The sequence below is a fragment of the Phyllobates terribilis genome, unplaced genomic scaffold (assembly GCF_046119375.1).
Source record: "Phyllobates terribilis strain yellow unplaced genomic scaffold, ASM4611937v1 Scaffold_2__4_contigs__length_985480577, whole genome shotgun sequence".
Lineage (NCBI taxonomy): Eukaryota > Metazoa > Chordata > Amphibia > Anura > Dendrobatidae > Phyllobates > Phyllobates terribilis.
The window spans coordinates 195,628,547-195,772,725 of record NW_027362762.1 but is presented as its reverse complement, the minus strand read 5'-3'; the positions used below and the strand labels follow the sequence as shown (position 1 = coordinate 195,772,725).

Below are 144,179 nucleotides of genomic sequence, written 5' to 3'. Positions count from 1 at the left end.
CGGAGAGTGAAGCAGCCATAGCTCCGCCCTCACAGGATGTCCTGCTGCGGTCACCACATGCCGGAGAAGAGGTAGACACTGTGCTGACTGAAGGAGCTGTCAGGGACTGAATAGGTCTCTCTCTTGGTCTCTCAGCAGGGGCCCACTGGGGATTTCACTGGTACCCCGCCAGGCCAGTCCGACCATGTGTGTGAGTGACATACCAATCTACGACTTCCATCAGCATATGGGTCAATCCTTTGAAGCCCTTGCTACCAGTTTGGCTTCCTAAATATGCTGTGAGACTGGATCTTGCTGTAGCGATCAGATGCTACATGAACATGAATTATATTTGTATAAAATAAAATGTGGTCGTTGCACATATATAATCATTACATTTCTGCCACAATTTTTCTCCATTAGCTTCTTAATAGGAGGCAGCCTTTTTTTTTCACACCCAGGTATCAGAAAATGCTTCTGCTATTACCCATTGCACAGGAGATGGCAACTTAATGCATTCACAATCCGTACAGTGAGCAATTTCTGGACAAATTAGATTCTTCAGTTTCCACAGCGGCTGCAACCTAAGAGCTAATACACTTGTGAATGAACCTTTGATGTTCTTTTTCAAGGGAACACTTGTCACATTACAGCAATCAATTCAGGCGTCAATGTCTTAATGCAGTTGTGGATATCTCATCTCTTTCAGAGCGCCTACACATCAGCAGTGCAACAGATAAAAAGAGCAGGATGTTATCTACAGTTTCTCAAGAAGTCATCCTCTGTAGAAACAAACCTCTCCTTTCATTCAGCCTTACATGGTCCCCTGAGAGTTCACGCTACAGACTGGAGAGATTCAGTACCATTCTTCGCATTGATTGTATTTTTATGGATTAAAATCAAGAATATACAACTCACTACAGATCCTGTTTATTCAGCAGAGGTGACCGTCATATACCTTCCCTTGAAGACAACAATTGTAGTGTGAATATTGACTTGGGTTTTAGTGTGTTTTATTGTATGATATGAAATATGTAAAATGTAATGTAAAATGCATAGAGTGTTATAAGTACTGATGCTGCTGCTAAAGAAAATGGTTTAGTGCTTAGTAAGTGATAGATAGCAACATTAGGATAGATAAGGCAATAGGAATAGTATATGATATAGTTTAGAGTTTAGGACAAAGAGCATATTAGACAGTGATAGGCAGTGTAATTTGCCTAGTACATCCTGTTAGAAGATAGTGACTGTATGACTGTAGATAAGTAGGTGAAAGGTTAAGGTTATCCAGCAACAGACTGATGGGACAGACAAGAGTAAAGATACAGTTAAATGTTTGGGAGCAGCTCAGCATGGGATGGGATAAAGGGTCAAGCAAAAAATGGAAGCATTTCATGGTTTAGTCAGACAGTGTTAGTGTGTGAGGTTCGTGTCAAGTTTGAGTTCAGGAGGCAGTGGGCTGGAGGCACGTGGAGCACATAACGTTCTGACAGCATGAGGTTGTACTGAATTTACTGCAGACCATCCTGTATCGTACAGGGCCTATGGCCCGAACTAGGCACTGGGAAGTGTGACTTATTCCCTTCCATACAGAGTATGCCGGAAGGGGAAATACGTGGAAAATGTAGTGGATCTCGGGAGTGCTGTGGTGCCGCACAGGAAATCCCTGGACCTGACAGGAGGATCAAGCGTAAGGATTGTCTGAGCTGAACGTGAACAGAGGCTTGAAATGTGCTGTATTGATGAAACTGGAACTGGAGAGTGCTGTGTCCGAAACTGCCTGATAAAGACTGTTGTATCTGAACTGTCCAGTAAAGTTGAATTTGTTATAACGAACCGGGTGTCCCTTGATGTGTGTGCGGCTGATCCTGGAACCAAGGACATGGATGCAGCGGAGGCCTCTGGCCTGAAAGTGAGTACACTGCATAGTACACAGCAGAACATTGATGGACTGGGACACTGTTTGTGGAGTGCCAGGGTGTGGAGAAGCAGCGCCTCGTCCATAACTACCACCCTGGGCACTTACACATGGAGAAATACAGTCATTTTTAATTATTTTGTGGATTTCTTTACTTTCCTAGATGACTAGTGTTCATTCATTTTTTTCTGGTATGATTGTCTTAAAAGGGAATCATTCAGCACATCCCCCTAGCACACAACTTTTATATGAGCATGTTCTTTTCTGAAAGAAAAGAACTTTATTTATGTAATCCATTCATTCCTGTCTGAAAAACCACAGTTTTAATTCATATGCAATATTTATATGCTAAAGTTCTTTGGGCAGGGTTGGAACACTTCCTGTACCTCAGATTCCCTGGCCTTATGTAGTTAAGCCAATAAGCTGTCAGTAACGCAGAAGTTTTGGGTGTGAGCATTGTCAGGGGCTAGATTTTCAGATCTTCATTCAGATGTAGAGTAACAAAGGGTATGACTGTTTTCTCAGCAAGAATGGCATCCTGTTCAAAGTCCTCAGTGTGAGACAGATACAAACTTCGGGCTTTTACGTTTTTAGCACCAGGTTTGAAAAGACTTTTCCTGTCTCAATTATAACTTGATTCTGAGGCTATGTGCGCACATTCAAGATTTGAAGCAGAAATTTCCTGAGCGTTTCTGCATCTCTTTGGCAGGAAAAACACTGCAGAAAAAAGGCGCGGTTTTGCCATGTTTTTGATGCGGTTTTTGAAGCGTTTTTTGAAGCATTTTTGTACATCAATGCTTTTTGGAGCTAAATAAAGTTATTTGGTGGGACATTGCTTAAACCCTAGAATTACTGTCAGAACTGAGGTGATTATATTGGTTAATTTAAATGATTAAAGAATGTGTCTGTTGTATTTCAAATAAAGTGTTTACTCTGTGTCTGTGTGTTTATTTAACTATGTACTTTACTTTAATTAGGTTTGGTGATGAAAGGGACTCATTGACACCTTGTCATCACCAAACAAAAAAGAGCTAGGTGTCAGCTAATTTCATTCACCCAATCTCATTAGCATTTCCATTCATGTAATTTCTGGGGTAGCCCTGAGCTGCTATTTTTAGCGTAGGAAGGTGCCATTAGGCAATCATGGTCCCTGGCCATTATTAACAGCTCACAGTTGTTCCGTTACCCACTAAGTCCCCCCAATCAGCACTCAGCAGCATATTTTTGCTGCGTCCAAAACACGGTGTTCTAGTGACGCACTTTTGTTATCGGTACATGTGAAAACACCGTATATAATGCAATATGGAGCAAAAATGATTTTTACTGCACTCCTGGCTGATCATGTGGAAAAGACACATCAAATCCAAAGGAATTCCAATAAAGGATTTTTTACTTTTATTTCTTGTCTGTTAAAGCTTAAAATCAACGCGTTTCAAAGTTTTATCTAACTTCTTCATCAGGATAGGATAAGACAAATCTAGATGACAATTGAACATCTTAATTTTTATATACATAAGGTACAAGTGGAAAGAAAAAAAAAAGGGGGGGGGGGGACAAGTTCAGGGGAAACACATGGTAGGGCAAATGTCAAGGTTCACCCTTCACATTATGAATCTCACAGATTTATAATATTTTCAAACACAAACAGCATAGCCAGAACAATAAACAGAATTTTTTAAAAAAATTCCAAAGTCAAATTAGAAAACAGCAAAATGGTTTTTAAGGCAATGGTACTCACCAGCCAAGATGTCAAGAAAAATGCACACCAGGAAGCAGCTGGCCCCCTTTTGTTAGAAGGAGGTAACACAGGTGCAGAATGCTAATGAACAATCACTCTCATCCACTATCACTGGAGGAGCGACTGCCTAGCACTGAAACTGCACACAGATGAAACTTGCAATAGGGTGCAATTCACACACACGCGGCACCGTGCTTAGTCAGCATCCTATTACACGCCCCTACTATGCAGAGGTGCAAAGCCCCTAATTCACAAGGTCACCATTACTGAGCCGGGCTGCGCCCTGACAGATAAAAAAAGTGCAAAAATATCATATGAGGTATTAGTTAATATTTTGACCAAAATACATTAGCTCGCAACCCAAACGTCAAGGGTCCTCACGATTTTGCGAGTCCCTACTCTATTATTAAAAACAAACAGCATAGCCAGAACAATAAACAGAATTTTTTTAAAAAACTCCAAAGTCAAATTATAAAACAGCAAAAAGGCAATGGTACTCACCAGCCAAGATGTCAAGAAAAATGCACACCAGGACGCAGCCGGCCCCCTTTTGTTAGAAGGAGGTAACACAGGTGCAGAATGCTAATGAACAATCACTCTCATATAATATTTTCAACCCGATATCATTGGCGATCCGTGTCACTTCTACAGCAGTGACATCAGCAATCACTGATATCACTTATGTAGAAGATAGCAATGTATACTGACAGGAGTGTAAAACCACTCCTGTCAGTATACGCTGCTGCTGGAGTGAGGTCACTGGGGTTCATCAGCTGAAGATCAGCTGATCAGCCCCGGTGAGCTTACCACCAGTACAGGTGGAAATATTCTTCAGAATGTTCCCATGGTGAGGTCACGTGAGCGCAGGTCCTGGCTGCGCAGTACACTGCTGGGAGCGAGCGAGCTCCCTGCAGTGTACCACTGGCCGCTGGGAGGAGAGCATCGCTGGGGACTGAGGACCAGGAGGACACCAGGGGGCACCAGACAGGTGAGTATAGTGTTTTGTTCTTTTCTTGATCGCAGACACGCCGGCTCGGCTGAGGAGACTACTTCTCCCCCCAGCCGCGCTGCTCTCGCTGTTATCAGCAGGAGCGGCAGTTGGATGAGACGAGTAGTAGTCCTCCTCTGCCAACCTGGGTACCACCTGCAGTGCGTTTCCGCTGCGAATTTGCACCCATTGGCTTTAATTGAAACGCAGCAAATCCATAGATATAGATATTATACCTGCGGATTTGTCGAGGTTGAATTCAAGTCAATGGGTATGAATTTGCGGCGGAAACGCGCAATGAATGGACATGCTGCGTTTTTTTTCCGCAATGGTAATCCTGAATGGAAATTTCCGCATCATCTGCACAGCACATTAGGATTACCATTGAAATAGCCGGCAGACCGATTGGCAAGCATTTTCGCAGCGTTTCCGCGGTGGAAAAACCACCGTGGAAACGCAGCAAAAACGCTTCATGTGCACATAGCCTGAATCTCTTTGTCTATCAGAGCCGAAGAGGGAATGAACTGAAAAGAAGCCAGATGGTATATAAAAAATGTGACAAACTTTATTAGATCAAGATAAAATACAATGTAGTGTACATCAAGGGGGATGTGGAAAAACAACCAGAAGGAGGCGCTAATCAAACATGTGTACCCCAGACATAAGAATATAGCATATACGTATATACAAACTTTGTGATAGATAAATCAGTCAGAACTAGATATCACAGGTTATGCTTTACAAAGTCCCCTAAAGCATGACAGGGAACGTGCTTAGTGCAATAATACCTCCAAATAACAGAAAGTGCTTATAGTAAAGGAAAACTCCTGGCCTGTGTGCTAAGGTTTGAGTAAACTCAATAATGGTAGTGATCTACAGTTGAAACCAGAAGTTTACATACACTATATAAAAAGACAGCTATGCATGTTTTTTCTCAATATCGACATGAAATCAGAATAATAGGTCAATTAGGATTACCATAATGTTTAATATTTGCCAAATGCCAGTTTTAAGATATTTTTATTACTTACTGCAAAGTCAAACGTTTACATACATTTCATTAGTATTTGGTACCATTGCCCTTAAACTGAATGACTTGGGTCAGACATTTAGGATATCCTTCCACAAGCGTCTCACAATAGTTGGTCGGAATTTGAGCCCATTCCTCCTGACAAAACTGGTGTAACTGATCCAGGTTTATAGGTCACCTTGCTCACACCTGCTTTTTCAGCTTTGCCCATAAATTTTCAATACAATTGAGATCAGGGGTTTATGATGGCCTCTCCAAAATATTGACAATTTAAAACTATATCTTAAGGTTTTTTGTGTTATAATTTTAGTTTTACAGAATCCATGGATATATCCATGATAAGGGAGCATATTCGCATCTGTTGGTAAAATTGCAAAAGGTTTGGTAGTTGACAACCCATAGGATTGCAATATCTCCCTGAATTATGGATATGTCATATTCAAGTGTTGTATGTATAGAATACTGGAAGTATGTTGAGTAAGATGACGGCCATATTGTTTCTCTAGGAGGGCTGTGGAGCCGGAGTCGGTGTCCATTTTGGTGGAGTGGGTATAAAATGGACCAACTGACTCCTAAAATATATAATAAATTGGGTACAGTAGTACAATGCAGGTTGTGCTGTAAATGTTTTCATAAGAATTTGGGAAAGTTATGAAATGTCCTATAAATGTCTGTTCTGTTCCTGATCTAAGGATCTCTGCTTTCAGCTGAGATGAATCTGTGCTGCACTTTATGTACATGCTCAGTAGTGAGCAGTGCTGTGGAGTCGGCGTTGTGGAGTGGGAGTTGGGGTCAAAAGTCAGGGAAATTGAGTTTCGGAGCAGAACCATCTATAGCAGAGGGCTAAAACTGGGTAAAAATTAAATCTAATCAGCCGTCCCCTTTTTACCTCAGCGCAGGGAGGAGTCTGGTTGTTACGGGTCAAGATGGTGGAACCACTGTGCTGTGGTACAAGGAGGGACCAGAGGGGCTTAACTAAGTGCCAACCCGGACTGAACCTGGCTACACGGCATCTTAGTAAACTCCATGAACCAAGGAGGGACCGGGAAGGTGAACCAGGTGCCACTCTGGGACCGACCTCGTGCGAGAGCAGGCGACTCTCACGGAACTGACAGCCGTAGCTGACAGGCACGGCGGGTGGACTGGCAGTGCAGGAAGACAGAAAGGTGGTAACGGCTGGTAGTAAGGCAGATGGGCATGGCTGGTAGTCAGGCAGGCGGGCACGGCTGGTGGTCAGGCTGGCGGTCACTGCTGATAGAGAGGCTGGCGGACATAGCAGATAGACAGGCTGGCGGGTACGGCTGATGGACAGGCAGCACGAGGACCTGAGGACTGGAGAGGCAGTTTAATACAAACAAAGCATAATATTGCACAGACACCTCCATTTAGGAGGAGGTGCCTTAAATAGAAGATGTCCTCCGGCCATTGGTGGCCGGGGACATTTTAGGACGCCGCGCATGACCCCTTTAAGAAGCAGGGAGCACGCGCGCGCCCTAATCACAGTGCCCAGGGATCTGCGTGTGGCGCACGCACCCTGGGCAAGCAGGGAAGGAGAGCCAGGAGGAGGAGCGGAGAATGGCGGAACGGGGCCGCGGCGGTAAGAGGTTCAGTGTCTCTGCCGGGCAGGAGGCAGAGACGCCGGCGCTACAGTACCTCCCTTTTACGCCCCCTCTTCTTCAAGTCCGCAAGAAATTTTTCCAGAGGAAGAGGAGCATTAATGTTCTCCCTGGGCTCCCATGACCTCTCCTCAGGACCAAACCCCTTCCAATCCACAAGAAAAAAAGTTTTTCCTCTTGCCCTCTTGGCAGCCAAAATGTTCTCTACCTCAAAAACGTCCTCAGCGCTGACTGCAGCTGGAGCGGTACCCGGATCGTCAGAGAAAGGATTGAGGACAAAGCTTGTTTCAAGGATACAAAGGTGTTTTCCGCCTCGGGAGTCCATTTCTTTGGGTTAACCCCTTTGCGGGTCAGAGCAGAGATGGGAGCTGTCCGGGCGGAAAAATGAGGAATGAACATGCGGTAATAATTAGCAAACCCCAGAAACCGTTGAATAGCCTTCAACCCCTCAGGTCGGGGCCACTTTAGAACGGCAGACACCTTTTTGGGATCCATCTTAAGCCCGGTTTCCGAGATTATGTTTCCCAGGAAGGTAAGAGATGTCTGTTCTCGAATTTGGCATGCAGACGATTCTTCCTGAGCCTCTTCAATACCTGTCGAACGTCTCTTTGATGCGAGGGTAGATCAGAAGAGAACACCAGGATGTTGTCCAGATACACTACCACACATGAGTACAGAAGATCTTGGAAGATATCATTCACCAATTCTTGGAAGACTGCTGGTGCATTTCAGAGTCCGAAGGGCATCACGCGGTACTCGTAGTGGCCATCCCGGGTGTTGAATGCCGTCTTCTACTCGTCACCCTGGCGAATCCGGATCAGATTGTATGCGCCACGGAGATCGAGCTTAGTAAAGACCTTAGCGCCCTTGAGGCGGTCAAACAACTCGAGAGGCAGAGGATACTTGTTTTTGATTTAGATCCAAATAGTCGATAAATGGGCGAAGAGAGCCATCCTTTTTCTTGACGAAGAAGAAGCAGGCTGTTACGGATCCGGGTGGTGGAACCTCTGTGCTGTGATACAAGGAGGGAACAGAGGGGCGTAACTAAGTGCCTACCCTGACCGACCCTGGCCACACGGCGGCTTAGTCAACTCCGTGAACCAAGGAGGGACCGGGAAGGTGAACCAGGTGCCACTATGGGACCGACCTTGTGTGAGAGTAGGCGACTCCCACCGGTCTGATGGCTGAAGCTGACAGGCACAGCAGATGAGCACGGCTGGTAGACGGACAGGTGATGCGGGTAGGCAAGCAGGCGGGCACGGCAGGTAAACAGGCAGGTGGGCACGGCTGATAGACAGGCAGGCCGGCACTGCTGATAGACAGGAAGGCAGGCTCGGCTGATAGACAGGCAGGCGGGCACGGCAGATAGACAGGCAGTCGGGCACGGGTGATAGACAGGCTGGCGGGCACGGGTGATAGACAGGCTGGCGGGCACGGCTAATAGACAGGCTGGCGGGCACTGGAACCTGAAGGCTGAGGAGAGTGTTAGCACACAAACAACAACCTTGCACAGGCACCTCCATTTTGGAGGAGGTGCTTTATATAGGAGCAGTCCTCCGGCCATTGGCCGGGGACTCTTTAGGACAATGCACGTGGCCCCTTTAAGAGGGAGGGAGCGCACGCACCCTAAGAACAGTGCCCGGGGAACTGCTCGTGGTGTGCGCACCCTGGGCAGAAGCAATAGGGGAGCTGGAGGAAACCGGACCGGGACCGCGGCAGTGAGGGGATCTGCGTCTCTTCCCGGCAGGAGGCAGAGATGCCGACGCTACATTCCCTCCCCCTTTACGCCCCCTCTTCTTTAGGCCCGCAAGAAATTTTTCTAGAAGACGAGGAGCATGAATGTTCTCCCTGACCTCTCCTCAGGACCAAACCCCTTCCAATCCACAAGAAAGAAAGTCTTTCCTCTTACCCTCTTGATGGCCAAAATGTTCTCTACCTCAAAGACGTCCTCAACGGAGACTGGAGCTGGAGTGGTACCTGGATCATCAGAGAAGGGGTTAAGGACAACAGGCTTGAGGAGAGACACGTGAAAGGAATTGGGAATCGGTAAGGAGGCAGGGAGTTTTAGCTTGTAGACCACTGGATTTATTTGGTTCAGAATCTCGAAAGGACCGATGAACCGCGGGCCCAACTTGTGTGATGGTATATTGAGAAGGACATATTTGGAGGAAAGCCAGACCTTGTCTCCCGGACGAAATAGAGGCGAATCCAGAGGTCTCTTATTAACATGCTTCTTCATCCACTGGGAGGACTGAAGAAGAGCAGATCTAGTGTCTTCCCAAATCACCGAAAATTCACTGACGAGAGACTCCGCGGCAGGTTTGTCCACTGAAGAGGAGACGGGAAACGGAATTCGGGGGTGTCGACCGTAAACCACAAAAAATGGAGACTTAGCAGAGGACTCACTCACATGGTTGTTATAAGAAAACTCGGCCCAAGGCAGGAGTTCTACCCAATCGCTATGGTGAGCATTGACAACGTGCCGAAGAAAACTGGTAAGGATCTGATTGATACGTTCCACTTGACCATTGGACTGAGGATGATAGGCCGAAGAAAAGTCCAAAGAGACATCCAGCAGCTTGCACTTGGCTCTCCAGAAGCGAGAAGTGAACTGAACTCCTCAGTCCGAGACAATGTGGAGGGGTAAGCCATGGAGACGAAATATGTGACGGATAAAGTCCTTAGCCAGCACAGGTGCGGACGGAAGACCAGGCAGAGGGATGAAGTGAGCCATCTTGCAGAAGCGGTCAGCGACCACCCAAATGACGGTAGAACCGGAAGATACCGGAAGATCAGTGATGAAGTCCATAGCAATGTGTTGCCAAGGAGCAGAAAGCATGGGAAGAGGAAGAAGACGACCAGCTGGAAGGTGCCTAGGTATCTTGTTACGAGAACAAGAGGAACAAGCGAAGACAAAATAAGCAACATCCTTGCGCAGGGTGGGCCACCAATAATGTCGGGCAATGAGCAGAAGCGTCTTCCTCTGGCCGGCATGCCCAGCCAGTTTGGACGAATGACCCCAGAGTAAGACCCTCTTCCGATCCTGAGCCGATACAAAGCTCTTACCAGGAGGTAGATGAGACAGGTCAAATGGAGCAACAGTCATTATTCTGGATGAGTCAATGATGGCTCTTGGTTGGTAGACAGAAAAGAGCTGGATAGAGCGTCAGCTTTAATATTCTTGTCAGCCGGTCGGTAATGGAGAGAGAAGCAGAAACGAGCAAAGAACAAAGCCCATCTGGCCTGATGCGTGTTTAGTCTTTAGGTGGTCTGCAAGTAAGCAAGGTTTTTATGGTCAGTGTAGATGACCACCGAGTGCAGAGTCCCCTCAAGCAAGTAGCGCCACTCCTCCAGCGCTAATTTGATGGCCAGCAGTTCTCGATCTCCTATGGAGTAATTGCGCTCGGACGAAGAAAAGAGTTTGGAGAAGAAGCCGCAGGTCACCATTCGCCCGAACGAGGATTTCTGGGTGAGCACTGCTCCGGCCCCGGATGAAGAGGCATCAACCTCCAGGAAGAACTATTTATTGCAATCAGGACGATGTAGCACTGGAGCAGAGGAGAAGGCTTGCTTAAGAGAGACAAAGGCATTCTCCGCCTCAGAAGTCCATTTCCTGGGATTTGCTCCTTTACGGGTGAGAGCAGAGATGGGAGCAGTCCGGGAGGAGAAATGAGGAATGAAGAGGTGGTAATAGTTAGCAAATCCCAGAAACCGCTGAATAGCCTTGAACCCCTCAGGTCAGGGCCACTTTAAAACGGCAGACACCTTCTCGGCATCCATCCGCAGTCCGGTCTCAGAGATGATGTACCCCAAAAATGGCAGGGAGGTCTGCTCAAAGAGGCATTTCTTTTACTTAGCATAAAGGCGATTCTTCCGGAGCCGCAGTAGTACCTGATGAACATCCCTCCAGTGAGAGGGCAGATCAGGGGAGAACACCAAGATATCGTCCAGGTACACCACCACGCAGGAATACAGGAGATCTCGGAAGATGTTGTTTACTAACTCCTGGAAGTTGGCTGGAGCATTATAGAGACTGAAGGGCATCAAGCGGTACTCGTAGTGACCATCCCGAGTGTTGAATGCCATCTTCCACTTGTCTCCCTGGCGAATCCGGACTAGATTGTATGCCCCACGAAAATCAAGCTTAGTGAAGATCTTCGCGCCTTTTAGGCGGTCAAACAGCTCCGAGATGAGAGGCAGGGGGTACTTATTTTTTATGGTAATCTGGTTTAGACCCCTATAGTCGATACAAGGACGAAGTGAGCCGTCTTTCTTTTTGACAAAGAAGAATCCCGCTCCAGCCGAAGAGGTGGATTTCTGGATAAATCCCCTAGCAAGATTCTCTTTTATGTATTCAGACATAGCACAGGTCTCGGCCAGCGACAAGGGGTAGATTCGCCCGTGAGGAGGTGAAGCACCAGGTATTAGGTCGATGGGGCAATCATACGGCCTATGAGGTGGTAGTGTCTCTGACTCTTTTTTATCAAAGACTTCGGCATATGACCAGTAGGGTGTCGGCAGGCCAGGTAGGTTAGCTGGAGTAGACGGAGGTCGAGCAGGACGAACTGGAACCAGACAGGACTTATGGCATTCCTGACCCCAACGGAGCACGTCACCTGAGCTCCAATTCAGGACGGGCTCATGTCTCTGTAACCAAGGCAGGCCAAGCAAGAGGGGATGAGAGAGACCGGACAGCACGTAGAAGGAGATCTTCTCCGAATGTAGCATTCCCACCTGAAGAGTTACAGGCTCAGTCACAAACAAGATGGTCTCAGAGAGAAGCTTTCCATCCACAGAGGAAACCGCTAAAGGATCAGCCAGATGTATGGTAGGAATCTGAAAACGCTCCACAACGCCCTGTTGAATGAGATTCCCAGCGGCTCCGGAATCCAGGTAGGCAGTCTTGAAGAAGCGGGTCTCATCACTGGTAACTGAAACGGACAGATTCAAGGGCAGAGAGGAAGAACTTTTGCCTAGGACGACCTCTCCGAACGGTCCTAGACACTGGAGTTTCCCGGTCTCACCGGACAGGAGCGGATCTGATGTTCTATACTGCCACAGTAAAAGCAACTCCCCTCGGCGTGGCGGATCTCCTGGCGAGACTTGACCATCTTAACTTGGTCAATTTGCATAGACTCTGGAGAAGACACCGGGGGGAATGCTGGTTGCGGGACTGGACTTTGGAAGGTTGGAGCGAGGCGAAGGGGTCTTCTCTCACCGGTCGTCTCCTTAGAACGCTCCTGAAAACAGATGTCAATAAGGGTAGCTAATGACACCAGGTCGTCCAGAGAGGGAGTTTTGTCACGACCGGCTAGCTCATCCTTGATCCGTCCGGAAAGGCCCTCCCAAAAGGTGGACACCAGAGCCTCATTGTTCCAGGCAAGTTCAGATGCAAGGGTTCGGAAACGCACGGCATACTGTCCCACAGAGAGACTCCCTTGGCGGAGTTGGAGAAGAGAGGAGGCAGTAGAATATTTTCGTCCAGGCTCATCGAACACCTCCTGGAAAGCCGCAAGGAAGGCCTGGAGATCGGACACCAGAGGATCCCCTCTCTCCCACAGCGGGTTAAGCCACGCCAACGCCTCTCTGGTGAGGTGAGACATGATGAATGCCACCTTGGCCCGGTCGGAGGTGAACTGGTGTGCCAGGAGCTCAAAGTGCAGCGTGCACTGATTTATGAAGCCCCAACATAGGGCAGGGTCACCACCAAAATGTGGAGGCGCAGAAAGCCGAGGTCCAAAGCCGGGTGCCACAGCGCCACTGTGTTGAGGTGCCGCCGGAGCGGGTGCCGCTCGGTGAGAGGCGGACAGTCGGGATGGACAGCGCATCCAGGCGGGAGTTGACTGTCCGCAGATAGGACAGGATAGTATCCTGTTGGGATCTCTGGCGAGAGTCCTCTTGGTACAGGTCTGATAGCAAAGGAGCCTGGGAGCCACCGGATTCCATGGCCTGTGCAAACTGTTACGGGTCCGGGTGGTTGAACCTCTGTGCTGTGATACAAGGAGGGACCAGAGGGGCATAACTAAGTGCCTACCCGGACCGACCCTGGCCACACGGCGGCTTAGTCGACTCCGTGAACCAAGGAGGGACCGGGAAGGTGAACCAGGTGCCACTCTGGGACTGACCTTGTGTGAGAGCAAGCGACTCCCACGGTTCTGATGGCTGAAGCTGACAGGCACAGCAGATGAGCACGGCTGGTAGACAGACAGGTGATGCGGGTTGGCAAGCAGGCGGGCACGGCAGTTAGACAGGCTGGCGGGCACGGATGATAGACAGGCAGGCCGGCACGGGTGATAGGCAGGCTGGTGGGCACTGGAACCTGAGGGCTGAGGAGAGTGTTAGCACACAAACAACAACCTTGCACAGGCACCTCCATTTTTGGAGGAGGTGCTTTATATAGGAGCAGGGGACTCTTTAGGACGACGCGCGCGGAACCTTTAAGAGGGAGGGAGCGCACACGCGCGCGCACCCCGGGCAGAAGCAGCAGGGGAGCTGGAGGACTCCAGACCGGGACCGCGGCGGTGAGGGGATCGGCGTCTTTGCCCGGCAGGAGGTAGAGATGCCGACACTACACCAGCTCCAGCCGGAGAGGTGGATTTCTGGATGAATCCCCTAGCAAGATTCTCTTCGATGTATTCGGACATCTCAGTAGTATCTCAGCCTCCTTCTTGTCAAAGACGTCAGCATAAGACCAGTAGGGTGCCGGTAAGCCGGGCAAATTAGCTGGAGTGGACGGAGGTCGAGCAGGACGGACAGGAAACAAGCAGGTCTTGTGACACTCCTGACCCCAACGGAGCACCTCTCCCAAACTCCACTTCAAGCAGTAAAGATTGTGAGAGGCCGGACAGCATGTAGAAGGCAATTTTCTCCGAGTGTAGCATTCCTACCTGAAGAACTACAGGCTCGGTGACGTACAAGATGGACTCTGAAAGAAGCCTCCCATCCACGGAGGAGACCTCTAACGGATCCGCAAGACGTTGAATTGGGATCTGATACTGTTCCACAATGGCCTGTTAGATGAGATTCCCAGCGGCACCGAAATCCAGATAGGCAGTCTCGAAGAAGTGTATCTTGCCGCAGGTTATCGATACAGACAGAGACAGGGATGGAGAGGAAGAATTTTTACCCAGGAAGACCTCTCCAAGCGATCCTAGGCACTGGAGTTTCCCGGTCTCTCTGGACAAGAGTGGATTAGATGTTCCAAGCTGCCACAATAAAAACATCTTCCCTCAGCGCAGCCCATCTTAACCTGGTCTACCTGCACAGCTTCAGGGGTGGAAGCCGAGGTAGAGGCCTGTAGAGAGACTGGCCTTTGGAAGGTTGGTGCAAGGCACAGAGATATTCTCTCACGGATCACCTCCTTCTAACGCTCCCGGAGCCGGACGTCGATCCGAGTGGCAAAGACACCAGGTCATCCAAAGAGGTGGGTATGTCACAACCGGCTAGTTCATCCTTGATCTGTCCAGAAAGGCCCTCCCAAAAGGTAGACACAAGGGCCTCGTTGTTCCAGGCTAGTTCAGATGCGAGGGTATGTAAACGCACAGCATACTGGCCTACTGTGAGGCTCCCTGGCATAGACGAAAAAGAGAGGAGGCAGTCGAGGATGTGCGGCTGGGTTCATCGAAAACCCTCCGGAAGGCCGTGAGAAAAGCCTGGAGATTAGACACTAGAGGATCCCCTCTATCCCAGAGGGGGTTGAGCCACACCAATACCTCTCCGGTGAGATGCGACATGATAAACGCCACTTTAGCCCGGTCTGAAGTGAACTGAAGCTCAAAGTGCACTGTGCACTGGTTGATGAAGCCCCGACATAGAGCGGGTTCTCTGCCAAAGCATGGTGGAACAGATAGTCGGGGTCCTAAGCTGGGTGCCACAGCGCCACTGGGTTGAAGTGCCGCTGAAGTGGATGCCGCTTGGTTAGAGGCGGACACAGGCAGAGTGGACAGCGCGTCAAAGCGGGAGTTAACAGTCCGCAGATAGGACAGGATCGTATTCAGTTGAGATCTCTGGCGGGAGACCTCTTGGTACAGGTCAGAGAACGAGGGAGCCTGAGAGCCACCAGATTCCATGGCTTGTGCAAACTGTTACGGGTCCGGATGGTGGAACCACTGTGCCGTGGTACAAGGAGGGCCCAGAGGCGCGTAACTAAGTGCCAACCCAGACCGACTGAGGCTACACGGCGGCTTAGTCGACTCCATGAACCAAGGAGGGATTGGGAAGGTGGACCAGGTGCCACTCTGGGACCGAACTCGTGCGAGAGCAGGCGACTCCCACGAAACTGACAGCCAAAGCTGACAGGCATGGTGGGTGGACTGGCAGCACTGGAAGACAGACAGGTGATAACGGCTGGTAGTCAGGCAGGCTGGCACTGCTGGTAGTCAGGCAGGCGGGCACGGCTGGTAGTCAGCCTGGCGAGCACGGCTGATAGACAGGCTGGCGGGCACGGCTGATGGACAGGCTGGCGGGCAGCACGGGGACCTGAGGACTGGAGAGGCAGTTTAATGCAAATCACAACATTGCACAGGCACCTCCATTTTGGAGGAGGTGCCTTAAATAGCAGATCTCCTGCGGCAATTGGCTGGGGACATTTTAAGATGGCACGCGTGACCCCTTTAAGAAGCAGAGAGCATGTGCGCGCCCTAGTCACAGTGCCCGGGGATCTGTGCGCGGCACGCGCACCTCGGGCAAACAAGGAGGGAGAGCCAGGAGGAGGAGCAGAGGACGGCGGGCCGGGGCAGCGGTGGTAAGGGGCTTGGCATCTCTGCCGGTGCTACACTGTTGAGACCCTTTATAACATTAAATCAAACATCAGAATGCAAGTAGAAAACCAGTCAGGATCTTGGGAAAGTGTTGTGCATGGGTACTAGTGTGTTGCCCAGCGCAGGTGTCTCGCTAACCTGATAAAACAGCGAGTGGTGGCAGCGTAAAGTGTGGGGACCGTCTGTGGGGTGCGCTTAGCTCATTGTTGGTTTGTAAGGTGCGCAGGGCCGTAGTCATGGGCGAGGGGCTGCTGTGTTCCCACACCCTGGCACCCTACAAATAAACGGTGTCAAAGCTCCCATGTGCTGTGTGTGTACTGCATAACACTCCCGTTTCGGCCAGAGGCCTCTGCTTTCTCCACAATGAACTTTACTTTGCAGTCCATTTTCAATTGATGTTACAGCACAGTACGTTTCCATATTCTCTGTTCGTTTGGCCTGAGCTATCCCTTCGCTTGATGGCTCCCGTGGCCCCTGTGATACTCTATCCAGCACCACAGTGCCCATGAGTCCCATCCTGTTTCCTTCACACGTCTCCCTATAATAATAGAATACACTTCCCTGTATCTAGTTCTGGCCGTAGGCCCCAAACATTGCAGGGATGTCTGCAGAAAACAGTAGCCAATGTTATCTTGCTGTCCAAACAGTCCATACTTTCCGTGCCCTCCAGCCCTCTGGCTTTGAAGGCTGCTAGCACTTTCTCACTTACAATCTAATCTTCAACCATCTCTATCTCACACTGCACTAACCAGGAAGTGCTCCCCTTCTTAACTGCCCCTGCCCCCCCCATGTTGGGGGTGTTCCTGAACAATTAACTGTGTCCTATCCTATGCAATTTACTTCCTGTATCTAGTGTACACACAACTGCACCTTTCCTATTACTAACCTAAACTAAGAGCCCTATGCTATACCTATGTCCTACACGTAACCCTAGTCTTTCCCTATATCTTATACATAAAGAACACTATACATTTACTACATTACAGTACATTAACTGTGCACATTAGTGCTCTTAGAACTCTATGCAGTTCCGCATATTATAACAGTCACAAATCAGAACACATTTTGTACAAACACTGTTTAGAGAGGGCGAGGCCTATGACAGCCCCGATCACACCCTCACAGGCCTATTGCAATAGGCGAGTGCATGGGAAGCGGAGCCCCCTTTATGGTCGCATTCGAGGCTTGTGTGTTGTGAGCAAGTGGTGTTCATGTCACGGGTGTGTCAGGTGTGACAGACAGTCTTTCTGGATCCAGCTGTAAAAGGTCATTGCAATTGACTCTGCAGGCACCTTCTTGATCCGCAAGAAAAAAGGCATGTGTTTTTTTGTGGGAAGAAGGGACATTTTATTGGAGCCTGTCCCTCAATTCCTAAGCAAAAAAAGACTTGATTGACACTTGGGAATTTGGAGTTGAATAATCAAAGGGTATGTTTGTCTTTAACCTGCAGTTCTCAGTTTGTCTTGACGGCAGAGGTGGTGCTAGAGAGCAGGACTGAGAAAATTTCTTTGTTTGTAGACAGTGGCGCTGGAGTCAGCATGGTTGACGCTGAGTTTGCAAGAACTCATGGGCTTTCTTGCTGTACTTTAGCTAAGCCCATTCCTATTTATGCCATTGACTCAGCAACACTTGCGCAGAAAGCTTTGACTCAGATTGTACACAATATAAGACTTAGGGTGGGATCTTTTCATTATGAGGTAATTCCTTGTTATGTCCTGGAGGGCCTTCCCACTCCAATTGTACTGGGTTTACCCTGGTTGGTTAAACATAATCCGATAGTGGATTGGCAATCCAGAGAGATTGTGGAATGGGGAGATTACAGCCATGAGAACTGCTTAAACATTTCCCTTTATGCTGTCTCTATGGAGACCTTACCTGTGTTTTTGTCTGGTTTTGAGGACGTATTTACTGAGAAGGGGTGTCAGGATTTGCCTCCTGATCGTGCATATGACTGTCCTATTAACTTGACGCCAGGAACTAAACTACCAAAGTCCAGACTGTACAATCTTTCTGGCCCTGACAGACAAGCCATGAATGAGTTTATTGCTGAGAGTCTGGAGAAGGGACATATCAGACCCTCATCTTCGCCCGTGGTGGCAGGGTTCTTCTTCGTGAAGAAAAAAGATGGCAGTCTCCGTGTTTAGATTTCCGGGAATTGAACCAAATTACCATCCGATATCCATACCCTCTTCCTCTGATTCCAGATTTGTTCAGCCAGGTTGTGGGAGCTAAAGTGTTCTCCAAGTTGGATTTAAGGGGAGCCTACAACCTGGTTAGTATCAGAGAAGGGCATGAATGGAAAATGGCGTTCAATAACAGTGAGGGACATTTCGAGAGTTCGGTTATGCCTTTCGGTCTGACCAATGCAAATGCGGTGTTCCAGCATTTCATAAATTATATTTTTCATCATTTGGTGGGCAGGTTTGTGGTGGTCTATCTGGATGATATTTTGGTTTATCCACCGGATTTTGAGACACATCAGGGGCATGTTAAACAGGTGCTTCAGATATTAAGGGATAACAAACTATATGCCAAACTAGAGAAATGTGTTTTCGCCATTCAGGAGGTGCAGTTTTTTGGGTACCTGTCATCTTTGGGTTTTCGGATGGATCTGGAGAAGGTCCTTGCTGTACTTGATTGGGACCGTTCCGAGAATCTGAAGGCATTACAGCGCTTTCTGGGCTTTACTAATTTTTACCGGAAATGTATTCAAAATTATTCGATAATTGTGAAACCCCTTACTCACATGACAAGGAAGGGGTCTGATTTTTCTAAATGGTTGCATGCTGTCCAGCAGGCTTTTTTCTCCCTAAAGAGTTGTTTTGCCACAGCACCTATACTCAGTCAACCCGATGTTTCTCAATTTTTTATCGTTGAAGTTGATGCGTCGGAGGTGGGAGTTGGGGCTGTGTTGTCTCAGAGTCCGTCCCCTGGTAAATGGCGTCCATGCGCTTTCTTTTCCAAGAAATTATCTTTGGCTGAGAGAAATTAAGATGTGGGTAATAGGGAACTTTTGGCGATTAAACTGGCCTTCGAAGAATGGCGACATTGGTTGGAGGGGGCAATCCATCCTATTTAGGTTATCATGGACTATAAGAACCTGTCAAATCTTCAGTCTGCTAAACGTCTCAACCCTAGGCAAGCGAGGTGGTCCCTGTATTTTAATAGATTCAATTTTGTTGTCACTTTCCGTCCAGGGGTTAAAAACATCAAGGCTGATGCTTTGTCCCATAGCTTCCCTGCTGGTAATGACCATGAGAACCCTGCCCGAATTTTGCAGAAAGGGGTAGTCATCTTGACAATGTACCCTGACCTGGAGGGTGAGGTGTTGGAGGCACCAGTCTCCTGCCCTTCAGGGAGGTTATTTGTACGATCTAATTTGTGCCGTAAAGAAATTAGAGAACATCATCCAGGTGGTAAGGCAACCGTGGGCCTCCTTTCTCGTCGTTTTTGGTGGCCGGGGTTGCATCAGCATGTGATCGAACAGGTATCTGCTTGCAGTATTTGTACACATTCTAAAGTATTGCATACCCGTCCTTCTGGTCCTCTTCTTCCACTGCCTATTCCTAGCAGGCCATGGACACATTTGTCCATGGATTTTATTACTGTTCTACCAGTATCTCACAGCAAGACTGTGGTTCTGGTGGTTGTAGATAGGTTCAGTAAAATGGCTCATTTCATCGCATTACTGGCACTTCCGAATGCCAAGGCTCTTGCTCAGGTTTTTATTAATGAGATTGTGAAGCTTCACGAGGTTCCCTCCTATGCGGTGTCAGATCGGGGGACCCAGTTTGTTTCTAAGTTCTGGAAAGCTTTCTGTTCTCGAGTGGGGGTTCCATCCTCAGTCGAATGGACAGACCGAGAGCATTAATCAGAATTTAGAGACTTACCTCGGGTGTTTTGTCTCCGAGAACCAGGAGGATTGGGCATCTTACTTACCGTTGGCTGAGTTTGCTATTAATAATCATTGCCAAGAATCTACCGGTGATGACCGTTCTTTGGTGCATACGGTTTCCATCCACATTTTGGTACTTTTAGTGGGGGAGGGGCTTTTGGAGTTCCTGAGGAGAAACTGTTAGAACCTTGCTCTTAGGTTTTTCTTCCTTTGCTGGTCACATGACCTTGTTGGCCTATTTAATCCTGCTCCGCCCTTCTGGCTTTGCTGGACTTCATTGTATATCTACTTTCTAGCTAGCCTGTGCTCTGTGTCTTGCTCTGTTAGTTTGCTTGGTCTACTGACCTCTATGTTCTATATATTTTGTTTGTTCGTCTGTCTGCTACTATTTCTGTTAGGAGGTGTCCCATATTCCTCCCAGTCCTTAGTACTTGTAGTGATTCCTTCCCCACATCTATAGGTCTCCGTACAGACTAGCTTAGGACTTTAGCAGGTCTGATCGCAAGATCAGGTTCCCTGTTACATCGTAGGGATTAAGCTGAGTTCTATCGTAGGGACAGATCTCCTCTCTTTCCTTAGCTCTGGTAGCAGAACATAACAGTAAGTCCAGCCAGCAAATTCTCTAAGGAAAGATTTTTCTGTTCCATCATGGTGTCGGTTCAGGATTTGGTTCATCGCCTGCAGGGACTCTCTCTGGAGGTGGCCGAGCTCCGTCAGCACGTGAGTAACTGTCCTGGAGCACATTTCTTGGAGCCTAAGGTATGTTTGCCGGATTTATTTTTTGGTGAACACCGAGAATTTTTTTCATTCAAAAATGCTTGCTTATTGTATTTTCGTTTGAGACCTAAATCCTCTGGGGATGAATCCCAGCGCGTAGGGTTCATAATGTCACTTTTGCGCAAAGAGCCTCAGGAGTGGGCCTTTTCTTTGCAACCTAGTGATACATGCTTCAGATCAGTGGATAGTTTTTTTTCTGCTTTGGGACTATTATATGATGATCCTGACCGTGTTGCATCAGCTGAGACTGAGTTGAGACGTTTAAAACAAGGATCAGGTAATGTGGAAAAATATTGTACTCATTTCCGTCGTTGGTCTACTCAAACAGGGTGGAACGATTCTGCTCTGAAAAGTCTATTTCTTGCTGGGCTCAGTGAAAGGGTTAAAGACCTGCTAATTGCTTATCCTACACCTGAAGATTTGCAACAGGCTATGCAATTAGCTATACGGGTGGATAGAAGACTGCGTGCAAGGGTTAATGAGAGCAAATCCTCTGCTATGTCAGTTTCTGGTTATGAGAATGTGTGTACTAACAGTGGTGAACCGATGGAGATTGGATCGGTGGCACCTCGCTCTCAAGAAAAAGACCGTCGATTTTTTGAAGGCTTGTGTTTCTATTGCGGAAAATCTGGTCATTTGATTAAAGGCTGTGAGCTTCGTATGAAGAAAGAAAAAAAAAGGTCAATCATGCCCGTATTGCCTGTTTAAATTCCAAGGGGGTATTTTTAGCTGCTTCCACGATTGCTCAGGAAAAATTAATGGAATTTCGGGTGTTTGTCGATTGTGGGTCTACTCTGAATGTTATTGATGGGGGATTCGTGGAAAGACTCAATTTAAAACCTGAACCTTTATCATCCCCCATTGCTGTGGTTTCTGTGGATGGTTCCCCTTTGAAGAATATTACTCTCAAGGTCTGTGAATTTCCTCTCACTATTAATGGTGTTCACCATGAGAAATTGGATTTGGTAGTGTTGAATAACTTGCCTTCTCCAGTAATATTGGGATTGCCCTGGTTAAAATTTCACAATCCTGTACTGGATTGGTCTACCAGTGAAATTAAATCCTGGAGCCATAAATGTTATGACAAGTGTTGTAATGGGCGTATTGCAGCTTTGGATAGGGGAGAATTGCCTGTTCCTATTCAGGATTTTTGGAGAGTTTTTTCTGAGAAGGAATCGCAGGTTTTGCCTCCCCATAGAGACTATGATTGTTCTATTGAATTTGTCCCTGGAGCGACTCTTCCTAAAAGTCGTTTATTTAACCTTACTATTCCTGAGAGGAAGGCTTTGGATGAATACATACAGACAAGTTTGGCCACCGGTCACATTAGGCCCTCTAAGTCTCCTGTGGCGGTTGGATTTTTTTTTGTAAAAAAAAAGGACGGCGGTTTACGTCCTTGTCTGGATTTTCGTGAGATTAACAAAATTACTGTACGCAATCCTTACCCACTGCCATTGATTCCTGATCTGTTTAACCAGTTAATGGGGGCCAAGTGGTTCTCTAAAATTGACCTTAAGGGGGCATACAATCTGTTGCGCATGAAGGAGGGTGACGAATGGAAGACTGCTTTTAACACTCCTGTGGGTCATTTTGAGAATCTGGTTATGCCTTTTGGTCTTACTAATGCTCCTGCATTTTTTCAGAATCTGATTAATGACATCCTTAGACCTTTGATCGGTAAAAATGTGGTTGTGTATTTGGATGACATTTTGATTTATTCGCCGGATCTGGAGTCTCATTGGCGGAGCGTGCGTGAGGTATTACAGTTATTAATGGACAATTCGCTTTTTGCTAAGCTGGAGAAATGTGAGTTCGCTGTACAGAGAATTAGTTTTTTGGGCTACATTATCTCCAGCAAAGGTTTTGAGATGGATCCGGTTAAGGTTCAGGCTGTGCAGGAATGGCCTAGGCCTATTGGTTTGAAATCGATACAGAGGTTTTTGGGTTTCGCCAATTACTATAGAAAATTCATAAAAAATTTTTCTAGTATTGTCAAACCTCTGACTGATCTCACCAGGAAAGGTGCTGATGCGGTTCAGTGGTCTTCTGAGGCCATTGAAGCTTTTGTGTATCTCAAGGAGAGGTTCACCTCTGCTCCCATCCTTATGCAGCCTGATGTTACTAGGCCGTTTTTGGTTGAGGTTGATGCTTCCTCTGTGGGGGTTGGCGCAGTATTGTCTCAGGATAACGGGGATGGATTACATCCCTGTGCCTTTTTTTCAAAAAAATTTTCGGAGACTGAACTGAATTACGATATTGGTAATCGGGAATTATTGGCTATTAAACTCGCATTTGAACACTGGCGCCACTTCATGGAAGGTGCGGAGTTTCCCGTTCAGGTTCTTACGGATCATAAAAATCTGATATATCTTGATGCTGCCAAGCGCCTGAATGCCCGTCAGGCTAGGTGGGCACTGTTTTTCTCGCGGTTTAATTTCTCCGTTACTTACATCCCTGGTACTAAGAATGTTAAGGCGGATGCCTTGTCTCGCAGTTTTTCTCCCATAGTCGGTGCTGAGAAAGAGGAGAACATTTTACAAGAAGGTGTTGTGATAGCTGCTTTGGACTCCGTTTTGGAAAATGAGATTCTTAAAGCACAGGAGAATGCCCCTTCTAACACTCCTCATGGGAGGTTGTTTGTGCCTGGGACCTTTAGGAGAGATTTGTTTGTTGAGTGTCACGAATCTCGGTTGGCAGGTCATCCCGGAATCTCTGAGACCAAGAGACTGGTGGGTCGCAGTTTTTGGTGGCCTGGATGGCAGAAGGAAGTCATTAAGTGGGTGCGTCAATGTACTATATGTGCTAGATCTAAGTCCTCACATACTCCTGCTGCGGGGTTGCTTTGTCCTTTGGAGGTTCCCAGTGCTCCTTGGACACATTTGGCTATGGACTTTATAACTGACCTTCCCCCCTCTGAGGGTTTTACTGTCATCTGGGTGGTCGTGGACCGTTTTAGCAAGATGTGTCACTTGGTTCCTTTCGTCAAACTGCCCTGCGCTAAAACTCTCGCTAAGGCCTTTGTCAAGGAAATTGTCAGACTTCATGGCGTTCCTACTGACATTGTTTCTGATAGGGGTCCTCAGTTCGTGGCTCGTTTTTGGCGTGCCTTTTGTGATAGGTTGGGAGTTCATTTGTCGTTCTCGTCCGGATATCATCCTGAATCTAATGGCCAGACAGAAAGGAAAAACCAGGATGTTGAGCAGTTCTTGCGTTGTTTTGTGGCAGACAATCAAGAGGGGTGGTCTGAGTTTCTGCCACTTGCTGAATTTGCTCTGAACAATCATACATCTTCTTCTGCTGGTTGTTCGCCTTTTTTTTGTTGTTCTGGGAGACATCCGTCGTTTGGGTCGTTCTCCAAGTTGGGATCTGCCGTGCCTGAGGAGGAGAATTTTTCCGGTGATTTGGAGAGAGTTTGGACGGATGTGCGTGGTAATCTTCAGGAGGCCAACAGAAAATCTAAAGACTACTTTGATAGGAAACGACAGGAGGTTTTGTTCGCTGTTGGTGACATGGTTTGGTTGTCCTCTAGGAATCTGCGGTTGAGGATTCCTTCAAAGAAATTGGGTCCCAAGTTTGTAGGGCCCTTTAAGGTGCTTCAGGTTGTCAACCAATCTGCTGTTAGGTTGGAGGTTCCTACCTCCTGGAGAATTAATCCGGTATTTCATGTCTCTCTGTTGAAAAAAGCTGTTGTATCGGATTGTGACGCCTCTGCCTCTGTTCCTCCGGTGGTGGAGGACGGGGAATATGAAATTTCTCGCATCCTTAACTCTAGACGGTATAGAGGTAGTTTGCAGTATCTTGTGGCCTGGAAAGGTTTCGGTCCCGAGGATAACTCTTGGGTGAGGTCGGATGATGTTTCCGCGTCCAGACTTATCAGAGCGTTTCACAGGAGATTTCCTGATAAGCCTGGTCCTAGGGGATCCGGAGGATCCTCTTAGAAGGGGGGGTACTGTTAGAACCTTGCTCTTAGGTTTTTCTTCCTTTGCTGGTCACATGACCTTGTTGGCCTATTTAATCCTGCTCCGCCCTTCTGGCTTTGCTGGACTTCATTGTATATCTACTTTCTAGCTAGCCTGTGCTCTGTGTCTTGCTCTGTTAGTTTGCTTGGTCTACTGACCTCTATGTTCTATATATTTTGTTTGTTCGTCTGTCTGCTACTATTTCTGTTAGGAGGTGTCCCATATTCCTCCCAGTCCTTAGTACTTGTAGTGATTCCTTCCCCACATCTATAGGTCTCCGTACAGACTAGCTTAGGACTTTAGCAGGTCTGATCGCAGGATCAGGTTCCCTGTTACATCGTAGGGATTAAGCTGAGTTCTATCGTAGGGACAGATCTCCTCTCTTTCCTTAGCTCTGGTAGCAGAACATAACAGAAACGTTTTGCTTCATCGCTCTTCTCTGTATGGCGGGGGATTCAGAGTAATTTGAAGATCATGGGAGACAGGTACAAACATATGGCTGACAGGAGACACTCGCCAGGTCCGGACCTATGTGTGAATGACTTTGTGTGGTTGTCTACCAGGAATATCAAGTTGAAGGTTCCTTCCTGGAAGCTGGGACCTAGGTTTATTGGCCCCTATAAATAAACACCATCATTAACCCTGCAGCGTTTCATCTTGAGTTACCTCAAGCTCTTAAAATCCACAATGTGCTCCACAGGTCTCTGCTCAAGAAATATGGAGAACCTCTTGAGTCCTCTCCCATGCCGCTGCCCCCAATCATGGTTGATGGTAATTTGGAATTCCAAATTTCGAGGATTGTTGATTCCCGTCTCCAGCGTCATTCCCTACAGTACTTGGTGCACTGAAAGGGTTATGGTCCAAAGGAAAGGATGTGGGTTTCAGCATCGGAGGTGAATGTCCCTAGGCTGGTTCATTCGTTCCATGTCTCTCATCCTGAGAAACCTGGTCCTGAGTGTCCGGAGGCCACTCGTAGAACGGGGGTGTACTGTCACGGGTGTGTCAGGTGTGACAGACAGTCTTTCTGAATCCAGCTGTAGAAGGTCATTGCGCTTGGCTCTGCAGGCACCTTCTTGATCTTTTCATCTCTGTAGTGGAGTGATATCCTTCTCCCTCTATGACCTAGCAGTGACCTCCACCTTATGCTGCTAATTGACACACCCTTGCTGGATGTTTAAATACCTTCAGTCTCTCCAGAGTGTCGCTGGTGATAGCTCTATTTTCCTCTGTCCAGGCTTGAAGCACTAGTAGTTGGCTAGTGTCTTATTGGAGTTCCCTTGGAGAATAGTTGGCTTGATCTCTCTGGTGTCTTCTCAAGCTAAGTGTATTCCCTTGTCTGTTTACCTGTTTGTCTTTAGTTGCAGTGGGGGCTGACTAGTGCTCACCCCGTCCTCTCCCTATTCAGGGCCTATCGCTAGGGCCAGTCAGGGATTAGGTTTCCTGCTCGGCGATAGGTGTGGAACCTATTTAGGGACGTTAGGGGAATCAGGGTGTTGTCAGATCTGCCTAGGGGTCTCCACTCCCCCTTTCCCTAGTGTTTGGGCTTCCTCCCCCTCTTCCCGTTGTGCACATAGTCCTTCCCTCACCTTGCGTGACACCATATAAATGAGAAATGAGTAGTTCTGACAAAAGTCAAATTTGCAGAATCGCGAGAATTTTCCTGGGAAATTCGATTCACAGTGAAGTTATACTATACTAGCCGCCATTTTGCTGAGTCTGCAAAAAGTGAATGTACAAAAATCCGTATTCTTTAAAATACGGATTTTTGGATATTCAAGTAGAATTAATTTTCACTCATAAAATTTGCTCATCTCTGCAGATGAGAGGATCAGGCAAAATTCAAATTTCCCTGTTCGCACATTTTATCCCGGGAAATTCTGTTACCGAGGTTTTACTCAGTGAATTTAATGTCCCTTATTATGCTCTAGTGCAAAGATTTCAAACTCAAACACACAGAGGGCCAAAATGAAAAAAATTAAAAACTTGTACAAAGTCGCGGGCCAACCATACAGTATAATGGGCCTGAAATAGTCCTCCATACAGAATAATGGGCCCCACATAGTCATCCATACAGAATAATGAGCCCCACATATTGCTCCATACAGTATAATGGTCCTTTCACAGGTGTGTCAGAGGTGACATACAGTCGCCCTGCAATTGGTTGCAGGAGATCTCTACGTTTGGCATTACAGACATCTTCTTAAAGGCTGGCAGTCTCTAGGACCCAGCGGCTACCGTCCTCTGGCTAAATTAGCTCCCTGGCATGGGTGTATAAATATCTGATGTGTCTGAGAGTGAGGTGCTGCCGATATTCATTACTACTTGTCAAGCTTTAGCAAGAGCAGTACTTCGTCCTCTCTGGAGCTTGAGGCCGTGTGCGCAATTGTCTGGAGTTGTCTAAAGCTAAGCAATCCCCGGTTTGTCTACCCTTGCTGTCTATAGAGTTTACTGGAGATAGACTAGTGCTCATCTCCTCCCTTACCTAGCCTTAGCCATACGCCAGGGAAAGTCAGAGTGAGGCACGCGTGTGGCAATTGGTGAAGAGCCAATATAGGGACGGTAGTTGAGACAGGGTGACACTAGACCAGACTAGGAGGTCTCCACTCCCCCCTTTCCCTAGTGTCTCGGCTCCCTTTCCCTCTGTGTTGCACTAAGTCTTTCCCACAACCTCCGTGACATCCACCCTCAGTCGAATGGACAGAACGAGCGTCTCAATGAGAATTTGGAGACCTACCTCTGGTGTTTCATTTCCGAAAATCAGTAGGATTGGGCATCCTACCTGCCGCTGACAGGATTTGCCATTAATAATCATCGTCAAGAATTCACTGGCAGGTCACCGTTCTTCAGTGCATATGGTTATCACCCACAGTTTGGTACCTTTAGTGGGGGAGGAGCTTCAGGAGTTCCTGAGGAGGAAAGGTTTGCTTCGCCGCTCTCCTCAGTATGGCAGGGTGTTCTGAGTAATTTAAAGATCATGGGAGACGGGTATAAACGTATGGCTGACAGAAAACGCTTGACAGGCCCGGACCTGAATGTGAATAACTTTGTGTGGTTGTCTACCAGGAATATAAGATTGAAAGTTCCTTCTTGGAAGCTGGGACCTAGGTTTATTGGTCGCTATAAAATAACCGCCGTCATTAACCCAGCAGTGTTTCGTCTTGAACTTCCTCAGGCCCTTAAAGTACACAACGTGTTCCATAGGTCCTTGCTTAAAAAATATGTGGAACCTCTTGAGCCCTCGCCTCTACCACGGCCACCAATAATGTTTGATGGTAATCTAAAGTTCCAGATTTGAGAGGATTGTAGATTCTTGTCTCCAATGTCGTTCTCTACAATACTTGGTGCTCTGGAAAGGCTATGGTCCAGTGGAGAGGATGTGGGTTTCAGTTTCAGAGGTGAACGCTCCCAGATTGGTTCGCTCATTTCACACCCTTTTTCCTGAGAAAGCCGGTCCTGAGTGTCCGGAGGCCACTCGTAGAGGGGGGGTGGTACTGTCACGGGTGTGTCAGAGGTGACAGACAGTCGCCCTGCAGTTGGTTGCAGGAGATCTCTATGTTTGGCATTACAGACATCTTCTTAGAGGCTGGCTATTTCTAGGACCCAGCGGCTACCTCCCTCTGGCTAAATTAGCTCCTTGGCCTGGGTGTATAAATACCTGGTGTGTCTGAGAGGGAGGTGCCGGCAATATTCATTACTACTTGTGAGGCTTTAGCAAAAGCAGTACTTCGTCCTCTCTAGAGCTTAAGGCAGTGTGCGCATTTGTCTGGAGTCGTCTAAAGCTAAGCAATCCCCCCCCTGTTTGTCTACCCTTGTTGTCTGTAGAGTTTAGTGGAGATCGACTAGTGCTCATCTCCTTCATTCCCTAGCCTCAGCCATACGCCAGGGAAAGTCAGGGCAAGGCACGCGTGCGGCGATTGGTGAAGAGCCAATACAGGGACGGTAGTTGAGATAGGGTGACACTAGACCAGACTAGGAGGTCTCCACTCCCCCCTTTCCCTAGTGTCTTGGCTCCCTTTCCCTCTGTGTTGCACTAAGTCTTTCACATCCTGCGTGGCATGTCCTCACATAGTCCTCCATACAGAATAATGGCCCCTCATAGTCTTCCATACAGAATGATGGGCCCCACATATTGCTCCATACAGAATAATGGCCCCATATAGTCCACCCCATATAGGGGTGTCGGTTCTGGTGTCGCGGGCCAAATATAATCACCCTGCGGGCCAGATCTGGCCCACGGGCCAGAGTTTGACATGTGTGCTCTAGGGTCTCTCCAGTGAAATGCAACTCATAAAAAATCCTAATGCTCACCTCATTGATCACCTTTCCGGCCCCTCAACTCCTCACCATCACCCGTCTGGTCTTTGCAGCATCTTTAGATCGCTGCCATTCTCTATGAAATCTGAGGGTTTCTCCGGCTAGGCCAGGGATACCGGTTTTTATTGGACCCAGGAGGGTTCTGTGCATGTGTACAGAAGGTCATACTGCACTCTATGTTTTCATGACCCCGTGACTGCATGCTTGCGCCGAACCCTCCAGGACCCCCATCAAAGCTGGAAGTCCAGGCACAAAGTGAGAGACCTGGGGAATTCAGCATGAGAGGCAGCAAGGACTAGAAGGATGACTTGGAGGAGCTGGAGAGGTGAACTGTTAAGAGGAGTATAAGGATTTTTGATGGCCTTTTACAGTTTAGAAAAATGGCAGCCAGCAGCTACCATTTGGCTGAATTAAAGGGGTTGTCCAGTTTTAAGTTACAAGTCTGCAGTCGTTCTATGTGACTTCAGACTTCTGAATCCTCACATCGCTCGCACTGTGAGCTGTAAGGATTCTCCTGTGCTGGGAGTGGAAAATTTGAGTAGAATTCAATTCCTCTCAAATGTATTGGCTCATGTCTACTCAGCTCTAATATACATCCATATATCGTGAGCTCCTCCTAGTGGCAGATACAGTCAGCTACAAAATTAGGATTTTATCACATTCAGGCCACGTTCACATGTTCAGTATTTGGTCAGTTTTTTACCTCAGTATTTGTAAAGCCAAAACCAGGAGTGGGACAATCAGAGGAAAAGTATAATAGAAACACCTCACCACTTCTGTACTTTTCACCCACTAATGTAAAATACTGAAACTGTGAGCATGGCCTCATCTACTATATAATCGGCTTATCCCGTCTGTCTGTCCGTCTGTCCAGGAAATCCCGCGTCGCTGATTGGTCCGGCCGTGGCCAATCAGCGACGTGGGATTTCAGAACAAGATGGCGGCTGTTAGCGGCTCATCTGCCGCACGGAGGTCAACGGCGATGCAGCCGGGAGATGACCTGCTCGCAGCATAAGTACCCCGACCGGCGGCGCTGCTGACCTCCATGCGGGTACTGTCGGGAGATCAGCGGCTAGGGCCACTGATCTCCCAATGGGAAGTGTGAAAGGGGGAGCGGCGCCGTCGGTCGGGATACTTCTGCAGCCGCCGGCCGCGACCAATCAGCGATATTGGCGCCAAATTTAAACACCGCTCTGCACGGAGGTCAGCGGCGATGCAGCCGGGAGATAGTTACATAGTTACATAGTTTATAAGGCCGAAAAAAGACAAGCGTCCATCCAGTTCAGCCTATTTCTTGTGCACTGCAGCTATTCCGCAGCGTTGATCCAGGGGAAGGCAAAAAAAAACAAACCTGCGGTATAGGCCAATTTACATCATTGAGGAAAAATTCACTTCCCGACACCAATCTGGCAGTCAGATTAAATCCCTGGATTAATTAACTATCACTAAGCATAAGATGTAATTTTATTGTTCTCAAGAAAGGCGTCCAGGCCTCTCTTGAACTCATTAAGTGAGTTGGACATCACCACTTCCTCTCCCAGAGAGTTCCAGAGTCTCACGGCTCTGACAGTAAAGAATCCCCTTCTATGCTGGTGCAGGAACCTCCTTTCCTCCAGACGCATAGTGTGCCCCCTCGTCTTTGTCACCATCCTTGGTATAAACAGGTCATGGGAGAGATCTCTGTACTGCCCCCTGATGTATTTATACATGTTTATGAGGTCTCCCCTAAGCCTTCTCTTTTCCAACGTAAATAGGCCTAATTTTGACAACCTCTCTGGGTATTCTAGTCCCTCCATTCCCTTTATTACCTTAGTCGCCCTCCTTTGTACCCTCTCTAGCTCCAATATGTCTTTCCTGAGCACCGGAGCCCAGAACTGTGCACAATATTCTAAGTGCGGCCTTACCAGCGCTTTATACAGAGGAAGAACAATGTTCTCATCATATGCCCCTATTCCTCTTCTGATGCATGCCATGACTCTATTTGCCTTCGCAGCTGCTGCCTGACACTGGGCACTCCAATTTAATTTGCTATTAACCAAGATGCCCAGGTCCTTCTCCATGTCAGATTTCCCCAACGGTTTCCCATTTAATATGTATGGGTGACTGCTGTTTTTCTTTCCCATGTGCATGACCTTACATTTATCGGCATTGAACCCCATTTGCCATTTTTTGGCCCAACTCCCCAATTTATCTAAATCCTCCTGTAGCTGTGCCCTATCCTCATCTGTATTAACTACTTTACAAAGTTTAGTATCATCTGCAAATATTGCTATTTTACTATGCAATCCTTCCACTAGATCATTAATAAATATATTAAATAATATAGGGCCCAAGACAGACCCATGAGGCACCCCGCTAGTAACGCTGGCACACCCTGAGCTTACTCCATTGATAACCACCCTCTGCTTTCTATCACTCAGCCAGCTATTTACCCACTTGCACACATTATCCCCCAGGCCAAGCATTCTCATTTTATATACCAACCTTTTTTGTGGCACGGTATCAAACGCTTTGGAGAAGTCAAGGTATACAACATCCACTTACTCTCCCCGGTCCAGCTGTGAGCTCACCTTCTCGTAGAAGGCGATCAGGTTTGTTTGGCAGGAGCGATCCCTCATGAATCCATGTTGATATGGAGTTAGACAGTTATTATCATTAAGATATTCTACAATAGCATCTCTAAGAAATCCTTCAAACAATTTACCCACAACAGACGTTAAGCTGACTGGTCTAGAGTTCCCAGGGTCACTTTTAGACCCCTTTTTGAATATTGGTACCACATTTGCTTGGCGCCAGTCTAGTGGGAGAGTCCCTGTCCATAAAGAGTGCTTGAATATAAGATACAGCGGTCTGTCTATCACATTACTTAATTCTTTTAGTACCCGGGGATGTATGCCATCTGGGCCTGGTGACTTGTCTATTTTGATATTATTTAGGCGTTTCTGAACTTCCTCCTGGGTTAGGTGGGTGATATTTAGTGGAGGGTTTATTTTATCACTCTGCATTTCCTCCGATAAATTGTTTTCTTTTGTGAAAACAGTGGAGAAGAAGCTATTGAGTAGGTTTGCTTTACCCTCATCGCCCTCTATGATTTTACCCAGGTTATTTTTCAATGGGCCAACTCCATCAGTTTTAATCCTTTTACTGTTTATATAGTTAAAGAACAGTTTGGGATTCGTTTTACTTTCCTTGCAAATTAGTCTCTCTGTCTCCTCTTTTGCTATTCTTATTTGTTTCTTACAGATTTTGTTTTTTTCCCTATAAGATATTAGCGCTTCCTCGCTGCCTTCTTGTTTAAGTTTACCGAAAGCCCTTTTTTTGTTTTTCATTGCCCTCTTGACTTCCTTATTTAGCCACATTGGCTTCCTCCTATTCCTAGCCCTTTTATTCCCATAAGGTATGTACCTTCTACAGTGACTATGTAGGACTGTTTTGAAAATTTCCCATTTTCTATCCGTGCTCCTATTACTAAAGATACTATCCCAGTCTATAAGGTGAAGAGCATCTCTTAGCTGATCAAACTTTGCCCTCCTGAAGTTCAGTGTTTTTGTGACTCCCTTGCTGGGCACCCTACTGAAGCACATGTGGAATTGTATAATGTTGTGGTCACTATTTCCCAGGTGCCCCCCGACCTGCACCTCAGTTATTCTGTCTGGCCTGTTAGTTAATATTAAGTCTAAAAGGGCCGTCCCTCTAGTTGGATCCTACACAAGTTGTGACAAATAATTGTCTTTGATAATTGACAGAAACCTGTTTCCTTTCTGAGATCTACAGCTTTCGGTTTCCCAGTCTATATCGGGGTAGTTGAAGTCCCCCATAATAATCACCTTGTTATTTTTTGCTACTTCGTCTATTTGTCTCATTAATAGACTTTCCGTGGCTTCTGCTATATTTGGTGGTTTATAACAGACTCCTATGATAATTTTATTATTGTTTTTTACCCCATGTATCTCCACCCATAAGGACTCGACCTCCTCATTTCCCTCCCATACATCCTCCCGTATTGTAGGCTTTAGACACGTCTTTACATATAGACAGACTCCACCCCCTTTCCGACTTCTTCGATCCCTTCTAAACAGACTGTAACCCTGTAAGTTAACTGCCCAGTCATAGCTTTCATCTAACCATGTCTCGGTTATTCCCACTATGTCATAGTTACCTGTAGATATTTCTGCTTCCAGTTCATCCATCTTGTTTGTCAGGCTTCTGGCATTTGCTAGCACGCAGTTTACACAATTTTATTTTGTTCCAATCTTCTCCCTGTGGATTGTATTAGAAATTTTCTTACCTCCTTTCCAAGTATCTTGTCTTGGAACTTCTTTGTCGCACTTCATATCTTTCATTAGTATGTTCTCTGGTTGCATGTTCGTGTCCGGCGTTTTTCTTCCCATCCCCTCTTCTTCTAGTTTAACGCCCTCCTGATGAGTGTTGCGAGTCTCCTGGCGAATGTGTGTTTCCCGGGTTTGTTGAGGTGTAGTCCGTCTCTGGCAAGGAGTCCGTCATAGAGGTAATTCACACCGTGGTCCAGGAATCCAAATCCTTGTTGTCTGCACCATCGTCTCAGCCAGTTGTTCACATCAAGGATCCTGTTCCATCTCCTGACGCCATGCCCGTCTACTGGAAGGATAGAAGAAAAAACTACCTGCGCATCCAATTCTTTTACTTTCTTCCCCAATGCTTCAAAGTCCTTGCAGATTGTCGGTAGGTCCTTCTTTGCCGTGTCATTGGTGCCAACATGTATCAGAAGAAATGGGTGGACATCCTTGGAACTGATGAGCTTCGGTATCCTATCGGTAACATCCTTGATCTTCGCACCTGGGAGGCAGCATACTTCTCTTGCGGTTATGTCCGGTCTGCAGATAGCTGCTTCTGTTCCTCTCAGTAGTGAGTCTCCCACCACCACCACTCTTCTTCCCTTCTTGGCTGTCCTTTTTCTTGTCGCTTCTGGGTGTTTCTGGGTGCTCTTTTCTTTCTTGCTTGCTGGTAGCTCCTCATCCTTAGGTGTGCCATCTTCGTCCTCCACAAGTCCTTGGAATCTGTTTCTCAGTTGTGTGGTTGGTGGTGTCTCCATGGTCTTCTTGCTTCTTTTGGTCACTTGCCTCCACTTGTTTGCCTCTGGAGGTTCTCTGACGCTTCCTTCACTTTCCGTGACCAGTAGTGACGCTTCTGTTCTGTCCAGGAAGTCTTCATTTTCCGTGATGAGTTTTAATGTCGCAATTCTTTCTTCCAGTCCCCGCACCTTTTCTTCTAAAACAGCCAGGAGTCTACACTTCTGGCAGGTGAAGTTGGTTTCAGCTTCTGGTCGATCTGTGAACATGTAGCACATGTTGCAGCTCACCATGTAGGTTGTCACATCTGCCATGCTGCTCCTTGTCCCTGCTGACTTGATGTCTGTCTTCTTTCTTGTGATACCCTAGGATAAACAAATTAAACAAATTCGATGCTTTCCAAGCAGCTGGTCCCGGCTGTACCCAACGATCTTCTAGCTGAAGGAGACTCTTCGCTTTTCCCAGAAGGCACCTGGAATATGCAAATTGTCCTCTTCAAGCTTCAATCCCTGGTTTGGCGGTGCTTTCCAAGCAGCTGGTCCCGGCTGTACCCAACGATCTTCTAGCTGAAGGAGACTCTTCGCTTTTCCCAGAAGGCACCTGGAATATGCAAATTGTCCTCTTCAAGCTTCAATCCCTGGTTTGGCGGTGCTTTCCAAGCAGCGGGTCCCAGCTGTACCCAACGATCTTCTAGCTGAAGGAGACTCTTCACTTTTCCCAGAAGGCACCTGGAATATGCAAATTGTCCTCTTTAAGCTTCAATCCCTGGTTTGGCGGTGCTTTTCAAGCAGCTGGTCCCGGCTGTACCCAACGATCTTCTAGCTGAAGGAGACTCTTCGCTTTTCCCAGAAGGCACCTGGAATATGCAAATTGTCCTCTTCAAGCTTCAATCCCGGTCATCTCCTGGCTGCTCGCAGCAGAAGTACCCCGACCGGCTAGGGCCGCTGATCTCCCGACGGCAAGTGTGAAGTGAAGACCGGGGAGCGGCGCCGCCGGTCGGGGTACTTCTGCTGCTAGCCGGTCATCTCCCGGCTGCTCGCAGCAGAAGTACCCGCACAGGCAGCGCCGCTCCCCGGTCCTCACAAACACGATATTGGCGCCAAATTTAAACACCGCTCTGCTGATTGGTCGCGGCCGCCGTTCGCGACCAATAAGCGATTTTGGCGCCAAATTTAAACCCGCTCTCCAGTCCTCACTAACACGGTTCGCTGATTGGTCGCGGCCGCCACCCACGACCAATCAGCGATATTGGCGCCAAATTTAAACACCGCTCTGCTGATTGCGCCCGGTCGGCCGCATACATATTCTAGAATAGCCGATGCATTAGAATCGGGCCACCATCTAGACTAATATAATTTCTTATCATGCTGCTGTTCGTTTGGTGCTTTTCCAACTTTCTCAGCAATGGCTCCTGCTCAGCAACAATTCGACATAGAGCAGTCACTTTCTAGAACAAGCCAGAAGCTATTACCACTGGCAGCAAAGGTCCCAATTACTGTCCATGGTAAACCCACTATCTATACACAAATGCAGATCATAGAGGTGCAACCAGCATCTGCCCAATATTTATGGCATATGTTGTGGGTATTGAATAAATATTCAAGGCAGGAACACCTCTTTAAGTAATTTTTGTTTTAGGTTATGATGTATAGAATCTTCCATTATTACATAGTCTCATCTTGTTTTGTATAGTGCCGTCCCTTATTACAGAATGTCCTCGCCTATAAAAAGTGCTGTCCCTTATTATACATATTCTCTTATTATTTATAACACGGTCCCTTATTACATAATGTTCTCTTTTGCTATATATAGTGCCATCCCTTATTACAGTGTCTTCTCATTAAGTATGATGCTATCTTTTATTAAATTGCACTGTATATAATATGAGTTTCACTTTTTTTATTGAAGAGCTGAAATAAATTTAATTTTTGATGATATTCTAATTTAGTGAGATGCACCTGTATGTATTTGTGGCACCCTGCTACAACAGGTACCACAGGACCCAAAAGGGTGCATGGACGAACTTCTCCACAAGAAGCCCTCATTACATACAAACACCTCCACCCTTCCACCTGATACCACCAGAGGGAGCCCTGTTAGGGATATATATATGGAGGGAGAAGCCAGGCAAGTCAGTCTCAGTCAGAAGTTAGTCTGGGAGAGAGCGTGCTGACGCTGAGAGCAGCAAAGACGCAGCACGTCTGCTGCAGTATTGAGAGCCCCGAGTGTGGCCGGAGGCAAAGAGGAGAGGAGAGAGGAGTTGAGGGGGCAGAGGAGCATCATAGGCTCACTCCAAGACACAAACCGGACACTGGGTCCGCACCTAAAGGGTTCTCTATACCCAGTACGGACTACCGGCATACCAGGAGGACTACAAGTCCCTTGTCGACCTGAAGCTAAACCCTTGACAGGACTAGGAACCACGAAGGCCCCGGCGTCCAGGGATAGTGGTTGCCAGAGAAAGGTCCTACTACCAAGCGACAGGTGAAGGAACAGCACGACACAGAAGCTAGGCACAGTTGCAGGCTGGCCAAGAGCTTAGAGAGAGGGAGACACAGACCAGGAGGCCTTATACCCGCTCACTGGGGAGAAGTCCTGAAGTGCACCCTTCCTACTGTGCACCCTGGACCGTACCTGACATCTGCACCAGTAAAGGTACTGAAGTGAATCCCCTGTCTCTGTCAGTTACTCCTGCTGCGCCATCTCTCCTGCACTACAAGCCCCAGCATCACCACCCACCATCAAACTCTACACTGCCCTGAGGCCCGCTCCACCTGTGGGGAGCTGTTCCATCCTAGCTGCCCTATCAACTGCCATAGAGGTCTGCAGCAGCGCTGGTACAAATTACCAGAAACCATAGGTGGCGTCAAGATCAAACTACAAATCCCATATAAACTATCCCTTTTTTGTTGACCGCCCTGGGCCACGGACTGGGCCAGCCACTGTGACATATCCCCCCCCAGCATCCATAGGCCCGGACACCGAGTACCCCACTGCCCTGGGGGCGCGTCATCTCTGGCATCACGAACAGGATTTCGTGCCCATTGCCACCGGGTACTGTGTGCCGTATTGAACTGTGTTTTAACTGTGGTGAACATCGCCGCCATTACCGCGTCGCCGCGCGGGAAGAAGAGGGGCATAACCGCGGCAATCGGAGAGGCGTGACTGCTAGAAGCACGCGAAACTCAAGCCCCGCCTCGTGCTCTGACGCAGGACTTGGAAGCGTCAGGTCCTGGAAGGAGTCCGTCGTCTGCGGAGCTGCGGCCTACCCGATTAAAGAAATAAGAGGTAGGCTACGGTTCACTAGAAGGGGGCGTAACCATGGCCGATGACCAGCAAGACGCCGGAGCACCGGATAACGTTCTCGATGCTCAACTTGCGCCCGGCGCTGCACAGGCCGGAGCAGCCGCCCCACCAGCAGGGGTCGTGACTCCGTTGATACCCATGGCCCTGCCGTATATCCCTGGAGCAAAATGGCTTCCCCAGTATGATGGCAAACTAGACACGCAGTTTGGATTCAAAAGGAAAATATGCGGTGTACTGGATATGTACTCAATGACTGGTAAACAGAGAGCCGCTGTTGTGCTGGGACAATTGACTGGTGCCGCAGAGCGGGAAGTTGAAACCTGGCCAGCCGCAGACCAGGAATCAGTATCCATTATCTTTAAGAGACTGCAAACTGTCTTTGAAAACTGCACTGAGACAGATCTCCGTATGAGGTTCTACCACTGTACCCAGAAACCTGAGGACAATATCTGGGACTATGCCTGGCGCTTACAGGAAGCCCTGCAGGCCCTGAAACAGGTTAATCCAGCCAGCATACAAGATGAGAATAAAATGCTGACAGAACAATTCATCCGGGGGTTGTGTTCCCAGGAGGAGAGCAGAACCGTACGGTGGTGGGCCTTAGATCATCCAAATGCCACCTTTGACACCCTGAAGGACATGGCTATTAAGGGCCTTCAGCCCCTGGAAACATCAGGGACTGCTATCCAGCGTTACCAGGGTGGGGCCACCCCAGTGCAGCACCCACTGCTCCTTGATTAACGGTTGAAACAAAGATGCAAACAGTGCCCCCTAGCAAGCTGTACAGCCTGCGCTCTGAAGTGCGTCAGCTAAGTAAAACCGTGGCCACTGTCCTGAGCACCATGCAGCTACAGACGGAGCATGAGCCGGAAGGAAGGATCCTACTCGCCGACAGTCCTGAGGATGTCCCCTGGATGAGGAGAAGAAGGAGGACAACGCCACCCCGTGGGAGGGCCAATGACCAACGTCGCCCTCCAGGAGACGTCATCTGCTACCATTGCCACAAGGCAGGCCACACCGCGCGGAACTGTCCTTTAAACGGGTAAACCCTGGGGCCAAGGGCCGACACCCAGGAGTAACTCAACCAGGCCCAACAAGCTGGTACGACCGGTTCGTAGGAGGAAGGCCTTTCCTGTCCATCGTGTTGGACGGCATAGCAACACCTGCGTTACTGGACACCGGCTCACAGGTAACCATCATACCTGATGCCCTCTACAAAAGGTACTGGTCCATAGATGAACTCCACCCGCCAGCCCCGAACCTCTCTGTGTATGCCTCTAACGGCCTTCCTCTTAACCTAGTAGGGGTTAAGGACGTGACAGTGAAGGTGGGGAGAGTGGAACTAAAGGACCAAGGACTAATTGTCATAGAATCTAACCCTGGTGATACCAATCCGTATATGATACTTGGTACAAATATTGTTGGTAACTGTTTGGGAGAAGTGTTGTTTTTACTCCAACAGATTTCTGACACTGCCAAACCAGGGCAGAGGAAGGTGCTCCAGAGAGAGATTCAAGCCCTCCTGTACCAGCAACAGGTAAAGCTAACAGGTGGTGAGATTGGTAATGTACGGGTGACAGACCCAATACCCATTGTGATTCCCCCAATGAGTGAGATGCTGATTTGGTGTAGGGCAGCAATAGGTCTCAAGGGACAGAACTACCAGGCGGTAGTGGAGCCAATTAACTCAGAGCACAGACCTACACTCTTAACTGCTAGAGGGGTAGTTGATGTACGCAATGGGAGGGTACCCATACGGCTCCTAAATTGTGGGGAGGAGGAAGTTAAATTGCCAAGATACGCCACTGTTGTCAGATTGTATACTGTGGATAATCATGCCATACACACAGTGGAATCCTTGACCCCACAAGATACAGTGGAGGACAATGACTCCGAAGCTCAGCTGGAGGATTGGTGTCAACAGCTCCATATTGGAACTGATGCCACTACTGTCCATCAAAAACACGGTGTTTACAGAGTGATTCAGGAATATGAACAGGTGTTTAGTAAGCACCCACTTGATTTTGGAAGGGTTAAAGGGGTACAACATCACATACCCACCGGTAACCATCCACCCATTAAGGAGCGTTACAGACCCGTACCACCAGCACATTACCAAAAAGCCAAGGAAATGTTGCATGACATGAAAAGGGCAGGGGTAGTAAGGGATAGCTGTAGCCCCTGGGCAGCTCCCCTGGTCCTGGTCAGAAAGAAGGATGGTAGTATGAGGATGTGTGTAGATTATAGACAAGTTAATCAAATAACACATAAGGATGCATACCCTTTGCGCCGTATAGAGGAATCCCTGGCTGCACTAAAATCTGCCAATTACTTCTCTACATTTGATCTCACTAGCGGGTACTGGCAAGTCTCTGTTGCTGAGGAAGACTGGGAGAAGACAGCCTTCACCACCCCGATGGGACTGTGCGAATTCAACAGTATGCCGTTTGGGCTCTTTAACGCCCCCGGAACGTTCCAGAGGCTGATGGAGTGTTGCTTAGGACACCGGAACTTCAAGACAGTGCTGCTGTACCTGGATGACGTTATCGTGTACTCGAGGACGTATGACCATCTGAAACACCTGGCGGAGGTATTTGAAGCATTGTCCCGGTATGGGATGAAACTAAAACCTTCTAAATGCCACTTGCTTAAGCAGAAGGTTCAGTACCTGGGACATGTAGTCAGCTCAGAGGGAGTAGCACCAGACCCGGAGAAGGTCACTGCCATCCAGAAGTGGCCTGAACCGAGAAGCATCAAAGAGGTACGGCAATTCCTGGGACTGGTCGGGTACTACAGGAGGTTCATAAAGGACTATACCAAAAAGGTAGCACCTCTACAAGACCTCCTGGTAGGACAGTCCAAAAGAGGAAAGAGTCCCCCATTCCAGTGGGGCAAAGAGCAGACTGAGTCCTTTGCATCAATGAAGGAAGTCCTAACCGATGAAGAAATCCTGGCTTACCCTGACTACAGCCAGTCTTTCCTGCTGTACACCGATGCCAGCAACGAGGCACTGGGAGCTGTGTTGTCCATGAAGCAAAATGGCAGAGAAAAGGTAATTGCGTATGCCAGTAGGAAGCTTCGCCCTACTGAGAGGAACCCGGAGAATTACAGTTCCTTCAAGCTGGAGTTCCTGGCCTTGGTCTGGGCTATCACTGAAAGGTTCAAGCATTACCTAGCCTCAACGAAATTCACAGCCTTTACTAACAATAATTCCTTGACACACCTGGAGACAGCCAGGTTGGGAGCCATGGAACAGCTTTGGGTGGCCAGACTGTCGAATTATCAGTTCACCATCAAGTATCGGGCAGGTCACAAGAACACCAATGCTGATGCCCTGTCAAGGATGCCTTACCAGTCAGACACCGAGGATGAAGTGGATGATTTAGAGGAAGTTGAATTACCTGCTTTCCACGAGTGGTCCACGAGCAACACGCCACCAGAAGACGTCATGGAAGGACGCTGAATCCTCTACCCCACCACAGTTGGAAGGAGACTCAAGACAGTGACCCGGTTGTCAGCCTCATCAAAAGACTGATCACCCAGGAAGGTTCTCACCTGGAGAAGGATGCTCCCCCACAAGCCAAACACCTGTGGAATGAAAGAAGCCGGCTGTTCATCTACAGAGAGAAGCTGTGCAGAAGATATGTCAACTCCAAGAGCGATGAAATGGTGTGGCAGATTGTTGTACCCAGGACAGATATCCAGATGGTGTTAGAGGCCTACCACGATCAAGCAGGTCACTTTGGCTGGAAGAAGCTGGAAACCCTGCTGAAGGACCGGTTCTATTGGGTGGGAATGCGGAGTTCCATAGAGAGGTGGTGCCGGAATTGTGGGCCCTGTAGCCTCAGAAGGAAAGACTATGGCAGCCAAAAAGCACCCTTGCAGTCCATCAAAACAACCCAGCCCCTGGAGATTGTCGCTCTGGATCCAGGGATAGTGGTTGCCAGAGAAAGGTCCTACTACCAAGCGACAGGTGAAGGAACAGCACGACACAGAAGCTAGGCCCAGTTGCAGGCTGGCCAGGAGCTTAGAGAGAGGGAGACACGGACCAGGAGGCCTTATGCCCGCTCACTGGGGAGAAGTCCTGAAGTGCACCCTTCCTACCGAGTACCCTGGACCTGTACCTGACATCCGCACCAGTAAAGGTACTGAAGTGAATCCCCTGTCTCAGTCAGTTACTCCTGCTGCGCCATCTCTCCTGCACTACAAGCCCCAGCATCACCACCCACCATCAAACTCTACACTGCCCTGAGGCCCGCTCCACCTGTGGGGAGCTGTTCCATCCTAGCTGCCCTATCAACTGCCTCAGAGGTCTGCAGCAGCGCTGGTACAAATTACCAGAAACCACAGGTGGAATCACGATCAAACTACAAATCCCATATAAACTATCCCCTTTTTGTTGACCGCCCTGGGCCACGGACTGGGCCAGCCACTGTGGCATATCCCCCCCAGCATCCATAGGCCCGGACACGGAGTACCCCACTGCCCTGGGGGCACGTCATCTCCTTTTGTTATGTATAGTGCTGTCTCGAATTAAGTATAGCACTGTTATTAGTGTCCTGTCTTTTGTGTAGCACCATCCCTTAATACATACTGTCCTCTCCTATTATGAAAAGACCAGTCCCTAATTACAGTATATATACTCTTTTATTATGTATAGCACCATCCCCTATTATATAATATCCTCTTTTGTTAGGTGTGCTGCAGTCCCTTATTAAATTGTGTCCTCTCTTACTATGTACACACATGGTCAAAATTGTTGGTACCCCTCGTTTAATGAAAGAAAAACCCACAATGGTCACAGAAATAACTTGAATCTGACAAAAGTAATAATAAATTAAAAATCTATGAAAATGAAAGTCAGACATTGCTTTTCAACCTTGCTTCCACAGAATTTAAAAAAAAATTAAACTCATGAAATAGGCCTGGACAGAAATGATGGTACCCCTGAAAATAATGTGACAAAAGAGACATGTTAAATCAAGTTGTGTCCACTAATTAGCATCACAGGTGTCTACAATCTTGTAATCAGTCAGTGGGCCTGTATATAGGGCTATAGATACTCACTGTGCTGTTTGGTGACATAGTGTGTACCACACTCAACATGGACCAGAGGAAGCAAAGGAAAGAGTTGTCTCAGAAGATTAGAAAGAAAATTATAGACAAGCATGTTAAAGGTAAAGGTTATAAGACCATCTCCAAGAAGCTTGATGTTCCTGTGGCTACAGTTGCACATTATATTCAGAAATTTAAGATCCATGGGACTTTAGCCAACCTCCCTGGACGTGGCAACAGAAGGAAAATTGATGACAAATCAAAGAGACTGATAATACGGATGGTAACAAAAGAGCCCAGGATAACTTCTAAAGAGATTAAAGGTGAACTTCAAGCATCATTGTTTGATCCAAAGTGGACTTCATGGGAGACGACCAAGGAGAACACCATTGTTGAAAAAAAATCATAAAAAAAACAGACTGGAATTTGCCAAACTATATGTTGACAAGCCACAAAGCTTCTGGGAGAATGTCCTATGGACGGATGAGACAAAAATGGAAGTTTTTGGCAAGGCACATCAGCTCTATGTTCACAGATGGAAAAATGAAGCATATCAAGAAAAGAACACTGTCCCTACTGTGAAACATGGAGGAGGCTCTGTTATGTTCTGCGGCTGCTTTGCTGCATCTGGCACAGGGTGTCTTGAATCTGTGCAGGGTACAATGAAATCTCAAGACTATCAAGGGATTCTTGAGAGAAATGTGCTGCCCAGTGTTAGAAAACTTGGTCTCAGTCGCAGGTCATGGGTCCTGCAACAGGATAATGACCCAAAACACACAGCTAAAAACACCCAAGAATGGCTAAGAGGAAAACATTGGACTATTCTGAAGTGGCCTTCTATGAGCTCTGACCTAAATCCTATTGAGCATCTTTGGAAAGTGCTGAAACATGCCGTCTGGAAAAGGCAACCTTCTAACACGAGACAACTTGAGCAGTTTGCTCATGAGGAGGGGGCCAAAATACCTGTCGAGAGGTGCAGAAGTCTCATTGACAGTTACAGGAATCATTTGATTGCAGTGATTGCCTCAAAAGGTTGTTCAACAAAATATTTAGTTAAGAGTACCATCATTTCTGTCCAGGCATATTTCATGAGTTCAATTTTTTTTAAATTCTGTGGAAGCAGGGTTGAAAAGCAATTATTGACTTTCATTTGTTCATTTTCATAGATTTTTTATGTATTATTACTTTTGTCAGATTCAAGTTATTTCTGTGACCATTGTGGGTTTTTCTTTCATTAAACTAGGGGTACCAACAATTTTGACCACGTGTGCATATTGCCATCCCTTATTACACAATTTTCTCTCTTATTATGTATAGCGTCACCCCATATTTACAGTGTACAATCTTGTTATATACAATTCCATCCATTATTACAGTGTCCTCTCATTTTGTTTAGTGTAGTCTGTTATTACAGTGTCCTCTCCTATTATGTATAACATCACCCTTTATTACAGTGTCCTCTCTTATTATATATAGTGAAGTCCGTTATTACAGTGTCCTCTCTTATTATGTATAGTGCAGTCCGTTATTACACAGTGTCCTCTCTTATGTATAGTGCAGTCCGTTATTACAGTGTCCTCTCTTATTATGTATAGTGCAGTCCATTATTACAGTGTCCTCTCTTATGTATAGTGCAGTCCGTTATTACAGTGTCCTCTTATAATATATAGTGCAGTCCATTATTACAGTGTCCTCTCTTATTATGTATAGTGCAGTCTGTTATTACACAGTGTCCTCTCTTATTGTGTATAGCGTCACCCTTTATTAGTGTCCTCTCATTATGTATAACGTCACCCTTTATTACACAGTGTCCTCTCTTATTATGTATAACGTCACCCTTTATTACACAGTGTTACACGCACGCAGCTAGGTTCAGATACGGGGGCGAGACAGGTTACATGAATTCTTTGGAATCCTGGGGGAACTGTTGCTCAGGGCGACCATAGACCACGTGCTGCAGCTTCTCTCAGGCACACAGGGGTATTGACCCTCAGGCACAGACACATAGGTTGTTTCACTTGCTGACCAGACACACTTGACAAGATTCCTCATAAACGGTAGAACAGTAGCATTGAATAAGAAGCCGCACAGCCAGTGCAAGTTAAGTCTTATGAGCAACAGGCTCCAGTGACAAACAGCACAGCTTCCCTAGCAGCACAGCAGTTCACAGTCTTCCCAGTGGTACAAGACAGCACAGTTCTAATGCAAAGGCACATTAATGAACACAGCATTCTTTACAGCACAGTGAGATGGAGGACGGGTGGAGGGTTTGCTGAGGGAGATGATCCCTGTGACACAATTTCTTCCAGTACTTATCTTTCTGCCTGACAATACTCTGCACTGCTAGTTTACGAACTCTACCTGACCTGTGCTTAGCTTCACTCCTGACTTGAATCCTTTTCACTTGCAGGGGCACTTCTGTGAGATACAGAACACACACACCACCTTTCCCTTCGGCTTCAGCCAGACAGTAAACAACTTCCTCACAATACCCCTGGGGCTCTGCTAAAACACTCCCCTTCTCAAGTGACTTTATTAACCCCTCTAGTTGCTGGATGCTTCTGGAGCACAATTCTTCCTGTTTCCTGTGCTTGTGTTACTTCTAAGAGTTGCTGAATGCTTTTAAAGCAACAGCACTACTTCTGCATGTCACACTCTGCAACAGCACTACTTCTGCATGTCACAACAGTGTCCTCTCAAATAATGTGCAGTGCAGTCCGTTATTACACAGTGTCCTCTCTTGTTATGTATAGCACTGTCTAAAATGGACAAAAATATGGGGCTCCATTCTTTCAGTCTCGTCACCTACAAAATGTGCACCAGAACACTTGTGTGTGTATATTGTGACCCATTACATGGCCTCCCCCATTGTCAGGCAGGGCCGTCATCAGGGCATTACTGCCCTTACTGGCGTATGGGATCCGGTGAGCAGAGGGGCCCAAACCGGGCCCCCCTTCGCTCTGCTTCTGCTCACTGGGCCCTAGCAAACTGAAGTTGCGTTTTTTTTTTAAGTCGGCGTCTGTGCTGTGCGTTGTCTCTCAGGGGGCAGCACAATCCTCCTGCAGCAGGAGCACTGTGCTGCCCCCTGATAGATAGCACTCAATCCTGCAGTGCAGGCTGCTCAGGAGCAATCCTGACATAGGGTATGACCACTCACCACAGCCTGCAGTCACCAGCGGAGCCAGGAGCCGATCCCTCCCCTCCAGCAGTGTAACAGCTATCAGCTCTTGCCTGGCTGCAGTATATTGGCAATGCATGCCAGTATTGTTTGTCATTTATGATAAGCTGAATGTATTATTGTGTGTCCTTTTCTATTGTCTGCAGCCTATGATGTTATAGGCTGTCAGAAAAGGATGTAATCAGGGGTGGGATTCAGCCGGGTCTGTCCGGTTCGGGGGACCCTGTATGGCTGCTATTCACACACAGGAGCCCAATCCCTCCTGTAATGCACTCAGCAGTCGGGATGGAGGAGGTGTGCAGGGCTGACAGGAGGGCTCCCTCCGCTGGTGACATCACTGAGAAGAGGAGTGGAACGGTGCTGGATATTAGAGAAGATGGCAGAAGGTGTTTATTAATACAGTGTCAGTACACTACATGCACATACACACAGGTTTAAGGGAAAAAAGTTCTTGGGAGGCTTTTTTAGAGAGGTAGTCTGAAGGCAAAGTCATTATCTTCCTAAGGCCAAAGTCACATCAGCGTATAGTATCCGATGCGAGAGCATACGGATTGCATATGCATGTCATATGGATGATAGGTGAGAAAAAAAAAATCGCACTCTCGCATAATAATTTTTCTTTCTATAGCGCCAACATATTCTGCAGCACTTTACATTTTAGAGGGGAATTGTACAGACAATAAAAGACATTACAGAATGACAATAATCACATAAATCAACAGATACCAGGAGGAGAGAGGGCCCTGCTCATAAGCTTACAATCTATGAGGAAATGGGGGAGACACGAAAGGTGGATGGTAACAATTGCTTGTAATTGTATGGTGAGGCATCAATGTAATAAATAGGGTAATCACCTAATGCTAAATGAACCAGTCACCAACCAGTATGTGAACAAGTACAGACACAAAAGTCTATTAAGTACATGGGGGGGTGTGTGAACAGATGATACGAGGGTCCTGATTTGGAAGGAAATTTTGTATGGGAAAAAAAGGGATAGCTAGATAAGTGAGGCGATAGGCCAGTCTAAAGAAATGCGTTTTTAGGGCACACTTAAAACTGTGGGTATTGGGGATTAATCGGAGTCCTGGGGAGTGCGTTCCAAAGAATTGGCGCAGCACGTGAGAAGTTTTGGATATGGGAGTGGGAGGTTCAGATTACTGAGGATGTTAATCTTAGGTCATTAGCAGAACGGAGGGCACGGGTAGGGTGGTAGACTGAGATGAGGGAGGAGATGTAGGGTGGTGCTGAAGCATGGAGCGCTTTGTGGGTGAGGGTGATGAGTTTATATTGAACTCTATAGCAGATGGTTAACCAGTGCAATGACTGGCACAGGGAAGAGGCATCGGTGTAGCGGTTGGAGAGGAATATGATCCTGGCTGCTGCATTTAGGACAGATTGGGGAGGAGAGGGTTTAGTAAGATGGAGACCGATTAGTAGAGAGTTGCAGTAGTCCAGACTAGAATGAATAAGAGCAACAGTAAGAGTTTTTGCAGAGTCAAAGGTATGAAAAGGTCGAATTCTAGAAATGTTTTTGAGGTGTAGGTGACATGAGCGGGCGAGTGATTGGATGTGGGGAGAGAAGGAAAGATCTGAATCAAGTATGACCCCAAGACAGCGGGCTTGTTGCTAGGGAGTAATGGTGGAGCCACGCACATGGAGATGGCAATATTGGGCATAGGTAGATTAATGGAGGGAGGAAACACAAGGTGTTCAGTTTTTGATGGGTTCAGTTTCAGAGAGAGGGAGGACATAATGTTAGAGATGGAGGAAAGACAATCACTGGTATTTTGTAATAATTCAGGGGTGAGGTCAGGAGACGATGTATATAATTGGGTGTCATCAGCATAGAGATGGTATTGAAAGCTGAATCTACTGATTGTTTGTCCAATAGGGGTGGTGTATAAGGAGTAGAGGAGGGGGCCTAGGACTGATCATTGAGGAACCCCGACAGTAAAAGGGGAGGAAGAGGAGCCAGGAAACTATACAGTGAAAGAGCGGTCAGAGAGGTAGGAGGAGAACAAGGATAGAACAGTGTCCTTGAGGCCTATAGAGTGGAGCATAATGAGGAGGAGCTGGTGATCTACAGTGTTGAATGCAGCAGAGAGATCCAGGAGAATCAGCAGGGAGCAATGACCTTTGGATTTAGCTGTTAGTAGATCATTAGAGACTTTAGTGAGGGCAGTTTCAGTAGAGTGTAAAGAGCGGAGAGATAGACAGGAATGGACCAGGCGTTCCAGGAGTTTAGAGATGAAGGGAAGATTAGAGACCGGTTTGTAGTTAGCAGCGCAGTTTTGGTCGCATGACATAAGTTGAAACATATGGATTCCACTCGTTCAACTTTACAGGAGCAACATCGGAGCTATTTTTGATTCGCTAAAGTGAGTGAGCCCTTAAAGTGTGATTGGTGAGGACGTGGTGCAGGAGTTTTTCTAAGAGTGGGCAGTGGGACTGTGGAAGTTTGAGGGGTGGAGGCGGAGCTGGGATGAAGTCTAAATGGGGCCTTGAAATTCCTGGTGGCAGCCCTGTTGTCAGGTGACAGGGGCACCACATGGACTAGACCGCCCAGGCTCTGCCCCCGGGGGTCATCTCCCACGAGCACCCTGTGAACTCTGTAGCCATCCCATAAGCACAGCGCTGGGACTGACAGGGATGGCAGGAAACATAAGGGCACATGGCCTATAGAGGCTGATGTGGGTACAGGAAAAATGTTGTGAGCACCAGAGAAGCCTCACAGACAAGCATCACTAACGGTGGGCAAGGGTGATGTACACCTCCATATATACAAATAAGGACCTAATGGGAAAATGACTCCCCAGGTGTTTGTGCCTGACAGGATGGCAGTGACTGGCTGCTGACGACATAACAAGCTCCTGCTCCTTTCTTTAGCTGACAAGCCTTCCAGTTCCTGCAGCTAGCAACCCTGGAAATGACCCCTCTTCCTCGGTAATTTTCGTCACCCTCCGACTCCACTCGGAGATCTCCGTACATTTCCGGACACACGGTCCAATCCCATCTTTTCTTTCAAATTTGCCCGTGGGACTACGATTATTTTTTTTGTTCGCCTGCTGACCACGCCTCCCTTGCGCGTATCGGAATGCGGCCCTCTCATTGGCTGCTTCTCTACTCCCCATCCGCTCAGTGCTCGAGCCCCGCCCACGGCTCCCTCTAGTTAGAGAATCCTCCAGCTCGGCCGCTCTATAGGACCCGGCACCGGAGTCTCGGTTTGTGCAGGAGAGTCCGGCAGGCGGAAAACGGTACGTGTGCACAGAACGGACGGTGTGGACTTGCGGCTTGTTCAGCCCGTTCTGGCTGCTCTACTGGTAATCACGGGGTTTCAGTTGTGTGCTGAGCTGTGGCCTGAGCCTGCTCGGAGCAGGGCCGCATACCGCTGTGTGACCGGGGGACACACCGTGCACCGGGCCGACGTGTCAGGATGCTGGCGGGGGCCGGGCGGGCAGGGGATGCTGCGGGGCAGGAGGGGCGCACGCTACTCTGGGTGGCAGTGTTGTCATAGGAGCAGCCCTGGCCACATTACCGGCAGCTGATCACTGCGCTGTGTGCCCTGTGTGTGCATACCCGGCATGTGGGCACGTACCCCCCGCTGTGTGCATACCCGGCATGTGGGCACGTACCCCCCGCTGTGTGCATAACCGGCATGTGGGCACATACCCCCCGCTGTGTGCATAACCGGCATGTGGGCACGTACCCCCCGCTGTGTGCATAACCGGCATGTGGGCACGTACCCCCCGCTGTGTGCATAACCGGCATGTGGGCACGTACCCCCCGCTGTGTGCATAACCGGCATGTGGGCACGTACCCCCCGCTGTGTGCATACCCGGCATGTGGGCACGTACCCCCCGCTGTGTGCATACCCGGCATGTGGGCACGTACCCCCCGCTGTGTGCATACCCGGCATGTGGGCACGTACCCCCCGCTGTGTGCATACCCGGCATGTGGGCACGTACCCCCCGCTGTGTGCATACCCGGCACGTGGGCACGTACCCCCCGCTGTGTGCATACCCGGCACGTGGGCACGTACCCCCCGCTGTGTGCATACCCGGCACGTGGGCACGTACCCCCCGCTGTGTGCATACCCGGCACGTGGGCACGTACCCCCCGCTGTGTGCATACCCGGCATGTGGGCACGTACCCCCCGCTGTGTGCATACCCGGCATGTGGGCACGTACCCCCCGCTGTGTGCATACCCGGCATGTGGGCACGTACCCCCCGCTGTGTGCATACCCGGCATGTGGGCACGTACCCCCCGCTGTGTGCATACCCGGCATGTGGGCACGTACCCCCCGCTGTGTGCATACCCGGCATGTGGGCACGTACCCCCCGCTGTGTGCATACCCGGCATGTGGGCACGTACCCCCCGCTGTGTGCATACCCGGCATGTGGGCACGTACCCCCCGCTGTGTGCATACCCGGCATGTGGGCACGTACCCCCCGCTGTGTGCATACCCGGCATGTGGGCACGTACCCCCCGCTGTGTGCATACCCGGCATGTGGGCACGTACCCCCCGCTGTGTGCATACCCGGCATGTGGGCACGTACCCCCCGCTGTGTGCATACCCGGCATGTGGGCACGTACCCCCCGCTGTGTGCATACCCGGCATGTGGGCACGTACCCCCCGCTGTGTGCATACCCGGCATGTGGGCACGTACCCCCCGCTGTGTGCATACCCGGCATGTGGGCACGTACCCCCCGCTGTGTGCATACCCGGCATGTGGGCACGTACCCCCCGCTGTGTGCATACCCGGCATGTGGGCACGTACCCCCCGCTGTGTGCATACCCGGCATGTGGGCACGTACCCCCCGCTGTGTGCATACCCGGCATGTGGGCACGTACCCCCCGCTGTGTGCATACCCGGCATGTGGGCACGTACCCCCCGCTGTGTGCATACCCGGCATGTGGGCACGTACCCCCCGCTGTGTGCATACCCGGCATGTGGGCACGTACCCCCCGCTGTGTGCATACCCGGCATGTGGGCACGTACCCCCCGCTGTGTGCATACCCGGCATGTGGGCACGTACCCCCCGCTGTGTGCATACCCGGCATGTGGGCACGTACCCCCCGCTGTGTGCATACCCGGCATGTGGGCACGTACCCCCCGCTGTGTGCATACCCGGCATGTGGGCACGTACCCCCCGCTGTGTGCATACCCGGCATGTGGGCACGTACCCCCCGCTGTGTGCATACCCGGCATGTGGGCACGTACCCCCCGCTGTGTGCATACCCGGCATGTGGGCACGTACCCCCCGCTGTGTGCATACCCGGCATGTGGGCACGTACCCCCCGCTGTGTGCATACCCGGCATGTGGGCACGTACCCCCCGCTGTGTGCATCCCCGGCATGTGGGCACGTACCCCCCGCTGTGTGCATCCCCGGCATGTGGGCACGTACCCCCCGCTGTGTGCATCACCGGCATGTGGGCACGTACCCCCCGCTGTGTGCATCACCGGCATGTGGGCACGTACCCCCCGCTGTGTGCATCACCGGCATGTGGGCACGTACCCCCCGCTGTGTGCATCACCGGCATGTGGGCACGTACCCCCCGCTGTGTGCATCACCGGCATGTGGGCACGTACCCCCCGCTGTGTGCATCACCGGCATGTGGGCACGTACCCCCCGCTGTGTGCATCACCGGCATGTGGGCACGTACCCCCCGCTGTGTGCATACCCGGCATGTGGGCACGTACCCCCCGCTGTGTGCATACCCGGCATGTGGGCACGTACCCCCCGCTGTGTGCATACCCGGCATGTGGGCACGTACCCCCCGCTGTGTGCATACCCGGCATGTGGGCACGTACCCCCCGCTGTGTGCATACCCGGCATGTGGGCACGTACCCCCCGCTGTGTGCATACCCGGCATGTGGGCACGTACCCCCCGCTGTGTGCATACCCGGCATGTGGGCACGTACCCCCCGCTGTGTGCATACCCGGCATGTGGGCACGTACCCCCCGCTGTGTGCATACCCGGCACGTGGGCACGTACCCCCCGCTGTGTGCATACCCGGCACGTGGGCACGTACCCCCCGCTGTGTGCATACCCGGCACGTGGGCACGTACCCCCCGCTGTGTGCATACCCGGCACGTGGGCACGTACCCCCCGCTGTGGGCACACCTGGCATGTACCCCTGCTATGTGCCCTGTATGTGCATACCCGGCATGTGGGCACGTACCCCCCGCTGTGTGCATACCCGGCACGTGGGCACGTACCCCCCCGCTGTGTGCATACCCGGCACGTGGGCACGTACCCCCCCGCTGTGTGCATACCCGGCATGTGGGCACGTACCCCCCCCGCTGTGTGCATACCCGGCATGTGGGCACGTACCCCCCCGCTGTGTGCATACCCGGCATGTGGGCACGTACCCCCCCGCTGTGTGCACACCTGGCATGTACCCCTGCTATGTGCCCTGTGTGTGCATACCTGGCATGTGGGCATGTACCCCTGCTGTGTGCTCTGTGCACCCTGCTCTGTGTGCATACCTGGCATGTGGGCATGTACCCCCTGCTGGTGTGGCCTGTGTTTTCAGTGATTAGAAAAACGCTGAAAGAAGTGACATGTCACTTCTTTCAGCGTTTTTTAAGCGTTTTTTCACCCATAGAAAGTAATAGGGGGATGAAAAACGCTATAAATACGCAGCAAAAACGCACCTGCGCATTTTGCATTGTTTTTGGGCCAGAAATGACAGACAGCATTTTTTTACCTGTAGTCACTAAACTTTATTAGCATGAACATGAGAAGGAATTCCAACAAAAAAAACGCAGCTAAACCTGCGTTTTTGACGCAGCTAATCTCCTGCCAGAGAAAAGTTATCAGCAGATTTTGGTGCAGAAAAAGTGTGTGTGCACTTACCCTTAGGCTGTGTGCCCACGATGCGTTTTTCAAGCGTTTATGCTGCGGAATTTCCGCAGCATAAACACTTCAAAAACGCATGGTAATCCGCCCCCCATGGTCCCCAATGACAAGCCGCACTGTCAATGCCCATGCTGCTTATTTTTCCGCAGCGTTTATGCTGCGCTCAAAAATCCGCAGCATGTCCATTAATTTTGCGGAAGCGCGGCGTAATCGCCGCCATTGACTTGCATTGAGACACACATAATCCGTGTCAGTACATTTGTACTCACGGATTATATGCGTTTCAATGTGCGGATGGTACCCAAGTCTGGAGGAGAGGAGACTCTCATCCAGACCTGGGTACCATTGTACCTGTAAAAAAAAAAGAATAAAATAAAAAAAAAAGATTATATTCACCTTCCGACGGCCCCCAGTCTCCTTCCCTGTCCTTGCGGGCAGGACTGAAGGACCTGCGGTGACGTCACAGTCATGTGACCGCAGGCCCTTCAGTGCAGAGTCCCGCGATCAGCTGGCGGCCAGGAAGGAGCGCAGCAACACACGCCGGGCCATCAGAGGGTAAGTATAGGTTTATTTTTTTATTTTTAAACATTCTTTCAGTCACACTATATAAATCCATGCTGTTTGCATGGATTTATATAGTGTGACCTAGTTGTCAAGCACTTTCCAAGTGATGCTAAAATCGCCTGGAAAGCGCTTGTCAATCCGCATGCAGAAACACATGTGAATAAGCTTCAAATCTGCATGTATTTGGCAGGAAAAACGCATGCACAATCTGCATGCGTTTTTTCTGCCAGGGAGATGCAGAAATGCTGCAGAAATTTTCTGCTTCATTTCTGCATCGTGGGCACATAGTCTTAGAGGTCATTTGAGTGCTCTTCAAGCAATTAAAGGGGCCAAAATAATATTTTAAGAAAAGGAAGGGGTTTTACACTACTTGGACATCCCCTTTTCAATTGCTATATTCCCCCTCATAAAATAACAGCCACTTATTCACCCCCGGCGTCTGCGCTGTTTCAGTTAGGTAGGAGCCTAGTCTCCTGGGCTTGTGTGACATTATGTCACGCGAGTCCTGCAGCCATTCAGCGGCCGCTTGACTCTCACTTCTTTCTTATGTAATTGACATTCGGAGAAAGTCGGAGTACAGCAGCAGCTCTCACTTCTTCCGGGTGTCCGCTTCATCCAAGACAAGTGAGTGACATGGCCTCGAATTGGTTGCAGGGCTCATGTGGTATAACAATGTCACGTGCAAGCCAGTGCCATCACTGCTGGAATGGAGTGGGCGGTGGGGGTGAATATGGGCTGTTGTTTTAGAAGGGGGAAATGTAGCAATTGAGAAGGGGTTGTCTGGGTAGTGGACAACCCCTTTAAGGGCTGCTAAAGACTTAACTATATGTAACAGAATGTATGTGATATGTGAAAACTCCAGTGTGGTTCACCAAGTTATAATTCTTCTGTGCCTCCTGCTTCACGGATAACTAAGCTGCGGTGCCATTACATAGTAATACCTGGACTGAGTGTAACACAATCCTGTCTATAGATGAGACATCAATTCACTTTTCCTTTCTTGTAGAAATGGCTCCGCTGGATACAGTTTAGTTCTGCTTACTGTCCTCCTCTATGCGGAGTATTTGGTTGTTTCCCAATACATTTCCAAACCTGGATATTAAAAATATTATTTAAGTCAATATTTTCCTTCATAGGGAAAACCCATTAGTCGTGTACACACAGTCTATTTAAGGAAACAAATGCAAATACAAATTTGGTTTCAGAGGTTTTAGAAAAGCAGCTGAATAGAGCGAAAACCCTATAGACACTATATAGACTTTCAAGGCTTGTGAAAGCCAGCTGGCTGAGACCGCCACGTGGCGTTATACGGTACGGTCTTTCTGGGATCTTTTTAACTGTTATGTGCAATTTGTTCCTTGGGAAATTACAAATATTCACTTGGCTCCAAAAGTTGTAAAATCTGTTCTGTCAGCTGCACCGCCCAACCATCTAATGTACATGGCTGACAGTACACCGACAAGGGATGTCTAGGGGAGAAGGATCTGCCATGTTGACTTTCAACCAGGGCTGTGGAGTCGGTAAGCCAAACTTCCGACTCCTCAATTTCCATGACTCCGACTCCCTCATACATGGCTGATGTTTACGTGATGAAGCACAGATTCATCTCAGCTAAAAGTCTAGACCCTTAGATCAGGAATAGGACAGACAATTATAGGACATTTAACTTTCCCAAATTCTAATGAAAAAATATTCCCCACAAACTGCATTAAACTACTGTATCTAGTTTATTATATATTTTAGGAGTCAGCGTCAGTCCATTTTATACAGACTCCGACTCCACAGCCCTGCTTTCAATACCTGATCCTTTTGTCTGGCAGAGGTGACTTATTAAAAATGAGTGAGCCCTTGACCACGCTAAGCATATTTATGTATGAGGTATAGAAAGAAGGCAATTGGCCAAACCCGGTTTGTCGGCATCTTAGGGCTTTAGGGCCTTATCTTGAGTTTGGCGTGATGTTAGCTGTACATCTTTTGACTCTCGGTAATATTGAGAAGTCTACACTATTGACATGAATATCCTTCATGATTTAGTAAGGCCTGATCACACTGCTTTTATGCAGTGAGTGTAGATCTTTCTGGGGTTGTCTAAATCCCTGACAAATGTGATTCAGATGGGACCACCAACTGAACGATAGACTCCAATCACAGAATTCATATGCACTTGGTTTGTGCTTTTTTTTCCCGGCAGTGTCTATTTTTTTAATAGCCACACCAAAATGTCTGTCCCACATACCTTGTTTGGACCTCAGATGCATTATACTGGAGCGGGGGACCGGACAGTGGCCTGCATTGTTGCCATCTTAGTTCTCCTAATAGACAGAGGCTGGGTCTAATTAAATGTTAGATTTATGCTGAGCGACATGCACTGCAATACAAAAGTATTACAGTGTATTATATGGACCTTCAAGATCACTTAAAGGGGTTGTCTCATCTTTATTGTGTAAAGTTGTAAATGCTTGTAAAAACAAACATATTTGTAATTTGCTTATTAAAAATCCTCTGTGTTCTAAAAATGGAGGGATTTTTAGTTTTAATGGTTTACTTTTGGTTGCTTACGTTACTGGCCATTGCTATTATATCAGAGTTGGCCAGTCTCATTGCCAAGGGGTACAGCACTTGCAAGCTCAGCTCTGATGTTGGCCAGATCGCTGGATCCGATCAGCTTCTCTGCCCCTACACTCTGCGTCACTCCAGCGGCAAAGCTGCTTCCGCTCTCCAATGCTGCAGGCACAAGCGTGAAGATGGGAGGCTGGGGACTGCTGCGCTTCTGAAGAATAAAAGATAGTCCCAGAGAACCCATTTAAAAGGCTTCTCCTATCTTGTCAGTTAGTAGGACACAAAATGTAAAAAAAAAAAAAAAAAAAAAAAAAAAGTTTGACACATGTTACATTATATCTTTATTAAGATATTCACCGTCTTTATATTTGTGTCCTCAAAGCCAAAAATGACTGCACAGTTATGGGTTAATTCTATAACATTGAGAAGTCTACCCTATTAATTTTAGGAACCAGTGTTGAAAGTGGGTACCTCAATTTGTGTAATCTGAGTTCACACCAGAGATTATATTGAGAGCCTTATCTGTTTAGTAGGGGTGCCCTTGTCTCTTTGCCTATAACATCAAGCCCAGCTGATGTTCACATCTGAAGCCCCCATCACAGAATTTGTGATATTTGACTAAGAGAATAGCGTGACAGATAGCGCTGTTCCCTCGGTCAATATGACAGGCAACAGAACGCAGTTGACTTCATTCTGATAAAATGACAGCTCCTGTGTTCACCTGAGCGATCATCTAAACCCAATTCTGAACAAATCTAAGTTGATTGCCTTTGATTTGGCCAGAATTGAGGTTACTTGGTTGCTCCAGAGAACACAGAAGCTGCAGTAAGCCAAACCATCAGACGCGCTCTCTGCCGGGTCCGACAGTAACTAAAAACTGCTGACGGTGAACCGTTACTAAATTGATGATAAAAATGTACAGAATAAATGCTTTAGTAACATTACATCATTTCATTTAATTCCTTGTACTCCCCAGTGTTGTACATGGCCTATAACATTTAGGGGATTCCTGCTGATTATTTTGAAGATCCTTTCTTGACTGCTGAGAGGATTATATCTGACTTTTTAGAAGGGATGGTGAGCGTGACTGATCTCCTATGGTACCTCGGATGCTAGAGTAGACCTTGTTTTCAGAGATGATGTGTCACCATTTCCCCACTTGTATATTTATTTTATTTGCTTACATAGTGACATTAATTTCCGCAGCGCTTTACAGACCTCTTAACTGTCCCCATTGGGGCTCACAATCTACAATCCCTATCAGTATGCCTTTGGAGTGTGGGAGGAAACCAGAGACCCGGAGGATACTCGCATAAACACGGGGGGGAATTTGAACCCAGGACACCAGCGCTGCAAAGCAACAGTGCTAACGACTGAGCCACCGTGCTGCTCTTACCACTTATGGTCTAAACTTACGCCAGTCGGCAGAGCATAAAAAGCAGGTTATCCTGTTCTTATTTCCTAAAGAGAATCACACACCACTTTTTACCACTTAATTGAAGTGCAGCATAATGAATGTAGAGAGAGACCCTGATCCCAGCGATGTGTCACTTATTGGACTGCTTATCATAGTTGAGATAAAATCACAATTTTATCGGGTCATTATCACTAGAGGACTAGTACACCTGCTGCCATGTAGTCTTCCATGTCCATGAGATCTGTAAAAACTGCTTATGCACAGTGTACACAGAAAGCTGCCAATCAGTGGTGTGGGTGGGGTTATACCGAGCTCAGCATTCAGAGAACTGCTAGATCTGTGGCTGAGAAAGCAGTGATTGTATCAAAACTTTAATATAACTGCAGCAAGCAGCCCAGTAAGTGATACATCGCTGGAATCAGTCTCTATCTCTACATTCACTATGTTGCATTCCAATTAGGTGGCAAAAACATGCTGCCTGATACTTTTTAAGAAATAAGAACTGGATAATCTGCTTTTTATGCCTTGTCCACTGCTGTAAGTTTATACCATAAGTGGTAAGAGCAGTAAGGGGGCTTAAAACGGTTGACAAATGCAAACCACTAACTATGTAACTAAGTGATACATCACTGCTGCACTCAGGATACCAAAAATATGGAGGCAGATTCACTTTAGTTTCTAGGGAAGTTGAAGTCCTCTGGATATGAGTTTGGTTGTTGGGGTTCGCCCAGATGTGCAGCACAATGAGCAGGACTAGGATTCCTTTGCTTCTCGGGCTGCTGACCTCCATTGTGTGAGGAGATCATCAACTTTAATTTCAGCTGTAGCAAGAGCTGATTTACAACCATACAGAAGGTTAAAATAAATGGCATGTACCATCGGAAGACTAGCTAGGTCCATCAAGCATATTTTTGTGTGTGTTCATGCGTGTAATATACAGGGTGGTCCAAAAGTAGGTGGCCAGAAAATAATAACATTTATTTTGATTTATATATAAAATTATATTTACTAACACAAGCATAACATTGACAATTAAATTTTATTCTGAACAATAATACAAAAGCCCTTAAATTTTATCAACGCAGGTGCTCAAACTGTTTTCCATTACAATTTGCACAGCTTTGAAGTCTGCCTCTTACACCTCGATAAACTTTTTTGCACAAGTCTCTTTGGGTATTAATTTCTTGAAATGCATCTCTTATGTAATTTTTCAAATCACTGACACTTTTTGGTTTTTGACTATAAACTTTGTCCTTGAGTACTCCCCAAAAGAAAAAATCCATTGGGGTCAAGTCTGGTGAACGTGCCGGCCAATCAAGTGGGCCTCTTCGGCCAATCCATTTATTAGGAAATGTTTCATCAGGATACTCGCGGACTACTCTTGAATAGTGTGGAGGGGCCCCATCTTGTTGGAAATAAAGGTCATTTCAATTGGGCTGTTGCTGTAACTGGGGAACAACTTGATTCATTAGAATTTCCAGATACTTATCTCCTGTGACTGTTCCATCAAAAAATATTGGTCCTAAAACACCAAAACTTGAAATACCACCCCAAACATTGACACCAGGCTCATTTAGTTGTTGCTCTAATGTTAAATGCATGTTCTCATTATACCAGTAAATACAATTATGTCTGTTAATATGGCCGGATAATTTGAAAGAAGCTTCATCACTCCACATAATGTAATCTAAAATTACTGGATTTTCTTCATTTTCGTTAAGCATAATCTCACTAAATTGCAGCCGCCTGTCTGGATCATCCTCCAATAAACCATGAATTAGATGTGGACGATAAGCTTTCCACCCAATAGATTTCAGGATTCGCATGATAGAAGCTCGTGAAATTCCCAATTCCAAAGAGGCTCTTCTGGTGACTTTTTTTGGACTCTGAACAAATGTTTCAGCGACAAGTTGTTTATTATCTTCTATACAGACTGTTTTGGGTCGACCAGTTTTTGGAGCATTAAGGATTGAGCCAGTGGCATTGAATTTGTCACGAATGCGGTAAATGGTTTGTCTCTTTGGGGCTTGAGTACCAAATGTTTCAACCCAATTTGCTCTAATGGTTTCAGCATTTTGAGATTTCCAATACTCTGTTAAAATCCATTTTCTTTGATCTGTATTTAAATTATTTGCCATTATGTGTTATCTGAATTATCTGAAAAGAAAACAGATTTGGGGGAGATCTATCTGTGAAAACTAGATCTGTGAAACTGGCTCAGTTGCCCTTAGCAACCAATAAGATTCCACCTTTCATTTTCCAAAGAGTATGTGAGGAATGAAAAGTGGAATCTGATTGGTTGCTAAGGGCAACTCAGCCAGTTTCACTTTACACCATGTTTGATAAATCTCCCCCTTCATAACCTTATTACACTTTCTGTCCACCTACTTTTGGACCACCCTGTATATAATATCTTCAGTTTTCACTCTGGCCGCTGAATCTGACTTCCGACTGACTCTTCTTATTATGCAGAGATGACTTTTCTGTAGTCGGCTTTCATCACAGGCAGGATTACAATAAAAAGTATCTATGTATGGATAGCGCAGAATCCACCATTCGCAGTAGGTGATATTCCCCTCTCTGCACAGATCAGCTCCAGTCTTTTGTTCATTTGGGGAAGCTCGAGCAAGTCCCCATAATGTACAGAAAATCTGCCATTAGAAAATAAACACTTTTTCTAATTCGTTTTTATGTATCAGGTTGGTTTTTTTTAGGTTACTCTGGCTAGTGACTAGCTGGTGGGACCCCATTACTGTCTTCTGATTTGCCCCTCTTCATTTAGAGAAGTCTGGTGTTTTTGGAGACAGCTGGATTTCACGGTAATAATTCCATTTCTCGGTCTCCTGCTCATTACTTGGATCCTTCACAAAGCCTTCCAAGTCTCTTCCATTACGACACAGAACATGGAAAAGACTGCCCCTGCGTCAGCCTCATCCTTTGTGTGACCTTAGGTAACGCTGTTCATTTTGCAGTGTTTGTCTACCTATTATGTACTGCAATCACTGCTGCTTCCCTACTATCCTGTATATTGCCACGCAGACAAGAACCGCAGGCTGCCAAAATCCTCAAGTGTAAACTCCACTGGAAAAGATTTCTGCCATTTAACACTATATATTTTTATACTAAGTGCTGTCATCGTTTGCTAATCCTTCCCAGCAGTAGCGCCCCTCCGAGCTGCCATTGGCAAATATTGTGTAGTTTGGTTCTAAAACGCGCTGGGCATTCCAGCAGATAGCAGGCTGGGGAAAGTTGCTTTCCTTTTGAACTTGTCTTAGCCCTTGTGACACAGCTGGGATTATTTTCAGGTAGACTGGCTAGTGGTAGACAAGCCTCCTTTGTGCAGCTGGGCAGTCTGTGCCTCCGGTTTCAGCTTTCCTGCTCGGTCAGACAGGAGCGATGTGTTCCCAGTCATGCTTATTGAATGGGAGTTTAGGGGTGGAGGGAGCACAAGGTTGAAGAACTTCACTCTCCCCTGTTAGCTGCTTTAAGGAAAGCTGAAAAAAGACAAGTGTTTGCCATTTATATTTCATATACATTTATTGCAAATCTGTATAATCTGCTGATCTAACACGGGCGGGTTTAGTACGGCAGTCTAACATGGCTGGATTATGGATCCAGTTCCTTAATTATGGTGACTTCATCTAACATTAAGGTTTACTTTTTCAATTCCTTAGTTGCTTATTAGGAAATTTTTATAACGAAATATCCAAACATGTGTGAGCGTTCAGAGGAAGTATCAAATTAAAATTCTCCAAGGTCTCCTTGTCATCCCATCAGGGCACTGGCTGTTTCATACCTGCTGGTGGATTTGGGGCAGGGATGTGGGTAATTCGAGTACCACGACCCTGTGAGTTTATTATTGGATTGTTACAGCTGCTAAAGAAAGTTATTCTGATAAGTGGATATTGGCCAAAAAAAACTATATAATATATGTACGGTTACATTTTGTAGCTTTAAAAAGATTGTCCCACAAACAAAGTACATTTAAATCAATAGATCTGAGAATAATAATAATAAATTCCACAATCTGACCCAGCTGCTCCCTCCTCCCCTCCCCCGGCCAGGGACTTTTGCAGTGACTTGTGACTCATGCAGGGAAAATTGATCTCCTGTTTCTACATAGAGCTTAGAAGGATTCAGCTGGTCAGTTTTTAATCATGTGATGTCATAGACCTAATGTAAAAGAGAAGAATTAGCTGGTAGAAGGGCAAAATGAGCAATTGTAAGTACACAGTGCTTTATAATATGATGATTGCATTATATTAAGAGGATAATAACTTTGAATTGAGTGGTTCTTAAAGGTTTCTGGAACAAGAACATAGAAAAAATGAAGGGAAAAAAAAAAGGTCAAGCATAAAGGTCAATACTGAGTGTAATGCCAAAGGGTAAAAATAAAGTAGTCATGTAATTAAACAAAATTGTTATCGCATCCACAAAATTTCAGACTCATAATATAAAATAATTTAAAACATTGAATGCTGAAAAGAAAAAAAAAAAGTCATAACGCCAGATTTGATTTGTGGTTTTTCAGTCACTTTGCTCCTCAAAAAAATTAAAATGTATCCCAAAATGTTGTTGATAAAAATGTTTTTCAGAATTTTTTTATGTAAATATGTATGGTATCGCTATAATCCGACTGACTTGTAGAGTCCTATTGCCAGGCCACTTTTATTACACAATGAATACCATAAAAACAAAACCTGAAAAACAATGGTGAAATTGCAGAATATCATTCAAGGTAAAATGAATAGTTTCATTCAAAACTACAATTCCTCCCCCACAAACAGGTATTCATACAGCTACACTGAACAAAAGTACAAACGCAACACTTTTTGCTCCCATTTTTCATGAGCCGAACTCAAAGATGTAAGACTTTTTTCCTATGTACACAAAAGGCCCTTTTCTCTCAAATATTGTTCACAAATTTGTCTAAATCTGTGTTGGTGAGCACTTCTCCTCCTTCACATAGAGTTGATCAGGTTGTTGAGTCCTGTGGAATGTTGGTCCGCTGCTCTTCAATGGCTGCAAAGTTACAGGATTCTGGCAGGAACTTGATCGTGCTGTCTTATACATCCATCCAGAGCATCCCAAACATGCTCAATGGGTGACATGTATGGCAGCATACTCACCGGACAAGAACTTCACAGCCATTGAAGAGGAGTGGACTAATATTCCACAAGCCACAATCTACAACCTGATCAACTCTATGCAAAGGAGATGTGTTGCACTGCGAGAGGCAAATGGTGGTCACACCAGATACTGGCTGATAAACAACGGGTTACTAGGGGCGCGTGTGCCCCTAGTAACCCGATGTTTATCATGGTTACCAGCCTGCTCCTGCTTCAGCAGGCTGGTAACCAGGAGCAGGACATCGTGAAAAGATTCTTTCCACGATGTCGCTGCTCCCCTGATCGTTGGTGAGCCTGCCTGTTTGACAGCTCACCAGCAACCACATAGCGACGCAGCAACGATCCCTGACAGGTCGTATCGTTGTCGGGATCGTTGCAGCGTCGCTAAGTGTGACGGGACCTTAAGGCTTACCTGTGCAGTAATCAAGTGTCTAATCAGCATCTTGATATGCCACACCTGTGCGGTGGGTGGATTACCTCTGCAAAGGAGAAGTGCTCACTAACTGATTTAGACAAATTTGTGAACAATATATGAGCAAAAAAGGTGTTTTGTGTTCATAGAAAAAGTCTTTAGATCTTTCAGTTAAGCTCATGAAAAATGGGAGAAAAAAACCAAAGTGTTTGCATTTATATTTTTAAGTACTGACTGAAAAATGTTATAGCTCTTTAAAGAAGGGGAGAAATGGAAAAAAAAAAAAAAAACTCTCAAAAGAAAAATCATGGTATATGCTACATATAGTAGGGCTGAAGCACTGCTATGTGTTGAACTGGCGATCGGACAATCACAGCTTCAGGGCTCCTAAGTGGACCATTAAATAAATTTTTATATATATATATATATATATATATATATATATATATATATCACTGCTCAACGCCTGGGCATGCTCCTGATGAGGTTGCGGATGGTCTCCTGTGGGATCTCCTCCCAGACCTGGACTAAAGCTTCCGCCAACTCCTGGACAGTCTGTGGTGCAACGGGACGTCGGTGGATGGAGCGAGACATGATGGCGGGCCAGTCCATAGCTTCAATTCCTTCATCTTGCTGGAACTGCTGACACACTCCAGACACATGAGGTCTGGCATTGTCCTGCATTAGGAGGAACCCAGGGCCAACCGCACCTGCATATGGTCTCACAAGGGGTCTGAGGATCTCATCTCAGTACCTAATGGCAGTCAGGCTACCTCTGGCGAGCACATGGAGGTCTGTGCAGCCCTCCAAAGAAATGCCACCCCAAACCATTACTGACCCACTGCCAAACTGGTCATGCTGAAGGATGTTGCAGGCAGCAGATCGCTCTCCACGGCGTCTCCAGACTCTGTCACGTCTGTCACATGTGCTCAGTGTGAACCTGCTTTCATCTGTTAAGAGCACAGAGCGCCAGTGTCGACTTTGCCAATCCTGGTGTTCTGTGGCAAATGCCAAGCGTCCTGCATGGTGTTGGGCTGTGAGCACAACCCCCATCTGTGGAAGTTGGGCCCTCATACCACCCTCATGGAGTCAGTTTCTGACGGTTTGTGCAGACACATGCACATTTGTGGCCTGCTGGAGGTCATTTTGCAGGGCTCTGGCAGTGCTGCTCCTGTTCCTCCTTGCACAAAGGCAGAAGTAGCGATCCTGCTGCTGGGTTGTTGCCCGCCTACGGCCCCCTCCACATCTCCTGGTGTACTGGCCTGTCTCCTGGTAGCGCCTCCAGCCTTTGGACATTACGCTGACAGACACAGCAAACCTTCTTGCCACAGCTTGCATTGATGTGCCATCCTGGATGAGCTGCACTACCTGAGCAATTTCTGTGGGTTGTAGAGTCCGTCTCATGCTACCACGAGTGTGAAAGCACAACCAACATTCAAAAGTGACCAAAACATCAGCCAGAAAGCATTGGTACTGAGATGTGGTCTGTGGTCCCCACCTGCTGAACCACTCCTTTATTGTGGGTGTCTTGATAATTGCCAATAATTTCCATCTATTGTCTATTCCATTTGCACAACAGCATGTGAAATTGATTGTCAATCAGTGTTGCTTCCTATGTGGACAGTTTGATTTCACAGAAGTTTGATTTACTTGGAGTTATATTCTGTTTAAGTGTTCCCTCTATTTTTTTTGAGCAGTGTGTGTGTGTATATATATATATATATATATATATATATATATATATATATATATATATATATATATATATATATATATATATATATATATATATATATATATATATATATATATATATATATATATATATATATATATATATATATAATATAAAATTACACTAGATGGTGGCCTGATTCTAACGCATCGGGTATTCTAGAATATGTATGCGGCTAGAGAGGGTGGAGAGCAGTGAATATTCCGGCAGCTGACTTCAATGTGTGAGGACGCATGGCAGTGACGTCATGCTCTGCTTACACGGTGCGATCAGCTGCTGGAGGGGGAGTAGAATCATTTATTTTTTTTATTTGTGCAGTGTGTTGGGGGCCATGCATGCCTGGACTGGGGGCCATGTATATAACAGTATGGTGGACATTACCCCTATAACATAGCAGCAGACCCCATCCCCATAACAGTGCGTCATGACCACATTTTTTTGCTTCAATTTTTTTTCTATTTTCATCCTCTAAAACCTAGGTGCGTCTTATAATCCGAAAAATATGGTACATGTTTGGTATCTGTTTTCTAGTACTGACCTGGAGAATCATATTACCAGGTCAGTTTTACCATATAGTAAACATGGTAAATAAAAAAAACTCAAACAATTGTGGGATTGCGCTTTTTTTTTTTTTTTTTTTTACAATTTCGCCGCACCGTTTTCCAGTACACTATATGGTAAAATCAATTGTCATTCAAAAGTACAACTCGTCCTGCAAAAAAACAAGCCCTCATATGGCTATATTCATTTAAAAATACAAAAGTTATGGCTCAGGGAAGAAGGGGAGCAAAAAAACGAAAACGGAAAATTGCAAGGTAGTAAAGGGGTTAAATGCCGCTGCCTATCTCTGATAGCGACATTAAAATGGAACTCGCACCTGCTCCCATCAGCCTCCGGTGACACAGTACCAGGGGACTGATGGGTTATTATGACACCCGGGGGTGTGCTGAAGACCTCCCGTGTTGCTGTATATATAGTACAAGTGATTGCAGGTTCGAGTCCCTTTTAAAGAGAACCTGTCAGCAGGATTTAGCTCTATAAACTAATGGCATGGCCATAATGGTGCTGTGATGCTGCTTCCTCTGATACCTGATGTGAACGGATCCGCTCTGAATGAAGTCAAAATCTTAATCTGCTCATGCGCCTCCTCCGGCGCCATTTTATTGAAGTCCTGCACACAGGACGCCCATTCACACTGTGCAGAATTTTAAAAAGGAGGCTGGTCACTGAATAATCCGTGAGCAGTACAAGAAGCCAAGGAGGCTGGTGGGGGGGGCGGAGAACCAGAACAAGACCCTGCCCCCACATCCCACCCCCAAGCACACAAGAAGTCATTTTGTGAAAACGTCATAAGGTGAGTATTCAGCAGCCACTGAGCGGATCCCTTCACATCAGGCATCATATAAATCAGCGCCATTATAGCCATGCCTTTAATTTATAGGGCTAAATCCTGCTGACAGGTTCTCTTTAAGGGAACTAAAAAAATAAGGTAAAAAATAAAGAAATGTTTTAAAAAAAAATGTAAATGGTGAAATCGCTGCCCTTCCAGGTGTATTAGTGTATCAAGTGGCATCAGAAGAACGGAGACAGTGAGGAGAACGTGTGCGGCCACACACACGCCGGCAGCATTCAGACAATGCTCGTTCTGGTGGGGGAAGGGCCCCAATATGCAAATGAGGAGGCGTAACATTGCACCAAACTCTTGGTCCCAACAAGAGTGCACTGAAGCCTTATTTGCATATGAATTAAGTTATTTTCTCAGGCACAGTACCAGTATCGGGTACAGTGCTAGTATGGTTGTTATAGGAGCCAAGTCCCCTATAGCACTGTATTGCCCATTTAACATGCATTTTGGGGTGATAGACTCCCTTTAAATAGAGTTTAATACGTGTTAGCCATATACTTCCTATGCAACTTATGTAAAGTTTTCCCTGTTCCCAAAAGCAGAAAGACTTATAATTTTATAGTTTACTGCTCGTTGTCTGGGATACCAGCCACCTCTGCAGTGCCCTAGGCAAGGAGTGCAGCGCTTGCAAGCATTTTGCTATAGAGCTTGTATCGCTGGTTCCGGCCAGCTTGAGGGCCCCTGTGTTCATGCCGCTAAGGTAAAGCTGCTGCTGCTTAGAGCATTGGGGCGTGCACAGTTTGGGCCGGCAGAGTTCGGATAACTCTGGTCCAAACCGGTAATCATCAGGGGTGATCCATCCCTGAAAAGCAGGGGTTGTGGGGGTGCATTCCTGAAAACTGAATGTGAGACAGCCTCTGTAAAGGGGACCTATTAACAGGATAAGGATATTTATACATCTTTAGCTCCCACAAAAAAAAAATTCTCTATGTAAAATATAGCCGAAGTGCTTTAGGCAGGTGAGAAAAATGCTGCACGGAGTTTTAAAAAATAAGAGTTTTAATAGTTTTATATCAACGTGAGTGAACAAAGGAGGAATCTAAATGAAATCAAAATTGCTCACAATTTTTGAAGGGATTCGGCAGGGAGGTTATTCCATACAGCGTCTTACTTTTGACAAGATGTGGTCAGAAAATGACCCTTCACTTAACCCCTTCCTGACACAGCCAAATTTTTTTTCTTTTTCTATTTTCCACCCCTTCTACCGAATTTACAGTATTAAATTTCTTTGTCCATAGACCTATGAGGTCTTGTTTTTTTGAGTGACAAGTTGTACTTTTGAATGACACCATTCATTTTACCACGTAATGTACTGGAAACCAGAAAAAAATTCCAAGTGCAGTGAAACTATGAAACACTCCCCCACCTCCCACCTCAATTCTGACATTGTTTGTTTGGAGGGGAATTGTTTTTCTGGAGTACATTCTGTGGTCAAAATGACTGTTTCTGCTGATCAGTAAGATTATGGCGATACCAAACAGTCTTTTTATTATTTTAATGGAGAAAAACAAACGGCTTTGAAAAAACAAAAAAAATTGGGGGGTTGTCTCCATTTTCCGAGATCCATAACGTTTTCAGGTTCCGGTCTGAGAGCTTATTTTTTGCAGGCGAGACAAAGTTTCATTGATACCATTTTTGGATATGACATTTTGATCGCTCTTTACAACATTTTCTTTGTGATATTTCTTTGTGATTTTGGCGTTCTTGAATTTTTTTTCTGTTTGCCAATTAGGTTAATTATTTTTAGATTTTGATCGGACTTATCTGGACGCGGCCATACCACATTTGTAGATTTTTTTTTTTCTTACACTTACTATCCCTATGTTTAATGGGAGAAATGTGGGTGATTTTAAACTTTTTGTTTGGTTTTAAAAAAAAAAATAAATAATTAACTTTCACTGTATTTATTGGTCCTCTTAGAGGACTTGAACCTGTGATCGTCTGATCGCTTGCACTTTATACAGCTATACCGCTGTAGCATTCCCATATACAGCTATACCGCTGTAGCATTCCCATATACAGCTATACCGCGGTAGCATTCCCATATGCAGCTATACCGCGGTAGCATTCCCATATGCAGCTATACTGCGGTAGCATTCCCATATGCAGCTATACCGCTGTAGCATTCCCATATGCAGCTGTACCGCTGTAGCATTCCCATATACAGCTATACCGCTGTAGCATTCCCATATACAGCTATACCGCTGTAGCATTCCCATATACAGCTATACCGCGGTAGCATTCCTATATGCAGCTATACCGCGGTAGCATTCCCATATGCAGCTATACCGCGGTAGCATTCCCATATGCAGCTATACCGCGGTAGCATTCCCATATGCAGCTATACCGCGGTAGCATTCCCATATGCAGCTATACCGCTGTAGCATTCCCATATGCAGCTGTACCGCTGTAGCATTCCCATATGCAGCTGTACCGCTGTAGCATTCCCATATGCAGCTGTACCGCTGTAGCATTCCCATACGCAGCTATACCGCTGTAGCATTCCCATACGCAGCTATACCGCTGTAGCATTCCCATACGCAGCTGTACCGCTGTAGCATTCCCATACGCAGCTATACCGCTGTAGCATTCCCATACGCAGCTATACCGCTGTAGCATTCCCATACGCAGCTATACCGCTGTAGCATTCCCATACGCAGCTATACCGCTGTAGCATTCCCATACGCAGCTATACCGCTGTAGCATTCCCATACGCAGCTATACCGCTGTAGCATTCCCATACGCAGCTGTACCGCTGTAGCATTCCCATATGCAGCTGTACCGCTGTAGCATTCCCATATGCAGCTGTACCGCTGTAGCATTCCCATATGCAGCTGTACCGCTGTAGCATTCCCATATGCAGCTGTACCGCTGTAGCATTCCCATATGCAGCTGTACCGCTGTAGCATTCCCATATGCAGCTGTACCGCTGTAGCATTCCCATATGCAGCTGTACCGCTGTAGCATTCCCATATGCAGCTATACCGCTGTAGCATTCCCATAGGCTCCCCACGATCACGTCACGGGCGCTCCGATGGGTGCACAGAATGACGGGCCCTCATGCTGTTTTGTTGATAATGCCTGAGATCAAAAGCGGCATTTAACGGGTTAACGATCTCTGACAGCGCTCCATGCCCCCGCAGCTATTGGAGGAAGGTCCTGGCTGTAACACATAGCCATTACCTGCATGGTATGGCTCGCACTCATCCCGTGAGCATGCTCCATACATGTAATTGATTGGGTGCTAGGAGGCAGCGGGCGCTTCTGGGTCTTAACAGGTCTAGATTATTGGGAAAGTAGACAGTATTAAAATATATTTAAAGGGAACCTGTCATGTGATAAAAAATGCCATTACGTGAAGTCACTGGTCCATGCAGGGTATAGTGACACCGCTCTGCTGCTGGCTTATTACTATTCATTTATACAGACAACAGACCGGATGTTGCGCTCCTTGCACTGGGGGAGGCCCTGCACAAGGGAGACACAGCAGGCACAGCACCGCCCCTGAAATGAGTGTCACTGTTGACCCTTCATTTCATTGAGGGGGCAGAGGCTGCGACAATGACCCCAGACTCTGCCACCTGATGCTTCATTTGAGTATCCCAGCATGCACTGGTAATACTCAAACGAATCGTCATCAGACAGGAAATGGCAAAATAAAAATACTAAAACAGACAGTGTAGTTAGGGAAAGGTAGGACATTTTTAAACCAAGTATATTAGAAAATAGCTTAGATTATGGGACTAAATACGGAGTTGGGAGAAAAATGCTGCTTTGCCTTCAGACCATCCCTTTCAATTTTATAAAAACAAAACAATTTGCTACTTTCTTACGATGCATTCCCTTTAAATTGTATAAGTTCTGTATAAATATAATACAATGTAAATGCTAAATGCAGTACTACTTAGTCAGATATAAGATCGTGTGACTCTACAATGTATGGGTTATGGCAGCACTGCTGGGCATTGCAGGAGCTGCTGTAAAGCTCTATGTGCACACGATCCGGACAGGCAGCACTTTGGAAGCAGTGTACTTTATGCTGCGTGTAAAGCGTGCGTTATATGAACGCAGGTGAATCCGCATGTGTTCATTGAACCATGCAGATGCACCGCCTTCAATACATTGCAGTGATGTAATTGCTCTTGCTTAGACTAGCGACTCGGCAAGAAAAGTTGGCATGCTGCGGTCTGGAAAGAGGCACCACCTGTCCGTGTCCGCGGGTGACCCGCAGGGGCACGGCGACGCATAGTGGACATGGGATTTCTACAAATCCACCCGCTATGCTGTAACATCTGGCCGCTGCGGCTCCTGATTGTGGGCACATACTCTAAAGAAATTTCAGACGTCTTGGTGGAGTCAGGATATTTGCAGAATGCTTGTACCCTTAGCTGCACTTTTTATGTTTTTCTTCTTCCAGGCATCTAATTTGTGCAGCTTCTGATGCATTTTGGCCTACTAGACACTCATGTTCTTGTCTAACTTTCTGTACGTGGAGAAATAACTGTATGTGTCTGAGATTGTGTTTCTGCGTTCATCTCTGCTTGTGCAGTCGGGAATATGACAAAAATCAGAGATGTAGCACACAGAATAACCTGTTTCCAATGACTAACCTACTATACAACATTGCAAAGTGATCTCATTACTAATGTACCTTTTTATCGCCACTATACCCCGTTGCATGTCTGATGGGCTACCATGCATGTGGCCATTGATAATTGAAGCCCAGGGCACCAGTAATGCTTTAGACGTGATGTAACTCGTATGCGGGGCACCTCTGGGGAGCTAGATGTATCTGTATGCCGCTGCTTCTTACAGAAGCAGATACAACATTCCAAACAATAGAATTTTGCTCAAGGCATAAAGAGCCAAAACACACTTGGTCTTGAAAGGGTTAAATTGTTTTACACCCTCTACTAATGCACAGTTCACATTAACTGAGCATGTGAAGTCATACCTTTTTTATGAATATTTTTCTTTTATTGAAAAAAAAAAAAACCCAAAAAAACAGTAACTATACAGCTCATGCACCAAGCCACAAACAACAGTATGCCAATAGCGGAGTAAGGAATATAATGCCACCATAGCAGATAACACAGATTCTAATGATCCAGTATGAAACACCCCATATTACGTCAATGCATTTTTTCCCTCTAGTGTTTGTGAAGAGCCCCTACGGGACCAATTACACTTATTAAATCTCAATTTGTTCAAGTTAATCCAAATGAAATGCGACGTGGGAGTAATGTACCCAAAGAAAGGGACTCAAGTTCAGTTTGTTGTATGAAGTCTAGGTAAGCGCACAGAGGAATAGTTATTATTAGATGTAATGGAGCAAAGGGTACGTAGCTTTAAAGGGGTTATCCAGGACTTTTATTTTTTTTTTTATGTATGGGACTGATAACTAATAGGCAGCTTGTCCCTGTGCAGTTGGTAACTATCTCCTTCCAATTCTACACCCGGATAATCTCAGCCGGCGATTCCTGTGCTTCATGTCACCCACAGAGCAGCGCCTTCTCTTCCACTCTGCTTTGTCGACAGGGTGTCACAGCGGATGTGATGCTGATTGACAGCCTGCTCCCCGCAGTTAGGTAGCTCACACTCTGCTGTCAATCAGAATGACATCGGCTGTGATACCCCTTTGACAGAGTAGAGCAGAAGAGAAGACACTGCTCTGACGACATGATGTCAACGGAAGCCATGAAATCGCCTGCAGGAGCAGTCTGTGACTACTCTCAGCCGGCAGTAATTGCCCCCGTGCAGAACAGGCAGGAAGTTAGCAACTACTTTCCTGTTAGTTCTTAGCCCCATACACAAAAATAACCCTAAGTCCCGGATAACCCCTTTAAAATGGATTTGTTCCAGATTTTACAAATCAAACTACATCATTATCTTCTGCCTGATGAGGCTGGTGCACTTATTTTGAAAATCCATGTCATAATCCTTTATGGGGTGTAGGAAAGCCAGGTAGGCTAGGGTTAGATCCCAGCACTACAGGTTCTGATTAGGTACACCTGAATAGCTATGACTGGAACTAGGCTGTGTGTTCACTGGAGGCAGTCAGGTGGGGGAAGCTGAGCAGAATGGGTTGTATTGGAGCAGGAGAGACAAGCCAGAATCCCTCTGAGAAGAGACTGCACAGGTGGTGTGCATCGAACTACAAGTATCACTGGATGTTATGGACAATAGCTGTTTTGTTTGACCGAACTGAGACTAGCTCAGCCGTGGATGATGGTGAACAGACACTGGGGATAAGCGTTGCCTGTACTGCTCTGGGGGTGAGACCTGGCCACTTTATTGTGCCTACCCTGAAAAAGGACTGTTTTTTTTGTTACTGAATGTTTTGGCTGAAGAAAAGCTGTTTACATTATGTTGAAAGTTTATGCAAGAAAACTAAACTTTAACCTGACACAGAAACTCTTATTTATGTGGACCTTAGCGGCTATTAATCAGCTTGAACCCCCCCCCCCCCACAGGGGGCTTTCCTGTCTTATGAAAATGTTCAATTTAATATTGGTATTTATAATGAATATTAGGCCTCATTCACACACACATTTAAACACATACGTGAAAAAATGGTACCGGTGTCATCAGTGTTTTGGATCCATGTACGGGATGTGTGTCCGTATTTACCATCAGTGTGTCATTAGTGTTTTTCACGGATGGATAAATAAATTACAAAGCTTCTCCTATACTTTGCATTGTTATGTATGCACAGTGGTTAGCACTGCAGCTTTGCAGCGCTGGGGTCCTGGGTTCAAATCCCACCAAGGACAACATCTGCAAGGAGTTTGTATGTTCTCCCCGTGTTTGTGTGGGTTTCCTCTTGTAAAGCGCTGCGGAATATATTGGCGCTATATAAATAAAAAGATTATTGTGGACAGCACATGGACATGCTTTTCACAGACCCATAGATTTGTATTGGCTCTCTTCATCCTTGATACTGGAATAAATGCACATGTGAATAACACTATAGATTATAATGAGTAAGTGTTCTATCTGTGAAAAAAAACCGAACACGGATGTGTGAATGAGGCCTAATTCTGATGTGGAATTTCAAGTAGGTACACCAGCCTCATCAGGTCTAAGATGTGTTAAATTATACTGTTTGTATGAAATCTTGTGACAACTCTGCTTTAAAAGGAGTCAGCATAAAATGACAGTATAAACTTAGCACAACACCCTGTAGGGAACGCAGGTACCTTTAGGCTCTGTTCCCATAAGTATTTGAGTTTTTGATGATGTAGATTTGCTGCAGCATTTCTGCATCGATTAGGTTACTTGCGTTTTTTTGTGTTTTTTGACTGTCTGCTTTTTGTCTTTTTCGTACATCATGTTTTTGATAGTTCCTGGTATTTGGCTTTGACAAACTTTATTGATGGAGTCGAGTGCAGATTACATGTGTTTTTAAGTGCATTTCCACAGTGGAAGTGCACGATCAACGCATACGCTTTTTTTTTTTTCTTGCAGATTTTCTGCATCTAATGAAGCTTTAGGGTATCTGCAAGAGAAGCTGACATATTGCAGATTTCAGCACAGTGGCCATGAGATTTCTATGAATTAATTCCACTTTCCTGGAACTGTAAGACGCTGCTTTTTTTTTGTGTAGTATAACTGAACAGCGTCAAAAACGCACCAAAATCTAATCATGTGAACTTAACTTTATTATCCAAATCCATTGATTAATTTGCCACATATCGTTCTTTATTCAAAGAAGCAAATGAGATGGTCGGTGCACCCTTGGTGTGGCCGAGCTGTTTCCTTCAACAGTAGTGGCCTCCGCTGGGTACTACACATTCGCTTTCTATTGATTTGAATAGTAGGCGGATGTCCAGTACCAAGCCCTGGCCACTACAAGGAGATGGAGCAGCTCCACAAGTGAGCACTTCCAGCTGGCGGCCCCCACCACTGATAACATCTGATTGGCGGGGGTGTCGGATGTTTGGAAGAGGGCTTACAGGGGAACAAGTGGTCTGAGGGCTGCAATAAGGGACTTGATAGGTGCTGAAGACATCTTGTGAGTCACAGGAAGTCTTTCACAAAGGAGAGACAATATTTGTCCAACAGCTTAATTGACAGTCCTCAATTGACCAGAGAAAGTGCTGTCTAAATTTAAAAAGACATTCTCAAGTTGTCTCTTGAGCAGCTCATAGCTCTGCAGGTATTCATTTAATAGGGGCCAAGTCCTGTATATAACTTTTTTAGTAGTTTAAATCTTGTTTTGGAGGTGAGAGACTCCCTATTAAGTCTTAGGGTTTTTTTTTTTCACTTTTCTGACCAACACCCTCATTCCTTCAAAACCTCCCTACGCCACCAAATCTTAGTCAGGACTGGGCATGTCCACGCATTTGGCCTTTTCATTCGTAGTTGCATCAGTGCCACATATTAAAGTCCTGGCTCTTAGTGCACGGCCACCAGCTCAGCAGCCTGTCATGTACGGTGCCAAGAAGAAGGCTATTTCTCGGGTGCCATGTACTTATGTTGCAGATCAATGCTTACAATGGCATTACAGTGAGGTTGATATTTATGCCAAGCTTCTTTTCCAGCACTCGATCAACAAGCTGAAAATAGCTTGTTTAGGGACAGCTTTACTCAAAAGCCAATTAGCCAGATGTTACCACAAGACATTGACTTTGTTGTTTTAAGCCTACGAGCAAAATACATCTCTGATAAATCTCCAGTGGCGTTTTTTGAAATCCTTTAAGTAGCAGATTTCTGCTGAGTTTTAGTAGCATTTTTGTGAAATCTGCTATTCTTTCGTCTGGTGACTGGTAAACCGTGCTGTGATTAGTTGGGATACTACAATCCTTCACCAACCCTGTCGAGGCTCCTGGGGCTTTCCCACTCTATGTCTGACTTTAGCTTAGCAGTCTCGGAAACAATCACCAATTTTCTCATAAACGTTAAGAGCTTTCTCTTTTCACTATAAAACAAATATAATATATATATTATGTAGCTTAAAAAAAAGCAACACCTCCTGAGAAACTTATTACAAGATAGTGAGTGATCAGTTGTGTTACATCCAAATCCCTGACGCCTGCAACCTGCTGTGTACATATGACGCGCCCCCTGGGCCTGTGCTGCTGCTGTGCAGGGGGAATACCCGGAACCGGATCGCTGAGATGCTGGGGGTTGTAGTCTCCGTGTGGCGGTGACCCGGTCCGTGCCCAGGGTGGTCAAACCAGTGGCAGTCTATTTGTATTGTAATAAGTGTCCGACTACGCCACCCGTGGATTGCGGTCAGTGGGGACCGCCGCTGCGCTGCCGACCGCTGAGGCTGATGTTGGTTGCGCAGCTGAGTATGGGATAACTCCCCACGGGAGGAGTATTGCCTCAGGGCAGCTAATGTGGATGATGGTGGTAGTGATGGTGTGAGTGTCCCAGTACTGATGGCGCTGGTGCGGCGATGAAACACAGAGACTTGTCATTGCAGTTTCCAAAGCTTTACTCACGGTTGTTATTCAGGTCAATGCTGCAGGCGATGACTGCCCAAGCCGTGCTGCGTCCACCAGGTGAGGGACTCGGTCAACTCCCAGGCAATTCCAGAGCGTGGTTCAGAGCTCCCCTCTCTTCCTTTCTACTGGCCGTCCCCACCAGTGACCCACCTTTGTCCAGCTTCCTCGGGCCTTCTGTTGGCGAAACCTCTCCCGGTTTCCCTGACCCTATGCGGTATGCCTTTCTGGTGGATGTAGTGAGGGGTCGCACCAAGATGTGGTCACAACCTCCGGTTTTGGCTGAGGATTAGTCGCCTCCACCAATTTGGGTTCCGGTACCCTATTCTGCCAACCCTTCACCCAGTATCTCCTCTGGGCATATGGGGTTCCTTCTGCCTTCGTGTCTCTGGGCCTTTCTCTGTGTTCCTTGCTTCCTTTCTCCTCTGTTCCAGTTCCTTTCTTACTTTCCTTTCTGTTCCTCCTCCTCTCTCTTTCTGCTGTTTCTGGCCTCCACTCCAGGCCTGCCTCTGGAGCTGGGCCCAGACTGAGCCACAGCTCCCTGTCAGCCCTCTGGCTGAGCTCCTCTCCTTTTCTCCTCCTGACTGAACTGGCTGAACTCGACCCTGTTCTAAGATGGTGCCCACCTTATATACCTCCTTCTGACACCCGAGCCCAGGTGACTAGCAACCAATGGGCTCCTACCTATGCCTAGAAACCCACCCCTATCTGCTCCTACACCACTGGGTTTTCCACCCCCCTCCCCACTCCAGCCAGGAACAGAAGCTGTCGTGCCTGCACTCTGTCTAGTGGGAGCACCGTTGGTCTGTTCCTCGGAAATGGGGTGTGTGTGGTGCATGCAGCTTACTGAGTCCTGGTCCACACTCCATCCTTACCCGGGAGTGGAATACCACACCTCTGGTTCGAGGTGCAATACCCCTGTAGCAGCCGAGCCCTCGGGGTGCTACACATACACATGTCATTACCTACTATAGTGCTGCTACATGGCGGCACCATCAGGTACAGTGTTGCTTGGAAACTGTCCTTCTTGTAATGTAGATTACATTTATAATAACGCATGCCAAACTTATAATGTCCATATTGATTCAACATGGAAATAGATCCATCAGAAGTATTGTGTGGGCCTATGTACCTCTGAGTACTGAATAACAAATCCATAATTTGGCCATTTGCATGACCCCAGAAACTCTCTCTTCTCTTTACTGACCATACATGTTGCAGTGCCAGGAACAGCTGGAGTCTCCTGGGCCTTTTGTATACTACAACCTGATGACTGAAAGCGAGTGACTGCAGGGAGAATACAACTTTATTTTCTCCCTGTAGCCTCTGCTCCAGTCACCAGACATGATTTAAATGCTATTTACCTGCAGATTACCACTACCTTTTTTTTTTTTTTTTTTTTTTTTAAAGAGGTGACTGGTTCCCTTTATAGGGGTGTAAGCAGTCTTAACATTTCTGGTATAACTTAAGGACTTGATATAAATGCTCACTAAGTGAGAGTCCTATGACCTCCAACCAACTATTCTCGACAGCTGCAGCTCACAGCCGAGCTAGCACTGTGGGGTTACAAAAATAACTCCTTACCATTTATTGTGAGCTGGGGGCTGAATAAAACATGCCCTCTATTACAAGTTCTAGTGTTTTTGTTTTTTTATAAGGAATCTGTCACTGGGTTTTTGCTGCCCCATCTGAGCGCAGCATAAAGTAGAGGCTTCTTTCTATAGTTTTCATAAACCTTTTTATGTGCTGCAGCTCTGCTAGTCATCTCCATTATGAGCTCTGGCTATCCTTACCCTCCACCATTCATTGGCGGCTTTCTGCCTGTGCACAGTGTATGCAGAAAACGATCAAGCAATTGTGCAGTTTGGTTATACGGAAATCATCATTGAGAGGATAAGTGTTTTATCAAGCTAATAAGAAACCCACTGAGTGACACAGCTCTGTAATTGGGGTATCAGCACTTATTTTATGCTGCCTTCAAATTTGGAAGTATAACCTGGAGACGGATTCCCTTGATCAGTCCTGGAAAGAATCCTATGGAAAAATGCATGAAGAAAGTCACATCCGGAGCATGCTGTTAAAAAATAAATTCTAGTGGCCTAAGACACACAAAGTAGTATGTACTATGTTCTATATATTTCCCTATTGACGTACAGCATACATTTGTCCACAGCATTTTTTGAAAGGGCAATAAAGCCTCTTAATATAGTTGTTCTTTAGAATTTTTCATCATTCTCTCCGCTGGGTCCCTTGATGCGCCTGTTTACGCTCTTGGGTGCTTCGGTGACTTGTCAGCCCTGTGGACCGCATGTTGTCATGCGAGAGTGTAAGGAGAGATGCAGCGGCTGATCAGTGAAGAACTGTGCAGGCAAGTACATGGAGTACATGGATTGTATTTTAACATGATCGGCACAGATTTTTGTGAAACTTAATGTAGTGCAGAGCTGATATAACACTGGTAATTGCATAGTGTGAAATGCTCCAATATGTCTGAAGACAATGTAGCCGCTACAGCCTTTTGTTACAAGAGGTGAAAAACTTCATGAAACTGTGACCTGCCATTTCTTTTCAAAAGAAACCAAATATGTCTCCAAATTTTTCAAGGTTCTTTCAGACTTCTGTTTGCAATGGACACCTTGACAATGTGCGGATCCGTCCTAGCACTGATTAAAGTGGTGAAAGTCTAAATCCACTGTCTCCTAGAGCGGTCGTTTGGTAAGAAGTATGGTAGTATTACTATTTACAATAGCAGGTTGGGTTGTAGCCATGTGTTCCGGTATGGCGGTGAAGTCCTAGTTTGATGATGGCACATTGATGGGTGGTTGTGTTCTGTTTTAGACTCTGGTTTCTTTGCAGTTTTTTGTTACTTTTGGCATTTCTGGTTGAAGTCAAAATAGCCATCTTATCTAGGAAGTTAGACTGATTTTTTTTTTTTTTTTTCAGTGTCCAGCAAGAAGTGGGAGGAAGACCCTGGCCTGACTTGTGTAAAGCAACATTTATGCACCTTTTTGGCAGCTGGCCCAGATTTCCCACCAGTTTTGACATCTCTTCGTTGCGAAGTGTGTGAACAAGGATACTTCTTTGTGCTTTTAATTTCTTCACTAGTGCAAACGAAAATGTCTCGGAAGCACAGTAATAAGGGTGAGTTATAAAAGTATTCTACATTTCATTCTGTCGTGTATTGTTTGTTTTTCCCCGCAAGTAGACTGGAAGTGCAATTCTACTGGAATTATTAGATGTGATCACTTGAGTAAAGTAATATATTTGTAGCCACACAAAACCCCAACAAGTATCCCATCTGTGCTGTTGCGGTCTAACATGGATTTCCTATTCCAAGAAGCACCAAGGTTCCAGAGAATGCGATGTGAGTAACGCTGATTTAATAATGTGGCGTAATAAGCCGAAAATGATAGGCACAATCTCCGAAGTTGGCACACACTCGTACACTTAACATTAGGATTTCTTACATTCAGTGACCTCACAGAAGGCTTACATTGTTACAGAACTTGGCTGGGCTATTTATCCAGGCGGATATGGAAGAATCTGGATGAATGGCATTTATTCTGTTATTACTGATTATAGTCATTATTGTTCTTAACCATGTTATAAAATCTTTAAATGGTTGCTGTCTCCAATAATACCTGTAATAGGTACTCAGAGAAGGACCAAATTACCAGCATTGCAAAGAAAAAAACCTGATAGTCTGACAAAGTCTATATTAATATATATACACTGCTCAAAAAAATAAAGGGGACACTTAAATAACACATCCTAGATCTGAATGAATGAAATATTCTCATTGAATACTTTGTTCTGTACAAAGTTGAATGTGCTGACAACAAAATCACACAAAAATCATCAATGGAAATCAAATTTATTAACCAATGGAGGCCTGAATTTGGAGTCACCCCCAAAATTCAAGTGGAAAAACACACTACAGGCTGATCCAACTTTGATGTACTGTCCTTAAAACAAGTCAAAATGAGGCTCAGTATTGTGTGTGGCCTCCACGTGCCTGTATGACCTCCCTACAATGCCTGGGCATGCTCCTGATGAGGTTGCAGATGGTCTCCTGTGGGATCTCCTCCCAGACCTGGACTAAAGCATCCACCAACTCCTGAACAGTCTGTGGTGCAACGTGACATTGGTGGATGGAGGATGGAGCTAGACATGATGTTCCAGATGTGCTCAATCGGATTCAGGTCTGGGGAACAGGCGGGCCAGTCCATAGCTTCAATGCCTTCATCTTGCAGGAACTGCTGACACACTCCAGCCCCATGAGGTCTGGCATTGTCCTGCATTAGAAGGAACCCAGGGCCAACCTCTCCAGCATATGATCTCACAAGGGGTCTGAGGATCTCACCTCGGTACCTAATGGCAGTCAGGCTACCTCTGACGAGCATATGGAGGGCTGTGCGGCCCTCCAAAGAAATGACACCCCACACCATTACTGACCCACTGCCACACCGGTCATGCTGAAGGATGTTGCAGGCAGCAGATCGCTCTCCACGGCGTCTCCAGACTCTGTCACATGTGCTCAGTGTGAACCTGCTTTCATCTGTGAAGAACACAGGGCGCCAGTGGCGACTTTTGCCAATCTTGGTGTTCTGTGGCAAATGCCAAGCATCCAGCACGGTGTTGGGCTGTGAGCACAACCCCCATCTGTGGACGTCGGGCCCTCATACCATCCTCATGGAGTAGGTTTCTAACCGTTTGTGCAGACACATGCACATTTGTGGCCTGCTGGAGGTCATTTTGCAGGGCTCTGGCAGTGCTCCTCCTGTTCCTCCTTGCACAAAGGCGGAGGTAGCGGTTCTGCTGCTGGGTTGTTGCCCTCCTACGGCCCCTTCCACGTCTCCTGGTGTACTGGCCTGTCTCCTGGTAGCGCCTCTGGACACTACGCTGACAGACACAGCAAACCTTCTTGCCACAGCTTGCATTGATGTGCCATCCTGGACTACCTGAGCAACTTCTGTGGGTTGTAGAGTCCGTCTCATGCTACCACGAGTGTGAAAGCACAACCAACATTCAAAAGTGACCAAAACATCAGCCAGAAAGCATTGGTACTGAGATGTGGTCTGTGGTCCCCACCTGCTGAACCACTCCTTTATTGAGGGTGTCTTGATAATTGCCAATAATTTCCATCTATTGTCTATTCCATTTGCACAACAGCATGTGAAATTGATTGTCAATCCGTGTTGCTTCCTAAGTGGATAGTTTGATTTCACAGAAGTTTGATTTACTTGGAGTTATATTCTGTTTAAGTGTTCCATTCTATTTTTTTGAGCAGTGTATATATTTTTTTTACTAAAATTGTGTGAAGGTGTCAATGAATATAATGTGCTAGGAATCTGTCAGTGTGTGTTTGGGGGGTGTATTATGATTCTGAAAATTGTCTTATAGGCCTACTGGGAAAATATATGTCTTTGTACCGTGTTAGCCAGTGGATAGAAAAATATATTTAGATTTGAGTCCTCAGTGGTTGATACCTTTTAATGGCTAACTGAAAAGATGGTAACAAATTGCAAGCTTTCGAGATTACTCGAGTTTCTTCATCGGGCATAGTATAACATAAAATCTGAAGAGTCACATATTTATACACAATAGGACACATAAATAATGCAATAGTTGAGACAAGTGACGTGAAGCAGAACTTTGAAAATAGGAGAGGAATCAACCAGATTTATGTCATTCTACATCAGCTAAGGAATGTGTACTTCAGACCACCTGTTGTCACAAAACTCGACCAGACTTCAATCACAGAACAATATAACTTTCACACTCCTTATCTATGAACTGCTCCAATATTTACGGCCATAACTGTTTATCCCTCTCCTATTTTCAAAGTTCTGCTTAACATCACTTGTCTCATCTATTGCATTATTTCAATTTGTTACCATCTTTTCAGTTAGCCGTTAAAAGGTATCAACCACTTGATACCAGTAAATAATCTCGAGGAAAAACACCGCCGGCATTTTCTTGAAGTGTTTTCTGCTAGTAAAACTCAACAGGAACGCAGGCGTCTAAGTGGTTAAATGTGCAAACGGTCAGTTATTCGGAAGCAGAATATCAGGTCATACAATATTAGCAATAATGACCATAAACACACTTTACCAATTGCAGGATTGTATTCTCTATTCTATCTATCTTCAGTAAGGACAGCACTCTGATGTCCCTTGTGTGATAACCCCCACGGGTGGCACTCACAAGATGAGACCGTCCCTAGAATACTTCAGAGCGTTTTCCAACTAAAGTATCGTGGTTCACCGGTATTTCTTGCTAGGCCGCAAGTCCTCAGCACAAAGTCATGTAATGTTCTATGGGCCCTTCTCACACTGGCTGGTCCCTGTCCCTTCTGCTGCACAGCCTTGGCCCGAACTCTGTCGGCGTTGGAAGTACTGGCCCGGTTCACTCGCTCCTCCCTGTCACCACAGCGAATGTCCACTCCTGGAGAGCGATCCACATTCGGCGCTTGACCTGCGACGTCCGGCTATCAAGTCTCGACTGATGAAGGCTGGGCTTTGGGTGTTGACCAGCGTAGTCTGGACCTCGATGTTTGTCTCAGTCTCCAAGCACCCCGGTAACTCTGCATCTGTGTCCCTCCACCCACACGACCCGCTTGTTTCGCTGATTGGCGCCAACTGCTTTCCCGCCTTGTCACTCCGGCCTTTTATATTGGATAACTGCACCACATCTACCACCTGACCCGGTGTTCTCTTCACATCCAGCCAGAAACACTTCTTCCATCTTTTGGTTCTGCCTTTTGGACAGTAGATGGCGACATTTGGTTACAAGTGCTACACTACTTTCTGTCAGCAGGTTTTTGCAATGTAATCTGAGAGCAGCATGATGTAGGGACAGAGACCCTGATTCCATTGATGTCACTTACTAGGCTGTGTGTTTCAACAAAATCATTGTTTTATTAGTAGGACATTATCACTACAGGACTAGGTGCCTTGTGCACTTTTTTATATAAATTGTACACAGAAAGCTGTCAATCAGTGGTGTGGGCGAGGTTGTACAGCTAGATTTGCAGCAGAGAAAACAGTGATTTCTATAACATCTGCTTCATCCAGTAAACTAAAGGTCCTTTTTCATGGACCGACCAGTGGCACAATATGATTGGTAACATTTTACTGATTAGCAGTCGGTGGTACTTTGAATACCTGTTTACACAGTCAGACCAAGGCAAACTATGTGCACTGGGCGATCTACACTAGGTCGCTCAGTGCACATAGGCGGCCATAGTTCTCAGAAGTGGAATTCCTGTTTATACAGGCAATGTGCCGCCGAGAATGATGATTGTTTTTTTTTTAACTGCACAAGATATCATTTCACCTGATGAACGAGCCTTTTGTTTGTTTTATTGGGTGATCAGCAGCCTTTTTACATGCCAAGCCTAATCTTGAAACTAGTGTTTTTAACAACATTTGTTCACGATTATTTTGCAGTTTCAAAACCCCTTAAGTGATACATCTATGGAATCGGGGTCTCTGCCCCTACATCTTGCTGCTGTCAGATTACATGGCAAAAACCTGCAACAGATTCCCTTTGATGCTGGTCAAAGACCTTTCGTTATGCTTCCGTGGTTATGTAATATGTGATGACTGTAGAAAAAAGACATGGACCGCACAACCAACAATCACACCCTGATGTTATGCCGCGAGGCAAAAAAATATAAGATTAAAAATGAACATGAGGTTCTTCATTTAACGTTCTGATGAGACTGTATGAAGCCCACTGCCACATCACGGTTATGCAATATACCTGTTCGTATTCAATTTTGGGTTCCTAATTCCCCTGTGTTTGAAGTGAGTAGTTTCTCCCATCTGAATGTGGCTAAACTGAAGAAGTGGAATATTCGAGCTCAGCCCATTTTCACATCATTTATTTATTTTTTTTTTCTTAACGAAGTATGGAACGTGTGAATCACTGGTGAGCTTCATCAACCAAGAAAATCTAAAGTAAGAAAGCAAAAGTACCAATGCTGTAAGAAGCTCAAGGAAAATCCTGCCCTAATCACTTGTGAATAGTTACTTAGACCTGTGTGTGACTAGCTGTGGGAAGCACAGCATTGATCCCTGCAGACCTTCCATGTCTTAGGCCTTTTTATTTGCAAAGCTGGAAATTTGTTCTTTAAAAAATCACAGTCCGTGTTCTAGAATGTGCATTTTGTGCTCTCTAAAATAGCAGAGGCTTATGTAACAGCAGGGGACTAAATGGCTATACCGCTTAAAGGCAAACGCCACCTTTTATAAATACTTTAAAGAGGACTTATCACTTACCCTGGCATGTCTTTTTAGTATGTAATTATCTTATTACTCTTCCTCAGGATTAACTTGACAGCTGGGTTTTGTCAGTTGGGGGCGTGTCCCCACTCAGTCCTGCCTGTGTTAGAATGTAGGAACACACCCCTTTTGAAAGATGTAATGGTAACACCCAGTTGTCAATTTGTGTGTGTGTGTATATATATATATATATATATAATCAGAATCTGCACAATATAAAGTTCTAAGACATACAGGGTGATTTCTATTTGGTCTACGACACCAGAACCACCACCCATATGTGAGGCCCATTATTCTGTATGGAGGACTGTGTGGCGCCCATTATACTCTATACTGGTTGGCCCTCGACTTTGTCCAAGTTTTTCATTTTGGCCCTCTGTGTTTTGAGCTCGACATCCCTGTTCTAAGAGAAGATAATGGTCTGTTAGTTAAAGGGAATGAGCAGCGCTGTGCCTCAGTGATTAGCATTGTTGCTTTGCAGCGCTGGGGTCCTGGGTTCAAATCCCACCAAGGACAACATCTGCAAGGAGTTTATATGTTCTCCCTGTGTTTGCGTGGGTTCCTCAGAGTTCCCCGGTTTCCTCCCACACTCCAAAGACATACTGATGGGGAATTTAGATTGTGAGTCACAATGGGGACAGTGCCCATAATGTCTGTAAAGCGCTGTGGAATTAATGGTGTTATAAAAGTGAGTACAATTAAATAAATACAGTGATATCTTGGTCGCTTCATTGGGGGACACAGTAACCATCGGTTAAAATGCTGCCACCTGGAGGCTGACTCTAAGAATACAATTTTGAAAAAATAAACTGACTCCTCCCCATCAGACCAAATGTGGCCAGCAGACGCCCAGTTATTGAGTTAGAGGTTTTGCCACAAACAAAAGTTGATTTTAATCAATAGATACTGGAATAATAATAATTTCCACAATTATATGTGTTTAAATAAAATGTCCCTGTGCTGAGATAATCTTATACATGTGCCCCTCCTGTGTACTGTGTAATGGCTGTGTCTGACCGTACAGAACATGGTCTGATCACACCACATCTCCTGGGCAGGGGAGGACGCAAAAGACTATACAGACAGAACAGTGTGGGATCACAGATAATTGTTTCTTTGAGGTAAAACCTTTTTTAAAAATAAGCAGGGAAATGTTTTACCTCACAAAAAGAATGAGCTGTGATCCCCTGCTGTAATGTCTGTATACTCTTTTGCTTCCTCCCCTGCCCAGGAGCTGTGGTATGATCAGACCGTGTTCCTGCACAGTCAGACACAGCCATTACACAGTGCACAGCAGGGGCACATTTATAAGATTATCTCAGCACAGGAACATTATTTTTAATCCCATCCAATTGTGGAAAATATTATTCCTAGATCTATTGATTAAAATCAACTTGAAAATTAACTTTGTTCATGGGAATACCCATTTAAGCTTAGTGTAAGTTGGCGGAAGTTGCTCAGGCAGTAATCTGAGGGATTGCTACTCTTTCTTTTGCAGCACCAGCATTCATTTTCCCACCCCAGGTATAGCTTTAGGACGTCCCCTGGTTCCTATGTCCCTCCTCTGAAGCAACCGAGAAATAAAGATTTTTGGTACTCACCATAAAATCTTTCCGTATTCATTTGGGGGGGGGGGGGGGGACTCTGCACCCTCCGTTATTTAGGTGTGTAGGTTTTGCTCTGCCAAATTCTTTTGAACTAAATGAATAACTGTGTTGGCTGCCCAACTGTAGTCTGGTGGGGAGGAGTCCATATTTTTTGTAAAATGTAATTTTTGGTATCGGCCTCCAGGTGGCAGCATATTAACTCATAGTTCCTGTGTCCCCCCCAATGAAAGACAAAGATTTTTCGGTGAGTACCAAAATTTTTTTTTTTTTTTTTTTTACTGAAACAAAGTTGGACTTCAAGGACTCGATAATCACGCAGCCAAGAGCACGCTCTCAGCAGAAGGACCCAATATCAATAAAATGGGGGAAAAAATAGCCACAAAACTGAATCAGACTGTGGCCAATTAAGTTGTGAAGAACAGCAAAATGTAGTGGTGATGTATTACATTTTTTTTATCAGATCAGGTGAGGTCCTAAACCCAGCACCCCATCAATGAGCCGTTCCCAGCTCCTGCAACAGATGTATACATAGATGTATATAGTGCACAGTCAGATCAGCACGGCTCCAAGGACAGGTCATCAGTCGAAATCCAGATGAGCCCAATTTAGAAAAAAAACTATATTTTTTTAAATAATTATCGGTTTCAATTCTTATGTTAAGTAAAATAGTTTTGAGGAATTCTGTGCAATGTAACTTATATTGTTCTTGCAGTTGCTGCGGATGGCTGAAGTACGGTACATTTCCCCTTTAATGGAGACCATGACACAGCATTACAGGGCTGAGAGGTTTCCTCTTTTGACTTCACTTTGAGCTGTGCGATCTGTAACAGGAGAGCAGCCATGAAGTTACAGCGCCAGATGATTTGCTTCCTGTGATAGTGGGTGCTCAGGCAGTACTTTATAGGGAAACCTCTATAGTCGGCCATAGCTGAGAATGGTTGTAACATTGAGTACATGGTTTAGTTCATTTGATTTATATATATATATATATATTTTTTTTTTTACATTAAAAACTTTGCGACCTTTGATTTGTCAACCTATAGATTATTGGGCTTCTGTGCTTTTTGCTTCCTATTTTTTAGGGCACATGACTTGTGAGTACTGTTGAGCATGCCGATACTGAAATATCGGGTATCGACCGATATTCGCTGTATCGGAGTTCCGATACTTTTACAATATCAAATACCGGAATCGGAAGTTCACATAATGCCTGCGCTCTGCAGTGTCTCTGAAGGATGACAAGCTGGATGGCAGCGCTCAGCTGCGATCCAGCCTGTCATCAGAATGCCATCCCAGCGTGGGAGAATTCTCCTGCTCAAGCGCTGACATTACATTATCTCCCTTACATTACAATTAAATGTGATAGCAGGAATTAATATTTTTTTAACACATTAATGCCACAGCCATGGTGGTTGTGGCATTACAGTGGTTGCCCAAATCGATGGGAACAGTGCTCACAGTGAAACATGAAAAGCCGGCAATTCATCAGCGGCATATACCGGTACCCGACAATTTAGAACAGAAAGAATAGAGCATCACACATAGATTAGATAGAAACATGTCAGTCACATATATAAGTAGTACAGTGACAGTGTTGGTTACTGTACTTGTCATTTATTGTTAAAGGATTTATTTAAAAAAATAATAGTGTTTTCATGCACCATCTCTTTAAAAAAGCCGGCCGGCAATTCAGCATCGGTACCCAACAATTTAGAACAGAAAGATAGAGCATCACACATAGATTAGATAGATAGAAGCATGTCAGTCACATATATAAAAAGTACAGTGACAGTGTTGGTTACTGTCCTTGTCATTTAGTGTTAAAATAAAGGATTTATTAAAAAAAAAATTGGCGTGGGGTTCCCCGTAATTTTAGTCTCTAGCGGAGGTTAAGCAGACGGCTGGGGCAGATGTTTGAAGCCTGGGAAGGGGGTAATACCCACGGAGCTTCCCAGGCTACTAATATCAGCCCCCAGCTGAATACCTAGCCTTTACTAGCTATTAAAATGGGGGACCCCAAAAAAAGACGTGGGGTCCCCCCTATTTTAATAGCTAGCAAAGGCTAGGCAGACTGCTGGGGGCTGATATTAATAGCCCAGGAAGGGTGCCATGAATATTGGCCCCCTCCCAGGCTAGAAACACCAGCCGTCAGCCGCCCCAGAAATGGTGCATCCATAGAATGCGCCAATTCTAGCACTTAGCCTCGCTCTTCCCACTGCCCTGTAGCGATGGCAGTGGGGTAATAGGACTGGGGTTGATGTCAGCTTATAATGCCAGCTGACATCAAGCCCAGGTTAGTAATGGAGAGGCGTCTATAAGACACCCCCATTACTAACCCCATAGTCAAAGTTAAAAAAAAAAAACACAAACACCCAGAATAAAGTCCTTTAATTGAAATAAACACACAATTTTTTATTGTTCTAAATTAAACCATACCTACCGTCACGCTCATTCCAGCTGAAGCCAACGATCTCCTGCAATAAAAGAAAAATAATACAGCAACATCATCCTTACCTTTCCATGGTTTCCAGGACGGCTTCAGCTCTGCTACATATTCATATGACAGGCTGGATCACAGCAGAAAGCTGCCATCCAGCCTGTCATGCCGCAGGCAGACACTGAGAAGCGCAGGCTTGCTTGCACTCCTCAGTGTCTAGCTGTGACGGCATCCAGATGAGCCGACAATGAACTCAGCTCACCTCATGCACGTCACTGACAGCGTGGGAGAATTCTCCTGCGCATGCGGTGAGCGTGAGAGACTCGGCTCATCTGGATGCCGTCACAGCCTGACACTGAGGAGTGCAAGCATGCCTGCGCTTCTCAGTGTCTGCGGGATGACAGGCTGGATGGCAGCTTTCTGCTGCGATCCAGCCTGTCATCTCGATGTAGCTGAGCTGGAGCTGTCCTGGGAACCATCGAAAGGTAAGGATGATGTTGGTTTATTATTTTTCTTTTATTGCAGGAGATCGTTGGCTTCAGCTGGAATAGGCGTGATGGTAGGTATGGTTTAATTTAGAACAATAAAGAATTGTGTGTTTATTTCAATTAAAGGACTTTATTCTGGGTGTTGTGTTTTTTTTTAAATACTTTACTAGAAATTCATGGCGGTCATGTCTAATATTGGCGTAACCCCATGAATTTCGGGCTTAGGGCCAGCTGATAATACCAAGCTGGCCCTAACACCTTTATTACCCAGTGAGCTACCGCACCAGGGCCCTGGATGAGTTGGGTACAGCGCCAGAAGATGGCGCTTCTATGAACGTGCCATTTTCTGGGGTGGCTGCGGACTGCAATTTGCAGCGGGGGGGCCCAGAAAGCTTGGGTCTCCCTGCGCTGCGGATTCCAGCCCCCAGCTGCCTAGTTGTACCTGGCTGGACACAAAAATAGGGCGAAGCCCCACGTCAATTTTTTTTTAATTATTTCAGGAAATTCATGAAATAATTAAAAAAAAAAGGGCTTCCCTATATTTTTGTGTCCGGCCAGGTACAAATAGGCAGCTGGTGGTTGGGGGCAGCCCGTTCCTGCCTGCTGTACCTGGCTGGACACAAATATAGTGCGAAACCCCACGTCAATTTTTTTTTAATTATTTCAGGAAATTCATGAAATAATTAAAAAAAAAAATTGACGTGGGGCTTCTCACTATATTTGTGTCCAGCCAGGTACAGCAGGCAGGAACGGGCTGCCCCCAACCACCAGCTGCCTATTTGTACCTGGCCGGACACAACAATATAGGGAAGCCCTTTTTTTCTTAATTATTTCATGAAATAATTAAAAAAAAAAAATGTGGGGCTTCGCCCTATTTTTGTGTCCAGCCAGGTACAACTAGGCAGCTGGGGACTGGAATCTGCAGTGCAGGGAGGCCCAAGCTTTCTGCCCCCCCCGCTGCAAATTGCAATCCGCAGCCACCCCGGAAAATGGCGCGTTCATAGAAGCGCCATCTTCTGGCGCTGTACCCAACTCATCCAGGGCCCTGGTGCGGTGGCTCACTGGGTAATAAAGGTGTTGGGGCCAGCTTGGTATTATCAGCTGGCCCTAAGCCCGAAATTCATGGGGTCACGCCAATATTAGACATGACCGCCATGAATTTCTAGTAAAGTATTTAAAAAAAAACACAATACTCAGAATAAAGTCCTTTAATTGAAATAAACACACAATTCTTTATTGTTCTAAATTAAACCATACCTACCATCACACCCATTCCAGCTGAAGCCAACCATCTCCTGCAATAAAAATTAAATAATAAACCAACATCATCCTTACCTTTCGATGGTTCCCAGGACAGCTCCAGCTCTGCTACATCGAGATGACAGGTTGGATCGCAGCAGAAAGCTGCCATCCAGCCTGTCATGCCGCAGGCAGACACTGAGAAGCGCAGGCATGCTTGCGCTTCTCAGTGTCAGGCTGTGACGGCATCCAGATGAGCCGAGTCTCTCACGATCACCGCATGCGCAGGAGAATTCTACCACGCTGTCAGTGACGTGCATGAGGTGAGCTGAGTTCATTGTCGGCTCATCTGGATGCCGTCACAGCCAGACACTGAGGAGCGCAAGCATGCCTGTGCTTCTCAGTCTCTGCGGCATGGCAAGCTGGATTGCAGCTTTCGGCTGCGATCCAGCCTGTCATGTGACTGTAGCAGAGCTGAAGCTGTCCTGGGAACCATGGAAAGGTAAGGATGATGTTGCTTTATTATTTTTCTTTTATTGCAGGAGATCGTTGGCTTCAGCTGGAATGGGCGTGATGGTAAGTATGGTTTAATTTAGAACAATAAAGAATTGTGTGTTTATTTCAATTAAAGGACTTTATTCTGGGTGTTTGTGTTTTTTTTTAACTTTGACTATGGGGTTAGTAATGGGGGTGTCTTATAGACGCCTCTCCATTACTAACCTGGGCTTGATGTCAGCTGGCATTATAAGCTGACATCAACCCCAGCCCTATTACCCCACTGCCACCACTACAGGGCAGTGGGAAGAGCGAGGCTAAGTGCCAGAATTGGCGCATCCTATGGATGCGCCATTTCTGGGGCGGCTGACGGCTGGTGTTTCTAGCCTGGGAGGGGGCAATATTCCTGGCACCCTTCCTGGGCTATTAATATCAGCCCCCAGCTGTCTGCCTAGCCTTTGCTAGCTATTAAAATAGGGGGGACCGCACGTCATTTTTTGGGGGGGGGGGTCCCCCATTTTAATAGCTAGTAAAGGCTAGGTATTCAGCTGGGGGCTGATATTAGTAGCCTGGGAAGCTCCGTGGGTATTACCCCCTTCCCAGGCTTCAAACATCTGCCCCAGCCGTCTGCTTAACCTCCGCTAGAGACTAAAATTACGGGGAACCCCACGCCAATTTTTTTTTTAATAAATCCTTTAGTGTTAAAATAAATGACAAGGACAGTAACCAACACTGTCACTGTACTTATTATATATGTGACTGACATGTTTCTATCTATCTAATCTATGTGTGATGCTCTATTGTTTCTGTTGTAAATTGTCGGGTACCACTGCTGAATTGCCGGCCGGCTTTTTTAAAGAGACGGTGCATGAAAACACTATTATTTCTTTAAATAAATCCTTTACACTAAATGACAAGTACAGTAAGCAACACGATCACTGTACTTCATATATATGTGACTGACATGTTTCTATCTATCTAATCTATGTGTGAAGCTCTATTCTTTCTGTTCTAAATTGTCGGGTACCGGTGTATGCCGCTGCTGAATTGCCGGCTTTTCATGTTTCACTGTGAGCACTGTTCCCATCGATTTGGGCAACCACCTCCCCCAATACATTCTACATTATTGTTAGTTGTTTTCCTTCATGTAGAATTAACCTACAAGGAAAGAAAGGGTTTATTTTCAATCCGATATTTGTGTCCCATTGACTTGCATTGGTTTCCGGTATCGGAATCGGCTATATCCGATACTTTTTGAGTATCGGCCCGATCCAATCTGATCCGATATTTTCTGATATCGGAAGGTATCGCTCAACACTACTTGTGAGACATTGTAAGATGTTGCGATTGTGTGATAATGTAAGATTTATGAAAGTCTCTGAAATATGTTTGCTGCCTTTTATTTATGATGGCTTGCTGACATATGTTATCCTGCTTGGTTAATTTCTGTGCAACTAAAATAACTGACATTTTCTGTGGAGTCTGGCATTTAGTCTCATTAATTGGCTTTTTTTTAACCTTAAGGGAAGAGTAGTTTTGCATGCTAGTTTGCTTTTGTGCCCCAATGGAAAGCTCAGTATCACTTTTCGTGAAAAAAAATATATTTCAGCTGTTCCTTTGAGAAATAGGTGACAGTCTCGAAGATACGTATCTGCTACTTGTACCTAGTTTTGGCACTGAATTCAGTCTGACTGATTAACTTAGAAAATGCATGCATTTAAAGGGACCCTGTCCCCATCAAAGTGCAGTCCTATCTGCAGGCAGCATGTTATAGAGCAGGGGAACTCAGTAGATGGATGTATAGTTTTATGAGAAAAGATTCAGTTCAACCTGTGATTTAATCCTCTGCTTTTCCTGGGATTTTTTGTCGAGTGGGCTGTCCTATTGGTGACTGACAGCTATGACTATACATACTTTTTTGCAAAGAAAGCTGACAGGACCGCCCACTTGACCAAAAGTCTCCAAAAGAGCAGAACTTTTAATGGTTAAAGCAGAACTCCAGACTTTTTTTTTTTAGGTATCATGTTTGTGAGTGTAATGCATGTAGTCACATACTCACCGGTTTCTAGCCCCTCTCCGGCACCACAAGACTGCAGTTGTGACCTGCCAAATCACACAGGGGTTGTGTGAAGTAGAGGTCAATTTTTTTTTTTTGTTTGTTTGTTTGTTTCCTCAATGCAAGTCTATGGAAATTTAGAACAAGGCTCTGCAGCTTCTGTCTGCATCCCACAGACTTGTATTGAGAAAAGTGGCTTCCAGAATAGAACAAACAGCGATCCTACGACTTACAAAAGCCAAAACCCAAGAAAAAATAAAATGTGCATAGACCCTACAACAAGTAAATGAGTACGTCGTAATGGTACATGTAAATAACATAGGGTACTTAGTTAACGCTATTTTGATCAAAGTAGCATAAAAGCCATCCCACCACGTCATAGTGTACTCATCGGGACGGTCCTAACCTGTCTAGTATTAAAACCTTAACCTGTGTCATACGATGTCTGTGTGAATAAGAACCGAGCAGGACATAGTCCCAGGTGAGACACCCATCCTTGGGAAGCTATGTAGATGGAATAATTGGCTCAGAAAGGGGAGCTACGCCCTCTGTTTGTACAGAGTACAATAAATTACAGCAATACCTGAGCAGGACTATAAGCTGGTATACATGCAAAGCGTAAGAGCACGTTCACACTGTGGGCAGTGAGGCTCTATCCTGCTCTGCTCTTATTCACGTTGATGTCGTATGACACTTGGTAAGGTTTTAATACTAGAAAGGTTAGGTCCGTCCCCTTTGGGTACACCGTGACGTGGTGTGATGACTTTTATGGTTTTGGTGATCAAAATAGCATTAACTAAGTACCTTATGTTATGTACCATTACTATTTACTTGTAGGGTATATGCTCATTTTTGTTTTTTTTCTTTCTTGGGTTTTGTCTGTGAAATGGCCACAGTGTGAACGTGCTCTTACACTTTGTACATATACCAACTTATCCTCTAGCCCAGGTTTTTGGTTTTGGCTTTGATGTCAGAGAGGGCTTGAAAACAGCTGAAGACACCATCCATTGAGTATGTAACTTCATGTATTACACTCATACGTGATCCCTAACAAAGGGATAGAAATAAAAGGGCTGGAGTTGCGTTTTAAAACACAGGTTATACTAAATGTTTTCTCACAAAACTTTATATCAATCTGCGCCCGAAATCTGAGTAGTGTACAGGGCAAAGTGCTGCACTTTATCTCCTGTTCAAGTGAATGGAAGATGAATGATAGTAGTCGGCAGCGACCACTAAGCTGTATACGGGGCTGATGTGTTTTGTTCCATACACTGCTTATATCCGGAAGATTTCAGCAGCTCTCGTCCCCTCGATCTCCTATTGATCATCTATCCTGTGGAGCAGTCATTGACCAGTCCCTTTTTTTCACTTGGTGAAATGACTGAGCGTAAAACCCAAGCACTGTGAGCAAGGAGCAACTTCCTGCATGTCCTGAAGAAACTGTGTTGGAGCGCAAACGTTTCTCACTGCCATGAGCTTCCGGCATGGAGGAACTATGTGCTGACTTCTCAGTTACCCAACATCTGTGCCTAGAAACATGCAAATTGTCAGCTGCACAGGTTTCATGTATGCCAGATGGCTTCCATGCAGTCAGCCAGGACTTAGGGAGGTTTTCTCTTTCCATGTAGAGAAGTGCAGTGTTGGATCCACTAGTGGGAATACTCACATTTTCTTTGTTTCTGGTCAGTTTTTCATACATGGGTCCACAGCAATTCCAAATTAGGAGTGAGGGCCCTGCTCGCACGTGCTTACAAGAACGAGCAAAGAACTATGAGAAGTGCTTGCATTGTGTCATCCTGCCATCTTTTGCTGCAAGTTCGAAAGAAACTTTGACCAAAATTATTTTTGGTGAAAAATACATAATCAAGCTTGCATACAGCAATATTTCCACCAAAAAGGTGACAAAGAAGTGGAGCATGAAGGTTGATACATGACTTACTGACAGTATAGTCACTGCTATACAGAAAATTACATGATTTATTTTACTGTATCCGACGTGAAAGAGTTAGTGTTAATGGACATAATTGCACCTTTTATGCAAATACATTTGTCAATGTCCTGTTCATAGTAATTATGCAAAACCCATTAAAAAAACAAAGCAAAAGAAACAAACAAAAAAAAAAAAAGCAAATATGTCGTTCCAAGGTGTCTTTCTCAACCACTTTAGAGACTTCGTTGCAATTTGTCTAATATTGATGGGAAGGTAGAAATGGCCCTGAGCACAAAGCACTATATTTCTAGGCAAAATGAGACTCCTCAGCAAAACCTGTTTTAAGCCGAAACTCCAATACAGATGTGAACAGATACGTAACCAGACTGCTGCTTGTCTTGTCCCACCCGTTGTTTTCCCTCTTCACCATTGAGTTCTATGACAGCCAGATCTGTGGAGTAGGTAAGCCAAGCTTCCAACTCCTAGTAGGGCTGTGCTACATTCGAGAGGAGCCTTGTAAGCTTCCAACTCCTAGTAGGGCTGTGCTACATTCGAGAGGAGCCTTGTAAGCTTCCAACTCCTAGTAGGGCTGTGCTACATTCGAGAGGAGCCTTGTCCTTGTTAAAGAAGCACTCCCGTTAAATTAATTCTTCCTGTTTCTACATAGAGCCGAGAATATAAAGAAGTGTCTTGTCCCTGCAGAAGTCATTCCCCACCAACTCCTGACCCAGCTTCTCCGCTTCTCCCTTCTGACAATGACTTTTGCAGTGACTGATGACTCGTACAGGAAAATTGAGCTCCTGTTTCTACATAAAGCTTATAAGGAATCAGCTAGTCTGTTTTTAATCACGTAATGTCATAGACCTAATGGAAAAGAGAAGAATTAGGTAGAAAGGCAAAATGAGCAATTGTAAGTACACAGTGCTATGTAATATGATTGCAATACATTAAGAGGATAAACATTTTGATGGGAGGAGTGCTTCACTTTGTTACTGGCTGCTGTGTATGTACAGTGCCTACAAGTAGTATTCAACCCCCTGCAGATTTAGCTGGTTGACACATGCGGAATTAACTTGGCATTGTGACATTTGTACTGTAGATCAGCCTGGAAGTGGGAAATGCACTGCAGCAAATTTTGTTTTTGTTTTTTTTGTTTTTTTAAAACGTAAAAAGTTAATTCAGAGTGTCATTTATTATTCAACCCCTCAAACCACAAGAATTCTGTTTGGTCCCCCAAAAGTATTAAGAAGTAGTTCAGGCACCAAGAATAATGAGCTTCACATGTGTGGATTAAAGATCTCTTTTGCCAGCCTTTTCTGACTATTTAAGACCCTCCCCAAACTTGTGAACAGCACTCAGACATGGTCAACATGGGAAAGACAAAGGAGCATTCCAAGGCCATCAGAGACAAGATCGTGGAGGGTCACAAGGCTGGTAAGGGGTACAAAACCCTTTCCAAGGAGTTGGGCCTACCTGTCTCCACTGTTGGGAGCATCATCCGTAAGTGGAAGGCTTATGGAACTACTGTTAGCCTTCCACGGCCAGGACAGCCTTTGAAAGTGTCCTCCCGTGCCGAGGCCAGGCTTGTCCGAAGAGTCGAGGCTAACCCAAGGACAACAAGGAAGGAGCTCCGGGAAGATTTCATGGCAGTGGGGACATTGGTTTCAGTCAATACCATAAGTAACGTACTCCACCGCAATGGTCTCCGTTCCCTGACGAGCCCGTAAGGTACCTTTACTTTCAAAGCGTCATGTCAAGGCTCGTCTACAGTTTGCTCATGATCACTTGGAGGACTCTGAGACAGACTGGTTCAAGGTTCTATGGTCTGATGAGACCAAGATCGAGATCTTTGGTGCCAACCACACACGTGACGTTTGGAGACTGGATGGCACTGCATACGACCCCAAGAATACCATCCCTACAGTCAAGCATGGTGGTGGCAGCATCATGCTGTGGGGCTGTTTCTCTGCCAAGGGGCCTGGCCATCTGGTCCGCATCCATGGGAAGATGGATAGCACGGCCTACCTGGAGATTTTGGCCAAGAACCTCCGCTCCTCCATCAAGGATCTTAAGATGGGTCGTAATTTCATCTTCCAACAAGACAACGACCCAAAGCACACAGCCAAGAAAACCAAGGCCTGGTTCAAGAGGGAAAAAGTCAAGGTGTTGGAGTGGCCTAGTCAGTCTCCTGACCTTAACCCAATTGAAAACTTGTGGAAGGAGCTCAAGAATAAAGTCCACATGAGACACCCAAAGGACCTAGATAACTTGGAGAAGATCTGCATGGAGGAGTGGGCCAAGATAACTCCACAGACCTGTGCCGGCCTGATCAGGTCTTATAAAAGACGATTATTAGCTGTAATTGCAAACAAGGGTTATTCCACAAAATATTAAACATAGGGGTTATATAATAATTGACCCACACTTTTATGTTTAATAAAATTCAACTGAGCAACATAACTTTTTGGTTTGTAAGATTTATGCTTCTGTTCATAAAACCTACTCTCGTTTGCAGTTTGAAGGCTCTAACTTATTTGCATCTTATCAAACCAGCTAAATCTGCAGGGGGTTGAATACTACTTGTAGGCACTGTAGATACCTGTTAATCTTGGATTTCTAAATGGTTAAAACTTCAAAGTGGTGCGGGGGGAGGGTTTGAAAGTATTGAAATTTTTTTCCGTTCTCAAGAACAGAGGGATTTTTAATTTTTATAGTTTTCAACTCGTTGCTGAAGTTACCAGCCACCTCTACAGTGGCCTGTTTTTTTAGGCAAGGGGTGTGCGTCTTCAGGAACACACACCCCCCGGCTAGCAGGAAGCCTGAAGGCACAGGAGCGGTGTGATCCTGAAGAACAAGAACGGGACAATCCCTTTAATCACTGCTGGCTGAGGAGACTTGGGGTAGAGCTCTCCTCTTGGAAGCTGCGCACTCATTCATATTTGTCTGCTGTATACTTTGATTGCCGCCATTAACCTGACAGCACAATATTTCTTGAGAAAAGGTCATCTTCCCGATCCCACGGGGAGAAATCTGTTCGCAGTGCTAAAGGAAATCTTAATTTTAAGTATTATAATGTAACCATACGGACTTATGTTCATATACAGCATTTTTGCTGGGGTTTTTTGTTTTTTTTTAAAAGCTGCTTTTTAGAATACCAGCAAAAGCTATGAGATTCCATAATGCAGCGTTTTCACTAATAAAAGAGGTAGGTTTTGGCTGCAGAAAAAAATGCAGCAAAAACGCTGCATGTGAACATGACCATATTGTGCGTTTCCTATGGTCTTGTGAGATCACTCTTCATGGTTAGAAAGGAAAATATGCAGAAATATTCCCACTTACTTTTTCTGTCTTTTCCACCTTCTTTTACTATTGAATGCTGATAAACAGCTGTTCGAGTGGCCTTCGGTTGCTAGTGGCTGGGGATTTCAGTGTATCAGGGCTGTGGCAATGATAAATGGACCTAAACCTCTGTGTACAGTTGTCTCTTGTGAGTTCTTTGTAGCTCCCTTTTCTGTGCTAGATTTGGGTTTCACCTAAATACATTTGGAACAATTTGACACAAACTTTCGTAGATTATGAAAATGACCTTTTTACATAGAGGTAAAAAAACACTCTTTGCTATTGAATAATGCACTTGGTGTAAATATTTTATTTTTAATGTAATCCAAGGGAGATAGACAATAGAAAGGGATTAACATTAGTTCATCGGTTTCTACAGCAACAATTGCTACCTTACAGTCAAGGCCGGCATTATGTAGGACGGACTGGGCAATTGCCCAGGGCTTCCATCACTTAATAGCCCCCACCACTGGATCACCAACAATCTTTAATTTGTTTTTCTTGCCATCTGTACTGTCCAGCAGAAAAATAACTTATTTGTGTTTTCTTACTTGCGGCTTATTCACGATCACTTTACTCGCCCTCCTTCTAAATTCAAACTGCACTAATAATGGAAGACTAGCATTATCAGTGTCGTTTTTGAAGACCGGATTCTGCGGCCAGTAGGTGACAGTCTTTTAAACACAATTTATTACGGATTTCTTGGAAATTTGAAAGTCCCTAAACTAGGATGTCAATATCAGACCCCCAAATCCAGATCATGGTCAGTGGCGGCACTGACAGCACCAGAGACAGGCTGCGGTAAGACATCCATTACCATTATGTCCCGAGCTCGCTGAGCCTCTTTCTCTACTAGTGCCCTCTGTTATCAGCTTTCCATTCTCCACTATTGTATGGTATTTCTTCATCCAGTGATCTGTCTGCTTCTCTCTATATGCGCTAGTATCTTCTCATCGAAGTCTCATTCTCTAAGCTATCTTCCAGATGTCTGCCTCACATTCCCTAGGCTATTTTTCACAGTTGTCACCTTCTCATTCCCTGCGCTTGTGTTCTCTGTTATCAGCTTGTCACTCCCTGTGCTTGTGTCCTCTATTATCTGCTTGTGCTACATATACTTTTATGTCCCATAGTCCTCTTGCTGTTCCTCTGTTGTATCTCCTTCTGTCACAGGCAGACTAGAGAGACAGTTCACACTGACAGGTGCAGGCCCGCCCTGTGTCCTGCAGCAGGAAACTTTGAAGACCGCACTCTCTACCAGGATTGGGTGTGAGAACTCTCCTCCACAGACTGCGGATGAGTGGTCATAAGGCTCTCTGCCCCTCATTCTCTGATTGGCGCTCCTTCCTCCCTTCTCCCGATCACAACTGTACCATGCATGTAAAGTTTGATACATGCTTGGTAATAAATTTGTGTAAGGGTTTATTCGCTCATCAGTATTTTTGATCAGTATTTCTATGCCAAACCTAAGTGTCTCCAAAACACAGAACAGGTGTCAATCTTTCTATTACATTTTTTTCCCTGTAAGTTTCACTTCTGGTTTTGGAATACAAACACTGATGCAAAATAGTGATACTATTACTATACTATAAATCCGGCCCCGCTTACAATGCCTTTATTTTACTCCCATACTGTTACTGAACAAAAGACAACCAATAGCACCACTCTACAAGGCCCAAATAATACTGCCACTACATAGTGACTAAATGATATTACTTTATTATTACTGAATAGAAACCACCGCTGACCATATCACATATACCATTTAAGCCATAGGTACCAGTTGTACGCAGGCTCTGCAGGTAGCACAAGAGATAATAGAATTAAATCCAATTACTCTAAGATGGCATCTTCTTCTCTGACTGTGGTTTACATTTCCCGTCCTTTTCGCCTCTGGCTGTGAAGGGGAGTGTAGATGCATCTTATTCTGTACTATGGTGTTGCTAATTGCCCCAGATACTATTGTACTCTATGATTAGCTCCCAAAAACTCCTAAAAAATAGTAGTGCCTAACAGAGGAAACGAAAAGAAAAACCTGCCTGCTGTTAATACCAAATGGATAACTGGACTGGAAGCAATAAATATGAATACACAATGCACCACATCACTGACGTAGTAAGAGTCCCAGCATAGCCTGTGAATGCACAGTGGCAGCCAGGCTCACAGATCCTGGGAGTGGTATTGGAGCTGGTCACAGGAGCAGGCTGTACAGTACAGCAGGACTCTTCAGTTAGGCAGTGCTGCGGCTCGTTTGGCACTGTATATAGACAAAGGAGAGAAGAAGCGGCACAACCTGGCTGACCAAGGGCTGAAATGACAGAGTGGAGGAAGAGTCAACTGCACTCTGACCAATGGAGGCCCGACACCGCAAACATTGTGGAGGAAGAGTGCTAGAAACCTAAAGCAGGGGTCCCTGTGTGAATGAGGGTCTTGGGTAAATTGACCACATTGTCCCCCCCCCCCCCTTCTAATGCTGGAGATACCCACAGAAAACTGACTCTTCTTGTTTGCTGTAGTTTTGATCCTTTCCCCATCTGTGTATAGTGGAGAGCTTGGAGCTTGAATGAAGGCAAGCTCTTCTGTTAGTTGATTTGTGCACTGGAAAGGGCAATAGCCCAAACATTAGGTCACTTTGTAATCCCAGCACAATACCGTGGATGCAAGACTTGTGTTGTGCCTAAATATATTTATTTGTTCCGGTAAAAAGGTCAACAGATCATGTTCCAACGTTGGATTCCCCAGACCTCTTGGTATATATGTACCGGCTTACATACAGATCCCTTGAAGAAAGCCAACAAGGTTGAAACATGATCTGTTTACCTGTTGTCAGAACAAATAAGTATATTCAAGCCGCACACAAGTCTTGTATCCTCTGTATTGTGCTGGGATTATTCGAACACCTAATGGAGAGATTAAACATACCATGTCAGGCAGCCAGATCTAACCATGGCTATATCTAATGCACCTAAAGGCCCCGTCACACATAACGAGATCGCTAGCGAGATCGTTATTACGTCACTGTTTTGGGATTTCTGGAGGGTCGTTTCGTGATCGCTGGGGAGCTGTCAAACATGCAGAACTTCCCAACGATTTCGGCCGCCCCAGCGATCTAACTAACGATCTCGGCGGTCGTTGGGGCACTTTCACACAGCAGCTATTTCAACGATCCACACCTTGATAGGGACTGTACTGTGTCACAAAGGCGTGAATAAAATTACTTTTCCGCGCCCCCTCATCTCTGAGAACGCTACAACGATCCGCAAAATCAGGACTCAGTCGAATGAACGGATATCAACAGCCCAGAGAATTCAGCTAGGATCTGCAATCCAGCACGAGGTCAGAAACAAAGGATGGAATCGCTATTCTGTTGCCTTCTTTATGCACGGCAGAAAATGAGAACGCAGTAGCGACCACCAATCGGGACGAGGGGCGCGGAAAAGTCCAATGTATGCACGCCTACGTGTCTCAGTTCTGAATCGCTAACGAGGTCGTTGATAAGGTGTCAAATACAGCGATGCACACTGCCCAGCGGGAGAGCAACGACCCAGGAATGGTCCAGGAAGCTTTGTAACGATCAGCGATCTCACAGCAGGGGCCTGATCGTTGCTACCTGTCAGACATAACGAGATCGCTAGTGCGTCACAAAAACCGTGACGTATCAACGATCTCGCTAGCGATCTTGTTATGTGTGACGGGGCCTTTAGACTGGCCATACCCATTAGGTAAATGTTTGGTAAACCCATGGACTAACCACTATCCCTCCCTTTTACGACCTCTTTATTTTGTAGCTGTGTAGATATGCCTAGATCAGTCATTTGTTATCTTGTATGCAGGTCTAATCCAGTCCAGCTGACTCCATAGTCACTGCAGCTCACCAATTTATTTAATGGTGCAAATTGACCCATCTCACTATAGTTTTGGCATTTTTGTTTTGCCTTTCTTTCTCATTTTGGACTTTTGAGAACTCTTTATTACAAATATACGGTAGTTCTCATATCGCCTATATTACTACATTTGTATAAGGTTTGATGCTTGATCAATCGGCCTGTAAATTATTTTTTTATGCCCTAATAAAGGGTCGGCATGACCCATGTAACAAGGCCGTTCTTGTGGATGCATTGCTAAACGAAGCCTTTTTAGCTCTATTGAACTATTGAAGCATATTCTTGTCACAGAAGGGACAGGTCACATTGACACCGTTTGTACTTGGAGGCTTTTTTACAGCCAGTGCACCAAATAGTTTTCCTTTCTGCTGTCATGTTACATTCAGTATTTGCTTTTACAATGAAAATGCCAATATGTGTACTTACTTTTACTACTCTGTCTATCGGAATATATTCTGTAAACTCCCGATTACAGTAGGCTTATAAGGGCAGATACTCCAATCGGTTCCATATTAGTTTTCATGCTCATAGTCAAATCTATCAGTAAGATCACCCCCACCCCATTCCGTCTATATTGGCATGTATTTCATAGGAAGCTTAAAAAAAAAAAATGGTATCTTGATATCTGTGATCTGATGTCTAATACCAGAGAAATCCATATTTTTCTTAGGAGGGTTGATCCTACAGACAGATTGCCCTTAAGGAAGGAAAACTGGTTCATGGGCACTCTGATACATGTGGGAAGATGCCACGGAAGACCTATTGTAACACACAGTGCTGAAAAAGTTAAAAGGGAACCTGACTGCTGATACATTCTGCCTGACCTTCCTACATGTCATTCCAGGGTAGCCGGTGTGGGGAGACCGCCGGTGACCTACCTGGCCATCTAGTCTCCTGTTCGGCTCGATCCCTGGCTATTAAACGATGTCTTTCTCAGATGTGCTGCAGCGTTTCAGAGTTAAACATACCTGGCTGAAATCATGCAGCTCGCGTCAGGTTGCCTTTAGTGATGGCTATGATAGAAAGCACACAGTGCATTGTAGATAGGCAAGTCTAGGACTATACAGTAAGGTAGTCACAGTGCCAATGCTGCCCCATATCCACTACTGAAAGTGCCTACAATGGGTATGTGAGCATAAAAACATGAAATAGTAGAAGATGATGTTTTGTGATGAATCACTTATTTATCTAGGGAAGACATAGTACCAAGATGCACTATGGAAAAAAGGCTAGCCAGCAAAGGTATAGGTGCTGGCGTTCATGTAGAGGCAATCCTGACAGATACCCAAAACATTGTTGCAAACTTATCATAATAGTCTCCTTTATCAAAATAATGCCCCATACCTAAAATTCCCCAGATCCCAATCCTATTGAGCAGTGTGCTTAAAAAATAGGTCTAAAAGGAGACCTCATCCCACAATTACTGAATTGAAAAGTTCTGCTAATGTCTGTGTCAGATGCCACAAGACACGGTCGGAGGTCTGTGATCTTTTTACCTTGGTGGCACAAGGGAAACCTACACAATAGACTCACCTGTTCAGCTCGGTGTTTGAAGACTCATATCACTCGCCCCCTACTGAAAACATAATACCAAATTGACTTATTTACTGCCCAAATATGCCTGGAGTCCACTGTGAGAAAAGTGGTATACATACGCTTGCTGCTGTTACAATGGCTGATCAGTGTGTATCAGGGAATACCTGTGCTATTCTGCAATATTCTCTGTACAAAGATAAAAACCCCATTTCACTGGAGCTCTACACTTACCTGCTATATTGGCACGATAAATGAGCTGAACTCCTAGGTTAGTTCTTGCAGATACACATATACAGTGGCATGTAAAAGTTTGGGCACCTGTGGTCAAAATTGCTCCCTATTGTGAATTGTTAAGAAAGTTGAAAATGATGGTTTTACAATGGCCCTCACAGTCCCCTGATCTCAACATCATTGAAAATCTGTGGCTAGATCTCAAAATAGCAGTGGATGCAAGACGACCCAGAATTCTCACAGAACTGGAAGAATTTTACAAGGAAGAATGGATGAAAATCCCTCAAACAAGAACTGAAAGACTCATGTCTGTTTACAAAAAGTGTTTACAAGCTGTGATGCTTTCAAAAAAGGGAGTGCAACTAGGTACTAACCACGCAGGGTGCCCAAACTTTTGCATCGGTCCATTTTGTAATTTTTAAAATGTAAAAAATTACAATATATATATTTTTTGCCTAAAATACAAAGGCAATGTGTCATCTTTAACTTTGGCCCTTTTAGAGATCATTTTCAAGTTGCTTAACTGTTTACAATAACGGTAATTTTGACCAGGGGTGCCCAAACTTTTACATGCCACTGTACATCCTTATAGGATGCCATCCGGAGTGATTTGTCTATGAGCATGAAAACTAATATGGAACCGATTGGAGTATTTGCCCTTAAAAGCTGACTGTAATCGGGAGTTTACAGAATATATTCATTCCAATAGACAGTCGTAAAATACCAGAAACATTCTAAAAACAGTTGCTGAATTGGCGATGCCCTTATCCAATCATTTGACCATTAGTTTTGTGCTTGTCTGTCAATCTGATTCTTGCATTTTTCCTGCTATTCACACATTAATTAAATCACTGATTGTTCACTTGCTGCCCAAAATATCTCAACCTAAATCTGGTACCATTGTAGCAAAATAATTAGTGTTATGGCTCGCTCACACTGGTGTATAAAACGGAGGAGAGCAATGCGAGAAAATCTCATTGCTTTCTGACCAGTGTTATTCAGTGAGGCAGAGCAGATCTGCAAATGTTTTCTCATGTCGACTCGTCATGGGAAAAAAAATTGCGGCATGCTGCGATTGGCAGCGTATCTCGCACGGCGCGCACCCATTCAAGTCATCCGAGTGCAGTCCACTATATGCTGATACCAGCAATGGAGAAGATGGAGAGATTCATCTCTCCTTCTCCTCACCTGTGCTGTGATCCTCTGTGTGCGAGAGGATCGGATCACTGAAGCATGACACTAGGCTCACAATCGCTGCAGAATTTGTACCAAGTGTCATTAGCATATCGCATCGAATGCTATACGCTGATGTGACCCCAACCTTACTCACCCAACCTGTTTGGTTGAGTGGTATGATCCATTAGCTTAAAGAGAACCTGACATGTAAAATAATGGTGTGTGGTGCCGGCAATGAGAGCCCCACTGCCAGGAGGAAATGATCTTGCTGAAGGTGTGGGGGTGTGGTTACAGCCCATATCTGTGTCATACAGGGAAAATTGACCGCCTGTTTCTACTTACAGCTTAGAAGGATTCAGGTAGACTGTTTGTTTTTAATCGTGTAATGTCATAGACCTAATGGAAAAGAGAAGAATTAGCTGGATAGAAAGGCAAAATGAGAAATTGTAAGAACACTGTTCTATATAATATGATATGATGATTGCAATATATTAAGAGGATAAAAATTTTGCTGGGAGTGCTTTTCTAATAGCGTTATTTTACATGATGGGTTCCCTGTAAGATGTGTAAAAAAATAAAAAAATAAATTCCATCTTAAGAAGGGGTTGCATATCACTAGGGGGGAGATGAACCATTGCTCCTCCAAGTTCTCTTGTGTGTGGAAATGTCTGGGGGGGAGGGGATTACGGTCAAACGATTGTTCTGGAGCAGCTATCTAATGTGTATGGGGGGAGGGGTTAAGAATGAAAGGGGGTGTTGCACTGCACCTTCAAGAAGTTGTCCACTACTTTTACATTGATGCCCTATCCGTAGGGACCCACGCTGCACCCCCGCAGATCAGCTGTTATCGGTGCCGGCAGCGGCCGCCAGCCAGAAGTGCTTACTTGCGGAGCTCCGCCGTCAAGTGGTAGTGGCTGCCGTGGTGTACTGCACATCCGCCTCCCATCAATTGAATAGGAGGTGGATCTGCAGTACACCGCGGCGGCCACTACCACTTGACGGCGGAGCCCCGCAGGTGAGCCCTTCTGGCACCGATAACAGCTGATCGGCGGGGGTGCCGCATGCGGGACCCCGGCCGATCATACATTGATGCCCTATCCTATGGATAGGGCATCAATGTAAAAGTAGTGGACAACCCCTTTAATTTTCCCTTCACAGTGGTGCTCCCGGCCATTTGGCTGTGTCGGCATCTGCACTGCAGCTATATTCACGTGTACAAGGCTATTCTGCACGAACAAATGGTAAACGGGACCAAGCAGGCAATCTGCTCTGTAACCCTTCATTCTATTTCTCAGGGTGGACCGCATACTCCCAACAATCTAAAAATAATGGCGTATACTAGTGATATTTCGTCACATAGTGAGATGGGGAAAACCCGATTTAAGTAACTACATCCTGCTCATTGATAACATTGCTCATGTCTTGGAGCACTAGACCTTCCTGATTCTCAGAAGGTTTCATATTCAAATGTCTGTGTCGTTCGTTGTTGTCTTCTGGAGAAAATCTAATGATCTGGTTTGTCCAGGTCTATATCCTGGTACAGCCCTGCGCACACAATGCCCGATGCTTGAAGTCTTTCGTGTGCTTTTTCTGTTCCTTCCATGTTCTGTTAGATCTCATCCTGTACTCTGTATCCCTAAGTTTGTGGCACAGACAATGGTAGATTATACTAGTGTGCTTGATTCATTGATTGGGTACTGTGACCTTCTCCAGAAAACCGCCAGCAGGGAAGCTGCTTTGTGTACTCGTATCATGTCTTTCACCTGAAGCAAAACTTGCTGTGGGTTTTCATTAAACGGGTATTTCCATCTCCAAGATCCTATCCCAATATGTAGTAGGTATATTAGCAAATACCTGCAGTTTGAAATGTAGGATAGTTCTTCTGATTCGCTATGTCGCTTACTTCATGTGCAGGCATTGCAATAGCTTAGGTATCCATGGTCACGACCACTCTTAGGGCTCGCTCACACTTGTGTATAATCGGTCCCGTTTTCATTCAGGAGAGTGGGATGATTTTTCTTATCTTGTCATCCGTGTACAATCTGTTTTTTTTACTCGGCAGCTATTACTCTCTTAAAGGGCCATTTACAGTTTCCTATGTTACAGAATTGTAATGCATCCAGAAAAATCGGATGCCATACTGAAAGTCTGTAAGGCATCCGATATTTTATTTTTGTTTTCTTTCTCACCCATCAGATTTTAGATGCATTCTGAATACAGCTAAGAAAAATCCACAGATCTGCCCTGCCTCATTGAATAACATTGGTCTGAGTGCAATCCAATTTTTTTTTTTATCGTATTGCACTCGTCCAATTTATTCGCCAGTGTGAGCAAGGTCCTATAGGAGCAGTTGTTAGTGATGGTAACGATGGCGATCTAAGCTACTGCAGTGCTCCGCACGTAGCGTAAGCAACATAGCAAATCAAAAGTACCATACTAAATTTCTAATTGGAGGGTAGTAGTAGTTACTACCACTTCTACTTCTGCTACTGCTTCTACAGTACTTCTACTAGATATTGTGATAGGGTCATGGAGATGGGAATACCCCTTTAATTTCATGTCATTGCAAATCCATAAATATTCTTCTCCATCACTTAGAAACGTAGCGAGTTAATACCTTTAATTTTTTTTCTCTAATATATTCTGATACTGCTTAGTTGTTGAGTTTGATAAACCTGAAAACCACAGCTGTCGTTTCAGGTGATTTAAGAAGAAGCTGTTGTGCGTCCATGAGGGAACAACACTATCAGACATGACTTGTGGTCTGCATTCATCATTGGTTTTCCTCTCTCCAGGCTTCATCTCTAATTGTCAGGTTCCCTAATTGATTTGCACAGTGGTTGGACTCCACCAATAATGTATATATCCGTGACCTAATGGCAGCTAGACTCCACCTGTAATGTATATATCAGTGACCTAATGGCAGCTAGACTCCACCTGTAATGTATATATCAGTGACCTAATGGCAGCTAGACTCCACCTGTAATGTATATATCAGAGACCTAATGGCAGCTAGACTCCACCTGTAATGTATATATCAGAGACCTAATGGCAGCTAGACTCCACCTGTAATGTATATATCAGAGACCTAATGGCTTCTAGACTCCTCCTGTAATGTATATATCAGTGACCTAATGGCAGCTAGACTCCTCCTCTAATGTATATATCAGAGACCTAATGGCAGCAAGACTCCTCCTGTAATGTATATATCAGAGACCTAATGGCAGCTAGACTCCTCCTCTAATGTATATATCAGAGACCTAATGGCAGCTAGACTCCTCCTGTAATGTATATATCAGAGACCTAATGGCAGCTAAACTCCACCTGTAATGTATATATCTGTGACCTAATGGCAGCTAGACTCCACCTGTAATGTATATATCAGAGACCTAATGGCAGCTAGACTCCACCTGTAATGTATATATCAGAGACCTAATGGCAGCAAGACTCCTCCTGTAATGTATATATCAGAGACCTAATGGCACCTAGACTCCTCCTGTAATGTATATATCAGAGACCTAATGGCAGCTAAACTCCACCTGTAATGTATATATCTGTGACCTAATGGCAGCTAGACTCCACCTGTAATGTATATATCAGAGACCTAATGGCAGCTAGACTCCACCTGTAATGTATATATCAGAGACCTAATGGCAGCTAGACTCCACCTGTAATGTATATATCAGAGACCTAATGTCGGCTAGACTCCACCTGTAATGTATATATCAGAGACCTAATGGCAGCTAGACTCCACCTGTAATGTATATATCAGAGACCTAATGGCAGCTAGACTCCACCTGTAATGTATATATCAGAGACCTAATGGCAGCTAGACTCCACCTGTAATGTATATATCAGAGACCTAATGGCAGCTAGACTCCACCTGTAATGTATATATCAGAGACCTAATGGCAGCTAGACTCCACCTGTAATGTATATATCAGAGACCTAATGGCACCTAGACTCCACCTGTAATGTGTATATCAGAGACCTAATGGCAGCTAGACTCCTCCTGTAATGTATATCAGAGACCTAATGGCTGAAAGACTCCTCCTGTAATGTATATATCAGAGACCTAATGGCAGCTAGACTCCACCTGTAATGTATATATCAGAGACCTAATGGCACCAAGACTCCTCCTGTAATGTATATATCAGAGACCTAATGGCAGCTAGACTCCACCTGTAATGTACAGTGCCTACAAGTAATATTCAACCCCCTGCAGATTTAGCTGGTTTGATAAGATGCAAATAAGTTAGAGCCTTCAAACTGCAAACGAGAGTAGGTTTTATGAACAGAAGCATAAATCTTACAAACCAAAAAGTTATGTTGCTCAGTTGAATTTTATTAAATTTTAAACATAAAAGTGTGGGTCAATTATTATACAACCCCTATGTTTAATATTTTGTGGAATAACCCTTGTTTGCAATTACAGCTAATAATCGTCTTTTATAAGACCTGATCAGGCCGGCACAGGTCTGTGGAGTTATCTTGGCCCACTCCTCCATGCAGATCTTCTCCAAGTTATCTAGGTTCTTTGGGTGTCTCATGTGGACTTTATTCTTGAGCTCCTTCCACAAGTTTTCAATTGGGTTAAGGTCAGGAGACTGACTAGGCCACTCCAACACCTTGACTTTTTCCCTATTGAACCAGGCCTTGGTTTTCTTGGCTGTGGGCTTTGGGTCGTTGTCTTGTTGGAAGATGAAATTACGACCCATCTTAAGATCCTTGATGGAGGAGCGGAGGTTCTTGGCCAAAATCTCCAGGTAGGCCGTGCTATCCATCTTCCCATGGATGCGGACCAGATGGCCAGGCCCCTTGGCAGAGAAACAGCCCCACAGCATGATGCTGCCACCACCATGCTTGACTGTAGGGATGGTATTCTTGGGGTCGTATGCAGTGCCATCCAGTCTCCAAACGTCACGTGTGTGTTTGGCACCAAAGATCTCGATCTTGGTCTCATCAGACTATAGAACTTTGAACCAGTCTGTCTCAGAGTCCTCCAAGTGATCATGAGCAAACTGTAGACGAGCCTTGACATGACGCTTTGAAAGTAAAGGTACCTTACTTGCTCGTCTGGAACGGAGACCATTGCGGTGGAGTACGTTACTTATGGTATTGACTGAAACCAATGTCCCCACTGCCATGAGATCTTCCCGGAGCTCCTTCCTTGTTGTCCTTGGGTTAGCCTTGACTCTTCGGACAAGCCTGGCCTCGGCACGGGAGGACACTTTCAAAGGCTGTCCTGGCCGTGGAAGGCTAACAGTAGTTCCATAAGCCTTCCACTTACGGATGATGCTCCCAACAGTGGAGACAGGTAGGCCCAACTCCTTGGAAAGGGTTTTGTACCCCTTGCCAGCCTTGTGACCCTCCACGATCTTGTCTCTGATGGCCTTGGAATGTTCCTTTGTCTTTCCCATGTTGACCATGTCTGAGTGCTGTTCACAAGTTTGGGGAGGGTCTTAAATAGTCAGAAAAGGCTGGCAAAAGAGATCTTTAATCCACACATGTGAAGCTCATTATTCTTGGTGCCTGAACTACTTCTTAATACTTTAGGGGGACCAAACAGAATTCTTGTGGTTTGAGGGGTTGAATAATAAATGACACTCTGAATTAACTTTTTACGTTTTAAAAAAACAAAAACAAAATTTGCTGCAGTGCATTTCCCACTTCCAGGCTGATCTACAGTACAAATGTCACAATGCCAAGTTAATTCCGCATCTGTCAACCAGCTAAATCTGCAGGGGGTTGAATACTACTTGTAGGCACTGTATATATCAGAGACCTAATGACAGCTAGACTCCACCTGTAATGTATATATCAGAGACCTAATGGCTTCTAGACTCCACCTGTAATGTATATATCAGACACCTAATGGCAGCAAGACTCCTCCTGTAATGTATATATCAGAGACCTAATGGCAGCTAGACTCCTCCTGTAATGTATATATCAGAGACCTAATGGCAGCTAGACTCCTCCTGTAATGTATATATCAGAGACCTAATGGCAGCTAGAGTCCACCTGTAATGTATATATCAGAGACCTAATGGCACCTGGACTCCTCCTGTAATGTATATATCCGTGACCTAATGGCAGCTAGACTCCTCCTGTAATGTATATATCAGACACCTAATGGCAGCTAGACTCCACCTGTAATGTATATATCAGAGACCTAATGGCACCTAGACTCCTCCTGTAATGTATATATCAGAGACCTAATGGCACCTAGATTCCACCTGTAATGTATATATCAGAGACCTAATGGCAGCTAGATTCCACCTGTAATGTATATATCTGTGACCTAATGGCAGCTAGACTCCACCCGTAATGTATATATCAGAGACCTAATGGCACCTAGACTCCTCCTGTAATGTATATATCAGAGACCTAATGGCAGCTAGACTCCACCTGTAATGTATATATCAGAGACCTAATGGCACCTAGACTCCTCCTGTAATGTATATATCAGAGACCTAATGGCAGCTAGACTCCACCTGTAATGTATATATCAGAGACCTAATGGCACCTAGACTCCTCCTGTAATGTATATATCAGAGACCTAATGGCAGCTAGACTCCTCCTGTAATGTATATATCAGAGACCTAATGGCACCTAGACTCCTCCTGTAATGTATATATCAGAGACCTAATGGCAGCTAGACTCCTCCTGTAATGTATATATCAGAGACCTAATGGCAGCAAGACTCCTCCTGTAATGTATATATCAGAGACCTAATGGCAGCTAGACTCCACCTGTAATGTATATATCAGAGACCTAATGGCAACTAGACTCCTCCTGTAATGTATATATCAGAGACCTAATGGCAGCAAGACTCCTCCTGTAATGTATATGTCAGAGACCTAATGGCAGCAAGACTCCTCCTGTAATGTATATATCAGAGACCTAATGGCAGCTAGACTCCACCTGTAATGTATATATCAGTGACCTAATGGCAGCTAGACTCCACCTGTAATGTATATATCAGAGACCTAATGGCAGCTAAACTCCACCTGTAATGTATATATCAGAGACCTAATGGCAGCTAGACTCCACCTGTAATGTATATATCAGAGACCTAATGGCAGCTAGACTCCACCTGTAATGTATATATCAGAGACCTAATGGCAGCTAGACTCCACCTGTAATGTATATATCAGAGACCTAATGGCAGCTAGACTCCTCCTGTAATGTATATATCAGAGACCTAATGGCAGCTAGACTCCTCCTGTAATGTATATATCAGAGACCTAATGGCAGCTAGACTCCTCCTGTAATGTATATATCAGAGACCTAATGGCAGCTAGACTCCACCTGTAATGTATATATCAGAGACCTAATGGCAGCTAGACTCCTCCTGTAATGTATATATCAGAGACCTAATGGCAGCTAGACTCCACCTGTAATGTATATATCAGAGACCTAATGGCAGCTAGACTCCACCTGTAATGTATATATCAGAGACCTAATGGCACCTAGACTCCTCCTGTAATGTATATATCAGAGACCTAATGGCAGCTAGACTCCACCTGTAATGTATATATCCGAGACCTAATGCCAGCTAGACTCCACTTGTAATCTATTGGCATTCACCAGATCTTGCCTGGATTGGCAGGCCCACCAGTGACGCCATGTTATCCTCACAGATGAGAGCAGGTTGACCCTGAGCACAAGTGACCGGCATAAATGTTTGGAGGCGGCTTGGTGAGCATTATACTGCCTGCGACATCATCGGACACAAGATTTGCCTCTTGGATTAGTCTCCGGAGACGCATTGCTCCTGGCCGGGTAATCCCTGCAGTATTTCAGGGCAAAACATACCCGGCTGCTATAACACAGCCTGCGTCTGATTCATGCTCCTGTGGTTTAGGTGGCATGAATGTGTTGTCTGGTTCCCTTTTAACTTTACATGTATTATGATAACATCCAGTGATCTGTAAAGCTTCATTGGCTTCCTTCTTCTGCTACTTGTCAGTCTTCACTGTAGATCTAGCATTTTGTTCATGACTCAGAATGATGGAGGGGAAGAATGCTGTTCCTTCTTGCATTTTCTCTCTGGTTATGGGTTTGTGGAAGGACAGAATGATAATTGCTGTGTAAGTGGTGAGAAGAATCAATGAGCAATGCTGCACTCTATGGCGGTCTCCTGACAAGCTCTTGAAGCTGTGTTTTTAAATAAAGGAGAATGTTTTGTACCTGGAGTTGAACCTGTTTCCAAGTCCACTGTATTATCAGCCATTCCTCGCCGCCTCCCAGCTGTATTGACGTCAGTCAGCATGCTATGCATTTATGACAAGGGATAGTTGTACTTGCTTTGCGTGCTCATTGTCTCCTAACTGTGACCAATGTGATGGCAGGTACGCAGGAGAGCTTTTGACAGTGGAAGGGGTGTGGTTGGCAAAGCATCCGCCTGTAAAATAGTGCGACACGTTCCAGGACTGCTCACAGCAGGTAACATTAACTCTGCTGGTCCTGTCCCTCGTCACACAGTCCCGGTGGTGTTACTCCTGCAGACTGGGCTCATCACTCTGCTCAGGGTCTCCATACTGGTAAGAGATGGCAGTCATGTGCCGCAGTGGAGTATGTGTGTGTGTATTGTTATATATGTCACTAGGACGCGATGGAGGATGTGTATAGTGTTACACAACTGTCATGGGATGTTTTACCCAGTGCACACACCACTGTATTGAAACCAATTTATTTTTCCGGGGCGTTAAAATGGGCAATCTCATTGTAGCGGACCCTTAAAATGAGTGTGAGTGTGCGCAGGTGCAGTCACATTCCTGAGCACTGTCGTATGGTTCACAGAACAGCTGTTAAATGTTAGAAATCTTTAACTGGGCTTGAAGAAATCCATGTCTACCACGTCTCACTCCCTCTACCAGCTGCAGAAAGGTCTTAAGTTCAGCGCACACTTTGTTTCCAAGCTTTGCAGAGTCCATGTTTATTAACAATATTCTGTTACATTAGCGGATGATGTGCTGACCGCCGTTAATTCAATGGTGCTTCCCTGCAATAAGTGACTACGTGCGATCATTGGTATGGCTGCCACACGCGCACAGTGGGACTGGATGATCCCTAGTCTCTATCAGGTTGGTCTCACTTGGGGCAGTCTCCAGACTGAAGAATTTCTGCTATTTCTTCTATACAAGTGTCAGTTTACTTCATTAGTGGAGGGTGAAGATGACTGGATGTTTTTCCATCTGTATGACATTACTCTCTAACCAGCTTAGTCATTACATATGTATTTAGTCAGTAGGAAATGGCTGACTATGCAGAGCACTCAAAATATTCTACCAAAGATGGCAGAGTTGAGTCCACAGTGTGGTCACCAAGAGGGGTTAAAAAAATAAATCTTAAAGCGGATTTGTCACTAAAGCTCAAAGTACAAATTGTTTACATTGTTAAATGGATCTTAGACCTGATTAGGCTGGTGTATTTGCTTTGACAATCTTGTATAATCCTTTTTTTTTTTTTTTTTTTTTTTTTAAGTATAAGCTCCTCAGTGTCTCTCCTCCTTGCTGCTGCTGAACTTTCTACTGTTAAGTACAAGCTGTATCTATTAGACCGCAGTCAGACGGCCGTATAAATCGGACAGAGATCGGATTGCAGTGCACGGACTGGCTGGCGGCTCTCCTGTCCAGAGTGTGACAGCTGAATAGAAATACATGAAGCTGTCGCGCTCGGGTCAAGCGAGCCGCTAGCCAGTCCGAGCATTGCGATCCGATCTCTGTCTGCTTTATACGGCCGTCTGACAGCACTTGTAGGGTGGGTGGGTGTTTGGCTGACAAGTAGTCTGTCACCAGGTTTATGCTTCCCAATCTGAGAGCAGCATAAAATAGGTTGGTTATAGTCATGTATCACTTACTGGGTTTCTTGCTGTACTTTTGATAAAGTAACTGTAAAGTCTACTGCAGCTGTGCGAGTCTTCTCAAGTTATGAGCTCCTTCTAATGCTGATGCGATCTTACTCTTTTAGTAGAACTCATAAAATGCTCATGTTAATATCCATGTCAGACAGCTGTAAAATCCTAAGTACACCAGCCTCATCAGGTCCAAGAGATTTATTTAATAATGTTTTCAGTTCGTATCTTGAAATCCAGTGATAGATCCGCTTTAAAGGCTGTACCGATCAAGACCACATTTCTTGACAAAGTCTTTAGAAAATCTGGGAAGTGTTGCCTCCTTGGTTCCTTAGACGTTTTTTTTTCTACTCCTATATGTTCACAATTTCCTCGGTGGGACTGTTCAGTGCTGGTCGTTATGATTACAGTAATAGACCCTCACATAAAGGCTCCTGAACAGTCCCTTATAACTTGCCTAATCTACCAAAACACTACTGAGCAGAACATTTGGGGAACAGGTTGGTAGGGAATTTTTTTTTTTAAAGGACAAAGAAACTATCCCCTTCCCACTTGGTCAACAGAAAAAGGCCGGAAGCAAATGCCTGGGATGATTAGCCACCTGGCTCCTGGTATTTGACCAGTCCTGATTTGTGAGCGCGTTTTGGTTCTTTGTTTCCCACCACATCCTGTCTGTAGATTCACATATACTTCACGCTGGTGTCTAATATTCCCTCTGCTTCATCGTATCCACCTCCACGATGCTTCTATGTAGCATATATTTGCAGCTGTTGGGCAAGCTCCTCATGTTGTGTCCATATTTCTTACAATGCTTGCCTTTCTTGGCAGCGGTCACACCACATTACGCACGGTGATGGCGTCCAGCTGCGATGTGGACACAGGAGATCTTCTGTCCTATACAGTCTTGTATACGTGTCTCTATATGATAGAAGAAATTGGTGAAAGTGATTGATTTTTAACACGGCGTCCTCTTAATATTGGTGCCACGCAGAGCATTCTCTGTGATGTGAAGAAGGTTCCGTCTTTTATTCAGGGAATGTAGTGGTTAATGGGTTGTAGAGTTTTTCCAGTTTTAGTAGGTCATGTTGTAGAACGGCCACGCATGCAGAAGTTAATCTAAACTTCCTTGGATCAGTTTGCTGCTGAGGTGGAGCCGCCAAGCGTTATTAACGCAAGCCAACTACTTTTAATATCTGTCTGCTGGAATGCAAATGGGACTCTATGGAGTACAGTACACCCCACCTCCTGTCCGTATCATCATGGCTTTTGGTTACTGCCGCTTGCTTTTTATCAAGCCGGTCTTTTCTGTTTTATGTAATTAAATTTGTTTTGTTTTTTTCCCTTTCTCCTGACAGATCCAATAGGTTTCGTCTTTGACGTCCAGTCAAATACTGTCATGGCTCAAGGGGGCTCCTATGAGAATATGAAAGAAAAGGTAAGATCTTCATGATGGTGAAGGATATTCTTTCCGTTTTTCATTGTACTCCTATCGAAATCCCAAGAAAATAAGTTTAAAACTTATTTTCTATATATTGGATGTCCTACAAAAACAACTGCTTAGCAATGGACGCCAGTCTGGTGGTCCGCTGGTCACTGCTGGTTTAGCTTATGTAGCCCAGTCAGCGGGGTAAGGGCTTGGCAGCACATGACCTTTTTACACGGAATGATGTGTTGCCGAAAACAATAATTTGTAAGCCAGCGTTTTGCTTGTTCGTTGGTTGACTGACAGCTTATTTATATTGGGCTATATTGGGAGTAATTCCCAATAATCGTGTATATGCTCTTTAACACAAGGACACTCATTCCCGATATTCATTCAGTGTAAATGCACTGGAAGCTGTACGAAGCCATAAAAATGTGTCCACTCGACAGATCACAAGTAGTGATGAGCGAGCGTGCTCGTTTAACCCTTTCACCAAGCATTCTCTGGTGCTTACCGAGTAGCTTTGGCGTGCTCATATATTATGTTCGAGTCCCTGTGTCTGCATGATTTACAGCTGTAAGACAGCCTCAACAGATGGGAGGATTCTATAACAAACAGGTAATCCCTGCATGTGTTGAGGCTGTCTAACAGCCGTAAATCATGCAGCCGCAGCGACTCGAACTTAATATGCGAGCACGCCGAAGATACTCGGAAAGCACCCGAGCGTGCTCTGTGAACGGATTAAACGAGCACGCTCTCTCATCATTCATCACGAGATAAGTGGCACGAGATTACCAGCTGTGAAAAAGGAAAAGAAACATTTTTGCTACTTTTTGACTCTCCTTGTGACACAAAAGGGTCTTTTTTTAAAACAAAATTCACCAGTTTGCACTCATTTCAGGATATCTCAAGTCTTAACTAAAGGTACACAAGGAAGGACACATCTGTGCTTTTCCACCTGTACTGGATACTTTTAGGCAGTTTCCACTTTTTGTGATGCATTCTACCTATGGTGTATATGGAGATTACATCACGGCACGTAATGCTTAGGCACACGGCGATTCCAAGGTTTCCCTTGCGATTATGTAATCCTGTTACATCTAGATATTTAAAGGGACACTAAACCTTCAGTTTCCCATATCTACATGTTATCTCTCCTGGCAGCAGTCATTTCAGGTTAGGGAGAGGCGGACTATAGGAAAATATCTGCTGCGTGATCAGATAATTACCTTATCTCTTGAAGCACGAATGTGAGAATGCTGTTACATACTGACTTTTACTGTTCCTTTTTCTGAATCCTGAATTTAATTTTATGACACAACTTGAATAATCTTGTGACTTATTTCTAGATTAACGCAGTGCGTTCTGTCGTCCCCAACAAGAGTAACAATGAGATCATCTTGGTGCTCCAACACTTTGATAACTGCGTGGACAGAACCGTGCAAGCTTTCATGGAAGGTAGGTTGTATCCTATGTACATGTGACGTGATTATTGCTGGCAGGGCTACTGGGTAACCATTCTGTGGCCGGGCTGGCTTATTTGGGAAAATCTTTCCTATTCTTGGCAGATGTATAACAAGACTGCAAACCTGACATACCGCCGTCATTTATCAGAATCTTATTGTACAGTTTTACATTTGAGGCCACATTGTCCTAATTCCATGCAAGATTATTTCTCACATTTAACTGTGATTTTAAAGCATTTGTCAAAGTCCTGCTTTTTGTTTACCCTTGCCCTACTTCCACCCACTCAATTTCCCAAGACCAGGTTCTGTCTAAAAAATAACTTTGTATTTAATCTGGAAACAAGCCGTATGATAGATGCCACAAACCTAAAACATCAAAGATCTGACTTTTTCTCGAAGATATCCCATTATGTATATGGCAGAGAAGCCTATTATGGAGCCATGCAGAGTTTCTGCAGCCCCATACTATGGAGCCATAGACTCTGTGTGCCCTAGGGTGGTGTCTTCATACAGCACCATATCAAAATTTTATTCCCAAGAAGTTTTTCTATATGAAAATACCGTTTTATATACAGCATCTGATGGAACATGCCATGTTTTTTCCCCTCTGTTGCCTTATTGGACAGTCTAATTAAATTGCATTACTTTTATATCAAATCAGACGCCTCTGTAGGTGCAGTATCACGGCCTCAAGAAAGACTACACTATTCCCTAAGATTATTACATATGTTAATATGCTTCTTGTACAGCGTCAAATGGTTTGTCCATTTTGGACCCCCTTTTTCATTGTAGGCCTCCCAGATGTGAGATTGTGTTGGAGGGTCTTGCTTCTGAGACCTCATCTCCCCACTCTTCTCCCCGTGTATTTGGGCATTTATTAATCAGCCAGTGTAGCTTTTTTGACAGGTGATGTCAGATGACCTCCATACCATAGATTCTTCAAGTGCATTTTTTTGTCTTGTGTTGACTGCTTAATAACAATTTTGTACTGTTATTAAAATGATTCACTTTAGAGAGAGCGGTCTGATGTTGGTGTAGTCTAGTAAAAGTCATGGGTGATCCATAATCCAATGGGTTCTCTGTTGGCCCATCGGCCATAACAATTTGTCTGCTACTGTAAAGACGTAAACCTTAATAACTCTTCTTCTGACAGATGTGCATGATGATGGTGGAGTATTTGACATCTAAATATGAATTTGTATTAAATTATTGGTTCCATCGGTTATTTTGTGCTGGCAAAAGTAACCTTTTTGGCTATACTAAACACAGGCGCTCTGTGCACTCTACGGGTGGTCAACAGTTCAGTGCACTCTCCCCACCTAATTGTTTTCCATCTAGCTCCACCTTCATTGATTGACAGCTGTGGCTCTACAGGAGCCAAAGGAAGGCAGAGATAGATGGAAAACAAGTAGGTGTAGGTGGGAAGGTGCACTGAACTGTTCGATCACACCAAGGGTACACCAATAACTTGTACTTAGCATGAACAGTCCTTTTTGCTGACGGAGATTCCTTTTTATTATCTAAAACCAGTGAACAAATTATCATCTATCCACTGGAAAGGTGTGGGTCTGACTGCTGGGTCCTTTACTGATCCACAGAACAGAGGTGGCTTGTCTCCTGTGACCGCCTTCAGCCATTCCTCCACTCCCGAAACGCAATGGACACAAGACTGAGAAGTGGGATGAAGCCGACACCCGGGTGCTCAATGGAAGTGTTATGGAACTAAGAGAGCTGATCATGGGGATCCCAGCCATTAGACCCACACTTTTTATAATGGAAATCCATCCTGACACTGAGCCAGATCAGTCACATTACTCAAACAGTGCCGGACCCTGTTAATTTATAATGTGGCCTTGGAGCAGCTTTGTTTTTTGTCTGACACGTGGCAGTGGTGAGAACAGAGCGGTGAATGAACATTAAATGTTACATTAGCAATGAAAATAAGTATATTTCAGAGTTCTGTACTAAAAGCAGGTGTACAGAATTAGAAAAACATATCCGCTTTCTTTCATGCCATGCATGGCTTGTGTATGGTACTGCAACTCTTTTGAATTGAAAGGGCTGAGCTGCAATACCACACACAGCCTGTGAACAGGTGTGTCACTGTTTCTGGAAGAAAGAAGCCATGTTCTTCTAATGCTAGACAACTCCCCTACTTAATTAGACATGTACTATACAAAGTGTAAACCTAAATTTGCAGACCCACTTTTAAGAATAGGTGGGCTGTTTTTCATCACTCGTGATATGATGCAATTCTTGTTTTTTCCCAGGCAATGCAGTGGAAGTTCTAAAAGAGTGGACGGTTCTGGGCAAAAAGAAGGTAAAAATCATATAGTATCTTAGATTACTCAAACATTCATTGAATGTCTTACCACATGTAAATGTCATCTTTCTACAGTGGAGCCCGTAGTAACCTGGGCACACAAATTGATCTTTTTTTATATCCATCTAATGGCAGGCATTTTCAGTTATTGGCTATAAAAAAAAAAAGGGAAACTTCTAGGAAAACTTCATGATAGAAACTGTTCTCAAGTCTATATATAATTAGGAAAACTAAATAGTTTGTGTAGGATTTAGTGATAATAGCTTTGGCCCTTTCAAAAAGACTCCAGGCTCTCTGCTATTTCACTATTTTGCAAGCTGCATGAGACCTCTTGTCTCTGAGCAGGGAAAGACTACTGTATGGGGCTGGAGACTTGGCGTGTGCAGCATGGAAACACGGGTGGAGATCTGTGCTGCTGTCTTCATGCTGTATGTACTGATTCCTGGGTATTATGGCATTGCAGGGGGTAGCTAGAAAAATTAAATGAGGTAAATCTGTGACTGACTTCTTATCAGTGTGTTATGGCTGAGTGTCTGTGCACTGTATGTAGTGAGAGATTCAGGCTTACCTTACCCTTCGCAAGCAGCGATCTTCTTTTGCAGATTAACCATTTAGAAGCAGCTGTATTTTCTTTTATTTCCACTACATAGTACAAAGGAACATCATATTACATAATATTACATAAATATCAGTATGAAGGAAGAGTCAGGCTCCTAAATCTTTGCCCTTGATTCACTGATTCATTATTAGTACAGCCAAGAAAAATACTGTCACTAGATTTTTCGCACATTCTGGTGAAATGAAAGTAAAACCCATGTCCTCTTGATGCGGAGAGGAAATAATCGGAGTTGTTAATGACGCGTATTTGTGAAAGGTCCCATAATATAATCGGCAGTCCCTTTGTTTTTTTCCTAACTGATAGATCCTGTTTAACTTAGACCATAGAAGTTAAACCTCCTGAAATAATTACCCGAGGGCTGTGTCATGTGAAAAGTCTATTTATCTAGCATTATTTACTGTGCAATCATATGGCAATTTCCACATTACAGATAACGTGAATGACGAGTGCATTTCACATAGTGTAAATCTAACCATTGTCAGAGAATTCTGACATTACTTTTGTTAATGATGCACGTTGTAGGTTATATCTCCTGATCATTGTAAAGTTAATTCCCAGGCGGATTTATTGTGTGTTATGACACCATAGTTCCCTTACCTAAAGCGTCTTCCTCCATGACCATTCTAAACTGTGTTTCTCTAGCTGCTCTGTGTGTAACCACAGCATTTGTCTCTGTTGTATCCTCACATTATTCAATAGAATAAGAAGAAGAAGACGAAACCCAAAGCTGAACCTGCACCTGCCACCAATACAGTGGAGCCTGGGAAAGCTGCTGCTGCAGAGCTGGAGAAGAACGCGGCATCTTCTGACAAAAGTGGACTCAATGGCTATCACATTAATGGTTCCACCCATGACACCGAGTCTGTGGATTCATTCAGTGAAGGCTTGGATGCACTTTCTTTAGATGCCAGAGAGCTGGAAGACTCCGAGCCAACTACCCCTGTTGTAGCCAATCATTCCGGTGAGAGAGAAATAGAAGTGCTCGACGTTGAGGTTATGAACTTTTGGGTATTACATTATAAGGGGATGTATGCTTTAAGCAGTCTGTATGCCCTATTGTGACATCGGTAGAAAAGAGGGGATATCTCTGCACTAGGTCACCCTTAGTCAGAATAGAGCGTCGCTGTAGGTAGCAGAGATTAGATTTCAATGTGTGGCTGTAGGAGAAATGAAAAGTAGTAGAGATCCACCTTGAACAGTTTTTTTTTTTTTTTTTCTTTATCAGATGGACTTCTACCTTTTTTATGGATATTTATAGAACTTCCTATTTTGACAATTCAAGTGCTAGGGAATCTGTACACATTGGTCAAACCATGGATGTTGTTTTGTTTTTTTCTACAGTAATTGTGAGAAAAATCATTCTAGCAATGACTTGTATCATCTCTTACTAGTCTTCATATAAACTGTGGTCTTCTCTTCACAGCCTCTACATTTCATAATGGCCGTCCAGATCTAGATCTCAAACTGTCCGCATCTCGCCATCCTCCGAATCGGCAACAGAAACCTGGCCCCGCAGACCATAGGCACAGCAAAGCTCGCTCTGGAAGCGTGTCTAGCTCTCAGTCTCTGTCTTCATCTTTAGCAGAGGATGTCCAGTTATCCTCAGGATCTAGGAAGCTTGGTAAGATAAGTGAAGGAAGCACTCCCAACAAAAATGTTATCCCCTAAATCTTTCTAAACGTGTGCATATAGTGTAAAATCCTACCAATCGCTGGGTTTCAGTGGTGCTCGGGTCCTCTTCTGGGGCACATAACTTCAAAGCAGATTCACCGGATTCCACAGAGGTTTGTGTGTGGACCAGAAGTCTATGTCACAATGTAAGTCTCTGGAGCTTCCTTCTGGGGCTCCATAGGTTTACGTTGGTGGAAGTATCACCCTGGTCTGAGCTGGCAAACAAGAACGGCGGACACATGATCCAGAAGAGGACCGGAGCGGCGCTGGAAACTAGAAAGTGGGTGAGGGGAGTATTTAGTACAACTACACTACATCACGTACACATTTTAAAAAGATTTAAGGAATAACATCGTCAGGAGTGTTTCTTTAGCGAACATGTCATATCCGGACAATCTACCTAATCTAAATGGCAAGAATGAAGATCTTCCCTGAAAATTGTAACTGGGGAAAAAACTTCACCAAGAATGTGTTTTTTTTGTTCATTGGAATGTGTGTTCAAATCTAGTCTGAGCCTATTACAGAAATCTGAGAGATGCCACCACAGTCACATGTGTTGGCCACTGTCTCCCATTTCAGAAGAGCATACAGCATGGTGCACTGCTTTAGGAAATGCCGCCGTGTAGAGTTTTGTAATAGATTACATTTTTTATGCAGAAAAAAAAAAAAATTCTAACATATTCTAGCCCAACAGTGGGCAAAAGGACACTTGACCTCTCTTGGATGAATGAAGCTTTATTGTTGATACCAGGAAAGCTTCTACTATACACATCAAATGTGGGGCTGAAACGCGATATACCCAGAGCCAAAACAAATTATAGACTAAAGATTGTAGACTAGAATAAAATAAATTGTATGGGCTGCTGAATACTGGGTTTACACTGCGTGATATTAGCATGTATGTTATTTCACAGGTGCTAATATTGAGAAGTCTGTGAAGGACCTGCAGCGCTGCTCTGTGTCCCTGGCGCGGTATCGTATTGTTGTGAAGGAAGAAATGGATGCCTCGATCAAGAAGATGAAGCTGACCTTCTCCGAACTACAGAGCTGGTAAGTGAGCTGTTTGTAAAGTGTTAGAAAAAGTTTTTCTGTAAACTTGGGTGAGAAACAGTTGAGTTTTTCGTGGGCGAAAGACGGCAAACTATTTTGACTCCATTTAGTACGGCCACAAAAAGAGCTGTTTTTTTCGTTTTATTTTTATTCCTTTCTATTGCAAACCTCAGATAAATATATAACGGCGACAGAAATCTTTGTAATAAGTCTGTTGCTTTAAATATCCCCCAAGTGTCTGTGTTTTTATTTTTCATCCTGGAACTAAGCGGTACGTATCTCATTAAAACTAATGTTAAAGCGCCTCAATAAAAATTTATCAGCGACATGGGGTAAAACTAACAAGCTAAGGCAAAATCACTTACTTTAACCCCCATGGATCCAGCAGAGGTTGTGCGCGTTAGGACCAAAAGCCATGATCTCACCGTGGTTGGCTGTAGTGGACAGGTGACTGGAACAGCACATCTGAGAAAGAGAGAGGTTTTCCCCATAGTTTTTTACGGAATTTTTGTTTTCCTATACCAGTCATTTGACCTCTAATCACCTGCACCTTGATGAAGCCATTTTAAAGGGAACCATGTATCAGACACTGGCTGCATGATTTCAGCCATATACAGTGGTGGCCAAAAGTATTGGCACCCCTGCAATTCTGTCAGATAATACTCAGTTTCTTCCTGAAAATGATTGCAATCACAAATTCTTTGGTATTATTATCTTCATTTAATTTGCTTGCAAGGAAAAAACACAAAAGAGAATGAAGCAAAAATCAAATCATTGATCATTTCACACAAAACTCCAAAAATGGGCCACACAAAAGTATTGGCACCCTCAGCCTAATACTTGGTTGCACAACCTTTAGACAAAATAACTGCGAACAACCGCTTCCGGTAACCATCAATGAGTTTCTTACAATGCTCTGCTGTAAATGTAGACCATTCTTCTTTGGCAAACTGCTCCAGGTCCCTGATATTTGAAGGGTGCCTTCTCCAAACTGCCATTTTGAGATCTCTCCACAGGTGTTCTATGGGATTCAGGTCTGGACTCATTGCTGGCCACCTTAGAAGTCTCCAGTTCTTTCTCTCAAACCATTTTATAGTGCTTTTGGAAGTGTGTTTTGGGTCATTGTCCTGCTGGAAGACCCATGACCTCTGAGGGAGACCTAGCTTTCTCACACTGGGCCCTACATTATGCTGCAAAATTTGTTGGTAGTCTTCAGACTTCATAATGCCATGCACACGGTCAAGCAGTCCAGTGCCAGAGGCAGCAAAGCAACCCCAAAACATCAGGGAACCTCCGCCATGTTTGACTGTAGGGACCGTGTTCTTTTCTTTGAATGCCTCTTTTTTTTTTCTGTACACTCTATGTTGATGCTTTTTCCAAAAAGCTCTACTTTTGTCTCATCTGACCAGAGAACATTCTTCCAAAACGTTTTAGGCTTTCTCAGGTAAGTTTTGGCAAACTCCAGCCTGGCTTTTTTATGTCTCGGGGTAAGAAGTGGGGTCTTCCTGGGTATCCTACCATACAGTCCCTTTTCATTCAGACGCCGATGGATAGTACGGGTTGACACTTTTGTACCCTCGGACTTCAGGGCAGCTTGAACTTGTTTGGATGTTAGTCGAGGTTCTTTATCCACCATCCGCACAATCTTGTGTTGAAATCTCTCGTCAATTTTTCTTTTCCGTCCACATCTAGGGAGGTTAGCCACAGTGCCATGGGCTTTAAACTTCTTGATTACACTGCGCACGGAAGACACAGGAACATTCAGGTCTTTGGAGAAGGACTTGTAGCCTTGAGATTGCTCATGCTTCCTCACAATTTGGTTTCTCAAGTCCTCAGACAGTTCTTTGGTCTTCTTTCTTTTCTCCATGCTCAATGTGGTATACACAAGGACACAGGACAGAGGTTGAGTCAACTTTAATCCATGTTAACTGGCTGCAAGTGTGATTTAGTTATTGCCAACACCTGTTAGGTGCCACAGGTAAGTTACAGGTGCTGTTAATTACACGAATTAGAGAAGCATCACATGATTTTTCAAACAGTGCCAATACTTTTGTCCACCCCCTTTTTTAGGTTTGGTGTGGAATTGTATCCAATTTGGCTTTAGGACAATTCTTTTTGTGTTTTTTCATTGAAGACAAATTAAATGAAGATAATAATACCAAAGAATTTGTGATTGCAATCATTTTCAGGAAGAAACTGAGTATTATCTGACAGAATTGCAGGGGTGCCAATACTTTTGGCCACCACTGTATGTTTAACTCTGAAATGTCGTGGTGTTTCAGAGAAAAACATTGGGCTCATCAATCAAGCGCATAGGACGAGTGGCATACACCTCTGTGTGCGCGCCTCCCTACAAATCCTACTCCAGTCCTAGGAGGAGTAAGATTTGAGGCGTATCGAACACTGCCGCTCGTCATGATTTTGATGAGCGCTGATAGCCATGTCCTTGTCCTGCCCACTTTGTCACAACTGGGTGAAGATAGCATAAGAATGCCAAAAGTGGCAATATTTTAACGCAGCCTTGAATTGCACAAAAGCTATGACTTTTCAAAACTTTTCCTGGCATAAAAAGCTTTGACAAATTGGCCCATAGTTTATTGGCCACTTCTCTCTGTGCGCTGCCGTGGAGTGTCAAGACTTCCTGCGTGCATGTATAGGGAGAGACCTGTCACTCCCGGGCAGCGGACGGGGACAAGCCCCCAGGGACTAGTTTCCCAGTACCTATCAGACTAATTTCCCGGTGCATATTATATATATTTCTGAAATGCCACAGCATTTCATAGGTAAACCTATACGGTAGAAATCACATAGCCAGTGTCTGAGACATGCTGTCCAATCCACGGGCAGCATATATCCGCTCTCAGGTCCCCTTTTAAAGTTTACTGCACATTGCTATCCTTGTATAGATCAAGGAGAGCAAATGATGGCACTAGTCTTTAGCTGACAGTAGGTCCCATCTTTGGCTGACATATGACATGATATCACAATTGTACATTATTACCATTCTTACACAGAAGACTGGGTCTAGATTTGTCTTTTATATTAGATAGAGCGGAGTATCTCCAATATAGTAAAATTGAAAAAACGTTCAACTTTTCATCTAGCACTCGGCACAATGCGTAGATTTATTATGTAACACAAATATTTCCTGTATAATAAGAGGCTTGATCTAGGTTGTGAAATATCATCATGTACAGACAGCATGAACACTTCCTATAGTCACTGGCTCAATCCTAATTGTTTGGAAAGTACGATCACGAGGTGTCAGACACTTAGAAAAAGATTTACCATATTTTTCGGACTATAAGACACACCGGACCAGAAGACGCACCTAGGTTTTAGAGGCGGAAAATAGAAAAATACAATTTAAGCCAAAAATGTGGTCATGATGCCCTATTAAGGGGGAGGGGGTCTGCTGCTGACACTGTTATAGGGATAATGTCCCCCAATTCTGTTAATATTCCCCATCCTGGTATATATGGCTCCCTCCTTCCTGTTATACGTGGCCCTCATCCCCATTCTGATATGCATTGCACCCCAATCCACCATCCTGGTATGTATGGCACCCTTCATCCTGGTATGTATGGCCCCCCTCACACCCATCCTGGTATGTATGGCACCTTAGTCCCTCTTCCTGGTATGTATGACCCCCCCCCTCATCCTGGTATGTATGACACCCTTCATCCCTGTATGTATGGCATCCTTCATCCCTCTATGTATGGCCCCCCCTGATCCCCGTCGTGCTGCACAGAAAAAAAATAAACAATTATACTCACCTCCTCTCTCCCCCAGCGCTGTGTCCCGCTCTGTGCCAGAATAGTCACTGCTCTCTACGTCGGGACTGGTGAATATTCATGGACTTTAATAGCGGGCACACGTGACCACCGGCTGCAGCAGGAGCCGCGCTGTGGGTACAGTGTGCGCGCTATTAGGGAGAATGAATAATCACTGCTCCCCACACAGTCCCGGCGTGGGGAGCAGTGACTATTCCGGCACAGAGCGGGACACAGCGCTGAAGGAGAGAGGAGGTGAGTATAATTGTTTATTTTTTTTCTGTGCAGCACAACGGGGATCAGGGGGGGCCATACATAGAGGGATGAAGGGTGCCATACATACCAGAATGAGGGGGGCCATACATACCAGGAGCTGCGCTGCAGGTACAGTGTGCCGACTATTAAGGAAAATGAATATTCACTGCTCCCCACGCAAATGGGCGAGGGGAGCAGTGAATATTCATTTTCTTTAGTAGCGGGCACAGTGTAGGCTGCTGCCTCCTGTGCACCGTTACTCTGCCACTGTCGTTTCCCCCACTACCCACAGCTACAGTATTTAGGTATAAGACGCACTCCCACTTTCCTCCAAAATTTTGGAGGAAAAAAGTGCGTCTTAGAGTCCGAAAAATACAGTGTATATTTTTTTGCATGTAACTGAAGGCAAAACTGTACATTACTTAATGTTCAAAAGGTAGTAAAGTAAGGGCATGTACACACTTGTCTACATTAAATACAATTGGTCACCATTCATGGATGCCTGAAGTGTAGCTTCTCAAAGCCGACCTAGGCCATATTGAAACGAGTAGACCACATCCATTAACAACCACCGATCGGTTATATACAGCAGCGAGGTCAACGGTCATATAATGGCCTGATTAGCCCTTCTAACCTGACTTCTATACAGACAGATGATTAATACAATCGTTCTATGCACATATAATGCCATATTATCGGAAGTAAATCACCTGTTTACACCAGACGATGTGCTGTTGAGAGCGATGATTGTAATGCCGGCATGAATCCTCTAATCAACCAACGAATGAGCATTTTGCTTTCTTGTCAGGTGATTACACGTTTCCAGAAGCCAATAATTGGGAACGATTATCGGATATCTTAAATGGGCCTTAAAGTTGCCACAAGTCCTTACATTAATAATTGGTATTCGGATAAAGCAATAAAGATTAAATAACTTCCCTGTCAGATAAGGCTAGATTTAGAAGTGCGTATATTAGAGTCTGTATATGGACTGCAATGCCCAGAATGACCATGGTTCTCCCGACTCAAAGGCATATAAGTTTACAAGTTGGTGTGGGGGCCTGGCCTAAGGCTGAGCTCCCTCCCCTGCATCAGGCCCCTGTGGCTTACCTATGCTTCATGATCTCCAGTATAGATTATGCCTAACTCTGTCTCTTTCACCTTCTCCTCTGCTCGATTGGGTGATGAGGATAGGACAGGATGCAATATTTCACTCTTTATTGTAAAGCAAAGGTTAGAATGCTCTGTAACTCCTCAGATGCTGCAGCCATTTCAGGCCACGGCATCGAAGTGGTTTTAGTCTCTTTTTTACCTAGGCATATCAATTGTCTGTATATTGTATAATTATATTGTGTGTATGTGTACATGCTCATACATATGTCTATATAAATGTGTAATCTTACAATATAATGTATACATTTGGGTCTATACTGTTTAAAATTCATCTCTGCTCCTTCCTGTTCCCTAATTCCTGTGGTTGTGTGATGGTTTTCCTTTCTGTGTGTGCTTTGATCCTGCGCTCATAACGTTCCTATTAATCCAGCTTCAGTGGTTTCATTCTGTCACTCACGGCTCGCTCTTCCGCAGTCACATTCCTTTTCCCCTTTTCAGTCCTGTGTTTCGTTTCTTGCTGTTCACGTGGTGACTGTCAGGGAAACATGGCCTTGGGCTGTCCCATTTCTTTAGCACCTTTGTGGTATGAACCTGCCCCACCCGTACTGCATTGTGCAAGGGATGACTTTTTATGACTTTTTCTGACCTGTGATAACACCCGCCACCTCATACTGACAAATACGCACATGCTCCGATCTAGGGAATCTCTTCTATTCAGCCTCTATTTTTATGTGCAAATCATTCCTAGTTTATAGAGAGTTACTTTTTATTACATTGTAACAATTATCCATTACAAGCTTCATTAAGTATCTTGCTGAAGAGTTCAGCAGCAATTCTTTAACCATTTGTTGGTTTGGGAATTTAGATGATTTTTTCTATGTATTTTAGATATTGTATAGATTTCCTTGGTTTGGAAGTAATTAAAATTCAGTATTTTATGTGCTCTCTGTACTCTGGGATCTCGAGGGCAAGTCGTTTTGAGAAGTGATTTTCTTTGGTATTGCTGCATGTAAACACTAATACAATAAGGCTATGTTCACACATTGCGTTTTTTCAGCGTTTTTTATGCAAATTTTCAGCTGCATTTTACAGTACCAGCAAAGTCTGAGATTCCAGAAATCTCATGCACACACCGGTTTTTGTTTGATCAGTATTTTGTGCTTTGCATGTTTTTTTTGCAGAATAGAGCATGTCACGTCTTTCAGCGTTTTTTCAGCATTTTTCATCCATTGAAAGGAATGGGTAGTGAAAAAACGCCTAGTGTGAACATAGCTATCAGGTTTTGTTGCGTTTTAGTGAAAAAAAGTACAACAGTATGTGAAACTCATTTATTTTTGTGATTTTAACATCTTGTCTTGGTCACCTGAGATGGCAGCTTAGATTAGAACAACTTAATTAAATTAGTGATGAGTAAACATTGGCTGAGCTAGGTGTGAAATTGAACAATGCCTGAGCAGCTGAATGGAAGACCATAGTGCGAAAATAAATAGTGTCCAGACAAACTCCATGCACTGCCAGTGTCTTGGGTAAATTATTCCTGAACAGTTCACCTCCGCCACTGTTACATTCGAAATTCTGGTTAATATGGTTTCACAGGTCTTGCATTGGTGACCTGTGTTCATGGTTCTGTGGTGGAAGCAAAGCTGAACTCTGAAAAATGCCCCAAAACCTGCGTTTTTGACACCGCTTCTTTCCTGTCAAGAGATCAGGTTTTGCTGCAGAAAAAAACACTGAAAAAACACTATGTGAACATAGCCTAAGACTGAATATGGGTCAGTGTGAGTGTGTCCTATAAAGGAAAAGCTTGCTCCACTAAAGGTAAAATTTGACAACCCTAGAAATGTCTGTGCCTGCTCTACATTGCCAGATCCAACAACAGCAGACCTGTTTACATGCCCGTTTTACGTACATGGCAACTATTTACTAGGAAGCTTAGTTCCGTATGGTGGAGAAAACTCCATCTCACTCAGCTGCTTTGGCTTTTTGCCAGCTGGAACCTCCTTCAATAAATATTAAGGAAAGCGCTTTCTCCAGCTTCAGGCCGGATTTTTTAGTATTACTTTTCAGGTAGGGTGGTGGCTTGCCCTTTATTTCAAGATGGATACAATCGCACTGTACAAATAATTGAAAAATGTGTGTTTTTATCTTTTATTTTTTTACTTTAATATTAAACAAATAAATTACATGTTATCACGTACCTGAAACGGAACATAATTTAATTTTTAGTTGGATTTGTTAAGTGCTGTTTTCACATTTGCTTCACCCAAGGGTTGTTGAGGAAATTAGAATAGGTTCACCCCTGTTTTAGGAGCCTAAATCACAGATATCTTCTTAAAAATGGGGAGGAGTGGGGGGAGTACTCACTGTAAAATCTGTTTCTCGCTAGTCTACAATGAGGGACACAGAGAACCATGGGATATTATATTTTAAATAAAAATTGGCTCCTCCCCAGCAGACTATACCTCACCTGCTTTCCTCAGGATACCTCGGTCTAGTGAGTAAGCAGTAGGAGAAGCAAAAAATATTAAAGCAGTTGGTCAAAAATAATTCAGTTACACCCTGAGGGAAGAAAGCAACACATGCACGCCCAACAGGGCGATTAAGGGTGGGTGCTGTGCCCCCCTATGAAGATTATCACCGTACAAAATATCTTCATTTCTTGGTCGCTTCATTGGGAAACAGAGAACCACAACCTACTGCGGGGACGTCCTAAAGCTGTTCCTGGGATGGGAAAATAAATCATATACTGTTACCACCTAATTCTCCACTGTTGTTCAGGCTGAAGTCTGAGCAACAGCTGCCTGCAAAATCTTCCTCCCAAGACTTGCATCCACAGAAGCAAAGGTGTGAACCCTGTAAAACTTTGAGAAGATATGTACTGATGACCAGTTAGGTGTTTTACAGAGTTTCAGGGCCGATGCCTGGTGGTGAACCGCCCAGAAAGCCCCCACCACCCTCTTCGAGGGCACCCTGGCCTTCGCTCTCTAGGCCTAAAAGATGGCTATTCTTATTCAACGAGAATTGTTGTCTTGGAGGCGGCCATGCCCTTGCGAGGGCCAACTAGTATGATAAACAAGGAGTCAGACTGTCTAAATGGGGCCATGGCTGATAAATTGCACCGTACGGCCCTGACAACATCTAATTTGTGCAGAGCCTTCTCGATCGGATGAGATGGCGCATAAGGAAGGCAAAACAATGTCCTAGTTGAGGTGAAAAGCTGAAACCACCTTGGGGAGGAAGGACTGAACAGGTCTCAACACTACCTTATCCTGGTGCAGGATGAGAAAAGGAGCTCTACAAGAGAGAGCAGCAAGCTCTGATACTCTAACCGAGGTGATGGCTATAAAGAAAGCTTCTTTATAGGCAAAAGTGCCAAAATCTCTTAGGCTGAAATGCTAGAAACTGAAGAGCTTCCAAGACTAGATCAAGGTCCCATGGATCAAGGGCGAGGCCAATAGGGTGGTCTAGCGATTGCTACCCCCTGAAGAAAGGTTCTAACCTGAGGTCTAGAGGCCATATCTCTCTGAAACAAAACAGTGACAGCTTTGACATTCTCGATGTGGAAAAAGAGGTGGAGGCGGGAATAGGTAAGGCAGGGAGAAAAGGGACCAGGGAATTGCCATTGAGTTGGTCACGACTGCCTGAGGATCTTGAGCTCTTGCAACGAATCTTTGTACCTTGTCTTTTAGTCTGGATGCAAATAGGTCAACATCTGGTGTGCCCTACCGACGACAAATCTACTCTAACATCTCTGGGTGAAGAGTCCATTCTCATGCCTCTACCTCCTGGCAGCTCAAGAAATCCTAGTTGTCCACTCCAGGTAAATAAACTGTCGAGATCAAAGGAACAAAGTCCTCTGCCCATCTCAATATCTCTGCCACCTCTGACATGGCAGATACTCCGCATCCCTCCTTGGCGGTTGATGTAGGCCACTGATGGGCAATCCAAGCACCAGGTGCTGCCAGTGTGGGAGAGCTAGATGAACGGCTCTGAGCTCTAACACATTGATCGGAAGGAGTCTCTCCTGACTGTTGTAGGATCCCTGAACCAGTAAATGGCAAAAGATGCCCCCCCCCCTACCCAATAAGGCTGCCATCCGTAATAAAACCTGCCCTTGGATGGGGCGGAAGGAGTGACCCCAGATTAATAAAGCAGGGTTAACCACCACCTGAGACTGGTGAAAGTGAAGTGGAAGGAGGACTGCACGGTCTAGAGCAGTGTTGCCCAACTCTGGTCCTCAAGAGCCACCAACAGGTCATGTTTTCAGAATTTCCTTAGTATTGCACAGGTGATGGATGACTTGCCTGTCCAGGTGATGCAATTATCACCTGGACAATACTAAGGAAATCCTCAAAACATGACCGGTTGGTGGCTCTTGTGGACCGGGGTTTGGTAACACTGGTTCAGAGACTCTATTGAGTCTCCAACAGGCCAAAAGTGTGTTCTGTAGGGGCCTTGAATGAAATTGTGCAAACAGGACTGCCTTGAATGTTGCTACTATCTTCCCCAAGATTGTCATGCAAAACCAGAGAAGAATGTCTCTCTGGCTGCTTCAGAATTCAGACAGAGGATTGTAGCGCTAGCCTCTTCTCCTCTGGAAGGAAGATTGATATTTGAACTGTTTCGAATATCATCCCTAGGAACCAAAGTCGCTGGGTTGGAATTACCTGATTCTAGAATTATCTGCAAACTCTCTAGATTCTGGGAAAAGGAAGGCCCTTTGACCAGGATATCATCTAGGTAGAGGATTACCACCACGTCCCTGGTTCGGAGCAAAGCCATGACTGGGGCCAGGACTTTTGTAAACACCCTGGGCGCAGTTGCCAGCCCAAAGGGAAAAGCCCTGAACTGAAAATGATCCTGGTTGACTGCAAAGCGAAAAAAAAATCGCTGAGGAGCCAGAAAGATGGGTACATGAAGATAGGCATCCTGGATGTCCTATAGAGGACAAACTCCTCGGCCTCCATGGATGCCGCGATGGACCAGAGCGACTGCATCCTGAAGTGACGCAGCTGTACCCATTTATTCACCTGTCTTGGATCCAGAATGGGTCGTACCAAACCATCCTTTTTGGGGATGAAGAATAGGTTTGAATAGAACCCTCTGAAATATTCTGAAGCAGGAACCCTCATGATTTCTCTTGCTTGAAGCAGGGAAGCTATTGCTTGATCGAAACTGGCTCTTATATTGGGGGGAAGAGAGGGACGAGATCTGCAAAAAAAATCTTGCGGGACAGGGACAAACTCTGTTCTGTAGCCAGAAGAGGCGACCTCTGACCCAGAAATTGCTGACTACCCCCAGCCATGCGTCCGGGAAGAATCCCCCAGTGGGGGCCGCCTCTCATGTTAACTCCTCTATTGCCTCTGGAACCAGAGGGCTGAGCGCCGGGCAGGAGTGGGTTTAAAGGATGATCTCCTTAACCTCTGGGAGACTGTGGGTCTGACCTGACAACTCGAATCTTCTGGTGCAGGAAACTGACAAAATTGCAAAGCCCCCTGTCTTCGAAATGCACAGCTGGGCCTGGCCTGGAGAAGCAGAGTGTTTCTGCCGCCTGTGGTGTCAGCAATGATCTTGTCCAATTTATTACTGAACAGGTGAGACCCCCTGGTAGGGTAAATATGTAAGCATCTTCTTTGAAGCAAAAATGCTCTCTATACCTTGAACCATAAAAAATAACTAATGGCCACACAATTGTTTGCCGCCTGAGCAGAGCATTCAGTCGCATCTGTTCATGCCGAACATAAATATCTGCCTGCGCGATCTAATCCACAAGGTCCGCCTCCTGTGAACCAGACAGAATACTGTGCCATAAATGCTTTGGCCAAGCAGTAACTGCGTTGGATACCCAAGTAGCAGGGCAGAGGGCAAAGCCCGTTGCCTCAAAGGCGGACCTAGCCACAAACTCTGTCCGTGGCCTCTCTAAGTGCCTCAGCAAACAGTGGTTGTCCTGGATAGTTGAGATATGGGCTTTTCTACCACATTCTGAGCATACCAGGATGCCACTAACTCTGCTGAAAAAGGGTAGAACACCTCCAAACTACTGCGTTTTTTAAAATGCCAGTCAGGGTGATCCCTGCCTTCTCTAGGACTTCTCCAAATTCCTCGTGATTAGAAAAAGATCTAGCTACGCTCTTGCCTCTCATAAAGAAACCTGTTTTAGTGGAGGGCGGGGGGTCCTCTGACAACACCCCTACAGACAAGTCAACAGCCAACACCTGACTTTCCACCATCTCCCTCTGCTTCCCCATTTGATATGGGTCTAACATACACTCTCCCCAACGCTTGAACGCTACTTCCAGCTCAGAGTCTATATCTTGAGAGGGGGAAAAAGATCTTGAACGTCTTCCCCAAGGAGACCTGGAGGATGGGGTAAAGCGAGGCTGCTTGGATCTAGACTTAGACCAGCTATACAGGTGCAGGCTGTGCCGATGGAAATGCGCGGTCTTCTCTGTATTCTGACTTTGTAAGAGCCAGAGAACAGGGATAAAATGAACAACAGTGAACAGTGCTTTAAGAAAAGTTGCTGAGGAGAACCAATTATCAGTCCCCAGATGTTAACAGCCTACCCTGTCCGCGGTCCCAGAAGAGCACCCCTGTGTCGCTGGTGTCCGTTGCACTCTGGTGAGTGCAAGAAGCAGGATGGCGCAAGTGAGGGTCGCATGCAGGCACCATCTTCAAAATACTGCCGCGCAATATAGTACTGCCATTAGAAAAAGAAGGAATGTGGCCAAAGAGACTGCTGCACGGATTGGCCACCGCATGCCGGCAAGTTTGACTGCCAAGCAGCATTCCAGAGGCCTAAATACAGCGTGGCCATAGCAGCAGCGATGCTGACTGCACAGGACCACCTCGCCGAGGTCCACCCACTGCTATTACCTCTTTAAATGCTACTGTCCATCTCTGAAAGCTGCATTTACAGTGAAGGAAATAATTATTTGATCCCTTGCTGTTTTGTAAGCTTGCTCACTGACAAAGACATGAGGGTAGGTTCATTTTAACATTGAGAGATAGAATATCCCCCCAAAAAAATCAAGAAAATCACATTGTATAAATTTTAGATAAATTTATTTGCATTTTGCAGTGAGAAATACGTATTTGATTCCTCTGGCAAACAACACTTAATACTTGGTGGCAAAACCCCTGTTAGCAAGCACAGCAGTCAGACGTTGTTTGTAGTTGTGCGCAAACCTCATCATCCTGTCGAGAGGAATTTTGGTCCACTCCTCTTTGCAGATCATCTCTAAATCATTCAGATTTTGAGGCTGTCGTTTGGCAACTCGGAGCTTCAACTCCCTCCATAAGTTTTCTATGGGATTAAGGTCTGGAGACTGGCTAGGCCACTCCATGACCTTAATGTGCTTCTTTTTGAGCCACTCCTTTGTTGCCTTGGCTGAATGTTTTGGGTCATTGTCTTGCCGAAAGACCCAGCCACAACCCATTTTTAATGTCCTGGCCGAAGGAAGGAGGTTGTCACTCTTGATTTTACGGTACATGGTTCCATCCATTCTCCCATTGATGCGGTAAAGTAGTCCTGTGCCCTTAGCAGAGAAACACCCCCAAAACATAATGTTTCCACCTCCATGCTTGACAGTGGGGACGGTGTTCTTTGGGTCAATAGGCAGCATTTCTCTTCCTCCAAACACGGCGAGTTGTCTCATCTGACCACAGCACCTTCTTCCAATAACTCACAATCATCCAGGTGTTCATTGGCAAACTTCAGACGGGCCTGCACATGTGCCTTCTTGAGCAGGGGGACCTTGCAGGCACTGCAGGATTTTAAACCTTTAAGGCGTAATGTGTTACCAATGGTTTTCTTGGTGACTGTGGTCCCAGCTGCCTGGAGATTATTAACAAGTTCCCCCGTGTAGTTTTAGGCTGATCTCTCACCTTCCTCATGATGAAGGATACCCCACGAGGTGAGATTTTGCATTGTGCCCCAGATTGATGTCGATTGACAGTCCTTTTGTATTTCTTCCATTTTCTTACTATTGCACCAACAGTTGTCTCCTTCTCACCCAGCGTCTTACTTATGGTTTTGTAGCCCATTCCAGCTTTGTGCAGGTCTATGATCTTGTCCCTGACATCCTTAGAAAGCTCTTTGGTCTTATCCATGTTGTAGAGGTTAGAGTCTGACTGATTAATTGAGTCTGTGGACAGGAGTCTTTTATACAGGTGACTATGTAAGACAGCTGACTTTAATGCAGGTAACGAGTTGATTAGGAGCGTCTAACTGGTCTGTAGGAGCCAGAACTCATAATGGTTTGTAAGGGATCAAATACTTATTTCTCACTGCAAAATGCAAATTTATCTAATTTATACAATGTGATTTTCTTGTTTTTTTTTATTTTTTTTGGATATTTTATCGCTCAATGTTAAAATTTAACCTACCCTTAAAATTATAGACTGTTCATGTCTGTCAGTGGGCAAACTTACAAAAACAGCAAGGGATGAAATACTTATTTCCTTCACTGTAAATAATGAGAGGTGAGGGGCACGGTTACGCTGTTCCATGCTCCCATCGACACGATCTTCGGGTGGGGTGCCGATAAGATGCCTTGGCAGCCAGGGGTGTGCTGAAGACTCCAGTGACTGCCATTACGGGGCTTCAATTTTACTATAGTGTGCCAAACAGTTTTATTGCAGTATATAGTGTGGGTGATCAGACGATCATAGGTTCAAGTCCTCTATGGGGACTAATAGAAAGAAGTTTAAAAATATTAAAGAACATAAAATCGCCCCTCTCTTCCCGCTTTTAAAATAAAGAGATTCAAATAATATATATATTAAAATACACGTATGTGGTATTGCTTGAATAGCAGATCAGATTTGGTAAAAACCTTAAAGAGAAGAAAGATCGAAATTCCAAAATTATGGTTTTTCGGACTCTTCCATTCCACAAAAAATGCAATAACAAGTGATTAAAAAGTCGTATCTACCCCAAAATGGTATTGAGAAAAGTATCAGGTCACAGCGCAAAAAAACAAGCCCTCGCTCAAGTTATCATATGGCGATGGCAGTGGAAAATTTTAAAAAGTTATGGCTCTTGGAAGAAGGGGAGAGAAATGAAAAGGCAACTAAAAACCACCTGATCTTTAACGTGTTTAACGGTATATTCATATCATGTGATTGCGTTGATTTTTTTGCGATTTTTCAACTTTAGAAAATGGCAACAAAAAAAAAGTTGCAGCTTGATTTGAATCATGTGAACATACCCTTTAAGAGACTTTTCAGACATGTATGTGGATGAGGCTACCAAACGTAAAACCATAATGCTTATCTTCACGAATATGCTGTTACCCCAACCACTATGTACTTGCATGATCTATTATTTATAATAAGCTGTAAACTCTATTGTCAAAATGTTACTGTCGTACAGCTTGGTCAAAAAATATATTTAAAATATTATCAACAAGTTTATATCTGTGAGTCAAGACAGGTACATGTGAAAATGGCCCTGCAGACAGGGAGCTGATCAGCAACACTAGTGCAGCTCTGTCGCCACCTACTGGCAGGATAAAGACCATTCAGCCACAAAATACAAGCTGTGAATAATACAGACACATGCATATGCATGTTTTTTTGACACAATGGACTTTTCTGTCCCTTCCTTTTGGATGGCGTGTAGGTTTTTAGATTTTTTTTTTTTTTTTTTTAGTAAAGTGTGAACTAAGCCAGTGGTTGACGTGCCATTATAATAATGACATTTTTGCTTTTTTTTACTCCTAGCCTCATGGACAGAGAAGTAACCTTACTAGGTGAAATGGATAAGGTGAAAGCAGAAGCAAGTAAGTAGTTAATCCCGCATTACAAATATGAAATTCTGTTCTTTTCTACCTGTACAGCATCCCCTTGTTCTCATTGTTTTATCTGGATATGCTTGTTCTCTATTGTATGCTCCTTTAATTAGACAGTCAGGGGTGTCCTCACTGATCTCTCGCCCTTTCTTTTCCTAGTGGAGATCTTGGACAGCCGTCAGAAGAAGGCAGAGGAGCTGAAGAAGCTGACGGATGTGGCCGTGCGGATGTCAGAGGAGCAGTTGGCAGAGCTTCGCGCAGACATTAAGGTTGGGCACTCCCAGGCCAAAACCCTTTTGTTCTGTTCACAAATTACCACAGAAGTGTGGAGTGTTACAGTTTAGGGTGTACTGAGGCTACTTGTTCTTGATGCTTACTGATGGCTGATAATCTTGTCTGAATCTCCTCCAGGGGCCTTTCCTTCTGCTTCTTGCACTGTGACAAATGGGTTATTGTGTGATAAATCTTTCGGTCTAGTTTTCTGACCATAATGCCAGAGAACGCCTTCCCTGAGGACATGTGCCTTATCTCGTGGTGCCAGCTAACAGTAGTGATAGTGATTTCAGTAGTATGGCCGCCATGTATGATTTTGCTGTAGTTTGCCAGACTTGCATTTTACTTGCAGCATTCTCCAAACCAGGGTATACCTGGTGTATACATGAGCTGCAGAATATTTCAGACTTCTGGATCACTCACCGGAGAGGATAGCGTGAAGTTGGGAATCCATTTCCTATTTTTCAAGAAAGTATAATGTGCTGAAACTAAAAAAATATTAATTATTTCAAAGGGCACCATTCGATAAAAGCCATGGCTGTATGGGCAACATGTTGCAGCAGTATTATACCTTAGCGGCAGGACCCAGGGCAGCATGCTTAAAGAGAACCCATCAGGGCCACATCCTCGTACAGTGATGATGATTTTTTCTCTCGTCCACATCCCTGTGACTATTTCTATGTGGCTGTCCACTCTGACAATGCCTTAAGTCGCACAACCTATTGCACAATGCAGATTCTTTCTGAGCAGGAATTCTACAGGTACTTTAACTGCTGAAGATGGTTAATTGGGATGATTTATGTTTTGCAGCATTTCGTCAGCGAGAGGAAGTATGATGAGGAGCTGGGCCGTGCTGCAAAATTTACAGCTGACCTTGAGACTCTGAAGAAAAGCATGGAGTCCTTTGGGCAAGGTTGGTGACTGTCTGATATGAATGTGTGTTCATTTTTGGGTTCATCTTTTTGCACAACTTGGTATGAAGGATAATGGGCGTGCTCACTGATGGGGCTGTATAAGTTAAAGGCTAGCTATCATTTGTTCTGCTGTGTTGTCCCTTTGTAACGTGAAGCAGGTTGGTCGGTGTCTGGGTTCATGTGGGGGCTCAAAAAACAACTCCGCAGCTCGCTGCTTATCACTCAGAAGCGCTGAGCTCCTTCATGAGCGCGCACACAGCGGTGTACAGGCTCAGCTGAAAGTCTCCGCTTGTATCCAGAGTGGATTAGAGTCAGACTTTCTTATCGAGTCCGTACACCACTTTGTATGTAATCTGAAGCATGACATCACAGTGCAGTGGTGTGGATTTTTTGAGCGATCAGTGGGGGGGGGTCTCGGGACCTACACTCCCACCTCTCTGCTGTACATATTATGAAGTAGCTAAAAAATAAAACCATAGTTATTTCTTAAAACTGGCTGCGCCTGCTGCTATGCTTACAGTAATATTCGCTGTGCACACATAAGATAAGTATTTGTTACTGCTGCGTGCGTTACTCTGACAGCTTTACAGGTTCCTAATTGTTTCCATTACAGGAGTGATAAAAATCCAGCATCCTGCTACTATAAAAGTGATGAACGTCTCCAGGCAGGGAGTTTGTGTGTGGTGGATGTAGAGCTCATTGCCCATTATCGGCTGTTACCAGAACATATCTGATATTGCCAGTAGCGGCCTGTCTGCCATAGTGTAATCCCCATTCTCTCTCATGTCAATAGGAGACGTTCACAAGACTCATTGCTCCATCATTAATTGCAGATCAAATGAAACCCATAGAAATGTTATTAAATAGAAGTCTTTATGGTTCTAGAGACTATTGTGACATCGGAGTGGCACATCTGTGATCACGTCCTATAAAAAGTGTTACTTATATAAACTATAACCTGCTCCACAATATTCTAAATATCCATTTAACCCTAGAACGCATGACCATAAAAATCTACACTTTCACATACCTGGGGCCTTTTAGGCCCGTGTGCAAATAATAAATAAATGACCAACTGGAAATGACAAACAACTATATACCTGAGGAATACCTAGAGTTTCAAAATCCTAACTAAAGAAATCTTGCAGAAAATAGAAAACAATTAACAGGGCGGGCCTGCGAGGCCCCAGGTATGCGTTCTAGGGTTAACTTGTTTAGTGCTTCAACCCTGAGATTAATAAGATAAAATAATGTTAGGGATTTGTCAGTCATACCATCAGACGTACATATTATGGATGCGTCAATCATACAATCAGACGTACACTATGGATTTGTCAGTCATACCATCAGATGTACAGTATGGATTTGTCAGTCATACCATCAGATGTACACTATGGATGGGTCAGTCATACCATCAGATGTACACTATGGATGGGTCAGTCATACCATCAGATGTACACTATGGATGGGTCAGTCATACCATCAGATGTACACTATGGATGGGTCAGTCATACCATCAGATGTACACTATGGATGGGTCAGTCATACCATCAGATGTACATATTATGGATGGGTCAGTCATACCATCAAATGTACATATTATGGATGGGTCAGTCATACCATCAGATGTACACTATGGATTTGTCAGTCATACCATCAGATGTACATATTATGGATGGGTCAGTCATACCATCAAATGTACATATTATGGATGGGTCAGTCATACCATCAGATGTACACTATGGATGGGTCAGTCATACCATCAGATGTACATATTATGGATTTGTGTCAGTCATACCATCAGACATATGCTATATCAATCCATTGTTAGCAGAGGAGGATCTTACATTGTGATTATAACGTGCCAAATTTGGTTAGTGGCCAAAGTGGCTCTACATTTTGACTAATAAAAGGGGAGGAGTGGGGGGGTCCATGGTGGGCATCTAGGTTAGTCCTAATGCAATAACTTGCATAGTGTCCCATGAACAGAACAGTTGTAGACCTTGTCATTTCCTGTGACATTATGGTGTTAGGTCTGTGCAGCCGCCTGATCCTGCAGATACCATTAGATCCATTGCCTTGTGACTGATGTCAGCCACACTCTTTATTCTTCTGCAGACATGGAAGCCTTAGTCTCCGCACTCCACAGACTCTGCTGCCGCCGGCTCTTTCCAGCGCTCAGCGTGAGGTTTATATCTTCATGCTGGCCGCCTGCAGTCACAGTGTGCAGAGCATGACTGACATGTTTGCTGTAATGTATTTGCTAATCGCATGTTCTTGCCGGCTGTGATTTTCGTGTGTCTTCTGTTTCTATTTTCTAGTGTCCCACCCAAAGAACAGTTACTCTACCCGCTCCCGGTGTTGCTCCTTAACTAGTCCCAGCGATGCCTCTGCTCCGTCCACCCCAGACCTGTCTTCTGCTCCCAGCCTTACTCCAACCAATCAAAAGCCGACTACAGGAGACTTTACTGCTAGCCACAATGTTCCCAGGCAGAACCAGCCACCTAGACAGGTATATGTTGTTTCTAGGGTAACTTTTGTATGATATAAACCATTATATAATCTGAATTAAGCCTTATGGGCAAAGCCACGACACATAAACACAAACACGTAACTATTTCATCTACCTATTGACACAGCCATCTAAGGCATTGGAATGATATGTATTTTGTAGTCCATATAATGCATATCTTTAGATCGGGTTAGGTACAGGTTGAGGCAACACAGCAGTTCTGACTTTTTCTTTTCTTGGAGGGGTGTGGGTATTATATAAGACATTGTAACACTTCTGTGTCTGTGCAGACAGCCCTAACTAAAGACTCGCATACATCGCAGTCCAAGAGGCCAAATCAGTCTGCAACCCAACATTGTGTCATTGGTGGATGGGGGTTGTTGAACCTATAGAGTGGCAGAAGGAGCCCCCCACGTAGCTGCCACAACATTTAAGAGGTTGAATAGCTGGGATCAGCGTTCTCTCCCATCCTATACATTGGAGCAAGGTGTCTTCATGGACACAGATTACAAACAACCCATGTGTCATCTGATCCTGAAGTCCTATTCCTTCAGTCACTTACTACTTGCTAACCTACCAAATGTACATTAGAAAGAAAAGTTTCTAGTGGAAAGACCCGATGAAGAACTGAAAAATGTTTTACTGTTGTAATTTATTGTTTTACAGCTAAGCTAATATTTTTCCCATTTTTATTTTACTAGGGTTATCAAATGAATAAGAGACCAGGGCAGGGCTATCGACCTCAGGGTCCACGACAAAACTACAATGCTAACAATGCAAGATATGATAATGCCAATCGCAACCGGAACAGTTCCTGGTACCATTCTAACCCTCGAAACCAAGGCTATCCACAGACACAACGCCCGCCCAGTGACCGGATATCTACCCATCCCTATGGTACTAGTGGACCTGCTGCCACCCCTGAGCCTGTCCAAATAGGGGTCTTGGACCCAGAGAATAAAGCCCTACCACAACGTAAACCGAGAGCGAACCCTGCGTCAGCTTCCTGAGACCGGAGAGAACCCACGCCTTTAGTCTGCACTTTCAACATTCAACTCTGTAACTTGACTTTAGAAAACTATTAGATTTATTAACAAAAAGAAACGTTTACAGCCAGCTGTTTTGTGCCACTTTTCTTGTTTATCTCGTCTTTTATCAAAGCCTTTTTATTTTGTTTCTTAGTGGACACCTTTTGCCCATTCACTTTAAGAGATCCCGCCATTGCTTTTAAAGTAATAATCTTCTTTTCCATGAGTTGCTACATTATATCTCTCCCCCCGCCCCTCCACAATCTTACTTTTCTTTTTCTTAGATGTCATCTACTAAGAGCACAGACAAGTGCTGGCTAGGATATATGTCATGTTGGTGCCAGTCCTCGCCACTGCCATTGGGCCAGCTTTGCTAAATCCATACTCAACCGTTTTAATCTGCTGTATTTTGTAGAATGGAATCTATGCAATGTCACATACGACCTGCAGTTCTGTACGCTCCTCTTGGAGTGATTTGGCATTGCTAGGTTTCTGCGTTTCTAGATATCTCTTCAAACTGTTTTAGCTTTAGCTCTACTAGTATTTTAAGTTACTTTTCAGATACTATTCCCTATGTCTTCAAAGTGCCTTGTTATTTGTACTGGTGTCAGCAACTTATACATATTCCCTCCATTTCTTCTGTCCCCAAACACTGACCTTTTTTTCTTTGTCAGTCCTTTGTGGAGCTGCCACCGCTGAACCTTGTTCCGTTACTGGCACACATTCAGCACTACTTGATGCCATGGTTGAATTTACCACGAGTTATTCTTTGGTTCTATGTTATCAACACTTTTTTTCCTGTCCAAACTGGAAGTCTATAAGCCTCTGTGCAGAATCTGGACGCATTGTAGAGTACAATGGGAGCCAGTTCAGTCTTATTACTTCTTTCCTTGGTCCTTTCACCCAGCCAATTTTTTTTTGTGGACCAAAGATCAAATCTGCACCGTCCTATTGCTATGGCTTTGTAATTAACCACCAGTTGCACGGGGTTTTTTTTATTATTATTTTTTCATGTTCCTGTAAATTAGGGCAGAGCCCCTTATTTAATTTTTTTTTCTCTTATCCAAAGATGCACCTTTCACCAATATTCACGTGTCTCGTTTTTCTTCTGGTCAAGGGAGGGGGAAAATGTTATAGATATAGGTTTCCATTTTCTAATAGACCTTAGTTCAAGGGCTTTGGTGTTGTCACATTTCCTAGAACAACACTTAAAGGATATAAATACAGTACAGTATACGGAGCTAGTGCAGGCATGTTGAGCGGCAGCATTGAAATCTGTATCAGACGTTGATTAAAGTCTATAATGTAACAGTTATTGATCAGCAGCTATTGATCTGCCTGTCTTGGGACCTTTTATTGGCTTCGATCGATCTGGCTGGGTTTAGGACGGCCGCTAAGAACATCCCATGGACGAGCCTTGAAGTCTCTTTAATAATGACAATCCTGCAGTGCTAGTTTAATGTACTTTGTACCATGAATCATATCTTGCTAGTTACATAAAATGCTATGCAGAACTTAATCTCACAATTCAATTATATTAAAATAGTGCATAAATATAGAGGGAATATTTGAGTGAGTAGGATATTGCACAAAAAAATGTAAAGATATGCATGGGACATTCACGTCTGGAATAAAAATCCTTTCTTTGCAATAAGGAGGTCAATAAAAGGGATAGTTTTGAACCTGCCTATTGTTAATTCTGGAGGTGGTCACAGCAGGGCTGTGGAGTCGGTAAGCCAAACCTCCGACTCTTCAATTTTCCTGACTCCACAGCCCTGCCTCACTACTGAGCGTGTACATAAAGTGCAGCACACATTCATCCCAGCTAAAAGCCCAGACCCTTAGACCAGGAACACAACAGACATTTATAGGACATTTCATAACTTTCCCAAATTCATATGAAAATATTTACAACACATCCTGCATTAAACTACTGTACCCAATTTATTATATATTTTAGGAGTCAGTTCATTTTATACCAACTCCACCAAAATAATGGACATCGACTCCACAGCACTGGGTCACAGTATGAGATGGTCGGGCTTCTTCAGCAGCGGATGAACTCTGTTGTGCAATTGTCTCTATGCCATGACCTACAGGAGGTGGACCTTTTTGACATGAGATATCAGTATAGCTGTTTATCTTACAATGGAAATGTATGGAAAATTAGATGCTTAATTGGAGCACTAGTAATTATATTCACTCTTGACATTGTCATTGAGTATCCATGTAGACCTTTTTAAGCTCCATACACATGTCCTGGCATACACTACAGATGTATTGCTGCCCATTGTCATTTTCCTTAG

General features: G+C 45.1%; 1 protein-coding gene across 4 annotated transcripts; it reads left to right on the top strand.

The window, feature by feature from the left end:
• Window positions 1-48,663: 48,663 nt before the first annotated feature.
• On the top strand, window positions 48,664-143,387 carry SPATS2 (spermatogenesis associated serine rich 2). Of its 4 annotated transcripts, XM_073663769.1 has the most exons (13): window positions 48,664-48,814; window positions 78,041-78,238; window positions 115,015-115,094; window positions 116,432-116,540; window positions 118,819-118,868; window positions 120,190-120,451; window positions 120,914-121,111; window positions 122,076-122,211; window positions 137,079-137,137; window positions 137,306-137,415; window positions 138,230-138,332; window positions 140,655-140,845; window positions 141,547-143,387. In XM_073663769.1, the coding sequence occupies exons 2-13, from the start codon at window positions 78,214-78,216 to the stop codon at window positions 141,853-141,855; spliced, it is 1,632 nt and encodes a 543-aa protein (XP_073519870.1). In that variant the 5' UTR covers window positions 48,664-48,814; window positions 78,041-78,213; the 3' UTR covers window positions 141,856-143,387. The 4 variants fall into 4 exon arrangements, with proteins under 4 accessions (XP_073519870.1, XP_073519872.1, XP_073519871.1 ...); XM_073663771.1 differs by lacking the exon at window positions 78,041-78,238 and having other exon boundaries at window positions 48,708-48,814; XM_073663770.1 differs by lacking the exons at window positions 48,664-48,814; window positions 78,041-78,238 and adding an exon at window positions 112,145-112,346.
• The last annotated feature ends 792 nt before the right edge of the window (window positions 143,388-144,179 follow it).

Excerpts from the sequence above, each read along its gene's own strand:
- SPATS2 (XM_073663769.1), top strand. The coding sequence starts at position 78,214 with ATGTCTCGGAAGCACAGTAATAAGG. Across the intron at positions 118,869-120,189 it reads CGGTTCTGGGCAAAAAGAAG|AATAAGAAGAAGAAGACGAA; the intron begins GTAAAAATCATA and ends ATTATTCAATAG. Across the intron at positions 137,416-138,229 it reads AGCTTCGCGCAGACATTAAG|CATTTCGTCAGCGAGAGGAA; the intron begins GTTGGGCACTCC and ends TATGTTTTGCAG.